The sequence below is a fragment of the Vulpes vulpes genome, chromosome 3 (genome assembly GCF_048418805.1).
Source record: "Vulpes vulpes isolate BD-2025 chromosome 3, VulVul3, whole genome shotgun sequence".
NCBI classification, from domain to species: domain Eukaryota; kingdom Metazoa; phylum Chordata; class Mammalia; order Carnivora; family Canidae; genus Vulpes; species Vulpes vulpes.
The window spans coordinates 111,184,425-111,306,320 of NC_132782.1; the positions used below are offsets into that span (position 1 = coordinate 111,184,425).

The 121,896-nt window shown below is 46.6% G+C and overlaps 4 protein-coding genes across 9 annotated transcripts; 3 read left to right on the plus strand and 1 right to left on the minus strand.

The window, feature by feature from the left end:
- Positions 1-28,359: 28,359 nt before the first annotated feature.
- LOC112923220 (ectonucleotide pyrophosphatase/phosphodiesterase family member 7-like) lies at positions 28,360-61,466 on the plus strand. Its single transcript, XM_026002961.2, has 5 exons — positions 28,360-28,609; positions 46,640-46,785; positions 54,248-54,874; positions 57,161-57,398; positions 61,420-61,466. The coding sequence occupies exons 1-5, from the start codon at positions 28,360-28,362 to the stop codon at positions 61,464-61,466; spliced, it is 1,308 nt and encodes a 435-aa protein (XP_025858746.1).
- A 1,477-nt stretch (positions 61,467-62,943) lies between these two features.
- Positions 62,944-78,533, plus strand: EEF2KMT (eukaryotic elongation factor 2 lysine methyltransferase). The gene is made up of 8 exons (XM_072753944.1): positions 62,944-63,061; positions 65,546-65,608; positions 67,511-67,591; positions 68,844-68,945; positions 73,715-73,848; positions 73,931-74,226; positions 75,944-76,093; positions 77,970-78,533. The coding sequence occupies exons 1-8, from the start codon at positions 62,966-62,968 to the stop codon at positions 78,068-78,070; spliced, it is 1,023 nt and encodes a 340-aa protein (XP_072610045.1). The 5' UTR covers positions 62,944-62,965; the 3' UTR covers positions 78,071-78,533.
- On the minus strand, positions 77,109-90,709 carry ALG1 (ALG1 chitobiosyldiphosphodolichol beta-mannosyltransferase). 3 transcript variants are annotated; one of them, XM_026003065.2, is made up of 13 exons: positions 90,411-90,709; positions 88,929-89,006; positions 88,647-88,750; positions 87,568-87,716; positions 85,839-85,928; positions 85,380-85,490; positions 84,828-84,949; positions 84,598-84,636; positions 84,219-84,278; positions 82,889-82,999; positions 81,365-81,479; positions 80,427-80,502; positions 77,109-79,325 (listed from the first exon to the last, which is right to left on the minus strand). In XM_026003065.2, the coding sequence occupies exons 1-13, from the start codon at positions 90,619-90,621 to the stop codon at positions 79,194-79,196; spliced, it is 1,398 nt and encodes a 465-aa protein (XP_025858850.2). In that variant the 5' UTR covers positions 90,622-90,709; the 3' UTR covers positions 77,109-79,193. The 3 variants fall into 3 exon arrangements, with proteins under 3 accessions (XP_025858850.2, XP_072610044.1, XP_025858852.2); XM_072753943.1 differs by lacking the exon at positions 90,411-90,709 and adding an exon at positions 90,148-90,368; XM_026003067.2 differs by lacking the exon at positions 84,219-84,278 and having other exon boundaries at positions 90,411-90,672.
- Positions 90,710-96,097: 5,388 nt separating this feature from the next.
- C3H16orf89 (chromosome 3 C16orf89 homolog) lies at positions 96,098-118,130 on the plus strand. 4 transcript variants are annotated; one of them, XM_072753946.1, is made up of 8 exons: positions 96,098-96,412; positions 100,503-100,652; positions 101,702-101,852; positions 102,911-103,028; positions 104,805-104,940; positions 105,573-105,677; positions 107,172-107,258; positions 115,955-118,130. In XM_072753946.1, exons 1-8 carry the CDS (start codon positions 96,202-96,204, stop codon positions 115,996-115,998), a joined length of 1,002 nt encoding a protein of 333 aa, XP_072610047.1. In that variant the 5' UTR covers positions 96,098-96,201; the 3' UTR covers positions 115,999-118,130. The 4 variants fall into 4 exon arrangements, with proteins under 4 accessions (XP_072610047.1, XP_072610048.1, XP_025858760.1 ...); XM_072753947.1 differs by having other exon boundaries at positions 96,104-96,412; positions 102,953-103,028; XM_026002975.2 differs by lacking the exon at positions 115,955-118,130 and adding an exon at positions 109,619-109,976 and having other exon boundaries at positions 96,104-96,412.
- Positions 118,131-121,896: the final 3,766 nt, after the last annotated feature.

Genomic DNA, 121,896 nt, shown 5'->3' on the forward strand with positions numbered 1-121,896 from the left:
GATTTTAGCCCTTTGAGACCACCTATTTGGAATTTCTGGCCTCCAGATTATACAAAAATAAATTAGTGTTGTTTTAAGCACTACATTTGTGGTAATTTGTTACAGCAACAATAGGAAACCAGTACACATTTAAAGGGAAAAAGGTGCAAAATAGTATTTATAGCAAGCTATCATTTATAGGAGATGAGTAGGTATAGGTACAGCTGTAGATGTAGATGACAGACACGTGGAAGGAGACTAGAAAATGATAACACTGGGCGCCTATAGGGAGGAGAACTAGTAGCGGGGAGAGGGATGGAAGGCTGACTTTTCTTTTTTTTTTTTTTTAATTTTTTTTTATTTATTATTTATGATAGTCACACAGAGAGAGAGAGAGGCAGAGACACAGGCAGAGGGAGAAGCAGGCTCCATGCACCGGGAGCCTGACGTGGGATTCGATCCTGGGTCTCCAGGATCGCGCCCTGGGCCAAAGGCAGGCGCCAAACCGCTGGGCCACCCAGGGATCCCGGAAGGCTGACTTTTCAATGTGTACCCTCTCTTAGACCATTCAGGCAGTTATAACACAATACGATAGATAGGGTGGCTTATAAACAACAGAAATTTATTTCTCACAGTTCAGTCAGCTGGGAAGTCCAAGATCAAGGTGCGGGCAGATTTAGTGTGTCTTGGTTCACAAATGGCCGTCTTCTCCCTGTGTCCATGAAAGAAAGGGTGAGGGAGCTTTCTGGGGTTTCTCTCATAAAAGCACTAATCCCATTCATGAGGGCTCCACCTTTATAACCTAATCACCACCCAAAGGCCCCCACCTCCTAAAACCATCACTTTGGCAGTTGGGATTTCAACATATGAATTTGGGGGAGGGGAACACAAATATTCAGTCTATAGCAACCCCTTTGTAACTTTTGAATTTTGTACCATTTGAATTTATTGGATAGCAAAACAATAAAATTTCAATTAAAGCAAACCTCCCTTCATTACTATGACACATAAATTTTCAAGATTCATACTTAAAATGTACAAACTTGAGGCCCCTGGGTGGCTCAGTGGTTGAACGTCTGTCTTTGGCTCAGGTTGGGATCCCGTGATCCCAGGGTCCTGGGATCGAGTCCCACATCAGGCTCCGCACAGGGAGACTGCTTCTCCCTCTGCCTGTGTCTCTGCCTCTCTGTGTGTATGTCTCGTGAACAAATAAATAAAATCTTTAAATAAATAAATAAATAAACAAACAAACAAACAAACAAATAAATAAAATGTACAAACTCAAGAAGCATGGAAACAGTAATCACTACCCAGTATTGGGGCTCCTGGGAGACCTGGAATACCTGAGAAAGAGAGACAAAATGGGAGGAAAATCTTAATTTCACTAGCTTCATGGCATTCACCAACTCACAAGGAGTCAGCTAGTGGCCTCTTTCAAGACTGACTTAAAAGAAGAAATTTCTACCAAATAATATATAAGCCCCTATTAAGGACCTTCTCCCGTCTCCTCTGGATCCTACCTCTCCTGCAACATGCCCCAAAATGGCAGGAAAAACAAACTCTGATGCCACTCATCCTGGAGCCTGGTCTGTCCTTCCGTGCTCCAAGTAGGCCACAGCTAGACTCTGCAACATCCCTTGCTCCACCTAAAAAATCCTCAGTTCCTCTGATTTTATATGTCAGCTAGGGAAACAGTGGAAGACTATAATAGCCCGAGGCAAAAATGCTTCCAGACCTAAAGTGATTAGCTTTATGGAAGCCATTATGCAAATTTATGGCCATTTCAAAGCTATTCAGCCTTGAGGAGACCTAGTAGAGAATGGGAAGTAGATTTCAAAAGGTTTTGGTTATCCACGGACACCCAAATTCTAATATGAATATTAAAACCTGCTATGATTTCTATGTGGCCCCTGTACCACCAGATATTTTTAAGCTTTACTGGTATCACGTTCAAAATCAGGGCTGTGGAGAACTGAAAATAGTAATGACTCAAAGAACAAAGGTTGGTCTAGTATTATCATATTCCTGGGGGTTTTCTCTCCTGTCACCTTTGTACCTAGACCACAGCATCAGCCTAATCTTACCATTTAACTCTTGGACAACTAAGATGAAGCAGATACAGACACACCCAAGCTCAAAGACCTTGAGCTAAGGTCCAGCTTGAGGTCCCCAACAACTCAGAAAGAGACAGAAGTTTACTGAGCACTTGCTACCAACCAGACGTGCTTCAAAATAGATCGCTTATATGAACTCATGGGCCCCTCCCAGCAATCCTATGAGATCCATACTGGTACTATCAACCACATTTGACAAATAAGGAAACTGGATGAGTGTCAGAGAAGCAATTCCATCCAGCAATTCAACCACTGCTGCCACACTGTCTCCTGGATCAATGCATGTTTCCCCTCTAAAGCATACAAAACTAGTAATTTGGGATTTCTTAGGTAAGACATAAACATATCCTACTTGGATGGACAAGGGTCTGGACAGAATGGGAACCAAGCATGGGCAGGTTTAACTCAGGTTGTCAGGAGACAACCTGAGTTAAACCCTTGGCCCTGACAAAACTCCTTCCTTGTGTCATCGCAGATGAGGGTCTTTCTTGTTCTTGTTGTTATTAAGATATAACTCACACATCTTAAAGTGCTCAGTTCAATAGTCTTCAGTATACTCACAAAGTTATGCAATCATCACCATTATTAGCAGTGGTGTTCTTCACCCCAAACAGAAACCCTATACTTATTAGCACTCAAGCCCCAGTCCCCTTCCCTTCAGGCAACTGCTAATCTACTTTCTATCTCTATGGATTTGCCTACTCTGGACATTTCATATAAATAAAATCATACAACATGTGGCCTTTTGTTTCTGGCTTCTTTCACTTAACATCATGTTTTTGAGATTCACACATATTGCAGTATGTGTCCTTTTTACAGCAGAATAATATTCCATTGTGTAAATGGACCACATTTTATTTATGCGATCATCAGCTGATGGACATTTTGGGGTGTTTCTACTTTTTGGCTCTCATGAACAAATTTGCTATGAACATTTGCATACAAGTTTTTGTGTGGACAATTCTCTTAGGTATATACCTAGAAATGGAATTGCTGGGTCATGTGGTAACTCTATGTTAACACTTTGAGAACCTGTCAGACTGTTTTCCACAGCAGCTGCACTGTTTTACTTTCCCACCAGCAAAGCATGAGTGTTCCAATTTCTCCACATCCCTGCCAACCCCTGTTATTATAGATCTTATTTACTATAGCTATCCTCATGGGTGTAAAGTGGTATCCCATTGAGATATAATTCATATATCATAAAATTTACCCTTTTAAAGTGTACAATTCATCCTTCTGGGAAATATTCACAAAATTGTGTAACTATCACCATGAACTAATACCAGAACATTTGCTTCACCCCCAAAAGAAACCCCATACCTGTTAGCAGTCAATCTTCATTTCCCTCTCCCTGTAGGCCCTAAAGCTGTTAGTCTACCTCCGAAGGGACAAGGATCATCCTCTCCATCTGTACAGGAGGGCAGATAATAGCACCTGCTTCTTGGATACTATTGAGGATAAGAGAAGATCATATGTAGAAACCTGTAGTGCAGAGACTGGCACCTGTATGCTCAGATTTAAATCTAGGTATGGGGCTGATAGACTACCATCCTCTCTACTCACCAGCCTTAAGGCTATGTCAAGAGAGACCTCCAACTCTAAGGCGTAACCCAGCAATGCAGGATATTGGTCATCAATTTTCCATCCCTAAATGAATAATCCTCCTGAGAAAAAATTTGTGGATGAGTGCAAACCTAGCTTGATGAGCCCTAGACCCCACACCCAGCAAAGCACTTAGATGTGATGATTTTATTATTATTTTTTTTAATTTATGATAGTCACACAGAGAGAGAGAGAGAGAGAGGCAGAGACACAGGCAGAGAGAGAAGCAGGCTCCATGCAGGGAGCCCGACGTGGGATTCGATCAGGGTCTCCAGGATCGCACCCTGGGCCAAAGGCAGGCGCCAAACCTCTGCGCCACCCAGGGATCCCGGATGTGATGATTTTAAACTGGCCTGATCATCCTCTTCCCTTTCTTCTTAAGAACCTTCAATGTCTCCCCATTGCCCAAAGATAAAAATGTGTGAGTGATTCTCTACAATCTGGCCTCAAGCTATTTCCTACAATGACTGCTAATTGTTGAAGAGATTCCAGTTACTCTGGAGAAGCTCCTTTGAACTCAAACAGCTCTGGTTCTTCCTCTTGCTTGCTGTGACCCTGAAAAATCACTTTACCACTCTGAGCCTCAAGATCCCCATCTTTAAAGTAGGGGCAATAGTGGCTCCTTTGCAGCGTCACTGTAGTTATTAAACAGAAATATAACTAAAGAGTGCTTAAGCCAAGCTCCTGGCATAACACTAGACCAGTTATCACCTATTTTTTTTTTTGTAGAGGCCCAGATAGTAAATATTTTAGGTTTTGTGTGCCATATGGCCTCTATCATGATTACTCAAGGCTGCAGTCATAATGCCAAAGCAACCATACATCATATGTAAAGGAATGGGAGTGACTGTGTTCCAAAAAACTTTATTTACAAAAGCAGGTGGTGAGCAAGTTTTGGCCCCAGGGCTGTAGTTGGCCAATTCCTGAACTAAATATATATCTCTCACTCGTCTACAATGTCTTATTTCTGAGCCACACCAGACTCTTCACAGTTCCTTGCCCACATCCCCCTGCACTCCCCTCCATGCCTCCACTCAGACTAGTCTACCACCCCAAAATGTCCCACATGAACCTTCACTTCTTTTGTGGAGACTGTCCTGGATTCCCCATGCTCTGTAGGTTCCCAAAGTCTAAACCCTTATCAACACATGTCCATATCATCTCATAGTGAGTGGTTTATAATTCTCTCTTCCAAATTAGACCCCAAAAAACCCTGTAGTCCTCATAACCTCAAGGGCATAGCATAAAACATCACAGGTAATCAGTAAATATTTATGAGAAAAAAATCAGCAGTAATCTTCACACACAACACAATGAAGAAATCTCACAGACATGATGCTGAGTGATAGCAGTCAGACACAGAAGAGTTCCTGCTGCATGATTTCAGTTACACAAAGTTCAAGAACCCACAAAATACACCAATAGTGATAGAAATCAGAACAGATGGTTAGCTCAGGTGGAAAGAGGTTATAATCTGGGAAGGGGCCCAAGGGAAACTTCTGGGTACTAAATAAGTTCTATATCTGGGTCTCAATGGTGGTCTCATGGGTATATCAGTTTGGTACCCTTCCATAACAAAGGACCACAAAGTGTGTGGCTTAACACAACAGGAATTTGTTGTTTCACAGCTCTGGAGGCCAGAAGTCTAAGATAAGGATATGTTGGCATGGCCATGCTCTCTCTCTGATGGCTCTAGGAGAGAAATCCTTCTCAGCCTCTTCCAGCTTCTGGTGGCTGCCAGCAATCCTTGCCTTCCTTAGCTTGTAGAGGCATCATTTCAATCTGTGCCTTCCTCTTCACATGGCCTTCTCCCTGTGTGTGTGCCTGTGTCCAAATTTGCTTCTTCTTATAAAGACACCTGTTAGGGGTGCCTGGGTGACTCAGTCGGTGAAGTGTCCAGCTTTGGCTCAGGTCATGATCCCAGGGTCCTGGAATTGAGCCCCACATCAGGCTCCCCGCTTGGTGAGGAGTCTGCTTCTACCTCTCCCCCTGCTTATGTGCTCACTCTATTTCTCTCTCTCTTGCTCTCTCTCTCTCTCTCTCAAATAAATAAGTTTTTTGGGGTGTCATATTGGACTAAGAGCCCACCCCAATCCAGCATGATCTCATCTTAACTAGTTATGTCTACAACAACCCTGTTTCCAAATCAAGTCACATTCTAAGGTCCTGGGGGTTAAAACCTTCCACATATCTTTTGTGAAGACATAATTAAAATGCAATAACAGGTGTATATACATGTAAAACAATAATCAAATTGCAAATTTAAGGTGGGTACACTTTCTTGTGTAAATACTGTGCCTCAATAAAACAAAATGGAAGGAAAACAATAAATAAGCAATAACCAACAAATTCTACCTCTCTGTCAGCATCTGAGAGATAAAGCCGGTAATAATACCCCCCTTCTGGAGAAGATATGTTTTACTTTTCCCCCTCGCTTGTGGCATTGGATATGTGCTCCCTCCCCATAAAATCTGCTCAAGCCCCTGGGATCTGCCTCTTCCAGAGGTCAGGGAGAGACTGATATTGAAGCAACCATCATTTTCAGCGTAGAGCCACCTCAAAATTAGCAGGACCAGCCAGCTGCTCACTTTCCACCCTCACGTGCTGCCCTTGGCAGACAAGAAGGAATTTTTAAAGACTGATTACACATTCTTTTTTATTGGTGCCATGTTTGTAGTATTTGCTGTCCCCAGCTGGTGCCACAGTAGGTGATATAAAAAGATGTATGAATAATGTATACAACAGCTCCAGAGTCATCAGAGAACCTCACTGCCAAAACAGGCAAAGGATGGCGGGTCGAGATAATGGATTCGAAGGGGAAGCAAAAGAAATGCATATTCCTGCTCAGTTGTCCCTGAAAACTGTGGGCTATGGTCGGCTTGAAGATGGACAAGCAAGATCCACATCCAGGCCTGGAAAAACTCCCAACAGGGGCTTTTGTGTGTGTGTGTGTGCGCGTGTGTGTGTGAGAGAGAGAGAGAGAGAGAGAGAGAGAGAGAGAGAGAGATGGGCAAGCAATATAGGACACTCAAACACAACAATCCCACATCCCAAAATACAATCATGGATGTACAAATATTTATGAACAAGCATGTTTGTTTCAGCATTGTCCTACTTGTAAGGAAAATAACTAAAGTTACTGATTTAAGGTTTCTCTAGAAGGTCCCCACCTTGGAGCATGAGCCCTCCAAACAAAAGGTGCCCCATAATGAGACTGTCCCTGAGATGAGTGACACACACAAGCCTTAAGTGATCAACAAGATAACAAGATATGACTTCTTGCAGTGGGAAGAGCATGGAAGAACATAATGGATTAATTGGTGATTTATTTGGAAGAGTTGGAGGGTTGTCTGTCCATGAGTAGAGACCCCTCCACAGTTCTTTCTTTCTCTTTTGCCTCTGTCTACAGAGGCTGAACAAGAGATGCTTGCTTTCCAGCCTCCTTTGCATCCAGGGTAATGCAGTCTTGACCAATAAGATGTAAAAGGAAGATCTCCTGGAGAAAATATCTCCTCCCTCATAAGAAAATCTCTCCCTCTCTTCTTTCTCTCTTTCTCTCTCTCTGTGTCTCTGTGTCTCTGTCTCTCTCTCTCTCTCTCTCTCTCTCACACACACACACACACACACACACACGCGCACACACACACACACACACACACGCACCCGACAACCTTGGCCATCCCCAGCACTCTCTCACTCATATTTCACACCTTTGGATGGAACCATGTAAAGATTTCCTGCTTGGTTCACAGAGGCCATCTTGCAACCAAAAGGGAAAATCCAAGAGAATTGCAGAATCCCCAGCCCAGAGCCCTGATATCATGAACCTGCTGAACTATCCCCAAAAACACCAACCCCCAAGCTCCTTATGGATCTTCTCTCTCACCTGCTGGGGGTTGGTTCTTAGTTTTTTGCAGGTGAATACTCCTAACTGCTCTGTGCCTAGCCTGTGAATGCCTGGCTGCCACAGTAATACCCTGTCAGCCTCAGAAAAGCCCTAGCCTTTTGCCTAGGGCAACTGCAAGTATACCAGAACACTCCCTATGGTAATAGTATCCCCCACCCCCCACCCCGACATCCTGTCTACCCCAAGCCTCAGAATACAACCTTATTTGGAAATAGGGTTTTGCACATGTAATTAAGGTAAGAATTAAGAAGAGATCATTAGGGCAGGCCTAAATCTGATGAGAGTGTCTTTATAAGAGACAGAAAAGGACACACAGAGATATGCAGGAAAGAAGGCCATGTGAAGACAGAGGCAGAGACTGGGGGGATGCAGCCACAAACCAAAGAACACAAGAAGCTGGAAGAGGCAAGGAAGGACCCTCCCCTGGAGCCTGAGAAGGAAGAGGCAAGGAAGGACCCTCCCCTGGGAGCCTTAGAAGGAAGTGTGCCACTGCCAGCCTCTTGATTTCAGACTTCTGGCTGCCAGAACTGTGAAAGAAGTTTCTGTTACTCTAAACCACCAAGTTTGTGGTGATTTGTTGTGGAAGCCCTAGTAAACTACAGCATTCACTTGAGTCTGTTCTATGTTCTGCAAGGACCCACTGGTGAACCCACTGTGTCTCCTTGACTAGATGGCCTGACTCACACCCTTCCTGGGGCCTTTCAGGCTATGAGGATAGCCACTTGATCCCCAGCCCAACAAACTAAATTCCTTACTACCTGTCCCAGAGACCCTTCCCTGCCTCCTCACCAAGTGTGGAAGTGGTAAGAGGCATCCATGAAGCACATTTTCATTTTACTCAAGTCTAAAAAATCTATACTCTCAGTATAAGGGGCCCCCTCAGAAGAAGAGTGGAAAAAACCTTTCTTTTAATTTCACATTTACAACTAGAAAACATGTCTTTACCTAGATTAAACAGAGCTGAATGCCCATCAATAGGAGGCAGGATAAATAAGTTGTGAAATATTATACAGTAATTAAAAAGACTGATAAAAACAATGAAAAAAAAAAGACTGAGGTCTACTGAGAAATTTATAAATGCAATGATATGATGTTTGGGATTTTCTTCAAAATAATGTGGGAAGTGGGGAATTGGGCGGGGTAAGTAATAAATATGTTGGCTAGGAGTTGGTAACTATTAAGGTTAGGTGAGGGGGATTCAGTTTATTATTCTCACAACTTCTGTAAATGTTTAAAAGTTTCTATCATAAAGAATTTTTTATTTTTTTCATAAAGAATTTTTTAAATGAGTCAGTCTTCAACAATTCTAATCTAACATTGTACGTCAATTATACCTCAATAAAAATTTTTTAATTATTTTGTAAAGATTTTATTTATTTATTCATGAGAGACATAGAGAGAGAGGCAGAGACACAGGCAGAGGGAGAAGCAGGCTCCCAGCTGGGAGCATGATGCAGCACTCAATCCCAGTACCCTGGAATCATGACCTGAGTCAAAGGCAGATAGATGCTCAACCACTGAGCCACCCTGGTGCCCCAATAAGAAATTTTTTTTAAATGAAGCAGTCCTTATGTACACTCTTGGAAAGGGGTCTGTGATATATTTAAAGTAAAAAAACAAGCTAGTTGGTGAATAATCCCACTTATGTGTCTGTGTGTGCATGTACACATGTGCATGTGCACACTTTATATGAATGTAAGTATGGAGGATAATCTAGAATTATTACTATCAATAATAATTATAAGATCTATAATGATTTAATTATAAAATCCATAAATTCCATAATAACGCAACAAATGCAATAATGGTCTTAAAATTTGGTCCACTGTTATTCTCTCTCAAATCACTATTTCTTTTCCATAATATGTCTTCTTGTGTTTGTGATTACATAGTCACAGGCCTGCATGCATTAATCACTCCATGGATATTTGTTGGGTGGGTGTTTGACTTTACTTCCTCACATCTGTGGAGTCTGAGAATTCACTGGATTCACCAAGTGAGAGGCTGGACCTAAGGAGGCTCTGGAAATTATTACCATTCCAGAGCAGTTTATTTATTCTCTTAAAAATAGAAATTCTACTCTTGACAGAATAGCCTGTGGGCTTCAAGTGCAAAATTATAACACTAAGGCAGACCTTGGGAACAACCCGGGCAGCCGCAAACAAGATCATAGGCTTGAAATTGATCAACACAAAAACCCTGGAAGGGCTTCCCACCAAGAAAAGTCGGTTTTGAAAGAAGCATTTCACTGGGACCCAGAGGTTGCCTCACAGAGGGGAGAGGGGGTCTGCTTAGGCCAGGGGCAGTGACGATTGGGGGCCACTCCACACAAAAGGATCTGTCTTCTCTGGAGTTCACTCTGCAGAGTCCAGGTCAAGTCACTATCAAAAGGCTGGTACATAAACTCACCAGAACTGAGGTGGGCACACTGGCTCAACAGGGAATATGTCAGCCACATCTAAGGTCAGGTTCTCATCTTCTCAACCCATACTGATAGGCACCATGATGCCCTCCCTCTCAGCTAGGTGTGGGAAGCATGGTAAGAACAAATCAGAAGCTCAATCCAACGCATGCCACAAGCTACCTACCAATTACCCATAAACTCCACAGTACAAGTGCAGACTCAGAACTGAACGTTGGTGCCAAAAGACCCAGGCTCTAGTTCCGGTTCAGCTCCTAAGCTTGGCTGAGTGGCTTCTATTCTCCAAGCCTCATTTTCTTCACCTGTAAAATGGGGCTGATCATGGTTCCTATTGGGCAAGGATGATGCAAAGATTAAATAAGATGATAGGCTTAAAGCAGTTTAAGCACATGATATCCCTAAAGCAGACCCCTTGAGATAAGGGTTTGGGAATAAGTAGTTGATTTGGGAGATGAGAAGCACTGATAAGGGAGTGGGGACATGAGACAGTGACAGGAAGAAACCAATATGAGAAGTATGATGAGCAGGCCCTGCTGTGGCAACTCAAGGAGACTATATACAGCATGTCTCTGAACCCTGTCTCCTGAAGGGGAAGGAAGCTTGAGGGTTGACAACAAACCCCTGCCTGTGGTTGGTTGAGGACTGCTTCTGGCACAGTAACTTCCTGGTACATCTGCTCTACCCCATGCACTGGCTGAGCAAGCAGGACATGGGTGCTGAAAGAAGCTCTGCATACAAAGGAGTGTGCGCGCTGAACAATGAAGCAGAGCCCCCCCACCAGTGTCTGCTATAGCTACATGCCACAGTGAATAAGAGAGCAGACTCGAAGCCAGGCTGCCTGGGCTTGCATTCTCACTCTTCCACCTAGCAGCTGTAGGACTTTGGGAGAGGAGAGGAGGCAAGAGTCCCCAGATGATAACCAGGGCTGTTGACAGAACATGAGGAAATGAAGGTGAGCAGCAAATGTCACTCGCTGGGCCACAGTGATCATTTAAAAAGTCAGCCCAGTGATCCGTGTGAAACAAGTTCTTTGTAATATAAAATATAAGTATATCACAAAAGCAAGACAACCACCCAAAGATAAGTAGAATGACCCAGCTGACACGCAGAAAGAACCTTCTGAGCCTCCTCTATGGCAGTGATTCTTCATATTCTTGTGCATCATGATCACCAGGGTGGGTTGATAAAAAGGTTGATTCCTAGGCTCCAGTGCCAGGGATTCTAATACAGTAGGCCCCTGGAAGGGCCCAGGAATCTGCATGTTAGTGAGCTCTCCAGGTGATTTGACTCAGATAGGCTAAGGACCACGTTTTGAAAAACATGGTGTTCAGAAAACCCAGAGCATTAGTTTTTCAGATCTCCTGTCAATACCAGCTGGGTAAGAGACACCTCCAGGGAGAGGTCACTATTCAGCATTTAAAATGAGTGCACGCACACCAACACTCACAATACACATGTAGGCATACATCAACAATACCAACAAATAGGGATTGGAATACCAACTATGTTTATTCAACAAAATATACGACTCTGCTCCCCAACATACTGCAGAAATTATCAAAGAATAATTCATAAGCTCTACAACCATCACCACCACCACCACCTCCCCCCACCCCAAGAAAACCTCTTGAGAATGAGCCAAGGTTAATGAGGCTGGTGGTTATCTGCTGAGTAAGTGCTGGCCATGCAAGTTAAACTGCCTGAAGGTGGATTCAATTTATGGGCCCAGTTTTTCCAAGAGTACAAAGAAAAATGTTTGCACGGGAAGAGAGGCCAGATGCCACAGGCTTGGGTGAGATAGAGATGACAGTGTTCCATGAGGCCGAACTTGAAATTTGGTCCAGGGAGGGCAGCTGGCTCTCCAAATACCTATGTTTCCCCACTTTCAGACTTGCTCTTTTCCCACTCCGTCCACCGACCCAAAGGCAGCAAGAAGAACCTCCCCCAAAACCTTTCTGTCACCCTGAGCAATGCACCTTATTCCCTGCTTCTAAAGGTGAAGTACCTGTGGTTCCCATGTCTCCTGCTTAGCTCCCCATCCATCATCAGACGGTGGGCAGACAGGCTAGTTTCAGTGAGTGTCACAGCTGGGGAATTTCTCTTCTGATGTGCCCAGTGGTAGCACAAATCCTTGAAAACTTAATTACTCCAAGTGAGGTTCTTTTTTTTTTTTTTTTAAGATTTTATTTATTTATTCATGAGAGACACAGAGAGAGAGGCAGAGACTGAGGCAGAGGGAGAAGCAGGCTCTCTGCAGGGAGCCTAATGGGGGACTCGATCCTGGGACCATGAGATCACACCCTGAGCCAGAGGCAGATGCTCAACCACTGAGCCACCCAGGCATCCCTCAAAGTGAGGTTCTTGAACTAGCCAGCTTTGGTATTGGCACCCACTCAGTAGCTCATCAGAGATGCAGGCCCCACTCCAGACCTGCTGCATCAGCTTCTGCATTTTATTAAGATCCCTACAGTTGCCTGGGTGGCATAGCTGGTTAGGCATCCAACTCTTGATTTCAACTCAGGTCATGATCTCATAGGCTGTGGGATCTAGCCCTGTGTCAGGCTCCCCATTCAGTGGGGAGTCTCCTTGAAGATTCTCTCCCTTTGCCCTCCCCACCTCTAATAAATAAATAAATCTTAAAAAAAAATCCCTATGTGATTTGTATGTACACATTAAAGCCTGAAGTCCCAAGTGTCCTTGGAATAGGACCTTAAGTCCTCTATCGTATAAAGTTACCTACCTTAGAAAATTTGGGAGTGAGACAATTATAGACCTCGGCTATCTCTGAGACAATTATTCTAGGTCTCCCTAGACAGCAGAGTCTTTCTTCGGTGGGTTTTTTTTTTTTTTCAGTATTAATGGGAAATTGGTCATTTTTATACTGTCCCTAAAAAAAAATTTTTTTTTTTTTTGCTATGTAGATGATTTCACATACTTTTAAACTTCTCTCATGAGGTCTCAGACGGTTAGGCCACCATCCAAATGAGGGATGTAGACTTGTTTGGGTTTGCCTGCACAGTGGTTTTAAATTTTTGTTAATTAATTGTCAATATTCAAAGGTGAGGATTTTCTGCATTTTTAGTATGATTTCTATGGGGGCTTGGGTGGCACAGTTGGTTAAGCATCCACTTTTGGGGGCAGCCCCAGTGGCCCAGGGGTTTAGCACCTGCCTTTAGCCCGGGGTGTGATCCTAGAGTTCCCAGATCTAGTCCCACGTTGGGCGCCCTGCATGGAGCCTGCTCCTCCCTCTGCCTGTGTCTCTGCCTCTCTATGTCTGTCATGAATAAATAAAATCTTTTTTTAAAAAAAAAAAAAAAAAGCATCCACTTTTGGGTTTGGCTCAGGTTGTGATCCCAGGGTTGTGAGATTGAGCCCTGCATCAGGTTCTGTGCTCAGGGTGGAGTCTGCTGGAGATTCTCTCCCTCTGCCTCTGGCCCTCCCCACCCCCTCATCTCTCTCTTACTATCTCTCGTTCTCTGTCTCAAATAAATAAAGTAAATCCTTCGGGGCACCTGGGTGGCTCAGTGGTTGAGCATCTGCCTTGGGCTCAGGTTGTGATCCCGGGGTTCTGGGATCAAGTCCCGCATCAAGATCTCCACAGGGAGCCTGCTTCTCCCTCTGCCTGTGTCTCTGCCTCTGTGTGTCTCTCGTGAATAAATAAATAGAATCTCTTTTTAAAATAAATAAATAAAATAAATCTTTAAAAGGCAGTTTTAAGGAATGGGGTATAATGTGGGAGGAAACAAAGGCCCTTTATGGGTGGTCAGGGGGTAGGATAAGGCTTGGGTTGAGACTGAAGGAGTAGGAATGGGGCAGAGTCAGGAAGAGTGCTAAAAAAAGCATCCAGTGAAGGCAAAGGGGTGAGGGGACAGAGCAGAATTTCCGGGGGTAGGGTATGGGCAGTTGGGATAGGCAGGGATAGGAAAGGAAGCTAGAAGTGAGTGGAGTTAACAGTGCAGTGTCCCTTAAAAAAGATACCCCCCAGCCTAACCCCTGGTAGCTGTGAATGTGACATTATTTTGATCAGGTCTTTGCAGATGCCTTAAATTTAGATGAGGTCATACTGGATTGGGTGGGGGAGAGGGCTAATCCAATGTCTTCACAAGAAAAAGAAGAGAGAGAGTCAGACACAGAGACATGGAAGAGGCAGAGGGGAAGGCTGCGTGTGATGGACGCAACCACAAGCTGAGGGGGCCGCCAGAAGCTGGGGGAGGCGGCTTCTCTAGTGCCTTCAGAAGCAAGGCACCTTGATTTTGGACTTCCAACTCCAGAACTATGAGAGAATAAATTTCTGTGGTCTTAAGCCACCTGGTTTGTGGTACTTCATTACAGCAGCCATGGGGAAAAGGTAGCAGAGAGGGTGGAAAATGTGAGAGGGGCACACCTGCTCCTTCAGTTTTCCCCAAGGAAGAAAGCTGCATAAACACAAAAATTATGGTGCTAACTGGGGTTGCTGAGTCAGTCGCGGCGGCTGGATGGGGTCAAGTGCAGAGTCCCCATCTAGAGGACAGTCACATCTCAGCTTTGGCTGACTGTGCCACATATTCTGAGTTTCTAGTATAAGTTAGAAATCATATTTTTTAAAGACTTATTATTTATTTTAGATAGAGATAGAAACGGGGGGGGGGTAGAGGGAGAAGGGGAGAGAGACAGAGAGAGAGAGAATCCTCACACTCCTCACTAAGCATAGAGCCCAACACAGGGCTCCACATCCTGACCCAGAAAATCATAATCTTTTTTTTTAAGATTATTTATTTATTTATTCATAGAGCACAGAGAGAGAGAGAGAGAGAGAGAGAGGCAGAGACACAGGCAGAGGCAGAAGCAGGCACCATGCGAGAGCCTGACGTGGGACTCGGTCCAGGGTCTCCAGGATCGCACCCTAGGCTGCAGGCGGCACCAAACTGCTGTGCCACCGGGGCTGCCCTGAAAATCATAATCTAAGCCAAAATCAGCTTAACAGACTGAGCCACCCAGGCACCAACTCCCTTGAAACTGCCTTAAAAAAAAAAACTTATTTATTTATTTATTCATGAGAGATAGAGAGGCAGAGACACGGGCAGAGGGAGAAGTAGGCACCATGCAGGGAGCCTGGGATCACAACCCGAGGCAAAGGCAGAGGCTCAGCCACTAAGCCACGCAGGTGCCCCTCAAAACTGCTTTTTTTTTTAATTTTTATTTATTTATGATAGTCACACACACACACAGAGAGAGAGAGAGGCAGAGACATAGGCAGCAGGCTCCATGCACCGGGAGCCCGACGTGGGATTCGATCCCAGGTCTCCAGGATCGCGCCCTGGGCCAAAGGCAGGCGCTAAACCGCTGCGCCACCCAGGGATCCCTCGAAACTGCTTTTTAATGCATCTCTACTACCACTATAGGTAAACTCCAAGGGAAACTACTGTGTCTATTTGCCCACCTTTGTAAGTCTAGTACCTGGTGCTGTGTGGATAGGTGGTAGGAGCTCAAATATTTGTTGAATGAATGAATGAGCAACAATGAATGAAATGGAGGGACTGGGGAAGAAAGGGAGGAGACAAGAGCATATATCACACCCCAGATATACAAGGATGTATACTGTGGCAAGAGATACTTTAAACAAAATGCAGTCATTGCCTGAGATTGTCAAGAACCACTAGGCACATTTTATTTCCTCTCTTAATCAATACTGCCCAATCTCAGTGCTTGCTCCTGTCTCATTAACATTTATCAACAACGCTCAATGATATGTGGTCTTTTGCAATTGTTTTCCAACTCTGAATTTTAGTTCATCTTACAGGCAGCCCATTTAGCATCGGGCGAGGACAAAGGCTTCTTCTAATCTGTATCCCATTGAACACCACCAGCTTTATCAATGTCATTCCAAACCCCGGCTGGCTGAGGCTCTCCCTCCCCCTTTGGAATTATATCAATTCTAAGAATCCTTCATAATCCAAACTGACGCTCCATCTTACTCTATCATGCCACCTTTTTTGTTGACAGAGGAGGGTCCTTTTCCATCTTGCCTGGCAGTGATGTACAAGCAAGCAATTTTCGTCCGTTCCGTAGGGCAGATGTTGACAAGTACTAAGAGCGATTTCAGAGTGCAGAACGGAGCTGGATTTGCAGAGGGAGTGAAGGGGGCTCTTGGGCCAGCTCAAGACCTCCCTCGGTATTTATTTGCTCCACTGCAGTCCCATTAGGGAAGCTGTGGGCATCTGTCATAGGGCTTCTCAAAGAGGTCTCAGTGACCCTTTCAGCTCACTCCCTGGGAGTGATCCTGTCATACTCAAGGCTTTGCTGAGGGGAACTTAGAGACCTCAGGGTTAGTGGCTTTTTGTTTCTAGCTGACCTTGACTTTTGTCTTGCTTGTTGTCAAGTGTGCCTTGTGGCCCCATGAGCAAGAAGAGACTATTTTCCTGCACAGGTGGTTGGCAGTTTGGTTCTCAGCACATCACACCAGCTTCTGCAGGCCTCCTTCTGCCGAACTGAGACAGCATTTGTTTTGTTTCAAAGAGCCTCTGACATCTGGCAGATTCCGAAAAAACATCACCACTTAAAATGCGTTTTCTCTCTCGGGTTTTTTTTTTTCACTTGAGGCTTATTTTCCTTTGCCTTCAATCCGCAAAGCCATTGGGAAGAAGTATTGTGGGTATTTCTCTGTCCCTGTGATTCCACCTATTGCTCACCTGCATCTCTGATCACGGCACCTGGTGATTCTAACTCACAGCTGAAGGCTCTCAGGTTGGGAGGGGGAGGTCTGGGAGAGTACAGGCAGTGCCTGGGGAGGGAGGAAGAAAAGAATCTAAACCACCTTAACCTTCATCTTGGCTTGGGAAGGCACAGCCCCCGACAGAAACACAAAATGAACAAAGTTTTATACACTTACCTCCCAGCCTCCTCTATCTGAGCCCAACATCAGGCTCTCTCGACCTCTGGGATGTGCTCATCTGTGATAACTCCCCCTCTAACATCTGTTCTTCATATGGAAAGCACAGTAGGCAAAACTCTAAGATGGCCCCAAGATCCCCACTCCCTGGTGTCCAATGTCCTTGATAACCCCCTGTCCTTGAGTGTGGGCAAAATCTGTGATTAAGTTAAATAGAAAGGGGAAAGAGGTATTCAAATGTGATTAAGGTCCTTAATCAGTTGACTTGGAGTTAAAGAAAAGGGACATCATCCTGGGTGGGCCTGACCTAATCAGGTGATCCCTTTTAAAGAAGATGAAGTTTCAGGGAGATTCGCTTCTTGGCCTTCAAGAAGCAGACAACCATGCTATGAGCTGCCTGTGGAGAGGGGAACCCTCTAGCAGCTGAGGTCCTCAGCCCAACACCCACAAGAAACTGAATTTAGCCAACAAATTGAATAAGCTTGAATGAAGACCCCCAAGTTTCAGATGAGACCCCAGCCTCAGCTGACACCTTGATTGAAGCCTTGTGAAATCCAGGTAAGCCCTGATCAGACTCATGACCCAGGAAAACAAGGGATAATAAACTGGTGTTGTTTTAAGCCACTAATATTTTGTTATATGGCAATAGAAAATTCATACAGAAGTAACCTACCATTTTTGATCATTGAGGTAAGTTTCCATTCTCTCTTACAAAATAATCATTATCTCAGCCCTGAAAAATGGTATTAACTCCATTTTGTTACAGATGAGGTTGGGGCCCAGGGAAGTGACAGAACTTAGCAAAGTCTACCTTATCTGGCATGCAAGCTAGGACTCAGCCCCACGTCCCTACAGCTGAAGTCTGCAATCCTTTCAACACCTACAAAATGTTGCCCCTCTCCCCCAGCCTTGCTCTTCAGAAACCATTTCCTTCAACGATGGATCTCAATCAACTATTCAAAGTTATTGGACTCCTGATTTTGAGAAAATTTAATAACTACCTACCAAAATTAATAATAAATACTACTTTTGAACCCATATGTTTCAAATACGGAGTTATCCCTATCATAGAGTAGATGATATTATTATATTATTATATTTTTATTATAAAATTATAGTACATATTATTATTATTATTTTAAATATATCCTCCATTTTATTATTGAGGAAACAGAAGCATGAAAAAGTAAAGAAAGTTGCCAGAGATCACACAGCCACAAAGCAGTAGAAACAGCACCTGAACACAAGCAAACTAACATCAGAGCTCTGCATTTAGCTATCACAGCACACCATCCTGTAACAACTTAAGTCTGACATTCTGAAACCAAACAGTACCCAATAATAGCTTGGAAATGCACATATCTTCTGAAGGCTAATGGATTTCAATTTCAGGGGAATCACAAATAAATACACTTAAATGAGGTCTTCTGTGTAACTGATGGGGGTAGTCAACAAGGCTGCTCACAATTATTTGGTTCACCTTTCAGGCACATGGAAGTTGGGCATGACCATGTGATCTGTTTCATCTAGTGAAACATAAGCAGAAGTAACTTATGTCACTGCCAAGTAGGAGAATTATGAGACTGTGATTCACCACATTCCCTTTCCCCAGCAATGGTGATCAAGCAGACATATACAGATAGACTTTCATCAGCCTGGATCTCTAAGTGATTAGAATGGACAGACCACTCCCATAGTGCCCAGACACACATTGGACATGTAAGTGACCAAGAGTAAACCTTGCTGCATGACACAACTGAGATTTAGGGATTGTTGTTACAACAGCTAACCCAAACCATCCTGACTAATACATTGCCCTAACTAAGGCTTTTTACCAAAAGCAAAAGCATTTTTCAAGTTAATGACATCATAAATAAATGAGCAAATACCAACATAATCTGCACTTTGTCAGGCAAACAGACCCAAACTAAGCCAACAGCCATAAGTTAAAAGAAACAAATCATTAGGTTGAAAACAGAACTGTCAAAAGAGACACAACTGACTAATTTAGTGATTGGTGATGAACATCAGGCAAGACACAGATGTTGTCCCATTATCATTTATTGTATGCCTAATTGCACATAATGTCTGACTAAGAAAAGCACAAAGTATTCAAGCTCATTGTCTGTAGTTCAAAGAAGTAACTCTCCATTTATTTATCCATTCAAAATGGATTTATTTATTGAGCAACTCTTAGGTGTTGGGCACTGTGCTGGGTGCTTGTAATTCAATGATGAACAAACTAGGCATGGCCCTGCCCTGGAGGAACTCATGGGCTACTGGGGAGATAAAAGTTTTTAAAAAATGATAACAAATATATAAAATGAAAAAAAAATAAGAAAATCCATGAAGGGAGAAGAGGCTGAGATGGAGAATGACAGGAAGTCCACCCCATAAAAGGGGTCAGAAAAGACCTTTCTATAGAGACATCATTTAATCTAAGACACAAAGGCTGACAGGCTAGTTTGGGGAGAAGCTGAGGAAAATCTTTCCCAGAGAAGAACAGGTCCTAAGATGGGAAGGGGCTTGTTGGGTTCAAAGATTAAAAGGAGACTAGGGTGACAGAAGCAGAGGAGGCAAAGGGGAGGAAGGTAGGAAGGAGGTGCAGAGGTGGGCAGGAGCCTACAAAAGACTCAAGGTCTTGATTTTATTCTCCAGGCAATGGGAAGCCAGAGCAGGGACCCTCAGATCACTTTAGCTCCTGCCAGTTTGGAAATGGATTGCTGAAGGCTGATGGCAAGAGCAGGAAGACCAGTCAGAAGCTGCCATATCCCAGCGTATATATTGTGGTATCCTGGACTAAGAGGAACTGTAAAGATGGAGAGAATAGACACCTTGAGGTAAAGTTTAGAGTCACAGGCCTTGATGATGGGGGTAAAGGGCAAAAGAGGACAATGCCTAGCTTACTGTCTTAAACAGATGGGTAGATGGTGGTGCCATTTAAGGAATGGGAGAGGCTTGGGGTACAAGGAAGGAAGAGGATGAAAAGCAAGAATTTGGCTTTGGTGGCTTTGTGTGTGTTAAAAATGACATGCCAAATTTGTTGACAAGTGGAAAAACCAAGAAAAATGCTAATGTGTAAGTCTGGTGTTCAAAGGAGAAGTCTAATCCAGAGATAGACATTTGGGAGTCATCAGCCCAGAAATGTCAGCTAAAGCTATGGGAATGGATGGGCTCACCTAGCAAGCAAGTCTAGAGAGAGCAGAGAAGTGTGTCAGGACTAGGCTATGAGAACAGCTGATATTTAAAAGGTGATATAGCTGGACAAACGAAGACCTGATTGAATGCCATCTCCCACTTCCCAATCCCTGCATTATGCTAAGAGGGGGCTCAGCCTCTGGGTTCTTCCAAGGAATAACTACATGTCTCTCTTTCTTCTGAGATCTTTTCCAAAATCCTCCTTCCATATTTAGTGAAAGAGAATTCTCAACATACTTGCTTTTCCTTCCCCCATCCAGCCTAAGCAAAAACTTTTGACTATGAGAGAAATAAAGAAGGCTTTAGTATCTGTTCTGCACTGCTAATTCCATCAAAGATTTCTCATTATTCATGCCTGGCAGTCTAATTTTCTTCTTTCACCTCTCCCAGCATGGTCATAGCCTTAATTATTGACCTTTTCACTGTCCTAACACCACCTCTTTCCCTCCTCTCAGTTCTCAGGGAGTTCTGCTCACAAGATTATCTACTGGATCTTCATCTGGGCATAGAGGTTGTTTCAGTTTCAGAGGTTGATTCCCCTTCAAAATCTCTATCAGAAAAGTCAGAGATCTCTGTGCATCAAATGTTAAACTCAAGCTGGACAGATCATGCTTCTAGTTTCTTTCCTTCCAGCCTTTGGATTGATTGGTTTACAACCTTCACTGAAGTCATCAAATGTTCAGAAGGTTGGAGTTCCCAAGGATGATGGTACTCCTGTTCTCTTTCTCCTGCTCAGAATGGGGCATAAGAGAGTATTACATTGTCACATTTGCAGAATGATCCATCTTGTTCTAGGGGCCACATTTGAAGAGACATGCCTATGCTAATAGGCATTCGGAAAACAGTTACCACAATGGAGAAGAAAATCAAAGTCATATCAAGGAAGAAATGGTCAAAAGATTTAGATATATTCAGGCCAAAGAGAATATTCTGTTGCAGGGGTGAGGGAACTATGGCTCATGTGTGTTTACAACCTAATGTGTGTTTTTGTAAATAAAGTTTTATTGGAACTCAGCCACATCCATTTATTTATGTTTTGTCTGGCTGCTTTTCACGTTTTTGATGCTAGTGTCAGAGTTAAGTCATTGTGACAGAGATTGTAAGGCCTGCAATGTCTAAAATATTATCTGGCTCATTACAGAAAAAGTGTGCCAACCCAGGTCTGAAAAGGAACAGAACACGAGAGAGAGAGGAAGAGAGGAGAAATATGCCTGCATTCAAACACCTGCTGTAAGAAAGGAATTCACGCTGCTCAGTGTGGCCCAACGTGTCAAACAAGGGACAGGAAATTGAAGGTACAGGATGATGGATCAGCTAAGTATGAAAACAAATTCTCCAACAGGCATAGAATTCACACCAGAATGCCCAGAGTAGTGAAGATGATGCTAGTGGATGTCCATAGGTGGCAAGTGGACTGTGCTCCCATGCCCTGGGGGGCGGGGAGTATGCAGGTTTAGATGGAGATTTTGTTAAAGGAAGCATGCAAGCTGAAGGGGTTTTGAAAGGCAAGGCCATTTTGTCATGAATGGGTGTTGAATTTTATTAAAAGCTTGTTTTCCTGTAGAAAGAAAGAAAGAAAGAAAGAAAGAAAGAAAGAAAGAAAGAAAGAAAGAAAGAAAGAAAAAGGCAAGGCGAGGTTGGAGAAAGGACTGTGGCCAGAAAGAGCAGAGAGGATTAATTATGGGGAGGAAAGAAAAAGTGATGTGATCATACAACGGGCAACTTTACAGAAGTTCAGTTCTTCAGTACAATCTTCAGTTAAAGCAGTATTTTGTCAATGCTTCTGGGGTTGTATCTGTGGAGATTTATAGGAGGGTAGTGGCATTGTCTTAAAGAAATAGTATGTAACCCCCCGGAGACCTGGGTGGAACCCAGGTTCGACCAGGGTTGAACCAACCCTTCTGGGTATGTCACAGATGCTGGGAGGCTGTTCTGATCCTGCTAACCCTGAGGCCATCTGAGTCTTCGAAAACATGATCTAGAATAACACCAGCACTTACTTCAACAGGTGACGTGAATCTTGCTGAATTGAAGCCACAAGAATACATTTTTTAAAATTTTTCTTTTATGTCAGATCCTTCTTAGGAATTCGTAAGGCTCAACCATATGCAAAAGATTCCAGGAGGCAAAATAATTTCTGAGCTTTGAGATTTCCCTGAGATGGTCCAAATCTATAAAAATTTCACAGAAGTTTTCTAAACCCACAGAACATACAACACCAGGAGTGAACTATAATATAGACCATGATCTTCAGGTGACTAGGATGTGTTCATCAGTTGTAACAAATGTCCCACTCTGGTGGGGGATGTTGATAGTGGGGGAGACTATGCATGTGTGAGGCCAGGGAATGTGTGGGAAATCTCTGTACCTTCCTCTCAATTTTGCTGTGAACTTGAAACTGCTCTAAAAATTTAAGTCTTTAAAAAAATTTTCATAGAAGTTTCAAACAAGAGGACATTAAGGAAATAAGTCAGCTTTGGGTTGAATCCTATGGGGAATGCAGACCCCATGTGCTTACACCCTCATGGGCTATTCCTGCTACACCCAAAACTAAGTAGCTTTAAGCCACATCAGTTTATTATTTCTCATGCTTCAATGAGTGGGCTGGTCATTTCCTCTGCTGGTTTCACCTGGGCTCACTTCTGTGGCTGCATGCAGCTGGAGAACCAGCTGCACCAGAAGGTTGACAGTGGCCTGGCAGATGATGCCAGCTATTGGTTAGGGAACTTGGTTTTTCTCTACGTGGTCTTTTATCCTCCAGAGCCCCTCTCCACACAGCAACTTCAGCAGGAGAGCCAGAGCCTCTAAGAGAGGAAAAATAAGGGAAACTACAGGGGCTTTTAGGGCCTAGGATCAAAAGTCAGAGACCATCACCTCAGCCACGTTCTATTGGTCAAAGCAAGTCATAGGCCAGCCCAGGTTCAAGAGAAGGAAATGACTCCCGTTTCTAATAGAAGAATTCCCAATCACACTACAAAAGAGCATCTGTGGGATGTTACAGTCATCTTTGGAAACTACCTATACCACACCCACATACACACACACACACACACACACACACACACACACACCTACACACCTTTATATGCAACCCTCCCTTGAGGTACATAACTGCCAGCATAACTTAAACCTGACAGTATTCAATGGAAGAAAGAAATTAGAATGTCCTACATGTCAATTCTCTTCTTGTTTAACTTCGGCCTCATCATAAGCACTCCCTACCAGAGTTTACATCTCTTGAGAAACATTTTAATTGATCTTTGGATCCATCAATAAGGATTTGAATCCATAGCAACAGACTGTGCATAGAAAATGTTCAGTTCACACAGGTATTTTCCTTTCTGCTGAATCATCCTGAGAGAACAATGAAACTTTATATTCAAAAAGCTTCTTTAAATTCCAGTAATTACTAGGTTTAACAGGATGCATTCCTGATCCTTACACCACAGACATCTATTGTTTTTTTCAGCCTACTACCCCTTTCTTCTACTAAGACTTGTACCTCTTCCTACTCTGGTACAAGAAGACTTGTACTCTTTCTTCTACTCTAGTGGACTGCCATGAGTTTATATGACTCTGCCCTCTGGTCACAGTTGATTGGTCCAGGGATCTAAATAGGCCAATCAGAGTTCTTCCCTTGGATTAATTTTCCTAACTGGAACTGAAAAATACAGTCATTCTCTGTGATGACAAGAATTCTGGAATGAGGAAAAACAGGAGCTTTTGTGGTCATATTCCTCACCTTATGGAGAAAACCAGTCCTGAGTGAAAGAAAATTAAGGTGGATATGCAGACAAAGGCAGACACAGAGACAGAAGATCGGGTAGTAAGTCCCTGCTTGTGGAACCCAGAGGTATCCCTGCCTTTCTGCAGAATGATTTCAGTGACATGGGAAATCATGCCCTAAAAAACCTGTAGCAGATGCCATGCCCATAGCACACAGTACTCATCATTCTAGCACTGCATATACTCAAGACTAAAACACCTCATGTTGGCCTCCTTCCCTTCCTTAAATCACTCCCCCACTCCCCTGTTGGTGCTCCCTGGGATTACCTCCCAGTAAACCATTTGCACCCCCATCCTTTTTTCAGAGTCTGCTCCAGAGCAAAACTAGACTAAAACATAGTCCCTCTTCTTACCTAGACTAATAAGATGTGGGTTTTTGTCCCTTGCAACCAAGAGTTCTATGTATTATCTCTCTCTGGGATGATTCCCAAAATCTGTTTGGAATTCCCCATCTCCACTCTAGTGACTGTCATAAATATACAGATTTCTCTAAAAAGTTTAACGGCATCTTTTTTTTTTTTAGAGAGAGTAGGGAGGGACAAAGGGAGAGAAAGAGAATTAAGAAGGCTCCACACTCAGCACAGAGGCCAATGCAGGGCTCCATCTCCTAACCTTGAGATCATAACCTGAGCCAAAATCAAGAGTCAGACGCTTGACTGACTGAGCCACCAAAGTGCCCCAAACAGAAACCAAGGCACACTACAATGCTATGACCATAAGTATCACAGTGACCGTAATGAGAATATTCTCTAACCAACCACCTCCACCTCAGCAATTCTGCTGATTACAGCAAATATGAGATTTCAAGGGTGCTTCAGTAGACATGAGAGAATGTCTGTGGCATAACTGCTAGCTAATTTTTCCATGTTTCCAGAATATTGAAATGTGTATTGATTGTCCCAAAAAGGGCCTAACTGATTATAATTATATAATTGTATATAATTCCCAAAGGGCCAAACCACAAGTATTCCAGTTCCCTTGGAGAAGCTACACACCAGGGACTCAAGATTCTCTCCTTGAACAATCCCAGTTCTGGGATCAACAGCAACTCTCCTCTGGGTCTGGCTTTTTCAAGAGTACTGTATGTTGTTCATTGCCACCAAGGGTATCCAGGGACACAAACTAAAGGTAATAATGTTTTATTGTCCCTCAAATATCTGTCCCTCCCACATGCTAGAAAGAATGCCAAGTCCAATTTGTCCAAGCATAAAATAGCATCATTGGCATCATCAGATCACATAACCAAACTTCCAGTGGCAATTTATTATCATCCTACAAGTAACTAACATCGAGCACTCACACTGCTAGGGACCAGTGTAAGTGCTTTACCTGCTGCACTAGCCAGGATATACTGGGTTATGCCACAGCAACAAATGAACCCCAAAATCTCAATGGCTTGGCAACAAAGGTTGACTTCCCATGCTCCCTTCCACCATGGATTAGATGGAGACTATGCCCCATATGGTCATTCAGAGACCCAGAATGATGGAAAGCCTACCATTTCAACACAAGAATTTAAGTAATGGGGATGCCCAAGTGGCTCAGTGGTTGAGCATCTGCCTTTGGCTCAGGGTGTGATCCCAGGGTCCCAGGATCAAGTCCCACATCAGGCTCCCCAAAGGGAGCCTGCTTCTCCCTCTGCCTGTGACTCTCTGCCTCTCTCTGTGTGTCTCTCATGAATAAACAAACAAAATATTTTTTAAAAAGACTCTAGTTAATAGGGTGGCAGGAGATGAGAGAGTGAGATGGTTAGTTACCAGACTTAGACAGCTGTAGGCTAAAAGTGATGCATGCAGCTTCCACTCACAGCACATCCGCTGTAAATACAAAGGTGCTGGGAAATGAGGAGGAGAACATGTATAGCCCGTGAGCAGTAAGCATTCCTACCAATGTGCAATATCTCATTAAAGTCTTACCACCTTAGAAAATATACCATTACTCCTTCTTACAGAGAGAAAATAGAGACAGAGAAGTTAAGGGACTTGCGCCAAGGTGTCATAGGTAATAAGTGGCAGAGTCAAGATGTGAACCCAAGCTTCAAAACACACTCAACCACAATGCTGCATACTCATCACAAAATTCTATGAAAATCCCTCAAATAGCAAAACACACGCTAATTAATAGAAGCCAAGTTATATATATATAAAATAGAACTCCCCTGACACAACACCTCTTCACCCCAAAGATTCAACCTCAGCAAAAACCTGAAACAGAGTTCTGGGCAATTTCAGCAAGGGGGAAATAGGTTATCCATCTGGGTCTGATACCCGGCTTTTAGTCCACCCACATCAAGACAAAAATCTTCCAAAACCTTCACCTGAATACCAGAGTAGACCTTCAACTCTTGTCCATTGGTGACATCTTTATACAATGCATAGATCTTTCTAAAAGTGCAAAAGTAAATGTCATCCATGTACCTGCAGGAACAGGCCAGAGGCAGATGTTATCATATCCAGATGAGTGGCGGAGTGGCAGTGTTTCCAACAGGTTAATTCCTCCAGGCCTGCAAAACTCAAGTCTAGCAACACCTCCTCCAAAGAACCCTCCCCTACCCGGCTTCTCCAGGCTGGGACCCTCTACCTCTGTCTCCAGTCTGGGACCCTCTACCTCTGCTCCCACATCACTTCCTGTGAACACTTCTAGCAGAGCCTGGTGTATCACTTTACTTGTCTGCCTGTCCCCTAGACTCTGAACCACCCACAGGCAACCTCTGCATTTATATTTCTGTATTTCTTACACCTAGGACATAGTATGTGCTCAAAAAATGTGGGGCAGATGGGCAGATGATTAAGAGTATTCAAAGCAATTTGTGCCCTTGGGAAATTTAACACACTCTTCCAATGCCCAGTAAGCATGTGGCCAAGCATAAAAATTAGTCTCAGCCTCATAACTACTGTGTGACCTTGAAATGGTTCCTTAGCCTCTCTGAGCAGTTTACCTCGCTACTCTGTAAAAACTACCTCATAGATATGTTGGAAAAATTAAGTGGAAAGCAGAGGGTATTCGAGCAAATATTCATAGCAGCACTAATCACAATAGCCAAAAGGTGGAAAAAACCCAAATGTCAATCAGCTGGTGAATGATATTTAGTATATTTAGTATAAGACACGGCATATCCAAACAGTTGAATATTAATAAGCCATGAAAAGGACGGAATGCTGATGGATACTACAATGTGGATGAACTTTGAAAACATGCTCAGGGATCCCTGGGTGGCGCAGCGGTTTGGCGCCTGCCTTTGGCCCAGGGCGCGATCCTGGAGACCCGGGATCGAATCCCACATCAGGCTCCCGGTGCATGGAGCCTGCTTCTCCCTCCGCCTGTGTCTCTGCCTCTCTCTCTCTCTCTGTGACTATCATAAATAAATAAAAAATTAAAAAAAAAATAAAAGGCTGCTTTTATTAAAAAAAAAAAAAAAAAAAAAAAAAAAAGAAAACATGCTCAGTGAAAGAAGCCTAACACAAAAGGTCACATGATTCTGTGTATATGAAATGTCCAGAGGAGATAAAACCAAGCAGATTAGTGGTCACCAGAGACCGGGTGAGGGAAGAATGAGTGACTGTTAATGGGTACAGGGCTTCCTTTTGATGGGATGAAAAAGTTCTGGAACTAGATAGAGGCAATAGTTGCACAACACTGTGAATGCACTAAATGTCACTGAATTCATACACTTCCCAGTGGTTAAAATGATAAATCTTATCCTATGTGTATTTAACCACAATAACTTCTTAAAATTCTTATGGGAAATTTCCAACTAATAACCTACCTAGGATTTTTTTTTAAGTGGAATAGATAATGTGTATGTAGTTCCTGGCCCTCTCAGGCCCTCAATCCATGGTAGCTGATTTCATAGTCATAATGAACAATAATTTGTTCTCCCTATAAAACAGAATATACTGAGCAAAGGAAAGCACCAGTCTAATTTGTTCTTCAAATCTTCACAATAGTGGAATTGAAATAAAAGTCCAGGGCAGCCCAGGTGGCTCTGCGGTTTAGCACCGCCTTCAGCCCAGGGCGTGATCCTGGAGACCCCAGCATAGAGTACCACGTTGGGCTCCCTGCATGAAGCCTGCTTCTCCTTCTGCCTGTGTCTCTGCCTCTGTGTGTGTGTGTGTCTCTCAGGAATAAATAAATAAAATCTTTTTAAAAAGAAAGAAAAATCCAAAATATTTCACAAGTTCAGCTTGACTTTTTTTTATCATGGTAAAATATACATAACATAAAATTTACCATTTTTACCATTTTGCAGGGTACAGTTCAGTGGCATTAGGTGCATTCACAATGCTGTGCAACCATCACAACCATTCATTTCCAGAACCTTTCATCACGTAAACCATGACATCTTGTTACACTCCAGGTGTTTCAATCCACAACAGAGCTCAGGCACAATTATCAATTTGGACTTTGTTCAACCACAGATAAAAAAAGGGAGAAAAATAGGAGCAGGCCCACAAACTCTGTGATGTGTAGTGCTCGCAGCATGATGGGGCTTGGGGTCCTCTCACTGCTGCTGCCCATCCTGGTGGGCTGGGCCAGCTGCCACCCCATCCCCGGAAGGAAGAACTTCAACAAGCTCCTGCTGATATCCTTCGATGGCTTCCGCTGGAACTACGACCAGGATGTGGACACCCCCAACATGGACCGCCTTGCCCAGGAGGGCGTAAAGGCCAAGTACCTCACACCACCCTTCGTGACAATGACCTCTCCATCCCACTTCACCACCATCTCAGGTAAGTTCTGCTCTGCAGCCAGTCTGCCAGTGCTAGTGTAAGCCTCAGTACTTGTTATTCCCTGAGACAGAGCCCATTCTCAGTCAGCTCTCAGGAGACTGAGGCAGTTCATGCAACTGGAAGAAGCACTAGCTTAGAATAGTCTGGTTTTTAGAACCCCACTGGCTACAGGGCACCAGCCTGCAGACAGAATTAGGACCACAGCTGCAGCCTCTCCAGCCCCTGCTCCCTGCTCCCTGGGCCCCCCTGCCCCTCCACCTTGCCTTATACACAATGGCTTGTGATCTTTTCCAAAACTAAATCATTAAAAGAACTTCATAAAAATAATAAAATATTAAACTTTAAAGAACTCAATTATATTAGATGACTCCCTGGCTTATTATTGAAAAGCTGGAGGGACACCAACGCTCTTTGATTTTTTTTTGGTGGTGGTTGTTATTTTGTTTTGTTTTTAAAGATTATATTTATTTATGTATTTATTTGAGAGAAAGAGAGCATGAGTGGGGTGGAGAGACAGAGGGAGAGGGAGGAAACAGACTCCCTGCTGAGCAGGGAGCCTAACGTGGGGCTTGATCCCAGGACCCCAGGATCATGACCTGAGCTGAAGGTAAATGCTTAACCAGCTGAGCCACCCAGGTGCCCCACCAATGTGCTCTTTGAAGAGAATTCAAATTTTGTCTTTCTGTGTCCCAGAAAGTCCCATGACCTGGCCCCTGACCCACTGTTTCCTGGCCTCTCGCATCTCTTCCCCTCACAAGTTTCTCTCCAGATCACAAAGGCCACCTGCCTGTATCTCCACCCAGCCCCCACCTGCCTCAGGGCCTTTGCCCTTGCCAGTCTCCCTAGCTCACCTGGAGCATGTAGTCCAAATGGGGGAGACAAGCAAAGACACTACTAGATCTCATCAATGAGGAGAGGCACTGAGAAGGCAGAAGAGAGTTTCTTCACGAGAAGACAGCAAGGGCAAATTGACTTGCAGTTGGAGACAGGGAAAGGCTGAGATGGGACAATTGAACTGAAAACTGAAAGAGACCTCAGGAGACAAAGAGAAAGGAAAAGTGTTCCAGGCAGAGGGAAGAGCATATTCAAGGCTTCTGTGATAGGAAGGAATGTGGTCATTTCAAAATCCCAGTTGCCAAAATGCAAAGGATTTCATTATAGTAAGAATAAGAACAGCTTCCATTTCTCCAACATGGGCCTGAAGCCAGGCATGTGCTAGGTGCTTTGGCTTCAATATCTCCAATACAACAATACTGCAAAGCAAGTGTTGTCCCCATTCCACAGATGAGAAAAACAAAGCTCAGAGAGGCTGAATAACTAATTCATCAGTGACTTGGCCAAGAATTGGGCCAGGGGGAAGCCAGGCCTAGAATGAATATGTCCCTGGCCACATGAAACTAGTTCTGCCCAACTATGAGTCTGGGATACACAGATCCCTCTCATGGGGTAAAGAGTGCAGCATGAGCCTAGCAGCATGAGCCTCGCCCCTACCCAAAGAACCATTCCTTCGAGTCCAGGGCAGCTCCTGGAGCCTCCAAAATGATACACATACTGCTGGTACCTTTTTTGGGGAGAGGGTTTTATCACTTCCATCAGACTCTCAAAGGGACACTTGAATCAGAAACTTAAAAAATAAAGCTGAATAACCACTCAGAGGGAGATTTGCTGAGAGAGATTTTCCTATATGTAAACTCTTTGAGAAGCAAGTCATTCGGGAACTATTAGTGCCAGGAAGCAGGAACTAAATAGCCCTTTTCTGGAGAAACCGAATGCTACTTCCCAGTGGCATTAACTTCATAACACTTAAAAGATCTCCCATGGGCAGACTCTGGGTCCCTGAACACTGAGAATATGATGGGCACAAAATATTATAAGGCATGCCCACCTTTTATTTATTCCCAGAAGGTCTTCGATGAGAAGATATAAACAGTTAAGAGCAAATTTTTAAAATTATAAAATCACTGCAACTCCTCTCCTACATTCATTGCCAGTGGGAAATGGAAATGGGTACAGTTTCAATGCAGAGTAATTTGGCAACATCGGGGCAGCCCCCGTGGCCCAGCGGTTTAGCGCCACCTTCAGTTGAGATCCTGATCCTGGAGACCCAGGATCGCGTCCCACGTTGGGCTCCCTGCACGGAGCCTGCTTCTCCCTCTCCCTGTGTCTCTGCCTCTGTGTGTGTGTGTGTGTGTGTGTCTCATGAAAAAATAAATAAAATCTTTATAATTAATTAGGCAACATCAAGTACAATCAGGAACTTACAAATTTTCTTATTTGGCAAATTCAACTTGCAGGACTTTATCCCACAGATATATATCTGCTGGGTAGAAAACGATGTACAGTGTACATACAAAGTTATTCATTGCATTGGCATTTATAACCACAGGAAAAATAGAAACAACCTAACTATCCACCCAAAGGGGAATGGCTAAATAAAATACCAGACATCCATAGAATAGCATAATCAGTTACCTCTAAAAGGAAAAATGAAGAAGTTCTTTGTGCCGTGATAAGAAGCTATCTCCAAAATGGATTAAGTGACAAAAGCAAGATGCAAAGAATGTGTGTAGCATGCATATATGGGTTCATATAATGTGTGTGTATGTATATATATATATATGCAATTATTTTTTTAAGATTTTATTTATTTATTCATGAGAGACACAGAGAAAGAGAGGCTGAAACATAGGCAGAGGGAGAAGCAGGCTCCATGCCAGGAGCCCGATGTGGGACTAGATCCCAGGACTCCAGGATCACACCCTGAGCTGAAGGCAGACGCTTAACCACTGAGCCACCTAGGCGCCCCTATATGCAATTATTTATAGCTGTATAGAAGACCTCTGGATAAATAAACAAGAAATTGGTGATACTAGTTCCTCCAGGGAGAGCAGTGGGTGGGAGACTTTGAACTGTACCTCCTGTGTACTTTTTAGATCTTAGACCAAATGAAATGTACTGCCTATAAATAACAAAATGTTATACACCAAATAATCTTTTTAATTAGCTCACTGTGAAAAAGAAAAAAAAAAAAAAACATGTTCCTTTGAACTCTTTTATTTTTAACCAGACCTGCCATTTATTGAGCAGGTAAACATTCACTCGACTTTGACTTTAAAACAGGTTTTTCATGCAGCCTAGGTTGCTCAGGTTGCCCTCCCTCTTTACAGGCTAGACGTCAGGGGTTTAAAGATGTACAAATCTTTTCTGGGGCAGAGGTAGGATTCAAACTCAGACCTGGATGCTTACAGTCACTGGCTCTTCAATCCCTTCCCTCCAGCATGACTACAGCCCACCACTGTCTTTGATTCTAATTAAGTAATCATTCCAAACCCCTCTGAATGTTGCCCAACCTCAGAGATTCCAGGCAATAAGTATATATCCTGAATATGTTGTATTAATAAAACAGAGGCTATCCCAGGCCCAACAAAATCCCCAGCATTTGTATTCGTGAGCTGGGCTCAAGCAGACCTCTGTCTGACTCTAATGTGGGAAAGAATCATCCATAATAGAAAAAATAATGGATAAAATTCGTACTGCCAGCACCCAAAGACCTCATCAGATTCCAGGGTGTAGGCCTGACACAAACTGAGAAAGGGGGCTCTCTTAGCTCAATGACTAATTAATTGGTCTTCTTACAAACACCTCTGGGCGATTTAACACAGAAGAGAGAGGAGGAGGAGGAACCTGACACACTGCTTCACATCTCAGCTGCAATACTATGCACAGCTCCAACACAAGCTCAAGTCCAGGAAGCCATGTGGCCATCTCTCTGAGCTTCCTAGACAGAGTTCAAGGGGCAGAGGCCAGGCGATCTCAGGCAAGGACCAAGGTCAGGAGAAGCCATGCCCCAGGCACAAGGATCCATGAGCAAGCCTCCCTCAGCTGACAAAGGCTGAGTGAAGTAAGTCAATCGGAGAAGGACAAACAGTGTATGTTCTCATTCATTTGGGGAATATAAATAATAGTGAAAGGGAATATAAGGGAAGGGAGAAGAAATATGTGGGAAATATCAGAAAGGGAGACAGAACATAAAGACTCCTAACTATGGGAAATGAACTAGGGGTGGTGGAAGGGGAGGAGGGCGGGGGGTGGGGGTGAATGGGTGACGGGCACTGAGGGGGACACTTGACGGGATGAGCACTGGGTGTTATTCTGTATGTTGGTAAATTGAACACCAATAAAAAATTAATTTATTAAAAAAAAAAGATAGCTGACAAAGCTGCCTAGGGCCAGTATGCTGCCCTCCCCCCCACCCCACCCCCATCTGCTGCCCTTATCTCCAGGGCAGGGCCTCCTCATGCCTAGGGGCTGTCAGGTGTGTGGATATCTCAGCCCTCACCCCAGAGCCAGGGTCACATGACCCTCATCAGTTTCCCCTGCTGCTGGTAAAGAAAGTCTTCCTGGAGAGTTTTAGAGGGTTTCCAACGTATCCGTTTCTTCATTCAACAATTATTGTTTTAGCATCTCTGTTGGGCCTGGGAGCGGCAACAGTGGCCAACTACATTTAAGTGTCTCCAAGGTCTTGCCACTTCCTAGGGCTTACCTCATGACACAGTCTCATGTTCCCTCTGTTCCCAGATTCCACAGATGTTTTGGGGGGTTTGTTTCCTTTCCGCTGTAGCTCTGCCAGGGAGAGAGATGAAGAGCCCCTTTCTTGTGCCTTTTTGTCTCCTTTCTCTGACAGCTCAAGGAATCAGACAGAGAAAATGTATTCTCACTTGGCTGTGTCCCCACCAAACCTTTTTCTGCACCCCCTGCTCCTCTAGCTCCCATAAGGGGCAGAGCTTAGGAGGAATACCCATTTTCCATGCTTTCTCCCTCTCCTTGAAGCAGAGAGGACAGACGTCCTGAACAAAAAACTCAGGGAGGGAGGATTTCTTAAAAACTGGCTATTTATTAAAAATATCCTACCTCATCACCTCTCCACATGAGACAATCTTTACATCCTCACAAAGAATGTGTATTTTTCCTCCAAGTATCGGCCCTCCCAGTACCACCTGCAAGAGGGGGAAGTGGGGCCCCTATCTAGAATCAAAACTCCAAGGTGCAGGGCAGCCCAGGTGGTGCAGCGGTTTAGAGCTGCCTGCAGCCCAGGGCGTGAACCTGGGGACCCGGGATCAAGTCCCACATCAGGCTCTGCATGGTGCCTGCTTCTCCCTCTGCCTCTGCCTCTGCCCCTCTCTCTCTGTGTGTGTCTCTATGAATAAATAAATAAAATCTTTAAAAAAATTTTTTAAAAAAGCTCCCAGGTGCAAAGCAAGCCCTGGTTCTAGAGGAGACATTTTCTCTCCAGCTCCCCAAAGCTGCATACTAATTAATAATTAAGTTTATCCCCTCCCTGATTGAATGAACCATTATTTCCTCCAACATAGTTTTCTTTAAAAAAAAAAAAAAAAAAAAAGATCGTTTTCTTCTTCCCACCTGGTTTCATCATCCCCACCCCAATCTTCATGACTGACACACACACACACACACACACACACACACACACACAGGAGCTTTGCCACAGCACCTGGAAGTTTCTTAAAATAGAATGATGTATTAGTTTTCTATGGCTGCAAAACAAATTATCACAGACTTAACAGCTTAGAACAACACCTTTGTATTATCTCTCCATTTCCATGGGACAGGAGTCAGCACCACTGAGCTGGGGCCCCTGCTCAGTGTGTCACAAAGCTACAATCATGGCGTTGACTGGGATGGGGTTCTCTCCCAAGCTCATGCGGTTGTTTGAAGAATTCGTTTCCCTGCAGCTATAGGACTCATGGCAGCTTTCTCCTCTGAGGCTGCTTTGTCTCTGCTCTAGATCCTCTCTTAAGAGCTCACCTGATTAAGTCAGGCTCACCCTGGATAAACTCTCTTTTGATTAACTCAAAATGAACTGATTAGGGTTCAAGAGATCTGCAGAATCTCTTCAACTTTTCCATGTTCTGTTGGTTAGAAACAAGGCCACAGGTCCCACCCAAGCTCAAGGGAAAAGAGTTATACCAGGCATATATATCAGAAAACAAGAGCCTTGAGGGCCATTTTGGAATTCTGTCTACCATGGACAAGGTCCTTGATGGGGCTCAGATAAACAGGGGGTAAGCATCAGTCTTTGTAGAAAGGCAAAAGGTAACACAGGACACGCCCCCAGAGTGAACCTTCAGAAAGCCTGCAGAATTATGGCTAATCCATGAACCATAGGAGACAATGAATGTCCACAGAGGCCGGGCTCTCCAATCATAGTGTGTCACCACATCACCATTAACTCTTTCTGTTGCTTAGGCAAAAATGATGGGGGGGAGGGGGCTAAGGAAGAGGAGGACAGGGAGGAAGAATATTAATTTGAAAGTAATTATAGTCATTTCCTAGGCTGCCATAACAAAGTACCACAAGCGGAGCAGCTTAAAACAACAGAAATGTATGGAGTGCCTGACTGGCTCAGTCAGTGGAATATGTGAGTCTTGATCTCAGGATTGTGAGTTCAAGCCCTACACTGGGTGTGAAGATGATTTGAAGATGAAAATATCTTAAAAAAAAAAAACAGAAATGCATTGTTTCACAGTTCTGGAGTCCAAAAGCCTAAAATCAAGCTGTAAATAGAGCTGCATTCCCTCTCAAATCTATAAGGAATCCTTCTGTCTTCCTCACTTCTTGTGGTTCATTGGCAATATTTGTCATTCCTTGGCTTATAGATTCCATCCTCCACCCAATCCACAGAATTGTCCCTGTGTCTCTGTTTTCACATGGCCATCTTCTTATAAGGACACAAGTCATTTGGATTAGGGGCTGCTGCAGCATGACCTCAACTCTATAGTGGCCCTATTCCCAAATAAGGTCTCATTCTGATGTCTTGGGGCTTAGGACTTCAAGTATCCTTTTTGAGGAACATAGTTCAACCCACAACAGTCCTATGAGACGTAATCGATATCTATAGGCATTAATAATCCAAGTCCTCAGAATGATCAATCTCTCTCCTTTCCCCCTCCCTTTCTTTCTCTATTTCTAAGAGTGACCACAAAATTCCCGATATTGGCTTTCATTGGACCAATTTACTTCTCAGAACCAACCTCTGTGGCCTGGGGTGGGGGGTAGAACAATGCTGAACACCCAAGCTAAGACTACATGTCCACCCCCAGGTCAGGGTTAAGGCAACTGGCAAGCACCACACAAATTAGGTGGACTGCAAGTGGAGGACTGGTGAGTTCTCAGTGGAAAGTCAAGCACCGTTATAAGAGAAAAGAGCAATGGAGGAAGGACTGGCAGGAGGTGCCAAGGTCCACCTCACTAGCCTGATGGTGCTTTTGATGTGGAGATGGAGGTATGTGATCCAGTGCCCCAATACTCACTCAGTCCCAAAAAATCACACCTTCACCTCTGGGACTGCTCAGTGGGCATGGGCTCCCTGTAGATTCAGTAAGCACACGTGCAAACAGCCATCTTCCAGGATGGTCCCCCCAGTCTCTCTGAACTGTCCCAATTCCCCTGAGATCTCACCAAAATGAAAAGCCATTCTCTGACGGTTAGCAGCTCTTTCTCCTAGTTTAAATCACCCGATTCCTTCTCCCTCTCCAGAAGCCTGTACTTACTGCTCCATCACTGGTAATGACAGTGAACATTTTTGCAATCTCAGTTTTTATTGCAAAGTGATTGAGGACCAGTGAGAATAACTTATGCTGCTGAAACTAAGGAAATCCCGCCAAGCAAGTGGTGGGTGGATAGGAAGTCTTATGCAGCAGCATATATTTTTCTCCCCCAAGGAACCTACTGAAAATAAGAAGCTATCACCACGTTTCAGACAAAGGCTATAGAAAACGTAAGCTATGATATTATAATTCGGCAATTTTACATCTAGTCAAATAGATATGGATCAGAGGTGAAAAGGAAACTCACGTAACTACAGGATGGTTGAGAATAATAAAAGTGAGGTCCTCTCTGCTCAATATTTTCTCCTTTCCTGAAAGGGTACTCAATGGTAGGCTCCAGCTCCCTACCAGCCAGAAATTAAGTCTTTCCCAATTCCAGAACCCCACGAGGACAACCCCAAAACTGGAGCCACCACTTATAACTGTGTAGATTGTGTACAGCACAATTCTAGGAAGGTTATTTTCATTAACACTATGTTGGTGGTATCCCCTGGAGGTGCACAGGGCACAATTTGCACAAATGATCGATTGCTTACATTCTATCCCAAAATCAATCTATAAGAGGTAAAAATTCTTCATAGATGTCATAACCACTCATGAATCCACCCCTCCTTCTACCTGAGATAGGAGTAAAGGAAGCACGGACAAATGTACTTGACTTGGATGATCTTTAAGACTAGGGGGGGATTCTCAATATCTCACCACTTACATTTTGGGCCGAATCATTCTTTGTCTTAGGGGGGCTATCCTGTGTGTTGTAGAGCATTTAGCAGCATCCCTAGCCTCTACTCACTAGATGCCAGCACCATTCCTCCCCTAGTTGTGGTAACAAAAATGTCTCCAGACAAATGTTCCTTGGGGTACAAAATCACCCCCTAGTTGAGAATCTTTGGACTAGACATATAATACACAAATCACATGTAAATCAGAAAGCCAAAGGCAACCCATGTGACACTCTAACCTTTGAAAAACAGAGTCTGAAAGAGGTAAGAGAGGTAGGGAAAGGGAAAGGAAATTAAATCCCTGCTGCTGATAATAATACAAATCAAGCAGATGTTGTTGGAAACCTGGATAGAAGATGCCATAAACCTTAATCGGCTCCCATCCTGCTTCCCCAGAAACAACTCTCCACTGAAAAAGTCCTGGAAGTCAACAAACTCCCCAAAACATAGATGAACAAAGCAAAGAAAAACAGATGGAGACAGAAAAGATGTGCTTCCAGCACCAGTCATTTCCACAAGGAGAGAAAAAAGGAAGCCACGAAAATAAAGAAGGCTGGAAAACCAGGATATTTCCTAACTTTTCATTACGCTAATTTCCAACATGTAGAAAAATCAGATGCTGATGCTTCAGGTCTATGGATTACACAGTAGAAAGGGTCAGCCCAAAACACCACAGCAACTGAGCCAAAAATCATGACTGCTGCAAATCCAAGGCCTTGAGTAAGAGAATCTGGAACCACTTGAGATGGACAGGATGGGTATATTGGTTTCCTATGGCTGTTGTAACAAAGTACCATAAGCTGAGTGGCTTAAAGCAATAGAAAGTCTAGAGGCCAGAAGCCCAAAATCAAAATATCAGTGGGCCATGCTCCCTTTACAGGTTCTAGGGGAGAATCTTTCCTTGCCTCTTCAGCTTCTGGTACCTGCCAGCATTCCTTGATCTGTGGTCACAGCCTTCCAATATCTGCCTGCATGGTCATGTTGCCTTCTCCTTTTCTGTCTGTGTCCCCTCCTCTTCTGTCTCTTATAAGGAAATTTGCCTTTGGTTTTAGAGCCAACATGGGTAAATCTCTTCCTGTAATGATTTTCAGGATGATCTCTTCATGTCAAAATCATGAACCAATTACATCTGTGAAGATCTAGTTTCCAAATAAGGCAACATTCACAGGTTCTGGGAATAAGAATATGGACATATAATCGGTAGGGGGCTCCATTCAGCCCACTATAGTGGTAAGAGGAGAAAATGAAGTGAGAAAAAAATGTAGAGGACAGATCTCATTTCTGAAACAGTTGCCAGTAAGGCAGGACAAGGGTAGAACTGTGTTAATAGAGTTCCCAGATGGAACTCAAGTGCAGCTGTCTGCTTTCAGCTATTCAGAGAGAAAGTTTCTGTTTTTGACAGCAGATTAAAGGAAAAGGTGGAGTATGTGAAAGCCCATTCTCTGTTGGCCTAGTTCCTAAGGAATCATGCCTCTGCCTTAGGGCCATTCTCAAGTTTTATTCAAGGATAAAATGACTTATAGATGGCCATAATTAAAAAGCAATGTCAAAAAGCAGCAGCAGCAGCATTTTTCATTTGCACTTACCCATAAGCAAGAGCAGTTTAGTAAAATGGGCTTCTAAGATTTTATATTCTCTGTCCAAAAAATGGCTGCCATCATGAGTCCCCGTGTTGGAGACAAGCCTCAATTCTATAGCAGTAGTTGATAAGGTTTTAAATTTTGATTGGTTCACCTGTCCTCATTTCAAGTACTTTTGCTATGGGTCCAGTAGATTATCAATGGGTGGCACTCTGGTGTGTAAACTTGGGTGAGTGTGGTTTTGAGCTCCAGTGGGGGCTATCTTCCCATCAGTGTCTTGGCTGTTCTTCTCAATGAGCTTGTCAGCTCAAAAATGGAACACTGGATTAATTTTTGGTGGTTGGTTGATGTGATTTGGCAACTGTTTTTCCTCACTGATTTCATACTAGCTGGCTAACACAACATTTTCTTCTTTGGTTTTGGGAACGTGAACTTAAATGAATCACAAATCAGGAGGAAAATGAAGACATGCTTATAGTTTATATGATAGATTAAAGGAATTAGTGACTAACATATAGCAGTTCCTCAAATTTTTGTTAAAGAAAGAAATGCATTAAAGTGTATCTATGCCCAAATGGACTATCTGTAAATATACACTGTCACACCTGAAAATTAGTAGGTAGGAACAGAGCAAATATTTAGAGCAGAGGAGGAGGCATGCCCTTATTCAGTTATTAAGTTATGGTATGGTTTCTTTTAATCCATTAAAGTATATTTTTTCCCAAATTGACTTTGAACTAAGTTAGTTTCTGTTTACTACTTGTTCAGATCATACCCAGCCATCTGCAAATGGGGCAGAGGTAAGAAGGAGTTTGTTCAATTAAATTCAACAAACATTGTTGAATGTCTAGTAAGGATATAATCCTATGCTTTGTGCCAGGGATATATCGGAAAAAACAAGGCACAGCCCTACTCTTAGGAAGCTTATAAACTAGTGGAATAAACATATTTGTAGGCAATCATCTGAAATTCAAGAGGAAATGAGATGGATGCTAAATGGAAAGTATAAGCAAGATAGAATGGCATGAGTGCCATGTGTGCCCACTTCCAATGGCACTCCCTGACTCCTCTGCAATGCTGCAGAGGCACCCATTTCTTGTATGATCTGAAGGCCCATGAAGGTTTGTATTTAGATAGGTGTAAGTCAGGTCTAGTCGTGACCTTAGGATCAGGAAAAAAAAAAAAAGGAATCGCTTTCATCTATCACAAGCCAGGAATAGCCTAGAACATCAGCAAAAACGGAAAAATCTGCAGGTTCTAGAGCAGAGCTTCTGGGCCAAGAATCCAGGACTGAGATGATGAAAAAAAACAAGTTATGAACCAACTCAGCCATTTTTTTCATCATAATCAAAAAAAGAAAAGCCCATCAGCAGTCTTACTGGGTAGATACCAGACCCTATTTTAGTTCAAACTTTGGAACTAACCTCTCAAGTCTTCTAACAATGGCCAAGAGAGTGGTTTGCCCACAACAATATAACTGAACAACACTGTTGGCTTGTTTCCAAGTGCATTATCATGTGAGAAGTTTAGATCATTAACAAAAAAAAGCACTAAGCAAACCCAGGCTACATAATCCTTTCAGCAAGGTAACTGACAATGGGTACAACTGGGGCAGGATATTATAAAACCATCTCTACCTACTTCTGCCCAAGCAGTGAACTGCTTAGTTTTAATAGTTAAAAATCACAGCAAATACAGTTGACATTTGAACAATATGGGGGTTACTGAAGGCAAAGCCCCACACAGTTGAAAATCCATGTATTACTTTTGACTCCCCAAAAACTTAACTACAGATAGCCTACCATTGACCAGAAGCCTTACTAATAACAGGGATGATTAATGTTTTATATATGCATAATAGTCTATATTCTTACAATAAACTAAGCTAGAGAAAAGAAAAAAAAATTTTAAAGATTTTATTTATTCATGAGAGACAGAAAGTGAAAGGCAGAGGGAGAAGCAGACTCCCCGAAGAGCAGAGAGCCCAAGGTGGGACTCAGTCCCAGGGCCCTGAGATCATGACCTGAGCCAAAGACAGATACCTAACCAACTGAGCCACCCAGGCTCCCAAGAAAAGAAAATGTTATTAAGAAAATCATAAGGAAGATAAGATACATTAACAGTACTGTAGTGTATTTATCAAAAACAACCTGGCGTATAAATGAACCCACACAATTCAAGCCTATATTGTTCAAGGTTGAACTGCATTTGCTCTTGCCTTCCACCAGGCTCCAGCATCACCTCTTCTGTGCAGCCTTCCCTGAACCCCTTTTCTGTGTTCCCAATGCACTTTGTTCGGCATCTATTGAAGTGTTGATCACCAGCTATGTCAGGAAACAACAGCTGTTAAAACACAGAAATCCTTTCATGCTAGCTCAAGAGAAATAACTGCCCTGCAAGGCTCTAACAGGCAAACTCAAGCAAGGGAACCAAATGAGAGAGAAAATGGAAAACAGAGTGAAAGAAAGCAAACCTTATGTTTCTGGTTCTCAAAAGCCTACTGTCTTCTAATCAGCCCCAAGAACTCTCTTGTCTCTGCTCTACTCACTCACAACCAGTTTTCTCTTTTTGCTCAGAGCCCACCATGAGCTGATTAGCTACTGCATCTCTTGGTTTAAGTCTTGAAAGAGAGAATTGGGTTTCTCACCAACCAATTGAATGTGGGGAAGAGATGTCATGTGGTAAAAATATGGTGCCTAGCCCTGCCTCTCAGCAAGGCCCATTCCTAGGGGAAGTCTTTTTTTTTTTTTTTAAGATTTTATTTATTTATGAGAGACACCGAGAAAGAGAGGCAGAGACATAGGCAGAGGGAGAAGTAGGCTCTATGCAGGGAGCCTGATGTGGGACTCGATCCCAGGACTCCAGGATCACGACCTGAGCCGAAGGCAGATGCTCAACCACTGAGCCACCCAGGCATCCCTCCTAGGGGAATTCTAAGAGAAGATACCTGTGAGCATTGCAGGCACCCCAGAACATCCTGTGTCCCTTTTTAACTCTCTCCCCCCATCCCTTAGACTGTAAATGCTACGGCACAATCAAGGATAATACTTGGCTCAAAATGTTTGAGAAAGAGAGGATTTGGATCAAACACTGGACTTGATGGTTTCCCAAATTCACCCTGCAAGTGTCTGAGATATTAAACAAAGGTCTCTGAAAATCAAGAGAAAGGAATCAAATCTAGCTGGCTTGGTTCCCACACCTGAAACACTCAGTTGAGTGAATGCGCCTTGCCATAACTGGTATGGTGTGGGAGTAGGCATTATACCCGGATTTTTTTTATTTTATTTATTTATTCATGAGAGACAGGGAGAGAGAGGCAGAGACACAGGCAGAGGGAGAAGCAGGCTCCATGCAGGAAGCCCAACGTGGGACCCAAACCCAGGTCTCCAGGATCACACCCTGGGCTGTAGGCAGGGCTAAACCACTGAGCCACCTGGGCTGCCCTATACCTTGATTAAAGCATAAGTAGCAAGCACCAGGAATCATGTTCTCTAGGAGAGCTCATCCTACTTCCTATTTAACCTGCGTAATTGCCCACATCGCAGACATGTAAATGACATGGATGACAGACTGTCAGAATGGATAAAGCCAGAAAGGCCTTTGGAAATCATCAACCCTCTAATTTTTAAAAAAGATTTATTTATTCATGAGAGATACAGAGGTGGGAGGCAGAGACATAGGCAGAGGGAGAAGCAGGCTCCCCACAGGGAGCCCATGTGGGACGCAGTCCCAGATCCGAGGATCACGCCCTCAGTGGAAGGCAGATGCTCAACCGCTGAGCCACCCAGGCGTCCCTCAACCCTCTCCTTTTATGGAGGGGAAGACTGATTCCCAGGGAGAGAGCAGGTGCTTACAAGAGCCAAACTAAGGTGTCCCACCTCTGAAAGCAGCCCCCTCTGTGCCATTGCACTGCAGGAAGGACAGCATCATCTGACCCAAGTGAAACCAGTTCCTTTGCTGCTACTGGAACTCCAGGCACGGTCAACAGTGTTGCCTTCACACAGCTTGTCCAGTCCGGTCCCTGACTCTCTCCAGAGTTGAAAATGCAATTTTAGTAAAACTGCTGCTCCCTGCAGCTGTTCATTTCTTAGCATTTCCCATCCTTTGTCTTGTTCTGCCCACATTCCAGAACTGGCCCTTAACCAGGATAAAGAGCCTTGAGCAGTAGGAAGGAGGAACCAAGGGGCAGTGAAATGTCTTCTGGGTCATTGCTGGTCCCAGCTGCTGGCTGGATATAGAACATGCCTTTTAAGTGTCAGAGTGGAAATAACCCAAACACCATGGAGACAGTTCCCTTTGTGCAATTACTGGGACTAGCCATGCCACAGAATAGAAAGGTCATACTCCCTGAACTCATTTTAGGTTAGGTGTTTGAAACTTGGGTGACATCTCTTTGAGGGAAAAAATGGATTCTATTATTGGTTCCCAGAGTAGTCTACTTAACTGATATCATAATTGACCTCTGGGTCCCAGAGCCTGGAAGACAGAATTATTAAGAGGGAGAAGTCTGTGCCTGTGGCATCCTCTGCTTCTTTCAATCCCTCCTCCAAATCCCCCAGTGGCTTTGGGCACCCCAGCTTCCCCAGATACTGAAGTACTCCAGGTTTTGATGGCTACCTGCTCTCCCTTTGGTCACTCAGAGGAGCTGCTATCAACCCAGATTTTGGAGTAATGGGCAGTCTGCTAGAACTAATCCACATCCATATGTGAATGGCTAATAGCCCCTGAACCAGTGGTCTGACATGTCAGTGGGCACTAGAACCACCTGGAGAGTTTGTCAAAATGCAAGTTCCCAGACCCCACCCAAGAGGTGTGAATTCAGCAAGGCCTAGAAGGATCAGGGAATTTGTGATTTTTAACAAGTAGTTCAATTGATTCTAATGTTGGCAGTATAAAATACCATGGATAAATACTAGACTAGGTGAAATGACAGATGTTTGTCACTTTAGAGTGATTTGCTCTTTACTGGGCAGGAAGAGTCACCTAGAACAGAATCCAGGATTTACAAGTTAAAAAAAAAAAAAAAAGGCAAAAGCAAGCTATTCCCTGGATGATTTGACCCTGTGCTTCCGTTTCATCTGCTGTGATATGGCACAGCTCAGCCATGAGAAAGCTTGGACACTATAACAAGGAGACAATTTATTGTAGATTTCAAAAGGCTTCCATTACTCATTCCCGAGGCTCTAAAAGTTCTTGCCTACTTGGGCCCCACCTACCCATAACAAAGTACTCTCACTTGTGGTGTTTCACCCCACTCCTGACATACGGTATAGCAGAGGGATTAAGAGCCCAGACTGCAATGCTCAACACCACCAGTCATTCTGGAAATGCACATCAAACCCAACGAGATACCATTGCACATCCACTAGGTTGGCCATAACCAAAAACAGGAAGATAACAAGTGTTGATGAGGACGTAGAGAAACTGGAACTGCTATACACTGTTGGTGGGAATGTAAAATGGCACAACCACTATGGAAAATAGTCTGGTAGCTCTTCAAAACATAGAGTCACCATGTAACCCCAGCAATTCTATTCTGAGATATATACCCAAAAGAATTGAAACCAGGTACTTATATATGAATGCTCATAACAGCATTAGTCACAATAGCTAAACAACCCAGAAACAACCTAAATGTGCATCAATGACGGATACATAAACAAATTCTGGTCTATTCATACAATGGAATATTACTCAGCCATAAGAAGGAATGCAGTACAGGGCAGCCTGGATGGCTCAGCGGTTTAGCACCGCCTTCAGCCCAGGGCATGATCCTGGAGACCAGGGATTGAGTCCCACGTCAGGCTCCCTGCATGGAGCCTGCTTCTCCCTCTGCCTGTGTCTCTGTCTCTGTCTCTCTCTCTGTCTCTCATGAATAAATAAATAAAATCTTTAAAAAAAAAAAAGGAATGAAGGACAGATATACGCTACAACATAGATGAACCTAGAAAATATGAAGCTAAGTAAAAGAAACTAGACATAAAAGGTCATATATCGTGAGCTTTCATGTCTATGAAATGTCCAGAGCAGGTAAATCTATAGAGACAGAAGCAGATTAGTGGTCAATAGGGGTTGGGGGAATGGAGGACTGGAGAGTGACTGCTAATGCGTAGTTTCTGTGTAGGGTGATGAACATGCCTTGGAACTAGAAAGAGATGATTAGGGATGCCTGGGTGGCTCAGAGGTTAAGCATCTGCCTTTGGCTCAGGGCATTATCCTGGAGTCCTGGGATTGAGTCCCACATCCCGCTTCTCCCCCTGCCTATGTCTCTGCCTCTCTGTGTGTGTGTCTCTCATGAATAAATAAGTAAAATCTTAAAAAAAAAAAAAAAAAAGAATGAGATTATTATTGCACAACATTGTGACTATACTAAATGATACTGAATTGTGCACTTAAAATGTTAATAGCTGGAAGCCTGGGTGGCTCAGTTAGTTAAATGTCTGCCTTCAGCTCAGGTCATGATCCCAGGGTCCTAATATAGAGCCCTGCATTGGTCTCCCTGCTCAGTGGGGAGCCTGCTTTTCTCTCTCTCCCTCTGCTGCTCCCCCTGCTTGTGCTCTCTCTCTTTTTCTTTCTGTCAAATAAATAAATAAATTCTTTAAAAAATAAAATGTTAATGGTTAATTTTACCTTATGTGAATTTTACCTATTAAAAAAAAAAAGTATGGGCTGTAGCCAAGCCTCCTGGATTCAAAGCCCAGTTCTGCTACATGATTTTGAGCAAACTCTGTGCCTGTTTCCTTAAAGGGAGAACTCTCTAAAGGAGGGGCTATGATAGTAGCCACCTTGCAGGGTTGTTGGGAGCATTAGATGAGTTAATGTCCCTACATCTTAGCTTAATGGTGGTAAATATGTGCCATGATTTCATCACACAAACCCTATATGCTAGTATTCAGGCAACCGAGGCCAGGCAGGTTAGGGGCTTAAGTTCACACGGCAAGTTCAAAAGCCAAGTCAGGGTTGGCATCCAGCTCTCTTGGACTCTAAGTCCATGCTTTTCCACTGTTGACCATCCAATTTTATTCCTGATCAGGGATCTTGACCCCAAAGCCCTAATCCCTGACAGAAGCACAACTTCTTTCAGTGCCCCTAAGTGTGGTCTACCTACAAGGCAGAAACAATAAAGCAACAATGGTTTTTGCTTCTTCCCAGCTGAGAGCTTTGGCCATCCTAAGGGGACTTTACCCACCAGCAGCCTGGCAATGGCTGAGCCAGTGAAGAGCTTTCCCTTCTCAGTTTCCATGACTATCAAGTTCTAGTCACAAAATGTCCTGCCTTGATTTAACTGGGAAATAGGAGAAATCATCACTATGTTATTACAATCACTAGGGTCACTCAGAGGATTCTGTCCCAGCAGGTAAGGAAGTGGACTCTGCTATCCCCATGGATCTTTTTGTTCACTCTTTAGACTGACCCCCAACATGTACTCCCCTTTTCCTTGGTACAATAAGGTTACAGGTTTTTTCTATATCTGGTTCATTCTTATGTTTTCAAGAATAATCTAGCTTAATCACATTCCTCAATATCTGCCTTTCCTCTCTAAGGAGAGAGAAAAAGGTCTATACCTAACTATGTCAGAAATCCTTCCTAATTCCATTGTTTTCCTCAAACAGCATGGGAATCCTAGGAAAATCCCTGTGATGTTTCCCAAGAATTGGGCCCACTGGATATTCAATATTGAATCAGATCATTGCCAGCAGAAGACAAGGAAAATCATTCCATAGGAAATATCCAAATTCCAGGCTCTTACCTTCTGGACACAGAATAACCCAAGTAACCTGGCCTCCCCATGCCCTGCCTTCCCTCCCACATCAGGCTCCACAGTCAATACCAGCTTCCTCCAGGACTGTGAGGTCTGTTCCAGGGAGTAGATCCAATCTGGCAGTTGTGAGATGCAATTAGCCCTTCCTTTATGGCTACCAACATTTGCACCTCCAGAAAACCAAGTCTGAAGCTCCAGGGCAGCCACCCAGAGCAGCAATCCCCCAGAAGAAGTAGGCCAACCAGAAGGATGTTGGGAGAGATCTTAAGATCAATTTGATACCCCTGGCAGTATCCATTCATAGAACTTACCAGCACCTTCCCTCTTTCATTCCCAAGGTCGCTGGATTGAAGATCACGGTGTGATTCACAACATGATGTTTAACACAGAGACACGCTGGAAGTACTCCTTCAAGACTACACAAAAGAAGACTGAGTGGTGGGACAATGGTGTTCTCCCCCTCTGGATCACAGCCCAGAGACAGGTACTATCAGAAACCCTGGTTTGACTTCCAGGGACACTGCTTCTCATTCCTATGCATGTGGGACGGGGGTTAGAAGCTGTGATCTTGAGAAAGTGACTTAACTTCTCTAAACATGTTACCCTAAATGTTTAATGGGAATAACGATGATGTACTTATTTAATAGATTTGATGTAAGTATTAAATGAAATATGCATTTAGCCATTATCGACGGGTGAGTCTCTTTGAGGGCAGAGTCTAGCTTAACCATGATTGTATCTCCAGGGCTCACCCTAGGGTCTGAATTCAGCAGCTCTTTCAGAAATAACTGTTTATACACTGGCCTCAGACTTAAGCATAAAAGCCCTTAATAATGAAGTTGACCATTTAATGAATCTTCAGACCATGAAAAACTCTGAGAACATTCACTTGAAAGGATTCCAGTGGCCATTTATTATTGCTTCAAAAACGCAGACATCAGAGCTGCATGTTTAAGTCCCAGTCCCAAATCTTCTGTCAGCTTCATGTTTTCTTAATCAGCTTCCACAATCATCACTTCAGAGTAGAACCTCCTCGTCTTCCCCAAGATACTAACCTTTGCTCCAAAGGTCCCATTTTCACTGGCACTTCATCTCCGTGCTCCAACATACACGGGCGTGTCATGCAACAAGGTAGTGCTGTTGCAGCTCAGAATGCAGGTTGTAGACTTAGACTCCCGGAGCAGAATCTGGCTCCACCCTTGTCCACCTGTGTGACCTTGGGCAAAACCTCTTCTGTGCTTGATTTGCCCCACCCATAAAATAAAGATTATCAGAGTCCCTGCTTCTTAAGCCCATTGGGAAGGTTAACTGAGATAATGTATATAACATGCTGAAAACAAAATGTTCAAAAATTCTTAGTCATTAAAGAAGGCTGAATCATTATAGCGCTTCAGCTGGTCACTACAGCTCTAAGCTAGAACCATCTGATAGAACTTTCCTTGATGATGGACATGTTCTACTGCACACTGTCCAACATGGAAGCCACCAGCCACATAGGATTATTGAGCCCTTGAAATGTGACTAATGAGACTGAAGAACCAAAATTTTAATTGCATTTAATTTTTATTAATTTCAATTTAAATCTAAATACCACGTGTGGTTAAAGGCTACAATATTGGGCAAATTAGCTCTCAGGGAATCATAGGGGATTGTCAATGAGTCTACCTCAGCTCCAACTTTCCCCTGTCAGGCTCTAGACTCTTTCCTCTTCTGTCACTTTTTTTTAAAAGATTTTATTTATTTATTCATGAGAGACACAGAAAGAGAGGCAGAGACACAGGCAGAGGGAGAAGCAGGCTCCAAGCAGGGAGTCCAAAGCGGGACTCAATCTCAGGACCCCAGAATCACGACCTGAGCCGAAGGCGTAGGTCAACTACTGAGCCATGCAGGTGCCCCTCTGTCACATTTTTTTAACTTTGAGGCAGAGATCATGCAAATTAATCCTGTCCCCCCCAAAAAAAAATAGCATTCATAACATTACTATATGTGCCTAGTACTGACTTAAGTGCTTTACATTTATTAATTTATAACAGTTCTTAGGTAGGTGCTTTGACTATGCCTATTTAACAGGGAAGTAAACTGAAGCCGAGAGCACTGCCATAACTTCTCAAAGTCACAAAGCTATCAAAAGGCAAAGCTGAGATTTGAATTCATTCTGGGTTCAGCAACTCTTAACTCTTAACTATAACATAATATTACTTCTTTGGCTAATACATTTAGCCGTGGATTTCATAGTGAATCACGTATTTGTCTTGCTGCTAGGGAGGTGTGGGCAGTCTTCATTAATTCACTGTCCAAAACCCAGGACCTCCCTAGTCTCTTGGTATGGTATTTATTCATTGATATGAGGCTTCTGGTAGCATTCTTTCCTGTAGTTTTTCTTATTCAAGGTTCTTGTCTCATTGCCACTTGTTTTTAGGACTTTGTTTCCTTCTGTTCAATTCATACTCAGAGTGTTATTCCTCTTTGCTGAATTCATAAGTGGTTGTGCAAAAACAGGATCTGGTGCAGGGCCAGGTGACTGACAACATGCCATGTGTTTGGCAAGTGAAAGTCAAGCTGGTGTATCTCATTCTACCATTGACATCCTGCCATGGGACAGGACCATTGGCCAGCTCCTTGAGGAGTTGCCAGGAAAGCTGCCTCAATCAGAGCAAACCTATGGCCCCAGGTCAGCCTCCCAGTAACAGCATACCAACTGCCTTAAAGGTTATTCAGGAGCCCATCTATTAGGGGAGTGGCCTGACTTGTATGCATCACTGGGAAAATCCATCCTTCTCCTGAGTCTCTTCCAGGCAGGCTTGGTGGAGATTGAGGCATTCACCTTTAATAGGACTAAAATGTTTTCCTTCCATGACACTAATGCTTCCAGAGTCCATCAAGATACATAAGAATTGACATGCCTTGTGGATGATGCCTAAAAAATAGGATTCCTGGCCACATTTGTTTCCATAATTCACAGCCCAGGAACATATCCAGACTCCAGAAAGACTTCACTAATGGTCAGGGTATGAAAAAAGATGCTCCATTTAGAGCAAGCTTGGATTTTAAATGAGCATGCCTGGTAACTGAACATGACTAATGACTGAAGTGGTTCACCAAGTTCAGAAGTCCTAATCCCCAGAGAAAGGCAGGCACCCATGACTTAAAGACCCAGGAAAACCAGGGCAGCCCCAGTGGCTCAGCGGTTTAGCGCCACCTTCAGCCCAGGGTGTGATCCTGGAGACCCAGGATCGAGTCTCACGTCAAGCTCCCTGCATGGAGCCTGCTTCTCCCTCTGCCTGTGTCTCTGCCTCTCTCTCTCTCTCTGTATCTGTCATGAATAAATAAATAAAATCTTAAAAAAAAAAAAGGCCCAGGAAAACCATAAAAACCTAGGAGCATGTTTTACCTCTCTATGGAGGACCTATAGAGCATAGTAAGGAGTGAAATGGAAGGGAATGTTCTGAGTGACATCCCCATGGCTGCCAAGAGTCTCTATCAGGACCATTGTAGGCTACAACCAAAAGGGGATTTGGAGAGAGGGTGGGGAGGGCAGCTACAGCTATCACTGTAAGCCAGGTCTCCTAGACTTGGAAGAGCTGTGAGCAAGATGATGCCAGCTGCTTTTGCCTAGAGCATTAATAACAAGATAATTCATCCCAATATTGACCCAAAGCATGTCTTTATTATGCATCAAAAGGCTCTAAGAATAATAATCTGACCTCCAAAAGGGTGTGGAAGGGGAGAGAAATAGAATCTTGGCCACCTGTCTCCTTCTGTTCAGTGACTCCTCTGGAGCACAGAAAAGCAATGAAAACACTCAGAATCAACCTTGACTTCTGAATTTCACATACATGGAGTCCATCTCTTTCCACTCAATCACTTCCTAAAAGGAGAAACTAACTCCTTTCCCTTCCCACCAAAGCACAACCATGATGAAATATGTTCAAGGAAAAAAAAAAAAAAAAGAAAGAAAGAAATATGTTCAAGGGCCTTCCTAAAACAAGTTCACCTTGTGACTTTCACTCTATCCTAAAGGAAGACAAGACAAAATGCAAAATCAAACTGAAACTTCTGTTCTAATGATTAGTTCTGAGAAGTTTGGTGGACTCTGTTCAAAACCCAAGGACTTTGCCCATAGGAAGTACCAACTCTCATTTTTTAAAAGCAACTTAAGAGTAATAGCCACACTGATGCAACACTACACTAAGGAAGAATAATGAACCTAATAAAACCAGCGATTTTCCAATTGCTATTGCTACTGGAAACACTGATTATGCTAATTAAAGGGTAGAATAGTAAATACCCACTCTTTTGCATCCTATTAAGTGCTCAGATTATTTCTCAGAAGTATTTGTTGAAAATATCACTTTTGATTATCACGGGTCCCAAATAAGCAGAGTTGTGTGAGTGTGTGTGTGTACACACACTCAAACATGCATTTCTCTCTGTAGCTTCTTCCATGGAGCAGTATAACTCTTAAAATCCCTATAGGACAAAATGAAAAACAAAATCATAGTTTCCTAAGGCTACAGCTTGAGTTATCTTTAAACAAGGTGTGCATTGTGTGTGTGGCTCAGCGGTTGAGCATCTGCCTTCAGCTCAGGGCGTGATCCCATGGTCCTGGGATCGAGTCTCACATCAGGCTCCCTGCATGGAGCCTGCTTCTACCTGTCTCTGCCTGTCTCATGAATAAATAAATAAAATATTTTTAAAAAAGAAGGTGTGCATTGAGAATACAGCACAAGAAAACAATTTCAAGTTGGGAACACCTGAGATTTAACATGGAAACATCAAGAACTCAACCAGATATGTAGAGCTGCCTAAGTCCCTCATAATGTTAATGTCAGTTTATTCTAGATAATAAAATAGCCAGTCAAACTATGTTCTACAAAATGTTGAAAGTTTTATCCTTCCAGCCAATTCCATACTTCAGAGCAAAGTCAATTTATATGTAAGTTAAACAAAGTACCATCGCTAAAAACTGAGAATTATGAGTAATGCCAATCAGAAATGCAATAAATAAATATTAGAGGAATTTGCAAGTTAAAGCAACCATAGAAATTCTATTATCAGAAATGAAAATGTGTTGCCTGAAGAGATTACAAATAAGATGCTAGAACCCAAAAAAGAAAGAGCTTCTGTAACTATTTCCATAAGTTAATCAGGAGAATAGGATGGGTTTTGCACCCATAAAAGCAGATGCAATTCATGCATTCATTCAACATGTATTTTTTTTAATAGATTGTTATTTATTTACGATAGTCACAGAGAGAGAGAGAGAGAGAGAGAGAGAGGCAGAGACACAGGAGGAGGGAGAAGCAGGCTCCATGCACCGGGAGCCCGACATGAGATTCGATCCCGGGTCTCCAGGATTGCGCCCTGGGCCAAAGGCAGGCGCCAAACCGCTGCGCCACCCAGGGATCCCTCAACATGTATTTAACCAACAATTACCACCTACTGTAAGCCAGGCCTCTTCTGGGTCCCAGGAAAAGAGCAGTCAATAAAATCAACATGGTCCCTGATCTCATGGAACTCACATTCTGAGAGAGGGAAATAGACAGTAAACAAGAAACATATTGAGATAATTTCAGATTGGGTAAAGTGCTTTAGAGAAAATAAAACTAAATCACATGATCGAAAATGAATGCTGGGGGGCAGAGGATACAATATTTCACCTATAGCTATAAATAGCAGAGCTTCTGGGCCTTGCACAGTATTTAGTATTAAGACTTCTGTCTTGGGATGCCTGGGTGGCTCGGTGGTTGAGCATTTACTTTTGGCTCAGGTCATGATCCCAAGGTCCTGGGATGGAGTCCCGCCTCAGGCTCCCTGCAGATAACCTGCTTCTCCCCCTGCCTATGCCTCTGCCTCTCTCTGTGCGTCTCATCAATTAATAAATAAAATCTTTTTAAATAAAAGACTTCTGTCTTATTTCAAGTTTCCTAAAAGTAGAGCCCAAGGCAGGGATTTGGTACATGTAAGGCATTGAGGGAGAGTTCTCAGGAGATAGGAGTGAGGGAAACTGAAAGGGCAGAAGGTAAGTGAGACGTGATCACATTTAGAGACCAGCTTCAGCCTAATCCCACAAAGACCTTGGAGCATGAATTGCACCTCCATGGTATCCCAACCTGAGGCAAGGAAGCTGGTCTTTTGTCCTCCCAACAGTCAATCACTGGCCATGGGCAGCTAGGAGTGAAGGAGCATTATAGAACACCTTCCCAGGTGAGGCAAGATTTGGTCACTTGGCTGAAAGTCTGAAGGTAATTTTCTGGAATGTGGAGCAGCTGAAGTGAATGCGAGCACAATGGTCCTGTAAGAGGATCTGGGTAGAAAGCCAACAGTATCCCCTACAACTTCCAAATTGCTTTCCTGCTTCTCTCTCTCTCTCTCTCTCTCTCTCTCTCTCTCTCTCAGTACATTGGAAGTTCTGTCCATTACTCTTGGTCATACTTTTCTGCTTGTTTGTTGACCAATTAGCCACAACCCAGGTGCCATTATCCCAAAATTATTCCTGGTCATTTATTCTCCATTCCAAATCAACACACTGATGCCACCATCATCCTTGGTTCTCCTAAAACCAATGAACTTTTGAGTTTTTCAGAACAGCAAAATCTTGGCTCATACATGAAGTGTCACAGTACATTCTTCAAGTTAATAGCTTTGCTAAGACAAAACAAAGTACTTGCTCCCCAAATGAGGTCATTCATTCACTAAACCAAAAATCCATTGAGCCCCCACTATGTGCATGTCCTGGTGGAGGAGCTCCTTTACAACAGGACTTATTTAGTGAGATGTGTCCATCTCATTGTTAACTCATTGGTGAGCATATATAATTCTTTTTCCTAACAATTTTAGGAAACAGCCACCTTTCTGCTGAAGTGGATCACTGAAGAATATTTTCATGACTTTGCAATCATGTATGTTGTTAAAAACAACCCCACTTTTGGTCCAAAGCCTTCCTCTGGCCCTTTCTCCTCCTACTCAGAAGTCCCAAGATCAAATTTCATTGGCTCTGACTGAGACATGGGCCCAAGACTAAACCAATTGCTGTGGCCAGTGGATGCAATATCCTCTGCCAAAATCACATCCCACCTCTGGAGCCTGATGTGAAATCCACACATCCCAAACCAGCCAGAAGCACGGGCAGAGTCTCTAAGGGAAGTGAGGGTTCTCTAAACCAGCAGAGGTGGAATGGGTGCTGAGCAGGCAAACATATTAACTATACTCTACACAATTTGGGGAAGGCTTTGTGGTGGTTTGTTAGACCTGGAGGCAAAGAAAAGAGTGCCTACCACATGCCAAAACACAATCCCAATACTTCATCTTGAAGTTATCTGGCTTAATCCTCACAAAAATACAATCAACTTTTTGGCATTTTATATGTACAAACACTGAACCATAAGATATTAAAGAACTCACTCACCAACATAGAAAGTATCATTTTTCCTCCATTCCAAGGCACTTTTTTTTCATTTTACCATCTCTAAAGTTGGAGTGCATCTTATAATCAGTGGAGTGTTGTGGATTAACAGGCAGCATTTTGGGGATCCCTGGGGGGCCCAGCGGTTTAGCGCCTGTCTTTGGCCCAGGGCAGGATCCTCGAGCCCCGGGATCAAGTCCCACGTCGGGCTCCTGGCATGGAGCCTGTCTCTCCCTCTGCCTGTGTCTCTGCCTCTCTCTCTCTCTGTCTATCATAAATAAATAAAATATTTTTTAAAAAAACAGGCAGCATTTTTCTTCTAGGAGCACGTAAAATAATAGCATGTCTTACAACAAACAGTGTTATAGATTTGATGAGATCCTGGTGAAGCCAGGAATGAAGTCCAACCCCATCTGACTCCAAAGCTCACGTGTTCTCTATGCCTTTGGACTAGGGCAGGGACATCAACAACTTAAGCTTTGCCTATTATGACAAAGATATAAGAAACAGCCCTGATAGAATTTTCTTCCTGTGCTTACAGGGGAGGAAGACAGCATCATTCCACTATCCTGGGGGAGGTGCAAAGTACAAAGGGGAGGCTGTTCAGCGGTCCCTGGTGGAGTCTTATACTCACCCAGATAGCAACGAGACAGAGTGGAGGGAGAACATTGATATTGTCATGAACTGGTTCACCAAGGAAGACTTTGACTTTGTTACTCTGTACTATGGAGAGCCAGATAACGTGGGACACAAATTTGGACCTGAGACAGAGAACAGACGGGTGATTATTCAGCAAATCGACAGAACTATTGGGTACCTGGTGGAAGCCATTGAGAGGCACAGCTTGACCAACCACCTCAATGTCATCATCACATCAGACCATGGCATGACTACTGTAAAAAAGAAACCCAATGTCACTGAGATCCTCTTGACTAACTACATCAAGTTCAACGACTCGGTCAAGTTTGATATCGTGGACTATGGTGGCTTTGGGATGCTCCTGCCCAAACCAGGGCAAGAGGAAGCTCTTTACCAAGCACTGAAGAATGCACACCCTCACCTCAATGTATACAAGAAGGAGGAATTCCCAGAACGCTTCCATTTTGCCAAACACAAGCGGGTCTTGCCAATCTTGATGTATGCCGACTCTGGTTATAACATCAATGGGGTGAGTTGATTCTAAAATGAATAAAGTCATCTTGGGTCTGAGAGACAGCCTCTAGAGAGAAAGAGTTCTGAAAAAAAACTAAAATATAAGCGGTAACCCACTGTTTCCTAAGTGTTTCCCACCCCCAACCCCATATCCCACCCAACCAACCCTTCCCATGTTACCACTACGTAATAATAATGACAAACATCCCTCCCTGACCAAGGCTCTGTCCAGCCCTGTACTAAAATTTTAACATGAGTTATTTCATTTTTGTTTTCCCAACAACCCTAAAGATAGATACTCTTATCTCCCCCATTTTAATGAGGAATAAAACAAAGCTAGAGAGAAGTGACTTGGGATTAGAAGTATAAGCCTGAGGTTTGAACCCAAGCCTGTGTGCTTGATCATTATGCACAGATCACCAGTATATTCACACACACACACACACACATACACACACACAAAACAACCCAAAAAAAAAAAACACACACATACAAAAAACACCTGCTGGTTGCCCTTTGCACATATCAAAAATAATAATGATAATAATAATACTAAGCAAACCTGTTCACAAACAAAATTATACACAAATGCTCACAGAAGCATTATTCATAATAACCAAAAAATTAAAAAAATCCAGGGATCCCTGGGTGGCGCAGCGGTTTGGCGCCTGCCTTTGGCCCAGGGCGCGATCCTGGAGACCCGGGATCGAATCCCACATCGGGCTCCCGGTGCATGGAGCCTGCTTCTCCCTCTGCCTGTGTCTCTGCCTGTGTCTCTGCCTCTCTCTCTCTCTCTCTGTGACTATCATAAATAAATTAAAAAAAAAAAAAAAGAATTAAAAAAAAAAAAATCCAACTGCCCATCAATTGATAAATGGATAAGCGCAATATAGTATATCCATATGATGGAATATTATGTTGCCATTAAAAGGAACAAAGTACTGATACATGCTACAACTTGAATGAACCTTGAGAACACTATGATCACTGAAAGAAATTAGATACAAAGAACTACATATTGTATGATTCTATTTAAATGAAATGTTTAGAATAGGCAAATCTATAGAGACAGAACACAGATTGGTGGTTGTCTAGAGCAGGTGAGAGATGTCAGGGGAAAATGGGGAGTGACTGCTGAAGGGTACAGAGTTTCTTTGGGGGGTGATGAAATGTTCTAAAATTGATTGTAAAAAAATAAAATAAAATTGATTGTAATGATAGCTGCACAGCTCTCAAAATTTTAAAAATCAGAGTAGTACATTTTAAATGAGTATATTGTATGGTATACATATTATATCTCAACAAAGCTGTTATGAAAAAATAAGCAAATCTAAAAAAATAATAATAATAAGCAAATCTAAAGAAGAAAATACCAAAATCAAAGCTAATTGTGAGACATAAATGAGGTGGTCTGTTTTTTGTAAACTACCAACCAATAATTCATGGCAGAACAAAGTTTAGGTGGTATCTAAACATCACCTGACAGAAGACCATCCCAGGTATAGCTTGAAGAACGCTCATCCTAGACTATGGACAGGAGCTGAACATTATAATGATGTTTGCAATCTGCATACTCTTGTATTGCTACAAGTTCAGAGTATAATAGGTATGGGAAAACTCATAAGGTTACTGTTTAACATTGATGGAAATAGTCACAGCAAAATGCAACAATTTATTGATAGTTTGCAATCCCTCACACGGCCCAGGATACTGAGGATGTATGCCCAAAGCTAAGGTCTTGCCAAGGAGAGATCCCACAGTCACTGGCCTCTTTGTAAACCTTCATGATATAACAAGTTGAGAGTGATGTGAAGGAATTTAATGAATAGTCACATTCCCAACATAACCAACCAGGTTTGAGGGAGTAGGGAACCTTCTGAACTGATCATTAGGCAGAAAATCCTTCGAGTCTTAATTCCTCTCACTGAGTCTACTTCTCGGATCTCTATCCACCTGCTTGCTTTGGTGGGCACAGTGAAGTAGGGGTTACAGGTGTTACTTTTCTCTCTTCATGATTGAGGATCTTGCAAAGCACATGAGGCCATCACCAGAGGCACTATGTTTGAGCTTATTATTATTGTCAGTATTCTTGCTGTGTATGCTTAGAATGGGTATGCTTTCTTTATTCTCTTTCTTAAAGATCTTTCATTCCTGTTCTTCTCTTTGGCACTACAGAGCAGAGTCCTTCCTTCCTTATTTAGATTTTCAAAGATTTCATGGATCTGACAAGCATGACAATAACTAAGGGACAGTTTTCTTTCAGGGGATTGGAATCTAAAATGGCTTTTTTGTTATTTTTCAGCAACTTATAATATATTTCAACAAAGGAGATCATGGTTTTGATAATGTCCTCATGGACATGAAGACCATATTCAGAGCTTTTGGGCCAGATTTCAAGAAGAATCACCTAGCTGAGCCTTTTGACAGCATCCACATCTACCCACTCATGTGTAAGCTCCTGGGGGTTACCCCAGAGCCCCACAATGGCTCCCTGGCAGTCACTCAGGAAATGCTTGTGGACTCTTATGACCAGCAGCCAGGTGAGATACAAAAACAACCACCGGAAAATTGATAGTGTGGTCTGTTCTGTCCTGAGAAAAGAATCAAAAATAGGTTGGAGGGGAGGAGGGGGAGGTTGGTGACAGAATCAAGCAGAAAAATCCTGTTTCCCTGGCAGCTTTGGCACCCCCAGTGCAAGACAGCAGCAGCTCTAAACAGATAGCAGAGGAAGTAGGGAATCCCTCCACATGTTGGTGGCATTTCATATAATGCCTCTGGGGCAAAAGGAAGGCTCTCCATAGAAAAAGTCAAGCAATAATCCTTCTGAGCCTCAGAAATCACAATCACCTGATGCCCCTTCTAAATACAGAAATGCAGACTTCCTTCAGCAGCTCAGTCCTTGCTGGTGCCTGGAAGAAAGCTGCTCACAGGGGAGGGAGGAATGAAGCTTTACCATTCCACTCACTGCTGAAAAAAGGGAGAAGGAGGTGGTTCCTGTAAATAAGGTTGCTAATTCTTAAGAATTCAAAATCTTAAACCTGGGTGATATAAAGGAAGAATGGAATCATCTCTGAGAATTCCGTTGTTTGCAAACACTGGCCAGCTTTTTTTCTGCAGTGAGAGACTTAGAAAGTGCCTGGTGATTTATTATACTTAAAACAACTATGCTCAATTAAAACAGAGTACAAAGGACAACCTTTTCCCTTCTTCTAAGCCTTGCCCACAGTCCTCCTTTTTTTTTTTTTTTTTTTTTTTTTTTTTTTTTTTTACAGATTTTATTCTTATTTGGGCAGCCTGGGTGGCTCAGCGGTTTAGCGCCACCTTCAGCCCAGGGTGTGATCCTGGAGACCCAGGATCAAGTCCCAGTTAGGCTCCCTGCATGGAGCCTGCTTCTCCCTCTGCCTGTCTCTGCCTCTCTCTCTCTCTCTCTCTCTCTCTCTCTCTCTCTGGTGAATGAATAAATAAATAAATAAATAATATTTTTTTTAAGATTTTATTCTTATTTACTTGACAGAGAGAGAGCACAAGCAGGGGGAAGAGCAGAGGGAGAGGGAAAAGCAGGTGCTGAGCAGGGAGCCTAACATGGGGCTCAATCCCAGGATCCTGGGATCATGACCTAAGAAGAGGGCAGATGTTTAACTCATTGAGCCACCCAGGTGCCCTTGCCCACGATATTCTTGTGAACTTACAGGAAGCAGGCCATTTTATAGGAAATTAATTAAATGAATGACCAATTCACCAAACTATCTTTTTTAAGTTTTAGAGTTTTGCTACAACTGTTTGGCCCCTGCCCCTGTCCCATAGCCCATTGGAAGCCTGGTGTAAGGTTTTTGACTGTCTCCAGTTACCAATAAGCAGGATGTCCCACCAACTGATTTTCAGCAAATTGGCTTTTAGCAAATTGGTCACTTGGCAAAGTGGTCATTAGGAAAATGGGTCATTTGGCGAATAGGTCGTTTAGTAAATCGGCTTTCAATGACTTGCCCTACAAGGTTTCTCTACAGTGAGCACTTTCTTGGGTTAAATGTACATTTCATTTCCTTAATTAATATTCACCAGAGCCTGGATTGAAAACTTCCCAGGGACCCAGGAGCATCCAGAACAGCCTCTTAATAATCTGACAATTAAAAACCACCTGATAGGGAACCCTGAGTGGCGCAGCAGTTTAGCGCCTGCCTTTGGCCCAGGGCACGATCCTGGAGACCCGGGATCGAATCCCACATCGGGCTCCCGGTGCATGGAGCCTGCTTCTCCCTCTGCCTATGTCTCTGCCTCTCTCTCTCTCTCTCTCTCTGTGTGTGTGTGTGACTATCATAAATAAATAAAAATTTAAAAAAATAAAAACCACCTGATATTTTATCAGGAGCAGAGACACAGAGGATATTGGCTCTCCAAAAGACAGCGTTGGGTCTCGCGAGTGTCACAGGATTTCTTGCAGTTCTGTTTGTTGGTAGCGTGATATACACAGCCATTCATCGGAAAAAGAAGTGAGTATTCTTCGGGCTTCCCATGGTTAATCAGTGCACATTGTAATAATCCACTTCAAGCACTTCCTGCACACCAAAGGGGGTCCTGCACTTTGAGAACCCAGCAACCAGGGGCCAGGTTCATGACTTGTGACCTGAGTAACCACTCAAGGCCCAAGGCTCAGGAGAGTCCCCAACTTGGTTTAATAATCTGCTGTTGCCATTTCAGAATTCTTTATTTTTTTTAACAAGGACCCTGCAGGGACGCCTGGGTGGCCCAGTGGTTGAGTGTCTGCCTTCGGCTCAGGGCATGATCCCGGGGTCCAGGATCAAGTCCCTCGTCCAGCTCCCTGTGGGGAGCCTGCTTTTCCCTCTGCCTATGTCTCTGTCTCTCTCTCTCATGAATAAATAAAACCTAAAAAAAAAAAAAAAAAAAAAAACAAGGACCCTTTATGTTCATCTTGTACTGGGCCCCCCAAATTACATACCACTTGTATTAGTTTTCCACAGCTGCAGTAACAAAGTACCACAAACTAGCTAGCTTAAAACAACAGGTATTTATTGTCTCGCAGACCTGGAGGGTAAATATCCAGAATCAAGGTGTCGGCAGGGCCAGTCCACCTCTGAAACATGTAGGGGAGAATCCTTCCTTGCCTCTTCTAGCTTCTGGTGGTCGCTGGCAATCCTTGGTATTCTTCAGTTTATAGATACATTCATTCCAGTCTCTGCCTCCATCATCACATGGCCATCTTCTTCCTGTGTCTCTATCTTTACCGTGCTCTCTTCTCTTATATGGACACCAGTCATGGTATTTAGGGCCCTCTGTAGCCAGGATGACCTCATCTTAATTATATCTGCAGATTCTATTTCCAAATAAGGTCACTAGTATCATAAGGTCCTAAGTACCAGGGGTTAGGACTTCCAACATTTTTTCTGGGAGAGACACAATCTAATTCATAACACTGGTTCTGCCACAAACCATAGGATTATACAGCCTGGTGCACCTCTTTCTATATCTCTATAATTATATTCCTTATTATACCCAACCCTGGCCATTATTCTGCTTTAACACAGCTCCTATCTCTATAGAACGGAAGCCACCTGAACACCATAAACAGCCTAAGGAAAGTGAGAACTTTACTTAACCTTAACTCCATTACAAAACCCACATTTAATGTAATTTATATTTGAACTATAAAAATTTCCTATAAGTTGAAACATGACCTATAAAGGTCTCTACACCCTGAAGCAACATTTTAAAAAGAAATCAATTGGTCCTTTTCTACAGAAACCATTAGCTATAGGAGAGATAAAGGAAGAAACTTCAAGGTACTGATTAAATTGCCATGCCCACAGCATAACTTCTAAAAGGCAACCATTCCATACAGTTAAAATGTATTCGGTGGTGGTGGTTGTGGTGGTTATTATTATTATTATTATTACTATTACTATTATTATTATTAGAAGCATCAAATCCAGAAACCAAATCTTTAATATAGCATGTGCACATACATATTCCCTCTTGCTGCTGGCAGGACTGTGGGATGTGTCTCTTCATATAGACACCCCCTGGAATTTTTAGTTTTTGTGTTAAACGGCAGTCCTAATCATCTCTTACACCTGAACGTACATCTAGGAGGTCACAGAGACATAAAAAAATCCCTTCAGTGCCTTGATTCTTCCAGATTCAGATCTGAGATATATGACCTTGTGACCTTTGTCTCTCCTAAGAGCTCACACCCCAAAGTAAAGGTTTCTTCCAAGTGCAAGTCGGTGCTATGCCCCACTTGGGGGGGCCTTTCCCAATCTACATTCCTTCTATGGCATCAGGGAAGGCTGAACCAGCCTAGATTTATTAATACCCTAGTATAACATCATAAAGTATTACTTATTATAGCATTGACTGTACATGCCCTTTTGCTCCTTAGAAGAAAGGCAATTAATAGCTATTATGTGAGTTAACAGAATGAGCCTAATATTTATGAGTTTGACCCTTTCCCACTGGTTTTCATTGTCTACTGCAGGCAGAGAGCTGATCAAAACAGCAAAAGTGGACCAATCCGCCTGACCCAGTTCTGAAGCGTCATTCCCTTAGGACCAAGACTCAGCCCTGGCCGAGACTCATCGCCATATCTCAAGTGATTCTACCTCAGGATATTATGACTAAGGGGGTTTCTGCAACGTGCGACCCAGAAACCATTAATTCTGTGTAAAAACACAGCAATAATCACAGTCCACCATCTTTATTTAAATCAACAGGGTCAATGGAATAAAAGAAAAACCATTCTTGTGTTGGATCCTGAGCTCACCTAGTGCTGGTGGGAGAACAACAGATAGGAGAATAAATGCATCCAATTAGAATTCATTCTCCTCTCTCGTTCTCGGAGCTGAGCAGGGCTCGGTATTTCTCATCTGAAAGGGGTAATAAGATTTAATCTGTCCCTTCATCTACCTTCTGCAAGTATATTTAGCAAATTAGCTCTCGAATCTTCCAAATGGAGTTTTATGAGAGATGTGCTAAAAGGAAGCGCCTTAGACTGCGAGCACAGCTCAACTTCCAGGGGCAGCACGGTGGGTGGGTCTCCTGCCTTTCACTCCAGACGTAACAACGCGTAAGGAAAACAATTATTTTTTCCTTTCCTTCCCCAACCCCACCACCCCAGAAGCCCTCTTACTCTTCTTTCACCCTCCTTGCCCGACAAAGTCAGACTTCTCCAGCCAGTCCTCCTAGTTCCGGGAGCTCACCTGCTCCGCAGGTATTGCCGCAGGCACCTCTCCCCACACTTGTCTGGCCCTCAGCTCAGGGCCTACGTAGTCCGCGTGAGCCCCGGAGCCCCCACGGGCAGGGACGGCTCCCGGGTTCCCTCACGGGTTCCCTCACGGTTGCATCCCCTCCCCCCAGCGCCTGACAGCACGGAGCACACAGTAGGCGCTTCATAAGTGTCTGGTGAGGGTAAGACTGACTGGGTTAGGGGCAGGCCCGGAGGCTGGGGGTGGTCCTGCCTGCTGTAGAGGAGGTCGTGGCGAGGATGTGACCTCGACCTGACCCTGCCAAGGTCAGGGGCCCCTCCCCGCGCCCCGACGGGGCACCGCGCTGGGGAGCGCACGCCGACCGCAGAGGGGACTAAACCGCGCCACAGCCTCCAGGGGGAACGCGTCAGGTTCTGGCGGGGCTGGGGGGCCGCTCCTCCTGCGGCGTCCCCTGGGTCCTGCCCGCCCTGAGCGGCGAACCCGCACCTTGAGCTGAAGGCGGGGCGGCGAAGGCCCACCCCGGGTCTGGGGCACAGCCTTGCAACGCGAGGCTCCCTCGCTCCCAGGAGCGCAACGGGGAGGGGCCATGCGTCCGTCCACTCGTCCTTTGGCCTTGCCGCCAAAAGGACCCTCGTAAAGTAGCGGGAACAGCGAGAATGATTACCTTGCCCTTCGCCTGACTGGAAGCTGCCAGAGAGCCGTCGCCTCTCGCCTGCTCGGTTTGGCGCCAAAGCCCTGACCCCGCCCCTCAACCTCCAGGCCCCGCCCCCATCCAACCCTGGCCCCGCCTCCCACGCCGCCCGCGGCACCTGGCCCCGCCCCCTGCCGCCCCGTCTCCCGGGCAACGCCGCGGCCCCGCCCCGCCCCGCCCCGCCCCGCCCCGCCCCGCCATGGCGCCGGAGGAGAGCGCCGAGGCCGCGGGCTTGCTGCGGAGTTTCGAGCGCCGCTACCTGGCGGCGCGCAAGCTGCGCTCTTTCCCCTGGCAGGTGGGAGGTGGGACAGGCGATGGGGGGAGGGGGGGCGACGGGGGAGGGGGCTCCGGGCGCCCGCCCCCTCCCCCCCGCCGCGTGGTGTTCTCGGCTCCCTCGCGTGCTCGGGGCCGTGCGTCGGGAGGGGGAGGGGGTCGCGGGCTGGCGGTGAGCGGCGGAGGCACACCTGTGGGCGCTGGGGGCCGGGCGGGGGGGGCCGGGCGCTGGGGGCCGGGCGGGGGGGGCGGGGTTGTCCAGCCAGCACTCGGCCTTCCGCCCCCTGCTCCCCGGGCCCTAACCGCCCTTGGCTGCCTTTGCAGACTGAGTCCACGAATTCTAGGAATGCAGGGGTGACCTCCCACCTCCCTGTCACTCGGGGGTTAGAGCCCGGGACAAATCGTGATCAGTTTCATTACTTTTTTGTTGTTGTTTAGCCTATTGTCGTTCTGGCCATTGGGTAACAGTTACTGCTGCCCTTTTTTTTTTTTTTTTTTTAAGATTTTATTTATTTATTCATGAGAGATACACAGAGAGGGGCAGAGACACAGGCAGAGGGAGAAGCAGGCTCCGTGCAGGGAGCCCGATGTGGGACTCAATCTCAGGACCCCAGCATCCCAGGACCTCCCAGGATCATGACCTGAGCCCAAGGAAGCTGCTCAATCCCTGAGCCACCCAGGTGCCCCTGGCTGCTGCTGCCGATTTAAACAGTCAACATCCTCAGGACACCAGGGGGACCGCGTTGCAAGGAGGGCAGTGACCAAGTCACAGACACCACAGCCCTCCTCCCCAGCCAGGCCTCTGCGTTCTCATCTGTACCATCAAGCATTGGACAGAATCCTTGCAGGGGCACTTTGAGGCTCTTATGCCTGTGATGGAAGAGACAGGGAGGTACGAAACAGGCCAAAAAAGAGATGGAAGAAGTCTCACTTCCCCTGCCCCGGGGACCTGCCCTTCTTGCACGGGCAAATGACTGTGGCAGCCGCTTCCTTCTGCCAATGCATGGGCTCTCACGATGCTGCCTCTTTCATAATTCATGTATGGTGAGCTCACTGGGATGACTCAGATTGGGCACATATTCCTCCCCTAAGTCTGCCCCATCTTAAGGGGTGTGGTTAGTCATTTGTGTCTCATTGACCTAACCCATTTAGCATTCTGAGAGGTCTTTCCAGTCAGAAAGGAATATGTTCATTTTTTAACCCAAAATGTAAACCTTCGTAACAGCATCTGTGGGTCCCAATTCGATATCGACTATAATTATTCACATGAAAATGACTGCTTACTCTGTACCAGGCCCATGATAAATGCTTACTTAGACTGGTCCACAACAGCCATGCCAGTGGATACTGTTACTACTATTCACATTTGACAGGAAAGATTACTTGATTAGTAAAGAAGCAGAGTGCAGCAGTGGGGAGCTCAGGCCTGGGAACCAGCCTGCCTGTTTGCGATCCTAGCCAAACCCCACACAAGCTGTGTGACCTTGGGCAAGTGACTGCATCTCTCCTATACCTCAGGTTTCTTATTAAGTGGGGATATAATGATAGGGCTGGTGTCAGGATTACAGGAGTATGAAGCACCTGAGGCAGTGCCTAGCTCGTCACAAGTGAATGTAAGTGTTAGCTAATATTTTTATTCCATCACCAAATATTTTCTGAATGCCTTCCATGAGCTGGGCACCATGAATCAGCAGCACACATTACAGATGAGGTCCTGCTTGGATGGAAGGGCCAGAGAATAAACAGGTAAATGAATAAGCAAGAAAACACCAGGAGATGACAGTAGCTGTAAAGCCAGTAAAACAGGGAAATGTATCATCAAAGTAGGGGAGTCAGGAAGGCCTTCCCCAAGAGGTGACATTTGAGGTAGAACCTGGACAGGAAGGCCCTGACAGTGAGAATAAACTGCTACAGTTGAGGAATGGCAGAGAGGCCAGTGGTGGTGGCAGATAAGGTCAGAGACAGGGGCAAGGGCCAGGGCTTACAGGCCTTTTAGAGCATAGGTCACTCTGGAGAAATGAAGTGATTTGCCTGATGTCACACACCAGCCAGGACCAGACTGCCTACTTCTAGAGGCTGACCTTGCTGCTCGGCTGGAGTTCCCTGTCAGGACAGCATAACCTGGCCTGTCTGTCCATTATAACTCAGATGTCAAATCTAAGGTGAGCCCATCAGATGTCAATGTCGTGGCTTCTCCTGCAATTCCTGGTTGACCATTTCAGCCACGGAGCTGGTCTGTGACCCAGGCAAGCCCAAGCAGTCAGAGCTAATGCAAACCAAGAGTCTGTCTTCTGACATTCTTTCTTTGGCTCATTCAGGTGTAACCCAGGACTTCTCAAGATCAGGCTTTCAGCCTGCCTGTGGCTTCCAATTCAAATTGGCCCCCTGTCCCTGGGGAGAGATCACTTAGCACTTTGCTAACATGTCCTATTGCATGTTTAATGTTCCTGTGAAAATGCCCTTGAGATTTCTCTCTCTCTCCCCTCCACTCTCTCTCTCTAAATAGAGCCTAGAAGAGAAATTAAGAGACTCATCAGGTCCTGAGCTGCTGTTGATTATTTTGCAGAAGGTAAGAATTAGAATCACTGGGTCGCATCACCAGCTTCCTGACTTGCCCATGAGGACATGACAGAAATGCAGTGGGCGCACTTGTAGCCTTTAAAAAGAAAGACACTGCGTTTGGGTGGCAGCACCTCAGACAGCTCTGGCTCTGTTGTTTTTCTTAGATGAAGACATTAGAATATACAAAATCTGCATGCGAAGAGGGAATCTGGGAGTTGTTTTTGAAACCATCCACAATGAAAACCAAGATGACAGCTATGGGAACATCTTCTAGCATTTGGTAGCTGCTCAAAGGCTTTCTTCTTTACATTTACATTTAAGGAAAAAATAAGGAGGCAAGTCTTGCCCACTCGTTTCTCTTCTAAATGTAGATACGTCCTGCCTTTCTGAGGTAGGGTTTGAATTCTAAGGTACATCTGGGCAAGGGTAGAGGTGAGACCACCACTCTGCCTGGCCTTGCCCCACTCTGACCCTGGCCATGCGGATCAAGTGGAGATCACACTGCATCCTGGCTATGAATTCTCTTAAGGATCATGAACCCTTCTGAAAACCCAGTTATGGACTCTCTGGTTCCCCCTGTCCCCCACCAAGAAAAAAGAGGACCAGAAGAATACATTTTGTATACAAATTCAAGGGGTTATAGGCACCCCTCCAACCACCAAGCCTGTCCAAAAAGCCTAGGTTAGGAATTCCTTTGTCGAGGGTAAACCAAGATGGTCTGATCACCAGGTGGAGAAGATGTAGCCATGGCTAGGAGAGGCTTGCAGGGCAATCCAGTCATTCAGGACTGTGAGCTCAGAGATTCTGAGGTCCTTGTGGGGCAGCCCACTCTGAGGCTAAAACCTAACACCAGCCAACTAGAAAGCCCCTGAAGGGTTGTGCAGGTATTTTGTTGCCCTTGGATAAAATCCTGTCCCTCCATGTGACCTGGCCCCTACTCTCACTGCCTCTGTTCCCCTGCCCTCCTTCCCAAAATGCCAGGCCATGCCTGCCTCAGAGCCTGCACAAACTATCCTCTGCCTAGAACTTGCCCCCCCACGCTCTTTGCTTCTCTAGACATCAGCTGAAGTGCCCCCCCGAGAGCCCCCTTTCCCTCCACCACACCCGAGGCAGAGCCCCCACTTTCCCCCTTTCCCACCATCATAGTACTCGACCTCATCCTGGCATGTGAGCTCCAGGAGAGCAAGTGCCCAGTCTGTCTGCCCCCACTGTTTGGGCTCTCACCTTTTCCAAGGAGCTGGACAATCCCACAACTCTCCCCACTGAAAACTAGTTCACATTGCCTACCCTGGGAAGAGGTGGCCCATTCCAGCATCTAGAACAAAATGCCATTGACTGGGTGACTTATAAACAACAGCAATTTATTTTCCACAGTTCTAGAGGATGGGAAGACCAAGACGAGGGTGCCCCAAGATTTGATGTCTGGTGGGAAACCCACTTCTTGGTTCATAGACAGCTGTGTCCTCTGTGAAGGACCTAGGGAGCTCTCTGAGGTTTCTTAGAAAGGCACTGATCACGTTCATGGAAGCTTCACCTTCACGACCTAGTCATTCCCGAAGGCCCTGCCTTCCAACTGTCACATTGGGGGTTAAGCTTCAACATACGAACTGGGGAGACACAAACATTGAGTCTGTAGCAGGGTGTTAGCCTGGGTCCACATGCTCCATGTTCTGCCCAGAATGTTCTGTTGGCCTGTGCCACTGTCATGGAGAAATTTCTTTAGGAAAGGAGTTGTATCTTAAGACTTACTGTTTCAGATGCCTGAGGGCCGCCTGAACCCAGAATGCTTGTGTCTGTACACATCTTTTCTGAGGGATCAAGTAATGGGGTTGCCCTGTATTTACTTGAGGTTCATGAGAGACTTACGGCGACATCTCTCCAGTAACCCACATTGTGTCTTTTGCCACAGACCGTGAAGCATCCTCTGTGTGTGAAGCATCCACCGTCAGTGAAATATGCCCGGTGCTTTCTCTCAGAGCTCATCAGAAAGGTCAGTAATGGGCACTGTCCATCTGGCAGCCACAGAGCACCTGGGACTTGGCTGGCTCTCCCGAAGTAGACTCTGCCTAGCTTTGCCTGTTGGAGCTCGGATTTGTCCCATGCCCTTTGCCTGCTCTGCAGAGCCCCATATGTCAGGGGTCTCCCTGTGTAACTGTTCCCATCGGGGTTCGACCAGTCAGAGGTGATGGGGAGCAGCAGGAAGAGAGGCCAGGGCATCTCTCTGTGCTTCAAGACGTCTCCAGCGGCAGCTGCATTTCCTCCATGGTCCCAGCCCCCCACCCCCCAAGCCAGCCAGCCTGCAGGGTCTTGACTGGTTCCTGCTTCTACCAATCTCTGGATTGCCACACTGCCCTCTATTGGAGGTTTTAGGGCTCGCAGTATCTTCATAACCAGTTCCCTTTACCTTCTTCTCCTTAATGAGCTACCTGATGTGGGCTCTTTTCCTGACTGACACAGCTTGTTGGTTTTTTTTTTTTCAATATTTTATTTAAATTCAATTTGCCAACATATAGCATAACACCTAGAGCTCATCCCATCAGATACAGCGTGTATTTTAAGAATGAGCCCAAGCTCGCTGCGTTTCACATTAGACTGGACCTCAGAGGTGAATCCTTAGTGGTCAGCATCAGACCTGCTGTGTTCGGCCACTGAATGCATGGGCCATGTCTCACCCAGGCTTAGCACGTGAAACAATCCTGGTTTCTCCCCACCTGGTTCTCACCAACATGTGCATCTACTAAGGGCCTGCATGTACCCCCCCCCCAAAACCACCAGAAGAAGCATGGCCCCCCTGCTGCTGACCCTCTAAGATGCATGACAGAGGTTTACCCATTGATGAAGCCAACCACAACACGTAGAGTGCCCATCCCTGTGGCTTTTTCCTGAGCTCACTTAAAAGCACCAGTAGCTTGATCCATCCACAATGTCATGATTAAAGGGCAGAGCTCTCTGTCACCGTCAGACGGCAGCTCATGCAATCCTGTTTCTGCTGCCCTAGAGTACACCTCACCCTCACCCTCTCTATGCCCGAGATACTGTCCAGCTCCACTACCAAATGAATTTTTTATATGCAAGGTGGCTTATATTAAGTCAATCCATACCAAATCTCCCATCCAAATTTGGTAAAAACCCTCCAGCCATTTTTACAAGTAAGAGTAAAAGCAAACACATGGAACCTTTGTTTGATTCATGAGGGTCAACTTAAACCTCTTGGCTGAAGTTCTTGCTCTGCCCACCCCCAGCACGAGGCTATCCACACGGAGCCTTTGGACGAACTGTACGAAGCATTGGCAGAGGTCCTGATGGCCAAGGAGCCCACCCAGTGCCACCGGAGCTATCTGCTGGTAGGAGACGAGCACCCTCCCCGCATAATCCAGACATCCACCCCTGCACACAGAGCTGAAACTCAGACTCCTGACCTGTCAGCTCTGAGGTATTAGAGGAGGTCAGTTAATCACCCTGAGATTTGGTTTCTCCTTCAGGAAACCAAGCATTTCAACACATAACAGTGCCTATTTTATGGGGTGGTTGGGGGTTAAGTCAGGTCATGCACATAATCGCATAGCAGGTACTCAATCCTCAGTAAATACTTGATGGATGGTTGTTACAGGACAGCAGTCTCTCTCTGCTGCCCGTGGCCACCATCCTCACTGGCCTGGCAAATGCCTCAGCCCTTGGAATGATCTTCTAGCTTCTGGGCCCACAGCTTCTGGGTCTTCTAGCTTCTGAAACCCATTCTGCACACAACAGTTAGAGGGATCTTGGGTTTTGTTTGTTTTTTACCTTTTTTTTTTTCTTTTTTTAAGATTTTATTTATTCATGAGAGACACAGAGAGAGAGGCAGAGACACAGGCAAAGGGAGAAGCAGGCTTCCCATGGGGAGCCCGATGAAGGACTCGATCCCAGGACCCCAGGATCATGACCTGAGCAGAAGGCAGACACTCAACCACTGAGCCACCCAGGCGTCCCTGTTTTTTGTTTTTTGTTTTTGTTTTTTTTACCTTTTATTATAAAATAAAACACAGATACAGGAAACCACACAAAATAAATGTGCACAGCTTACTGAATTGTTGCAAGGTGGCCACCGTGGTAACCACTTCTCCAGTCAGTGGCAGAACTTTGGCAGCCAGCCTGCAAGCCCTCCATCCTCACAAAAGTAACCACCAGGGCCTTTGGAGTAATCACTCTGGTTTTCTCCAGCCCCATGTACCTCGGGACTCCAGCGTTTAGGTCTCATGTAAGGTCCCCTCCAGCTATTTCTTCCCTGGCAGTGCCTTTGTTGAACAGGCCTGGAGAGCTTTCCACAGGCTGGACTTGGTTACCTGTGCGTGGTGCTATTCAGCTGGGTCTTCCATCCTCTGTTCCCCACTAATTGTGGGGCTGGAATCGGGAGCCCAATCAGACTCGCATCTGCCTGATTCCTTTGGCAAAAATACAACACGAGGCTCTAGGAGCCATATCATCTCTGTTATGGAAGCAGTTACAGATGCTCAAAGCTTACATTCTTTATCCATTGGAGGACACAAAAGGGTGGTATTCTAATTCTATTGCTTTGTTTCCATTCATTGACTAGAGAGATTTTATGAGATGCCCCCCTTTATCCACTGTTTGGTTACCCACTGATAGAGCCCATAGAGGAAAGGCAGGATACAGACTTGATTCTTTGTCAACACGGTGAGTTGGTTTTCCACCATACCCAGAAGGGATACAATCCATTGCTGCAAATTGTGTCCTTATAGAAGCTCAAAATGCACGCCTTTCTCTCTCCTTGAATTTCTTGAATATATTCCTCCATCTTCCTAAGCATGGAGTGTTGCTGTGGGAAAGCCTGGTAATAACCTATTATCCTTTCCTATTTGTGCCCCATGCCCTTTACTCTTAAATGGCCAGAGGACTTTTTAAAGTCCAGAATTTTAGTAGAATATATCTCGAGATTGATTGTTCTTGGTCAGTGATCTCGGATGCACTGTGTACTCCTTCAATGTTTATTTCAAATCGTTTTGTTTTTTTCAGGAACGTTTTCTTGAATTACTTTTTTTTTAAAGATTTATTTATTTGTTATTTATTTGAGAGAGAGAGAGAGAAAGCATGAGCAGGGGGAGAGGAAGAGGGAGAAGCAGACTCCCCACTGAGCAGGGAGCCTGATGTGGGGCTCGATCCCAGGACCCAGTGATCATGACCTGAGCTGAAGGCAGACACTCAACTGAGTGAGCCATCCAGGTACCCCTGTTAGGGACTGAATTGTGCCCTCCCACTAAACTCACATGTTGAAGTCCTAACCCCCAGAACCTCAGGACTGGGACCTTATTTGAAGGTAGGGTCTTTACAGAGAGAATCAAGTTAAAATGAGGTCATTAGGTGGGCCCTAACCCAATAGGACTGGTGCCCTTGTAAGAAGAGATTAGGACACAGACAGGCACAGAGGGAGGATGATGTGAAGATGCAAGAAGATAGCGGTCGGCAAGCTGAGGAGAGAGGCTGGGAGCACATCCTTTTCTCATAGCCCTCAGAAGGAACCAGCCCTGCCAATACCTTGATTTTGGACTTCTGGCCTCCTAAGCCATGAGATGATAAAGTACTGTTGTTTAAGACACCCATTTTTAGGTACTTTCACGGAAAATAAAAGCAAAGAACAACTACTAAAAATTGTAATTCAAGGGGTACCTAGGTGGCTCACTCAGTTGAGTGTCTGCCTTCAGCTCAGGTTATGATCATAGGGTCCTGGGATCAAGCCCCACATCAGGCTCCCTGCTCAGTGGGGAGCCTGCTTCTCCCTCTGCCTATGTCTCTGTCTCTCTCTGTGTGTCTTTCGTGAATAAATAAAATCTTAAAAAAAAAAAATCAGTGCCTGGGTGGCTCAGCGGTTAAAGCATCTGCCTTCGGCTCAGGACGTGATCCTGGAGTCTAGGGATGGAGTCCCACATTGGGCTCCCTGCATAGAGCCTGCTTCTCCCTCTGCCTGTGTCTCTGCCCCTCTCTCTCTTTCTGTGTCTCTCATGAATAAATAAATAAAATCTTTAAAAAAAATCAATCCCTAACAATCTCTTTCTTAATTTCTTTTTGATGTTTAAAGTTTCACTCCTAGGATGCCTGTGTGGCTCAGTGGTTGAGCGTCTGCCTTCAGCTCAGGGCATGATCCTGAGATCCCAGGATCGAGTCCCACATTGGGCTCCCTGCATGGAGCCTGCTTCTCTCTCTGCCCATGTCTCAGCTTCTCTCTCTCTCTCTGTATCTCTCATGAATAAATAAATAAAATCTTTAAAAAAATTTTTTTAATTTCTCTTTTACCTCATTTCTCTAATGGGCTTACCTGGTTTTTATGTTTTGTTTTCATTCTCATGTTCTCCTCATGTATCTCGACATCTGAAATGTTTTCATGTTCTCGTCACACATTTCTGAGTGTTTCTGGTTGCCATTAGGCCTCACCCTGGGTCGCTCACACCCCAGACGACTGGAGCAGCAAGTTCTTTCCTCAGTGGGCCGTGGTTCACAGCTGGCACCTGCATTTCCAGTGAACACTTGGCTGCTGGGGTTCTGTCCTCAGACTTGTGTACCCCACTGCACAGATGCGTTGAACACACAAGTCTTGAGTTTATTGGTGATTTGTCCCCACTTGTTAATATTTTGGGTTCACCTAGTTTCGCTGAATGTTGTCCATATCTCGCTACTCTATTTGTATGTGGGGATTCAGGAAGATTCAAAACTATACTCCCAGAACCCCCAGAGGGCTCCCCTTCATTTAAGAGATAAATCAGAGCAGGTCACTCAACCACCCAGAACCTGTCAGTGGCTTCCCTTCATACTCAGACCCATACTATTGTCTCATGTGGCCTGCCAGGACATGCATGCCCTGCCCCAGCCTCCCTCTCTCGTCTTGTTCCTCCTGCCTTCCCTATGCTCCAGACCTCTGGCATTCTTTGCCTTCCTTGAACTCACCAACTGAAATGCTGTGTCAGGGCCTTTGCACCTGCTCTGCCTGGAATGCTCTCCTAAAATCTCACATGCCTCACTTCTTTATACTCACATCCCAGGTCACCTGACACCTCCTCAAAGAGGCTGTCTCTGACCAAACTAGCTGAAATAGACTCCCAGTCTCTATTATCATGTAGTCCTTTTTATTTTCTTCATAGCACTGAAAAACTGAGAAATTACTTCGTTTATTATGATTTTATCCCCTGTTGGCATGTAAGTTCCCTAAGAACAGGGAATGACTTGGTCTTGTCACATCTGAATCCCCAGCACCCTAGGAGATGGCTCAGGAAAAATGTGTGGATGAATGAATGAACAAATGACTGCTCAGTACTCCAGAGTCTCCAATAAGAGTTTTGTAAACTCAGAGATAGCAGGAAACCACCCCTGAGTGCATATTGGAGGTGCCACACTCAGAAGCCCCGCTTTGGAGAACACATTTCAGGACTGCATGTTCCATGAAGCACTTGCCAGCAAGCCACCTGCTATGAGGGTGACGGGAAAGTTCAAGGGCCAAGCCCCAAATGCTGGGTTGAATTGAGGAAGGCCCCACACACTGAGATTTTTCACATATAGCTCATGATGCCTTTTTCTTGTTGTTAGTAATTATAGACTCACAGAAATTGCAAGAACAGTATAGAAAGGTGCCCTCTGTCCAGATTCCCCCACTGGAAATGTGGGACCTAACTTGCTCAGCATCACAACCAGGACACTGATGTAGACACCATGCCTGTGTAGGTGTACCTCATTTGTCACACGAGCGGGTCCTTGTCGGTACCACCACAATCATGATTCTGACCTACTCTGTCACCCAAAAACCTCCCTCAGGCCTAGCCTGTCCCCGGCCCCCGCCATCCCCACCTGGCAGCCCCTGATCTGTTCTCCCCCTCCTCGGTTCCATCATTTTGAGGTTAGATGATGGAATCCCACAATGTGTGGCTTTCTTCATGTAGCGTTAACACCCTCGAGACCCACCTGGGCTGGCGCGCACAGTGATAACCTGTTCCTGTCCGAGGCTGTGTAGTACTCTGTGGCCGGATGTTCCACAGTCTTCTCTAGCCATCCATCCACCTGTTGTGATTTCTTTTTAAAATCAGCTTCTTGTCTCCTGGTAGCTGAATTTATTCTCTGTGTCTCCGCTCAGCCTTCTGGAGACTCGGTCACGCTCTCTGAGAGCACAGCCATCATTTCCCACGGCACCACCGGCCTGGTCACGTGGGACGCCGCGCTGTACCTCGCAGAATGGGCCATACAGAACCCGGCCGCGTTTGCTCACAGGTGACCTCGGGGTGCGCTCCAGGGCAGGGAGGCGGGGTTTCCCCAGCATGGTCTTAAACACAGGCCCCCTTCTCCCACCCAGGACTGTCTTAGAGCTCGGCAGTGGAGCTGGCCTCACGGGCCTGGCCATTTGCAAGACATGCTGCCCCAGCGCCTACATCTTCAGCGACTATCACAGCTGTGTCCTTGAGCAACTCCGAGGAAACGTCCTTCTCAATGGCCTCTCATTGGAGCCAGATGCCACTGCCCCTGCACAGCACCCAGGACACAACACCTACGACTCAGAGAGCCCCAAGGTGACAGTGGCCCAGCTGGACTGGGACGTCGTGACAGCCCCTCAGCTCGCTGCCTTCCAGCCAGATGTAATCATAGCAGCAGGTACTGCCCCCCACCCGGGGCAACTAGAACAGCTCCACCCAGCTCTCAGCTCTGGGAATGTGCACACTGCCAGGGCAAAGGAGTGATGAGACTTCTAGAAGGGCCATTTTGGGCCTCCAGGGTGACATCAAACCACAGGGCATGCCTCTCAGATGCCCTAAAGCCACAGCCCTCCCATTTGACACAGTGGCCACTTGTACTCTTGTTAAAATGGTTCCGTCAGATAAATGAACCCAACTTTTCTCTGCAAAGCCTGAAATGGAGAGAACAGGCCCCAGGCACCAAACCAGTCTGACCTATTAGCTAGGCTGCAGCTGAGTAGAGGGATTTTTATGTCCCTCTCTAGAACCTGAGTGAAATGCCCGGAGCAACCCCATGAAGCAAGGGAGCTGAACGCCAGCCCCACCTCCACCACCACCCAGACTTCAGATGTGGGGCAGAAATGGCCATGGCAGGCCTGTATTTTCAGGGCTGCGAGGGATAGTGTGGTTCTCCCAGGACCATGTCTGATTTCAATGCATGTCACAGACACCCAGCCCTGGGCCAGGCCTAGGGTCAGACCACGGTAGTGTCGAGTCGGAATGAGCTCTGCGTGCCCCAACCCCTGGAGCACTTGCTCCTGTGTCTGCACACAGCTCTGTTGTCACCACAAGTCTGCAAATCTGACCCAAGGGCTCTCCCTGCCCATCTCTATCCTTGGTCCTTGCCCCCATATCTTTCAGAGATGAGCCCCACAGGGAGGGGACAACCACTTCAGGTATAAGGACAGGGTCCTGGAGGCAAGGGGTGTACAACCAACAGGCCCCTTGTCCCCATGAAGCACACACAGTCCCCTATCTGGCTGACCGTGCTGTGCCTCCGGTCCTGGATGGCAACCGAGACCCACAGGCCTACAGTGGCCAGGACACAGCCTGAGCGGCACCATCCCACGTCAGCATGCCCACACGGAGCGAGTTTGCCCCACCTCCACACAGCGAACCAAGCAGCAGGCTGCTGGAAACAAGAAGTGTGAGAGGGTTGGGGTTTGCGTCATTAAGTGTCTTCTTTTGTTTTTAAGATTTTATTTATTTGAGGAGAGAGCACAGGTGAGAGCGCCAAGAGCAGGGAGAGAAAGCAGCAGACTCCCTGCTCAGCAGGGAGCCCGACTTGGGATCCCAGGACGCTGGAATCACTACCCGAGCCAAAGGCAGACACTTAACCAACTGAGCCACCCAGACGCCCCTTTGTTAAGCATCTTCTAAATAGACCATAGGCAAAGAATTGATTTATTTTATTCTTAAAGATTTTGAGAAAGAGTAAACAAGAGAGAAGGCAGAGGCAAGGGCAGAGAGAGAAGCAGGCTCCCCTGCTGAGCAGGGAGCCTGACTAGGACTTGATCCCAGACCCCAGGATCATGACCCAAGCTCAAGGAAGACACTTAACTGACAGAGCCACTCAGGCACTCCAGAATTAATCTTTTTTTTTTTTTTTTTTTTTGGAGGAACACCAGTGGATCCTGGATATTTTCCATTTGTTGCAGGATCTTTCGGCCGTTTTTTTTTCTCTCCTGTTTCCCTTTTTAACTATGTCATCTTTGGGTCCAATAGCATGAATCTAATAAAACTGCTGTTTCTAGGCCCCAGGCCTGCTGCTGAGGTCAGCACAACCAGGCCCCCTCTTTCTTGGATCCTGAATCCTACAGTGAGCCCCTTTCAGTAACCTGAGGTTTTCATTGCAGATGTGCTGTATTGCCCAGAAACCGTCCTCTCCCTGGTCAGAGTCCTGCAGAGGCTCTCTGCTTGCCTGAAGGGCCAGCAGGCTCCGGATGCCTACGTTGCCTTCACTGTCCGCAACCCACAGACCTGCCAGCTGTTCACTAGCGAGCTGGGTGAGCCCTGGGCCCTGGGAGGGGCTGCTGTCTGAGAAGCCACCTGGGCCCCACACAGGACTCCAGTGACACAGAAATCAGCAAAGTAAAGGAATGGGGCCCTGGAAACAAACCAAAAAGCCCCAGAACACATGGCGTGCTGGGTATGGACCCCCCCCCCCCCCCCCCCGCCCCGGGGGTGGTCAGTAGAGGAAACAGGGCTGGGAAGCTGTGCTCTGAAGGCAAAGAGGCAGTTCATGCAGCAGTCCTGTGTGTTTAGAGCAAGTTTCAAGGCCTTCAGGCCTGCTTCCTGGTCTGTAGAATGGGGAGGATGGTGGATGCCAGTGGGTGTCAGGGTAGATGAGTTTTGGCTACACTGGTGGGGTGCAGACTCTGGAGCAGATCCCACCACCTCCTCTGGTAAAGCCGTGCCCCCACTCCCCTCCCCGTCTTCATCTTTATAGTGGAAACATCCACTGGGAGATGACACAGGGACCAGCATGCAGGGAGCACTCGGGAACATGGTAGCTGCTATCACTATATTAAGCACCCAGTAAATGGAAGAGCAGGGTGGACTCTGAAGGAGGGGGGCCTCTGCCTTTTACGCCCTGAACGGGCACTGCTGCAGCCATGTCAGCCCCTCAAGCACCAGGGAGGGGTGTCCATCCTCCAGTCTCACCCATGGAAACCTTGGGGTGCAGGGGGGCTAAGTGACTTCCTAAGCCTGAGCCAGGCAGCCGACTCCCACCCTCCACTCTCCTACCCCACAACCACCGGCCACTGCCCTGCAATCTCCACCACGTGCCAGGCCCAGCCAGGGCTTTCCACATGCAACCTGGGGGCAGTGGGCCATGTTTACCCCAACCCATCCCCCCAAGCAGAGCCCCACTGACAGCCACCTCTGCTGGCAGACGCCCACATGTGCCCATGTCCCACAGACGTAGCTTTGAAAAAGAATGAATTCCTCCTTCAGATACTATGTGAAAGGTATCTGTGATTTGGTTTCAGTGAGGAAAGCAAAGTACCAAACACCATATATATAAAGTCCATTTGTATTTTTTTAAGAGAGGGAAAGAGGAAGAATCTTTTTTCCTTTTTCCAGAGAGAGAATCTTAAGTAGGCTCCATGCCCAGTGGGGAGCCCAACCTGGGGCTCACACTCACAACCCGGAAACACGACCTGAGCTGAAATCAAGAGATGGACGCTTAGCCAACTGAGCCACACTCAGGCACCCCAAGCCCATTTGTATTTTTAAAACTAATCATCTTCATGTTAATTTGCATAGGGGGAGAATCTGAAAAAATATACACCAATTAACAGTTGTTATACTTGGTGGCAGGATCATAGACACACATACATACGTGTAATTTTTTTTAAGCTCTAGGTCCAATATAGGACTTGAACTCATGAGCCCAAGATCAAGAGTTGCATATTCCACCAATTGAGGCAGCCAGGCACTCCAACACTTCTATACTTTTAGGTCTAATATTTGATTTTTCTAATTAATTGTTTTCATTCACAAAAAACGGATGACAAAATGATCCTTGCCAAGGGCTTTTCAGACATCCGTGCTTATGAAGAGGATGTAAGCCCTTCTGATGCATGTCCAGCCTTTGCCAAGAGGCACTAGACTAAGTGGTCAGGAAACCCAGACAGGTCTGCGACCTTCGGGAGACAGGCATGGCCCCGAAGGCAGGGGCAGCAAAGCTGGCTGCTGTGGGCCATTTAAAAACTCCGTTCTTGGGCCCATGCCTGAAGGCTGATTCTAGATGTCCAGATGGGGCCTAGAAGTCTGTGGTTTGTATATACCCCTACGTCTGTCCTGCAGCCCACGCTATATAGGGTGGTGGTGTGTCCCCAAACCCCACAATCCTGTGACACATGTTATTATTTCCAGGCCAGGCTGGGATCCCCTGGGAAGCAGTGCCTCATCACGACCAGAAGCTGTTTCCCTATGAAGAACACTCAGACATGGCAATTTTGAAACTAATGCTGTAGGTTTACAAATTTTTTAAAGATTAACATGAAAATTTAATCACCATCCTATAAAGAATTTTTATGTGGGAAAGCTGATAAAATTTTCACTGGACCTGAATGCTTGAAGAATGTTGTTAAATTCAGAATCAGGAACTGCAAACTGTGTTCTAATAAAATATAAACTATTCAAGTAGATACCCCTTTCTGTCACTAGTTCTGGTTCTTACATAAATCCCTATAAATCAAAAATGAAAATTTTGACTCTGAAATAAGCATTTCATTTGTGCCAATAAAAACATATCAAGGCAGCCCTGGTGGCGCAGAGGTTTAGTGCCGCCTGCAGCCTGGGGTGTGATCCTGGATTTCCAGGATTTCCGCATCAGGCTTCCTGCATGGGGCCTGCTTCTCCCTCTGCCTGTGTCTCTGCCTCTCTCTCTCTGAATGAATGAATAAATAAATAAATCTTTAAAAAAAAAAAAAAAAACCATATCAAGTATGTTTCCCCACCCCTGAGCCTGTACCCACATCCCTGTTGAAGCCAAGCCCTTTGTACACGTGGCACGTCTTACTGCTGTTACAACCCAGCAGGCTGCAGTGACTGTCCTCAAGGCAGGAATTAAAACATTAGGACACAATGGGGCAGACGCTGGGAAAGGCAGACACCATAAAACAAAAGCAGGTCAAAGAGATGAAAATACTACAAAGGGGGTCAGGGGGGCCTCAGCGGTTTAGCGCCGCCTTCAGCCCAGGACATAATCGAGACCTAGGATCAAGTCTCACGTCAGGCTCCCTGCATGGAGCCTGCTTTTCCCTCTGCCTGTGTCTCTGCCTCTGTGTATCTCATGAATAAATAAATATAATCTTTAAAAAAAAAAAAGAAAAGAAAAGAAAATACTACACACAAACAACAGGAAATGTAGTAGGAAGAAAGAAATACTCAGATGAGAAGAGTCTCATATTTCAGGGCCTCCTAGGGAGGAAACCAGGCTGAACCAGTTTCCTGGACACAAACTCCAGGTCATTAAAAAATGTCATTCCACAGCCATCCTCCCAGCTGCTGTCCACCGGGAGGCGCTGCTCTAAAGAGTTTCCCCAGGGCTAAGAGGAACCGGGCCACACTCAGCTCTGTTTTTGGCCCAAGGGGTCATGTGTCCATAACCAAAGGCAGCACCGTCTGCTTCCAGCTCTCATCCCATCGAAGCTGCTCTGACTCCCGGAGGTTCTTCCGGAACTGGTTTAGTTTGCCAGCAGGATCAGGAAACTTTGAGAAAAGCATCTAGGATAAGAACGAAGACCAGAACTTACCTCATCACTGCTTCCCACCCCCTCCCAGGTCAAGAGCTGTCCCTCTTTCCTAGCAGCCGAGACTCCTGTCCCATTCCAAACACAGGCAGCCAGGCCAGTGATCCTACTAAAACCCTCAAACCCTCCGTCACTGCACTTCCAGAACCACTACCAGGGTCCTAGACCCCCAGCAGGCCTCCCACTCTGGCCCAGCTTCCACAGCAAGTGTGGTTATTAAGTGTCGTCAAACAGAGCTCTACCCTAATATCCTGGACCCAGCAAGCCCCTTTCCTCACGAGGCTGGGACAGGCCTCCCGCCCCAGCCATGCTCCATCCCCTACTCTGCTCCTCCTTGACAGTGGGGCCATCCACACACCGTGCCCCCCCCCCCCCCCCCCCCCCCCCCCCCCCCGCCTCTGCTGCACTGCTCCCTCTACCAAGAACTCCCACCTCAGCTGCTGCCTACCACTGTCCAGTCCACATGCTGGAACGAGGCAGTCTATTTCCAGCTTTGCTAAACTTCATCAGGTGTTTGGAAGCTAGGCCTGTGGGCCAAATTTGGCCCCCAACTGTCTTTGCAAGTACAGTTTTATTGGACCACAGTCACATCCCTTCAGACTGTGGCTGCTTTCACGTTACAGCACAGTGGAGTACTTCTGACAGAGACTATGGCAAAGCCTAAAACATTTTCTATCTGAGCCTTTCCAGAAAGTTTGCTGTCTGTCCCTGGTCTCAGTTGCCAAGAATGATGATGTGTCCCTTTTGTAGTAAGTATAAGACGCCGGCCCACAGCCCCAAAAGGCTGGTTCAGGAAGCTCCCTTGGCTCACTGTCCCAAAGAACCAGTCGCTCCCTAGACAGCACATGGTCCCCCAGCTCTAGCATCATCTGTGTGGTGTAAGGTCCACAAACCCAGAGTGCAGTCAGGGCACGGCTGGGGGCCCCCTCCCTGCACCAAGCCCACAGAGACCCAGCCCAATACCACCACTGCCCATCTCGGCTTCCACCCAGACCCAGCACAGGCCTGCCTGGCCGCAGGAGCGAAGAATCAGGGGGCGTAGCTCGGTGCCCTGGTGTGGGGCAGACGTGACTACCTGCAGCTGCCCTGCCAGCTCCTCAGCATCTTCAAAGACCAGGCCATTTTCCTCGTGTTTCACAAGCTCGTGCAAGCTGCAGAGAGAACCACAGACCTGAGAGCTGCCTTGAAAAGCCCTGTGGTGCCAGCTGTACTCCCACTCCACCCCTCCCACAGCGTAAGCCTGGGGTCAGGAACAGTCCGTCTGCTCTGAGTCTGTTCTGAGATTTGCCATCTGAATAGAAAAAAGGCCTGGAGGGGCAGATACACATTAAAGATCCAAACTGATTCCAGAAGGAGGCACAGTAAGCACACACTCTGACCTTCCCTGCTACGCACTCTCTTCCAGGAGAACGTGCTCAGTTGCACAGCAGAGAAACAAGGGAGAAGGCAACCCCACTGGAGGTAGACCTGACACATTATGGGTGACTTTTCCAGGTCACCAGGGAGTGAATCCCACGTGCCCAGAGCTCAGGGTCTAACACCCTGTATTTTCCATTCAGAGGCTGGCTACTGAGCCAGTGGTGGGGCTACTGTTTCTAGAACCTACCCTAACACCCCCCTCTCCAAACACCCATCTTTGCCAGGAAGAGTGGAAACAAAGAATTACACTCATTTAACTGATACTAATTCAACTATATGAGCCCAGATAAAAGGGACAGAGAGAGAAATAAAACCATGTCAACCGTGTGGGCAATTCCAGCCACCACTCTGTCCGTGAGCACAGGCTCCTGAGTAGAATATTTAACACGTATTTTTTTTCTTCAGCATCAGGTCTAATTGGAAGCTCACCCACAGAAACCCCAAGAGCCCTACTCCCAAGGCCCACCTGGCAATGTAGGATTTTCCGGGAGGAGGGCTCCTTGAGCAGTTCTGACCTCGCTGCCCACCTCCCACCCCTACCCCCACAGCTGATTTGAGAACCTAACTCGGGGAAGATTTGGTTTCTGCTCCTACCATCGGAAGTTCACAGCGCACACGGGCAGACAGCACCCGAACATATCCACCACCTTCATGGGTAGGTCCAGGCCGCTAGAGGACTTGTGTAGGCACACACCCAGGTCTGCAGACCCTGCGTGGTGGGGGCAAGAGGGCACAGTCAGAGTGCAGGCCATGCACCCCTTGAACATAAATCCTAAAAGGACTGTGGAGCGACACCTCAGGGGAGGAGGACAGAAAGCAGATAATAATGCCCCCCAACCCCACATACAACTGGCTGGAGGTGGCCAAGCAACCTGATGAAGGCGACGTACACAGGAGTGCTGCCCAACTGCCACTCCCAGCCACTCCGCCTTGTTTGGAAACCACCTGCCTATCATGGATAGTTTTATTCAAACAGCCTCCCTTTGTCTACTTAACCATAACGCATCTTAAAAAAACTTGTAGGAACAGCTGGGTGGCTCAGCGGTTTAGCGCCTGCCTTCGGCCCAGGGCGTGATGCTGGAGACCTGGAATCGAGTCCCACATCAGGCTCCCTCCATGGAGCCTGCTCCTCCCTGTGCCTGTGTCTCTGCATCTCTATCTCTCATGAATAAATAAATAAAATCTTTAGGGAATAAAAAGAACTTGTAACAATTATGGCTTCATGGGTTCAGAGTTTCTGCTTGGGGTGATGAAAATGTTTTGGAAATAGTGGTGATGACTGTACAACAGTGTGTGTGTAATTAATACTACTGAGTTGGACATATATTTAAAAATGGAAAAATAGTTAAATAGCAAAATCTTACTGCATGTGTTTTACCACAATAATTAGGGGGAAAAAACCCACAGCAGACCCAACAGAAAACCAGCTGTCACTGTGAAAATAAAGCCAAACAAACAACTTTGCATCACTAGATACTAGCTGGAAACTCCTGCCAACTAAAGGCTTTCCCCTCGTGACTGCTCACTGGCTGCTGCTGCTAAGGCCTTAGAGATATGTCAGCACTAGGCCAGCGTGCCCCTCCCGGAGAAAGGAAGACACAGGAAGCCAGTGAGGGGCCTGGGGGAGTCAATGCTGGCTAACGCATGATTTCCACACCTCCCAAGCCACTGCCCTCCCAGATCTAGGGAACGGGGAACCCAAACCCAAGCCCAGGTCCAGCCCTTCTGCTCGGATGGAAGAGGAGGACTGAATGGAAGGCTCAAAGCTGAGATGACAGAACCCTGGGGAAGACGTCTGGGGCCCCACAGGCAGGAGGAGCCAGCACACCAGGAAGCAGCCAAGAGCTCCTCGGGCAGTTCCTGGCAGGTGGCATCTCCTGGCCTCATGTAGCCCTGAGGAGGGCCCAATCCAGCCTGAGGCCTGTGTGTGTGTATGGTCCTTAAGCTAAGAATGGCTTTTAATTTTTCAAGGATTATAAAATCAAAGAATATGCAATAGAAGCAGATAAAACATTTACTATCTGACCCTTTTCAGAAAAACTCTCCCTGTCCTGCCCTAGGATATTCCCTTTTAAACCCCAGCCATCTCCCTGCAGGTCTCCTGTCAGATGCCCTTACCTAGAAGCAGGGGGTAGTCCTCGGCCTCCAGCCACGGAGTACAGACCTGGATGTGGTGGAAACACTTCTGGCTGATGAGGCTGCAGTAATACTCCTTCAGAGGCCCTTTGCCTTGCAGAGAAAATCTGAGTCACTGCACTGGGCCCCTTGGCTCCACCCCAAGGCCTCAGACCTCAGAACCCCTGCATGGGTATGAGCAGAAGGCCCATACTCTGCAGCTGTGATCAGGTCCCCCTCTGGCCCCTTGCAGACCCCTCAGGGTAATGCACCCTGACCACTGAGGCCATGGCCCTTCCTCTCAAGCAACCTGCATCCAGCAAACCTCAGGCTGGGAAGGTGATCAGAATAAACTCTGGCCAGGCACTAGAGTGCCAACTGGATACAACTTCTCACCCAGACTGGCCTGTGTCTTGCCTGATGCCCCCAGGTGGCACGGTGTGTACAGTAGGCTTTTAGCTGCCCCTGGGAGCTCCAGGGCCAGGAGGGGGAAGTATGCAAGGTAGGGCAGCTAGCCCTGGACTCTGCTCTAACCACAGCTCTCTGCTTCTCTCTCTCCCCACTGGGCTACTCTGGAAGCAATTTTATGTTGAACACTTTGATTTAAAGTAGACTCTTTCATTTAAAAAAAAAAAAAAAAAAGTGGGGCTGGGGAGGATCCCTGGGTGGCTCAATGGTTGAGCGCCTGCCTTCAGCCCAGGGCGTGATCCTAGAGTCCCAGAATCAGGTCCCACATCGGGCCCCCTGCATGGAGCCTGCTTCTCCCTCTGCCTGTCTCTGCCCCTCTCTCTGTCTCTGTCTCTCATGAATAAATAAATAAAATCTTTTAAAAAAGTAAATAAATATAAAAACAACCAGATGCCTGGAAACCAATGCAGAAGTAAAGCTCAGTATCTCTCTCTTTTTTTAAAAAAAAAAATATTTATTTCTGATAGTCACACAGAGAGAGAGAGAGAGGCAGAGACACAGGCAGAGAGAGAAGCAGGTTCCATGCACCGGGAGCCCGACGTGGGATTCAATCCCTGGTCTCCAGGATCGCGCCCTAGGCCAAAGGCAGGCGCCAAACTGCTGCACCACCCAGGGATCCCAAGCTCAGTATCTCTGAGGCTATGCTATCCAAGATTCAACAAGAAGCCACACTCTGCCGTCAGGCCCTCTGAGCTTCCGTTTCCTCTGTCGAGCTAGTATAGAAAACCCTACATCAAAGAGCTGTGGTCAGGATTGACAAGACAACTAACATCACATGCCTGGCATGGGTAAGACACACAATAAAGGCAGATGCCTTTTACCATTTACCATTTAATATGGGAATTTGGAAGGTCCCTGGCGATACCTGTTATCACACAGACCAGAGAAGGAAGGCTCTCTCCATCTAGGATCAGCTGTTCAAACTCTGTGTTTAAAAAATAAAATGATAACCAGGATTATCTAATCAGGTGAGTGGGGGCTGGGGGGACAGGATGGTAGGGGGAGCCTCTCCCAATGACAAGATCACTCCCAGAGGTAGCATTTCAGATCTAGGACCTGGTCACTCAGTGACCCAAATGGGGACTCAGAGCCACCATCACCACCACCCATGTCCTTAGGTTGACCCACTCAGTGGCCCTAGGGGCAAGAACATGCTGCAGAGGACACCACGCAAGGCAAGGTGAGCACTGCACAGCTCAACAGCCCCTGACAAGCCCAGCTCCTGATCACACCCACACACCTACTTTCTAATGCTGTCAGCAAGATGGAGAAGTCTTCATCCTCTGTAAGAAAAGAGACCTAAGTGTCATGGGCTGGTTTCTAGATGCCTCCTCTCCCAACACAATACCCTCCCCTTCTTCATCGAGGCCCCAGTATCCTCAAATACAGGGGTGCAGGCCTGGCAGGGGCAAGGGTAATACAGGCTCAGCCAGGTGCTCATACAAGCCCCAAGTGCCCAGAAGGGTCCTGAGACCTGTCCAGCTGGTGCTGCTGATCAACAGGGCCGGCCGCCCACGAAGATGCGTCACCACCCCACTCTGAGCATCCCGCTCTGTGAAGGCCGACCTCTCTGTTGCCAGGTCCAGGGGTTCTAAGCTGAAGGAACAGAAACAGGCCATGAGATGCCTCAGCACAAGCCCTCAGGCCCCAAGATGCCCATCTCCTTCCAGAGTGAGGCCCGCAGGCTCCCAAAGGTCAGGATGTGGCCATGTCAGAACCACCATTCAATCTCTTGCAAAACTCAGCTCTGCTGTTGCTGTACAAAAGCAGCCATAGACAATGCATGAATGGATGAATGTGCTGCAGTGCAATAAATCATTATTTACCAAACAGGTGGTAAATTTACCAAAACTGTGGTCACAGTTTGCCAACCCCTGGATTAGGGGATTCCCAAGTCTGCAGCCAGAAAATGAGAGAGGCCACAATCCCAGTAAGGAGCCAGGGGAGAGACTGAAAAGGATTGAGGAGATGGGGGAGAGGCAGCAAACACAGGAGTAGGCACATAAAGACAAGACAGGAGACCTACCGGGCCTTAAATGCAGGGTAGGTACAGCCCAGCTTCATAAACAGTTGGTGTTGCAGATCCAAGGGTGTTTCTTTAAAGAAAGATGCTGGCTTGTCATAGACAGTCACGGCTCTGCAATGAGATCATCAAGGGGTCTAGAGAGAGCCAGAGAAAAGCCTAAGGAATACAAGATTCAGGGGGATTCCAAAAAATAAGGGCATTCAGAGGATCCACGTCTCAGACAAGGAGAAAGTAAGGAGCTTTAGAATTACTCGGGGAAGCACAGAGACAGGTTCTAAGACCAAAACTGCATAGGCTGTCTGACCTCCTCCTCCCTCGGCTTCCCAAACCAGCAACCACCTCCCAGACCCCTGGGCATTTCTGGATGCCTCACCAACATGACACAGCAGGTGCTGAAGCTGGGACCAATTACGCTGCCCACCCACCCCTAGCCCACCCGCCGCCTCCCCAGGCCCCTACTTGATGCTCCAGTTCTCAGCCAGGTCTTCCCGCATCGAGTTCGTCACACACAAGTTCAGGTGGGACAGGCGCCCACAGAGTTTCTCATACCTGAAAAGACATATCACCGCTTGGCCCAGAGCCTTGGGACCCACCACTACTGCCACCACCTCCACCGACTTGACACCTATGATACAGGAAAGCACAGAGCTGGGGTCTCCCCAGTCGGATTGCTGGTGAGGCACCTTCCCAGAGTTTGCACTGAGATCCATCTGTGCTATTTCATTCATAGCTTTAAGTCATGTTGCCTTTCAGTTTTTTTTAATTCATGAGATACAGAGAGAGAGAGAGAGAGAGAGAGAGAGAGAAAGAGAGGGGCAGAGACACAGGCAGAGGGAGAAGCAGGCTCCACATAGGAGCCTGACGTGGGACTCGATCCTGGAGCTCCAGGATCAGGCCCTGGGCTGAAGGCGGCACTAAACCGCTGAGCCACCCAGGCTGCCTGCCTTTCAGCTTAAATACAGTTAGAAACCTTCTCTCTACGGAAGGGAAAATCTAGATTCTCTTGCCACCAAAGGAAGAAATAGAATAAAGGTCTCATCATTAAATCTCAGTCACACTGTGGTCTTGCTGCAAAGGCCATGGGGCTGAGGATTTTAGGTTATCAAGCGATGGTTTAAAAAATGTTAGAGAGGTGTTAGCAATAGATTAGCTCCCAAAGGAGACTTGAGCCCTGATCCCAGTGCAGAAGTGAAAGAGAACCAGGAAGGGGAAGAAGCGCTCAAGGCTGTTGAATGCCGCTGGTGTACCACAGCTTGTTCCTCACTCAGGATGCAGAGAGGCCTGAGAGCTGGACAGCCTGGACAGCCTGGGACTGAATTCTGGTCCTCACGCTGGTTAGCTATGTGGCAAGCAGCAAAATGGCACTTGATCTCAGTTTCCTGGCTTGTAAAAGGAGAGTGACCACAGGACATCCTCTCCAGGGCAGTGTAGACTGAATGGGATAAAAGGCTTGGTCTGGCATGCAGCAAGTACTCAGTGATTGCTTGCTGCTGCTGCCACAGATATTACAACCCTCAGTGAATGACCCATCAGGGAAAGGAGGCAGACGCTGCCCACTCAGGCTCAAAACCTGACTCTTCATGTTCCACATCCAACCTGCTCCCAGCAGGCCCGTCTTCCCTTTCCCCGTCTCACTGGCTGCAGCAGACTGTGGCCTGTGTCTCCATCCCCCAACAGCAGCCCTGGGTTTTATTTGGGGATCTGGCTCGGGTGCACCTGGGACCCCAAGCCTGATAATGGAGCATTTCCCTTAAGCCTGAGACATCAGGGTGCTGCAGCCCCCCTACCTCAGTCAGATGTCAGAGCCTGACAGATGAGCATCAGCCAATCAGAGAGGCTTCCTTTCTCCACTGAGCCTGTCAGGGTGGGGATGAGCCTAGGGGAGCCCCCAGCACATGAGAATCACCTCCAGGAGGGAATGCAGAGAGAGAAATGAGAGTGGGTCTTGACACCTTTTTGAGCTCAAAGTCTGCCATGTCTCTCAACTCTGTAGTTTCCAGGACAAAGAAACATCTTCCTTGGCTTAGGCCTGTTTCTATCACTTTTGTAACCAGAGTCAGCCTAATTCCCCAGCCTTGTCCTTACCCACACAGAGCACATGGGAGACCAGCCTTACCAGGTCTCTGCACTTGCCCTTCTTCCTACTCAGTTCAGGGAAGGTGTCTGCACCCTCTTCCCAGACACTCACCACTTGGCCAGGAGGACAAGACAGTGGCTGGGGCCATGCACTAGACCCATAATGGTGTACCCATAGTTGTGCCAGTCGATGATGAGCTTGCTCCCACAGAGGAAGCCCACAAACCAGCAGACAGCAATGGCAGGCAGGCCTGGGGGGTTCTGGGAAAGAGACACTTGAATGAAGAGAAGGAAACCCAGACCATGGTCAACAATAAACTGAGTGAAAACAGTTACAACATAAGCAACAAAGGATTAATTATCTTTACAAAACTCTTGGAAATTAATAAGCAGGGAAAAGATCCTCTTCCTCACCAAAAAAGGTATAAAAATTCATAAAGGAAATAAAGTTGACCAAACTGAAAAGTCCAAGACCATCAAAAACCAGGGAGATAAAAAGATGGCTAAAGAGGTAATTTTTGTACTTATTAGAATGTGCACACTATCAGTTCACCTATCAGAGTGTGAACGCTAAAACAGCTAACAAAGGGCACCTGGGTGGCTCAGTGATTGAGCGTCTGCCTTTGGCTCAGGTTGTGATCCCAGGGTCCTGGGATCGAGTCCTGCATCAGGCTTCCTGCACAGAGCCTGTTTCTCCCTCTGCCTGTGCCTCTGCCTCTCTCTCTGTCTGTCTCTCATGAATAAATAAAATCTTAAAAAAAAAAAAAAAAGAATAGATATGTAATAAGCACTGTGTAAGACTCTATGACATAGAAGAAATAAGTACCATAAATACATTGAACACATACCATAAGCTCCTACTCGTTTTTATAAATCTACATGCACATACAAATATGCAATTTATTCATCAATTTACATATTTTTTAAAGACTTTATTTACTTATTCATGAGAGACATACAGAGAAATTCAGAGACACAGGCAGGAGCAGAAGCAAGCTCCCCACTGGGAGTCCAATGTGAGACCCGATCCTTGGACTGATCCCTGGACCAGGGATCATGCTCTGAGCTGAAGGCTGCTGCTCAACCGCCGAGCCACCCAGGCGTCCCATCCAATTTGCACATTTTAAAAGGCTGGGAAGTAAAGGACACTTAACAGTGGTTTTCATAGAACACCACAAAGCTGATATTTACCTGGAGAAAGATGTAGGCTGCTGGCTCCCTGCATATCAACTTCCACAGCAAGTGCACGGACTGAAATACAACTTTGAGTCCATACTGGAAAATGTAGGGCCCAACTACAAGTCAAAAAAACAGCTATTACTTCCAAAAAAAAAAAAAAAAAAAAGCTATTACTTCCAAAAGAATTCTTGGCAATGTGCAGATCCTCCCACACCTGCCCAAGACACACAAGACACACATATACACACACACACACACACACAGACTGGATACTGGAAGATCACTGCATCCTACCTGGAAGTTTCTGAAGTTCTGTCAAACTCACAATCTGAATTCTGCTGTTCTGCAAGAGCTCCTCATAGGGTCTGGAGTCTGAAAAGAATATCACCTTTTAATTTGGTGGGCAGGGCAATTTAAAGCAGGCTCCATGCTTGATGATGATGAGGGCAATTTATTTATTTTTTATTTTTAAAGATTTTATTTATTCATCAGAGACACACACACAGAGGCAGAGAGAGAAGCAGGCTCCATGCAGCGAGCCTGACGTGGGATTCGATCCAGGTCTCCAGGATCAGGCCCTGGGCTGAAGACTGCCCCTGATGAGGGCAATTTAAAGTCAGATGATGATGATGATGATGATGAACCGCTGAGGCACCCGGGCTGCCCCCTGATAAGGGCAATTTAAAGTCAGATGATGGGATCCCTGGGTGGCGCAGCGGTTTAGTGCCTGCCTTTGGCCCAGGGCGCGATCCTGGAGACCTGGTGATCGAATCCCACGTCGGGCTCCCGGTGCATGGAGCCTGCTTCTCCCTCTGCCTGTGTCTCTGCCTCTCTCTCTCTCTCTCTCTCTCTCTCTCTCTGTGACTATCATAAATAAATAAAAAATTAAAAATAAATAAATAAAGTCAGATGATGATGATGATGGTGAACCGCTGAGCCACCTGGGCTGCCCCTGATGAGGGCAATTTAAAGTCAGATGATGATGATGATAAATAAGTAAATAAATAAATAAAGTCAGATGATTCCACCTCAGGTTGAATAGTGAAGAATGTTTTGGAAAATAAGGCTTTTTTCTCTGTTCCTCCAGAGCCAGAACAGAGCAGGAGAACACTTCGTGTCCAGATTCTCCCCGCAGAGCAAGGGCCTGAGTCTTACCCACCTTCATCTACTTACATGGCAGGCACTCCAAATTCCAAATAATCTAGACCCCCCGGACGGTGGGAATGTCCTGCCACAGGCAGACCCCTGGGAAGCCCACGCCAGCCTCTGACAGACGCTGCAAACCGGGGCCAAAGGCGAGCGGTGCTACTCCCCCCTTTCCCCTGATACACGCGTGGGGTACCCTCTAAAGACGTCATCCCGGAGGAAGATGAAGGAGCAGACACCCTGAAAGTAAAAGCCGGACGTGCAGCACAGGTGGAACCTCTCCGGCCTGCAGACCTCCGCCCTGAGGGTGTGCAATGGAGAGGCCGCGGCCTGGCCCTGAGGTCACACACGCCCGGGTTCCACTCACTGGGAGGAGCAAGTGAGACTGTGCAAGGAGCCCAGCGGACTTCAGCTCAGCCCCCACGCGGGGCAGGCGCTCCCTCACACTGGCAGCGCCCAGAGACCCCTCCAGCAGAGGCGAGGCGGGCACCTGGCCGTCTCCGTCGGCCGCTGCCCGGCGCGACGGTTCACAGAGAGCTGCGGGAGGGAGCAAAGGGGCGCCCCCCCCCCCCCGCGCCGGTCAAAGCCGCGGAGGGCGCGGCCTCCCTCCCGAGGCCCCCGGGCACTCACCGCAGAAGCCCAGAAGGGTCACGGCGAAGCCGCTCTGGACGAACGACAGCGCGTGGTACTGCATGCGGGGGCTGCGGCCCACGTCTCCCAGCACCACGATGAGCACGTGCCTCTTCGCGCGCGCCCCCCGCCAGCGCTTCCAGGAGACCAGCAGCAGCAGCGGCAGCAGCGACGCCGCCACCGCCGGCAGCGCCACGCAGAGGGCCGCCATCTTGGCGCGCCGGCCGCGGTCACGTGAGCGCCCTCCCGCCGGCGGGCTACGCACTGCGCAGCCTCAGACGCAGCCGCCCACGTGGGCCGAGAGAGAAGGCAGGTGCGCAGGCGGCTCCCTAAGCGGCCTCCGGTGGAACCTGGGAGGAGCCCTCCCCGGGAGGGGGGGGGGGTCAAAAATTAGTGTTGGTTCAAAAATATAGTGAAACAACCATTTCTATGAATCTCGTAAGCATGATGTTGAGAAAAGAGGCCAGATGCCGGAGTGCATGCTGGCTGGTTCCATTTGTATAGAATCAGAACTGCTCTTTGGGGGGCGTCTGCATGGCTCAGTCCAGTCCCTTAGGTGTGGACTCTTTTTTTTTTTTTAATTTAATTTATTTATTCGTTCATGAGAGAGGCAGAGACACAGGCAGAGGGAGAAGCAGGCTCCATGCAGGGAGCCTGACGTGGGACTCGATCCCAGGTCTCCAGGATCAGGCCCTGGGCTGAAGGCAGGTGCTAAACCGCTGAGCCACCCGGGCTGCCCAGGTTTGGGCTCTTGATGTGGGCTCAGGTCATGATGTCAGGGTCGGGATCTGGAGGCTGGAGTGAAGCTCGGTGCTCAGTGCAGTCTGCTTGAGATTCTCTCACTTTCTCTCCCTCTGCCTTGGCTCTTCTGTGCTCGCTGCCCCTCTATCAAATAAATCTTTAAAAAAAAAAAAAAAAGGGCATCTGGGTGGCTCAGTGGTTGAGCCGCTACCTTCACAGCTCAGGTGGTGGTCCTGGGGTCCTAGGATCAAGTCATGTATGGGGTTCCTACAGGGAGCCTGCTTCTCCCTCTGCCTATGTCTTTGCCTGTCTGTGTCTCTCATGAATAAATAAATAAAAATCTTTGGAAAAACAGAAACTACCCTTTGCTGTTAGATGTCAGCAAGGTGACCTGCCTTGGAGGATTTGGTATGAGAGGGAGGGGGTCAATGCGGAGCTGATAGGATAGGGCTCCTCCTGTTGTCTCTGGATCTGGGTGCTGGTGAGGTGGGTGTGGTCCTTTGGAGGAAGTTCATTAAGCAGCGAACTTGTTCATTTTTCAGGATGTATGTTGTACTTGAATTAAAAAAATTATAAAGAGAAAAGGAAAGGGGACAAAGAGAAAGAAAGAAAAGAAAGAAAGAAAAGAAAGAAAGAAAGAAAGAAAGAAAGAAAGAAAGAAAGAAAGAAAGAAAGAAAGAAAGAGAAAAGAAACCACAATGAATTCAAGTATATGTGTTAAGAAGGAAAATTTTCCAGGGCACCTGGGTGGTTCAGTCGGTTAAGCATCTGCCTTTGGTTCAAGTCATAATCTCAGGGCCCTGGGATGAAGCCCCCGTGTTCAGGCTCCCTGTTCTTCCAGGAGCCTGATTCTCTTTCCTGCACCCCCTCTTTGTGCATGCACTCTCTCTCTCTCAAATAAATAAAATCTTTTTTTTTAAGTGGTCACACTAAAGAGTTTAGTGTGTGTCCATGTAGTAACCTTCAAAAGGGATCTTCTTGCTGGGAAACATTGAGAGCATGTTGGCGAAGTCACCCTCATTACCCTCGGGTTGGGAGCTGCCCTGGAGCCTGCAGAGTGCCTGGCACTACCACCTGTCCTCTGGCTGCCTCGCTCACTCAGGCATTGGACAAAGAAATAAAAGGGCGCCTCCTCCTTTGATAAGGGCCTAGACAGGGCAACACCTTGCAGGTGTGGTTCCCGAGGCCCTAGAGCCCAGCTCAAGACTTAATACGTGTCTCATTTGCTTCTCATAGTAGCCTTGTGGCTCCTTTTTTACCTATAAGGATATTGAAGGTCACACCATTAGTGAGTATGTGACAGAGGGAGGACTTGAAAATTTAGCTAAAGAGGGAAAGGAAAGATGAGTAAATATGTATGGATGGGAGGGATAGGTGACGGACATGGAAAGTAGCTCCTTAATCCCTCACCTTGAGGTGTAGAGGCTGAGACGCTGGAGTACCCACACTGCCCACTCTGCCCACCCTCTTGTAGATGGAAGGTGGCTGGTATCTTGAGACCTCTGTCTGCTGGGTTTCATAATCTTGAGCAAATCACTACTCAATCAGTTGACTTTCCTGACCTACAGGAAAGGAGGGAACTTCCCATCTCAGACAGCCCCCCACTGCTCTGGTGATCTAAGAAGATAAGGACCAAGTGCTGGAGTAATGACAAACCAAGAGTAAATGCCGTGCTCTGGAAGATGAAACCCTGATTGGAAAAGGAGTCAGGATGGTTTCCCTAGGGAGAAAGGAACAAGATGCATCACCCACCAGCCAGCAGTGCTTCAGAGCTCAGCCAGCCCTGCTTGTCCTACTTGCCCACTTGACATAAATCACATATTAAATTCAGTCCTTCCCAAGGTCAGGAGGGTAGTTTCCCCTTCCAGAGACTGGAGGTTGAACCCTAGCAGGATCACCTGATGGTTAAGATATAGACTGAGGCTTTGGAATTCCTGCACCACCTCATACCACCTGTGAGACACGACGTCACAAGAAGTCACTTTCCTTCTCCCCCAGAGGCTCAGATTTTAAGTTTTAAAAGGAAATAAGAATAGTATTCACTGAGGGGGGCACTTGATGGGATGAGCACTGGGTGTTATGCTATATGTTGGCAAATTGAACTCCAATAAAAAATAAAAATAAAAATAAAAAATAAAATTAAAAAAAGAGTAGTATCCACTTCAGAGGCTGTTGTGGATTAACTGAAGTGACGATAGTGACAGGCTTCACCTGGAACATTCATTCTCAATGGCACACTCAGGGGAATAAAAAATGGTTGTGGGGGGGGGAAACAACTCTATGAATAGGTCATAGATACAGATACAGGACACAAACAAATTTGTAGTATAACTGCAGTATTGAAATGTCATGGGGTGGAGCACCTGGTGGCTCAGTGGTTGAGCATCTGCCTTCGACTCAGGGCGTGATCCCAGGGTCCTGGGATCGGTCCTGCACCAGGCTCCCCATAGGGAGCCTGTTTCTGCCTCGCTCTGTGTCTCTCATGAATGTATAAATAAAATAATTTTTTGAAAATAAAAATTTAAAAATAAATAAAATGTCATGGGGTTACTTACCATACAAAAAGAGATGCGTGAGGAACCTTCATACATCACTGGTAGGAAGGTATAATGATGCAGCCACTGTGGAAAATAGTTTGATGGTTCCTCAATAAGTTAAACATAGAGTCACCACAGGATCCTCAAGTGATGTATGCCCAAGAAAATTGAAGACAGGTTTGAAATAAAACCTTGAACAGCCCCTGTGGCGCAGTGGTTTAGCGCCGCCTGCAGCCCAGGGTGTGATCCTGGAGACCCTGGATCGAGTCCCACATCAGGCTCTCTGTATGATGCCTGCTTCTCCCTCTGCCTGTGTCTCTGTCTCTATGAATAAATAAATAAAATCTTAAAATTAAAAAAGAAAACCATGAACAGATGTTTATTGTAGTATTATTCACAATAGCAGAAAGGTAGGAACAACTCAAATGTCCATCAACTGATGAATGGATAGGCTATAACATGATAACATGATGTAGCCATGCAATGGGATCTTCTTGAGTCATAAAAAGGAATGAAGTCCTGATTCAGACTACAGCATGGATGAACCTGGAAAATGTTATGCTGAAAGAAGGCAGTCAGACACAAAAGGTCACATATTGAATAATTCTCCACTTCTGTGAAATGTCCAGAATGGACAAATGCATAGAAACTGAAAGTAGGTTCGTGGTTATTGGGGGACTGGGCAGTTGAGGAGGCAGGGGTGGGAATGGGGAGTGACTGCTAATGGGGACGGGTTTCTTTTGGGGGGAACGAAAATGTTTCAGAATCAGACAGTGGTGGCGGTTGAACAACCTTGTGAATATACTTTAAAAACACTGCTGAATTGTACACTTTAAAAGGGCGAATTTTATGGTATGTGAATTATATCAATAAAGCTGTCATTTTTAAATGTTCAGGGGAAAAAATTGTATAAAAAGGCTGGCAGTGGTGGGGGAGGGAGGGACAAGAATGAAAGTAAATGGTTGACCTACAGCGTGCCCATGAGGAGCGTCAAGATATGCATTTGGGTGGTGGTATTTTTATTACTTTTACAGATCTATAATCTGTTAACTGAAGCCCTTGGGGCCAGATATGTTTCTGCATTCAGAATATTTTGGATTTTAGAAAGGCAATATGGCACACGTACGTGTAACCATCTGGCAAGGATCAGGAGAACACCCAGTAAACCAACATTAACATTTCTTCAGGGGTCACGCCTGGGTGGCTCAGTTGTCCCTTGGTTTCAGCTTAGGTCGTGATCTCGATGTCATGGAATCAAGCCCCTCATGGGGCTCCCCACTCAGGAGGGAGTCTGCTTCTCTCTCTCCCTACTTGAGCTCTCTCTCTAAAATAAATGAATACATTACAAAAAAGTTTTTTCTGCAGGGAAACAGATATACTTTTACACTGAATGAGCCAAAGAAGGGCTCTAAGTCTTTACCGTCCAATACAACAGCCACATGTGATTGTCGGGTTCTTGAAATGAGGCTAGTCTGTATTGAAGTGTGCCTCAAGTGTAAAATGCCAGATTTCAAAGACTTCATTTGAGAAAACTGATATTTTAAAAAATGTTACAAAGTTAATCATTGTCATATTGATTACAAGTTGAAATGATATTTTGGGTCCATTGGTTCAAATACAATAAATAGATCATTAAAATTTTTCACCTGGGGTGCCTGGTTGGCTCAGTCGGTGGAGTGTCGGACTCTTGATTTTAGCTCAGGTCTTGATCTCAGGATTGTGGATTTGGGCTCCATGCTGGGCATGGAGGCTACTTAAAAAGAAACCTTTTTTTTTTAAATTTCACTTGCTTTTCTTTGCTTCCTAAGATGTGGCTACCAGAAGATTTTTAAGTGCCCATGTGGCTTGCCTTTGCAGCTTATATTCTGTTTCTTACTGGACAGGCACTGCCCTCAGAAATCTGTCAGTTCTGGAAGATGTGGCTTCAAACAAGCTTATTCCAAACTTATTTTTAAAAAAACAACAAGGGACACCTGGACTGCTCAGTGGTTTGGCATCTGCCTTCAGCCCAAAGTGTGATCCTGGAGACCTGGAATCAAGTCCCATGTCGGGCTCCCTGCTTGGAGCCTGATTCTCTCTCTGCCTCTCTCTCTGCCTGTGTCTCTACCTCTCTCTTTCTGTATCTCTCATTAATAAATAAATAAAATCTTTTTTAAAATTAAAAATTAAATTAAATCTAAAAACAACAAGAAAAAAAAAGCCAAAATCTTTATGTTTCAGTGCATTTAGATGTCTAAAGTATGACTCCAATTGTAGATCCAAGATGTAGTCCGCAGGCCTAGAGAACCAGCAATGAGAAGGAAAGGGGGAAGCTTGCAGCCAGCTGGCTCCACTCCAGAGCTGGCCTCCCACAGCCTGCTGCCAGGCCACCCCCAGCTGCTGGGTCAGCCCCGCTCACGGATTGTCTGCAGCTCTGCAGGGGAGGGGCAAGGAGGAGGGGGAAGGAGGAGGCTATGTGGGGGCCAGCGGCCCAGGGCTGAAGCACCCGACCAGCCTCAGGCAGAGAACCAGCCATGTCCAGCCCAGGGCTCCTGCTCCTGCTCTTGCTGCTGGCAGCGCTACCCCCGCTGCAGCCCTCCTCGCTGGCACTGCCAGACACCCCAGAGGGCAAGGCCACCATCGTGGGCTTTATCCTCTCGGCACTGGAGAGAAGCACCTCCTTCCTGAAGAAGAGGCTATCTGAAATTAACCTGGACGGTGTGGTGGGGTTCCGGGTCCTGGAAGGTGGGTGCATGTTCATTCCTCTGGACTGGCCCCTGGAAAGCCGGTTCTCAGCCTGTCACCTCCCTGCTCTGCTGGGAGGCTTGCTCCCTCTGGTGTCTTGGGGGCCCTGCTGTCCTCAATTATTTAAGAGGCAAAAAGGATTCAGAGGCCACATGGGAAAAGATTTGGATATTATTATTTTCCTGGGATGAAATGATTCACTTGACAGTGCCAATCCTGATATGTCAAGAACGAGATGGGCAGAGGGGGGTGTACAGGAGGGCGGCTATGGCCAAAACCAGGAACCCTGAGGATCAGGATCCAACTCCACTCCCCCTACTCCCAGCCAAAGCCACCTCAAGGCTCCAAGAAAAGAGCCAAGTGTTTGTTCAGCTTTCAGGGATTAAGATGACCTACAAGGAGCTGGCAATAGACCAAGGCAAGCAAGGAACCACCCCCCACACCCCTCAACCCCTCTCCCAAGGCCCCCTTGCCCTTAGTAACAAAGAGCTGACTTGGAACCAGCCTGAGGCTCTGGCCAGCCCCCCTTTCACATCACCCCCTCTGGGTAGTCAGTGCAGCTTACCACCCACTGCCCACCCAGACTCCAGGTCCCAGCAGGAGGAGAGGCTCTGGAACAGGTCTGCCTCTGTGCCTGACCTCCCCCAGGAGGCATCCTGGAGAGTCTGAAGATCCAAGACCCTCTGAAGCTAGGACCAGGGTCTCCATTTAATCTCAGCCCCACCCTATAATGCCTCTAGAAATGAATAATAGGGGATCCCTGGGTGGCTCAGTGGTTCGGCTCCTGCCTTCAACCCAGGTGTGATCCTGGAGACCCAGGATCGAGTCCCGCGTCAGGCTCCTGGCATGGAGCCTCTCTCTCTCTTTCTCTCTCGCTCTGTCTCTCATGAATAAGTAAAATCTTAAAAAATATATATCCTTAAAAAAAAAAGAAATGATTAATAGTAAAAGACCACAGGACTGGCTTCCCCGTTGGGCACAGGATACTTTCAGGGGCCCCGAAAATGTTTTGGTTTCTCTGAAAGTCAGAAAGAATAAAAATGAACTTTTAGGTCAAAGAGAATACTCTAATATAGAATATAAGCATATCCATCTTTATACTAATGCAGTCTTAAGACATATGCTTTAATCTATTTTTTTTAATAAAGGAAGGGGCCCGCAAAACCACAGCATGTGACCCGGCAAATGTGCCTTGAATGTCACCCAGGCACTGGCTGCGTGTAATCGCCAGACAGCCCAGACAGGAATGTGCTCTGTTTTGCTTTCTGCAGATGAAGACTTTGAGGCACAGAGAGGTTCAGTAACCTCCCTACGCCTCACAGCTGATGGGCAGGGGGTCTAGTATTCAAATCCACCTGCTGTAACAGCCCTTGAGGGAAGGGTGGGCATTGCACTGATTTTTCTGACCACCCTGGAAGTCAGCCACGCACTGGGCTCCCTCCAAGCAGCCGTTGAATAAACATTCCTGGAATAGGTAACAGACTTTTGTCAGCAGCTGTCCCATGGACCTGTCGGTTCCTCATGGAGAGGGGAAGGAAGGGCAGGTGGTTCCCTCGGCTGTGTGCTTTCTGGGGTCCGTGAGATAATAAAAGATGAAGTTTGCTAAGTACCCGCTAAGCGCTGAAACAATGTAAGCCCTCCTGTGGGGCATTTCTCTGACTTCTCCCCACAATCCTTAAAGTAAGTTCATTATTATTATCCCCTTTTTACCAATGAGAGGAGGACAGGCTTTAAAAGAGAATGTCCAGGGCAGCTCAGGTGGCTCAGCAGTTTGGCACCACCTTCGGCCCGGGACATGATCCTGGAGACCTGGGATTGAGTCCCACGTCAGGCTCCCTGCGTGGAGTCTGCTTCTCCCTCTGCCTGTGTCTGTTCCTCCCTCTGTCTCTCATGAATAAATAAATAAGGTCTTAAAAAAAAAAAAAAAAAAGAATGTCCAAGGTCACACAGCCAGCATGTGCAGGTGGTGGGCTTAGAACCCTGCTCTATCTGACTTGGCACCCGTTACCTGAATCATTAGAGGGTCGATGTGGCTGGGAAGGAGGGACGAGACAGCCCAAGCTGACACCACACAACAGCCTTAAACCAAGGCCACCCCCTCCTCTCCTCTCCATGGCTCTACTCTATCTCTTTGCAATAACCTACTGATACATAACAAATGATCCCCAAACTTAGCTGCATAAAACAATAAAACAGTTACCATTTCTGTTTGTCAGGGATCCAGGAACTGTTGGGCTGGGTGGTTCTGGCTCAGGGTCTCACATAAGGTTGGAGTCATGATGTCAGCCGGGGGTGTGATCATCTGAAGGCTTGACTAGGGCCAGAGGAGCCACCTCATTCACTCCCAGGTAACCCCTGGAGGCCTCAATTCCTCACCACATGGCCTCACCATACAGCTATGTGAGTGGCCTTGCAAAATGGCAGCTGGCTTCCCCTAGAGCAAGTAACTCCAGAGAGAGCAAGGTAGAAGCCTCAACATCTTTTACAGCCAAGCCTTGAAGGTCACACACCATTGTTTCCCCTAGTTTCTTACTGGTTTTAGGGGTCAGCCCCACACAGTGTAGGAGGGGCTTGGAAGGGTATGAAAAACTGGCTGGCCAGGTTAGGTCCTATCCTCATTCTTGGCCTCCTGGGAGACAGAGAGAAGAAGTTTACATTCTGGGGGAACCAGGAGCAATAAGATACCCATTGATCCCCCAGATTCATTCTGCTTGGGGCTGGACAGGTGGACATTAACTCTACCAGAGAAAAGCACCCCTCCAGCTGCCTCTGCCAGCCAGGAGGGTGAACCAGAAGGTGGCAGCAACAGCCACACAGGCAGGGAGAAATACCACCAGGAGGCCAGGTTGGGTGCACCTCACTGCTAACTCAGCTACCCCTTCTGGGTTTCATCTGCTGTAGAGCCAAGCAGTCTGGAGCAAGGCTTCAGAAGCAGACGGCCTAGGTTCAAGGGCAGAGAGAGAGTCATGCCTGGAAAAGGATGTTACAGGGCCTGTCATCCCACAAAACTTGCTTAGAACCCTCTTTTTTTTAAAGATTTTATTTATTTATTCATGAGAGACACACACACGGGGGGGGGTTGGCAGAGACACAGGCAGAGGGAGAAGCAGGCTCCATGCAGAGAGCCTGATGCAGGACTCGATCCTGGGTCTCCAGGATCACACCCCGGGCTGAAGGCAGTGCTAAACCACTGAGCCACCCAGGGACTTAGCACCCTCTTAAACCTCATCCACCCTCCCCACCAAAGTCTCTACCTGAAGCAGAGAACAACTCAAGCCAAGTCTCACCCTCTCAGCCCCGTGCTGAGGCTTTCCCTCACCTCTCCTCTCTTGACCACCTCTTTTGTCCTCACCATCACCATTTTCTCCCACCCCTGCGGAGCCACTGCTAATCCAAAAGGCACCTCTGTGAGGATTAGAAAAAGATGTCTCCTTCCTCAAGTCACTTGCCTGCCATCTGCTGGAAAATTGTCTCAGTACATATACAAATCCATGATAGGAATATATACTGCTCTTGTGCAGTGTACAACCTGCTCAACTGTGTACAGTTGTACACTTGTACACAGTGGCTCTCCACTCAGTCCCTTCCTCATCTTTTTCTCCTGTAGAGCAAACCTTAAATCTCCCTAATCAATACTTACGACTAAACTGTATTAAGTGTTTACTCTGTACTATGAATAATGCTAAGTCCTCTCTATACATTAGTTCATTTAATCCTTACAACCACCCACTCCAAGAAGTAAAGAACATCATTCCCCATTTTATAGATGAAGAAAGTAAAATGGAAATAAATTAAATATATTTCTCAGGTCCCCCAACAAGAAAGTGTTAGAGTCAGGATCTGAACCCAGGCCCACCTCCAAAAATCAAGCTCTTAGCTGCCAACTTCTAGCACTCCAGCCCCACCCCCATCGCACCCACATCACCTGGCTGAGCTCCACAAGACCTAATTTCTAATAAGCTCAGCCAAGTCTTTCTTCTCAGAAGCTGGAGGAGGCAGGGAGGCTCGGGAAGCATTATAAGTTAGGATAATTTTTCCTGTCCAAGTGGTTTGTCAAATGATGAAATGAATGAAGTCTTTTCCTTTCCAGTGCAGCTAAAAGGTGTTCAGGAAAAGTGGGCCCAGGACCCCCAGCTGCAGCAGCTGAGCCTGCGTGTGGCGAAGCTGGTGGAAAAGCTAGCGCCTCTCCTTCACAGATCCATCTTCTACCTCAAGCTAAGTGACCCCAAGTACCTAAGAGGTAATAGCAGGAGAGTAGAGTCCCATTTCTTCAGGAACACAGCATCTGAGGGCGCTCCTCCTGGTGTCAGGGAGGGTCTGGAACAGTCTGTAACCAACTGAGTTCTAGTGGGCCAAACACATCACAGGCTGACCCTGGGGAATGTTTGGTCATCCCTGACCAGGTTGACATGACCTCTCCCACCCACATGGGGAGTAGGGAACATGTCTCCTTGTTCAGCTAACCCAGCTTGGTAGCCTTCATCCTAGACCAGAGTGGAGGATCTGGTCTGTCCCAGAGAGTAGGGTATCTCAAAAGTAATTTAGCCCTTTGTGCATCAAACATTAGCAACCTGCTATTATTTGTATCTCTCTGACCCACCCTATAAGCCTGGCATGAACCATTCCAGAGGGTGGTGGAGGCAGGCGAGCTATAAAACCAGCCCCACCTGCCTATCCAGCCTCCTAGACTCCCAGCTCCCAGTCAGGCGTGTGGGAGCAAATGAGGAGATAATTAGCCCGTCCATCCTTCCTTTTCAGACAACAGCCTGGCTGCACACCCCAGCCCTCCTCCCTACCTCTGATCTCCAGGTCCCCTACCTCCTCCCAGGCCTGATCCTAAGACCATCCCAACTCGTGTCACCCTAATGATGTCCCTTGACATCTGTTTTGTAAGAACTCCGCTTTCTAACCAAGCCAAAGGAGTCAACTAACCCTTTTTGTATGTCTCATGCTTCCATGGGATAAAGTGGATTTGATCAAAACCTGTCCCCCCCAAAAAAAAACAAAAAAAAAAAACAAAAAAAACCTGTCCCAACACTATTCTTATTGATTTAAAAAAATTTTTTGTTGTTTGTTGTTGTTTTAGAAGAAGAGCTTCCTGAGAGTTTCAAATACAATGTGTAACCAGCAGGCAAGGCTCAGAGCCCTGAGCAGGCTTGTGTGTAGTTAGGGCTACCTGGACAGGGACACCTAGTTCCTTGGCTTGGGCTGCAGGAGCCTGGGTGCAGTTAGGCAAGTCTTGGCCCACCACTCCTCAGTGTCTTCCTCCTCACCTCACCTCTCTACCAGAGTTCCAGCCAACCATCCAGCCTGGGTTTTGGAAGCTTCCGCGTGCCTGGACCAGCACAGATGCCTCCATGGTCTACCCCACCTTTGAGCCACAGGACTCCTTCTCAGAGGAACTCAGTGACTCCTGTCTGGTGCAACTGCTGGGAACAGGGTGGGCCCCCTGCACTTGCCCTGCTTCCCAAAATCCCAAAACACTTATTCTCTGTTTGTCCTCCTGTCCCACCCACTCTCCAAGTCCCCAAGGATCTGTGTAAAACCAGGCAAAGCCACCTGCCCAACCACCCTGACACCAACCTCTCCCACCCCCATTGAGCCCTAAGCTGGCCCCACGCCCACTCAAGACTTGCAGCCAAGTCCAACTGTCTCCCCCACTTCCTGCATGCCCTCCTTTTGCCTGCCACCCATACCCCATGGGTCTCTCAGACCTGAGGGGATCCTTTCAAAAACCACATCTGAACATCATGCCCCTGGTGTGAAGCTTCCTGTTGTTCTCAGAACAAAGCCCCAACTCCTGCTGTTGTCCCGGGTCTGGGGACCTCTCTCGTCCATCTCCTGGGGCCCTTGTCACACTCTCAAGAGTACCTACTTTGCCTGTGCCTAGCTGGCATGCCGCGCCCCACCCATCTCCATGCCTAAGTAACTGCTTACACTTCAGGGCCACATCCTTCCTCCAGAACCTTCCCTGGCCCCACTGCACAAGACTGACCTCTCCGAGTAGGCTGGCTCTCCTAGCACCACTAGTAGCCATAGATACAATCTATATTTGTCTATGGTTCTGCCTCCCTCACTGAGCTATAGGTCTCTGAAAGCAGGAATAGAGCCTCATTAAGCTCACCATTTTACCCTGTTGTGCAGTAGCCTTGGAGCATGCCCAAAATCAGCCCTAGGCTCAGAGGACTGCTGTGTAGAGCAGTGCTGGGAAAGAGTATTCTTGGGGGTCCCACAGAGCAATAGGAAGCTGCAGCCCCCTGGAGTTCCCCCAACCCAGGATAACTCCAGTGTCACCTCCCCTATGCTGGAGTTACTGGTTTAGAAAAAGCAAGACATAGTACACCTGTGTTCTATCCAGCAACCCCTTGGGCAGAGCTCGTGCCTGGAACCTACTGGGTTTCTAAGAACCAGTGGGAGAATAGGGACCAAGGAAGGCTCCATGTCCTCAAACTTCCTTTCGGGCACCCTTCTCTAGAGCCTGAACCACTTCTTCCCCAGGACAGACAGCAACCAGCCCTGCCGGGTCTCTGACTTCTGCAGAACCCTGATGACCAAGCCCGGCTACTCAGGCTACGGCCTGTCCCACCAGCTGCTCTTCTTCCTCTTGGCCAGAATGGTAAGTGCCCCACATGGGCCAGCCACACACATACAGGACAGAGAAAGATAAAAAGGGGCTCGTGGCAATGTGGCTTTTGTATACTGCACACAGGGAAAATAAGCGGGTTTTTGGACACCAAGAAGGAGAAGTCAGAGTAGCTGTCTGCTGTAACACTATAATACGGAACCAGACTAGGGAGGAGGGATGGTAGGATCCGGATTCTAGTTGGATAGATAGCTTTGCGTGCTGAACTGGATTGTAGGCACCAGGAAAACAAAAAGAGAGAAAGAGTAAAAGAGAAGCAGCAGAAAGAACTCAGCAAACAATACAAATGGACAAGGATTTAGAACATTTGGTCTGTAGCAGCTTCCAGAAAACCCCTGCCTCTGCAGTACCTGATGCTCTTCCAAACCCAAGAGATCAAACGTTGCTAATTAATAATAATAATAATTAATATTAATAATAATTTTAAATATACATATTTCCTCATATAGAAAAGTAAGGCTCAGGGAATTCCCTGGGTGGATCAGTGGTTAGCACGCCTTCGGTCCGGGGCGTGATCCTGGAGACCAGGGATCAAGTCCCACATCAGGCTCCCTGAGTGGAGCTTACTTCTCCCTCTGCCTCTGTCTCTCTGTCTCTCTGTCTCTCTCTGTGTCTCTCATGAATAAATAAATAAAATCTTTAAAAAAAAAGAAAGAAAGGTAAGGCTCAGGGGCGCCTGGGGGGCTCAGTTGGCAGTTGGTTAAGCATCTGCCTTCAGCTAAGTCATGGTCCCAGGGTCCTGGGATTGAGCCCTGCATTGGGCTTTCTGCTGGGTGGAGGGCCTGCTTCTCCCTCTCCCTCTGCTTCTTCCCCTGTTCATCCTCTCTTTCTATCAAATAAATAAAATCTTTAAAAAAAAGATAAGGCTCATTATCTCTGTGGAAAGATGTTATTCTATGTGCAGAAATTATTAGCTGAGAAGGTGTTTAATGTTTTATTTGGCAGGTTTTAAGTTTTTTAAAATTTATTTGTAAGTTGTCACTGTCCAGTATTTCTGTAAATAAAATAAAAATCAAATTATGAGGAAAATTATTTTGATTACTAGATTGAACCAGTAGAAAGCTCCTCTGACACATTGCTACAGAAACTGCCTCATCTCATATCCTGTCCTGTCCCTGGGACCTGTCCATGGCCCATGCTTTGAGCAGCACCGAAGCTGCCAGTTGGGTTAGCCTGGAATCTGAACGTGACGGCCATGAATGGCTAGGACACTGTAGAGTCAGGCTTGTGTCGGGCACTTTCTAATCATAGTACTACCCATCCAGGTGAGCACCTCTGGTGCAGCACCCAGCGACATCCCCCTTTCCCTGTGGCTGAGACCCTTGGGGCTCAGAAAGGTTAACTTAGGGCACCCAGGTGGCTCAGTGGTTGAGCGTCTTCCTTTGGCTCAGGTCATGATCCCAGAGTCCTGGGATCGAGTCCCACATCAGGCTCCTCACAAGGAGCCTGCTTCTCCCTCTGCCTCTGTCTCTCTCTCTTTATATCTTTCAAAAATAAATAAAATCTTCAAAAAAAAAAAAAAAAAAAGGTTAACTGAGCTGGCTCCGGTCACATAGCTCCTGAGTGGCAGAGCCGACTCACACCTAGCTCTTTCTGACACCCCCCCCCCCCAGTAACAGAGCCCCCAGGAGTCCAGGGGTATAGATGGGGAAGAAATTCTGAGAATAGGGGAAAGACTTCTGGAACAGAGTGTTGGTATGTCACCCATACCACTAACTTCCCTGTTTCTGGCTGTTTGTTCCCCCTCAGAAGGGGTGCACCGAGGGGCTGTTTCGCCAGAGCCAGCACTACATGAACCTCTTTTGTGCCAACATGATGGACCTGAACTGGAGAGCTGAGGCCATCGGATATGCCTACCCCACCCGGGACATCTTCATGGAAAACAGTGAGCCCTGGCATTCCTCTTTAGGGACAAAGCAGTGGGGTGTCCCTGATTCAGAGGGCACGCGTGCACACATGCGAACAGCTCCAGTAGGACTGCCAGATTTAGCAAATAAAAATACAGGGTGCACAAGTAAATTTGAACTTCAGATAAACTGAATATATTTTTAGTATAAGCATATCCTGGACATTCCATGGGATATGCTTATGCTTTAAAATTTGCATTTGTGTTTATTGGACACTCAAATTTAATTGGCCATCCTATATTTCATCTGCCACTATGTGACTGCTTCCTGCCCCCAAAGGCTGACCAGTGATGGAGCTTTGGACTGACAGCCTAGCTGACTGGCAAACAGACTTTGAAGCCTCAGAGATGAGGCAGAAAAGGAGTCTCTGGGGGGCTGCTCCTTGGCTTGGGCATCTAGATCCCTCTATGGACCTCAACTCTTGAGTTCCTCCAGTGAAGGCCCTAAATGGAAGGCAGGGCCTAGCCTGGGAGCTGCCTTCTTCCGGCCACTGCATTGAGCACCCACCTCCCCGGGCAGGAGGAGGCAGGTGGCACTGTACAGCCTTGGGCATGGAAGCAGGTGGGCCTGGAGGGGCAGGCCTGTAGAGGTCCTCTGTCTTTGCTTCCAGTCATGTTTTGCGGAATCAGCGGCTTCTTGGATTTCTACAAGCTCCGGTGGCTGGAAGCCATTCTCAACTGGCAGAAGTCACAAGAAGGATGCTTCGGGAAGCCTGGTGAGCTGCACTTCCACACTGGCTGGGAGCAGGAGGCTGGTGGGGGGTGGTAGTGGTAGAGCGGTCTTAGTAGCTCAGAGAGATGTGCAACATGTATATGCACACAAACCCACATGTGAACACACACTCACACACAGAAATAGGCTTAGACCTTTGGAAGCCAAAACTTTGCAAAATAGGAGACAGTCTTTTTGGAAGGTGTTTTTCCCCAGCACCTGCGTAAACAAGTCCATTCTTCAGTAAGTATTCCCTGAGCACCTGCTCTGTGCCAGGCTCTGGGGAAAATGAGCCCTGAAGAAAAGAGGCAGAAAGCCCCTAAATTAACCAATAAGTGAAATAATTGAAAGTTCTGATAAGGGCTGTAAAGGAGACAACAGGCTACTTTAGAAAGAAAGGAATATGGAAGAAGGTTCTTTGGGTAGAAGTATTCAGGCAAGATGTCTGGAGCAGGTGACATAGACGTAGAGGCAGAGAGGACATAGCTCCTTTCCACCTGGGTGATCCTGGGCAGCTGGTCCTCTTTTCTGTAAGTCACTTCACCTCACTGAGCCTTGATTTCCTCATCTGTAAATAAATGAGTATAATGTCTCCTTCCTGGAGCACCTGGGTGGCTCAGATGGTTAAGCATCTTCCTTCAGCTGAGGCCATGAACTCAGGGTCCTGGAATCAAGCCCTGCGTCAGGCACCTTGCTCAGTGGGGAGTCTGCTTCTCCCTCTGCCTCTCTCCTCCGCTCATGCTCACTCTCACTCTCAAACAAATACATAAAATCTTTAATAAAATAAAATGAAAAATAAATAAATAAATTAATTAATTAATTAATCCCTTTCCTGAGCTGTGAGGAGTTAACATAATACATAAAACATCTGTCCTGTGCATGATACAGAGGAGGCTCCCAATAAATGCTGAAGCTTGGGATCCTCAAGGAGGCAAACCTTTTGAAATAAGATAGTCTGGGGATGCCTGGGTGGTTCAGGGGTTGAGTGCCTGCCCTTGGCCCAGGGGTGATCCTGGAGTCTGTGGATCGAGTCCCACATCAGGCTCCCTACATAGAGCCTGCTTCTCTCTCTATGTCTCTGCCTCTCTTTCTCTGTGTCTCTCACACATTATTTATTTGAATAAATAAATTTTTAAAAACCTTTAAAAAAATAAGATAGCTGTTTTTAAAATAGAGGAGTTTATCAAATGAAGATTCTCAGGCCCCCAGACATACAGAGACGGCAGGCAGAAAGTGAGCCTGTGGAACTTGCATTTTTAAGAAGCTCCTCTGCCTGTTCTGATGTGGGTGGTTGGGGGATCACAACTGGAAAAACATCAGTAGATGACAAATTTAGGCAGTGTGTAACGGTATGCAGACAGGTGCTCAAGGAATCTTCTGGAAGAACCTCCAGATTCCAGAGAAGACCTGAGTTGCTTGAGGTGTTGTGAGGGGGAGAAGATTTGGTGAGTAATGTGTAAAAATCCATCTTGAGAAGGTCACCTTTCAATTCTCCCAGCTGCTGAAAATGAAGAATTATCAAAAACCATTCAACACCAACAGCATGTTCTGAGAAGAATGAAGAGGCGAGAAAAACAATTTACAGGTAATGAAAATACCCAGGGGCCTTCTGGGCATGAATCCAAGACACCCCAGGAAGGCTGCACACCTCAGTGGAAATGTGCCCTGGCATTCCTGAAAGGCAGGGTCTGGGACGTGGAAGGCAGGGTAGGAAGTGGGAGTCAAGAGATCTGGTCTCCAGTGGAAGGAACATAAAATAAGTTTCAGTATGTTACTGAAAATCACAGGGGTACCCCCTTTCTCGGTCAAGGTCAAGTTAGGAGAACAGAACCCACACTGGGAACTTGAGGCAGAAGGAACTTAATGTAGGGAACTCTTCTCAGAGGTGTTGCAAGAGGTGAACCCAGAAAAGTGAGAAAACCCAGCGATTAATTGTTGCAGGAAGCCACTACCCTCCCTGCAGGCCGAGCTGGAGGACTGTGGACCGAGGTGGAGTTAGCAGAGCCTGCAGGGGCTGCTCATGGAGGAGCCAGAGACAGGGAGAAATACCTCATCTTCACAGTTTGTGTCTGCTGTTGCTCAGACCTAACCATAAGCTGACGGGCAAGGCATCCTGGGAATTGTAGTTTGGAAGGGTCAGTTCACTGTAATTTGGAGCAAAAAGGAGTAGAAGGGAATCTTCAAGCCAACAGGCAAGTGACCAGTGCAATCCCGGTGGCCACAGGTCCAGATGTCCCCAGTTTACACCCGTTGTCCTGGAGCCATTAAGAATAGCGCCTCCTTTCCTCCCCGAAGTGTCCTGGTTGAGATGATAAATTACGTGGTCAGTCCACCTGTTCTCCCTGAGAATCAGATACAGTTATATTGAGAAGGGAAGAAAGATTTATTATGGGAGGAAGGGAAGATGAGAGGGAGGGAGGGAGAAAAAAGGAAGAGAAGACCTGATTCATTTTTTTAATTAATAAAAAATAAATAACTGCAAGACAGAAGCAGGAAAGGAGGTGGAATAGCAGCTCGAAGAACAGATGCCCAGTGTATGCTGGTGAATGATCCCAGTAGCTAGATGTCTCCCCATGAACGCCATTGTAACCTCATCGTCTGCCTACAGGTGGCCAAGAGAAGGGAATGAAAGCACAAACCCAAAGACTGGGTTGGAGAAGGGAGAGACGTTCTCAGGAGACTTCCAGAAGCCCTGGACTAGGCCTGCCTGACCCATGGGGCTGGCACTACCTATGGCCAGGTGGTTGAGGGTCTGCTGTGCATGCCTTGGATTGCTGGCTGCCCCCTAAAAGCAGACAGCTGGACCCAGGACCATCCTGAGGGCTGGAGCAGGAGCTGCAGAGAGGCCCGAGGTTCCTCCTGGGCCCCTGCGAAGTGAGGACAGTCTAGGAAACTGCCCAGGAGGGAGTGGTGCTTCCTTTCTTTCTGGTGCACACCCCCTGCACATCCATGGAGCGGAGGGCAGCCGGCGTGGAGATTTAGAGCACAGGATTTGAAATCATGCTGTCAGGGTTCAAATCTGCTTCTGCTCCTTCCTCGATATGAGAGTCGCTCAACCTCTCCGAGCCTCAGTTTCTTTATCTGTAAAATAGGGACCTAGCAGTGCCTCCTTCATCAAGCTCTTGGGGGTTAATATCAGATCACCATGCAGAGTGCTCCCCCTGGCATCTGGTGTATGATAGTGTGGGCTGCTAGGGCTGGTAGTTAGGCTCCTCAAAACCAGCATTCTCCCTCCCTCCCAAGACCCTAGCTGGGTTCCTTCTCTTCTCCAAGACTGTGAGGGGAGAGGAATGTCCTGGCTCCCCCACCACCTGATCAGAAACAAAAGGTGGGTGGCCCCCTTTGAGTTTAGAGAACTAAGTAACATCTGTGGGGTTCTTGTCTCAGGCAGGTGTCAGGCAGATGCTCAGGATCACCTGGGACCAGGCAAGACTAAGACAGCAGTGAGGGCGGGTATTGAGGTCAAGAAATGAGCTGTGGAGTTCCTAGTGCTGGGGAGCTAGGCTCTGCTACTTAAGCCTCAGTTTCCCTACCTGCAAAATGGGCAATAGGGTGCTGTCTTAGAAGGTCTCATTTGGGGCCTGACAGCAAAGGAAGGTGGGAAAGGGCTGGACAAGGATGTGGCCTCAGGTCAGGTCCCAGGGGAGGGGAGCTCTGGAGTGGAAATCACACCTGAGTCACCCTGCTGACATGGGAGGCTGGGCTTGTGTGTCCTGTATTGGTAAGTCATTAGGAGAAGGCATAACCTCCCCAACGAGGAGGTTCCAATAGGCTGGGGTCATCTCTCTGGAGAGGGGAGCCATCAGTGGCCAGCACTCCTAGCAGCTGGTGGCTGGGCACCTGGCCCAGATCTGGCTGGCTGGGGAAGTAGCCAAAAAGCACTCGTAATGGAACCGTGGCCACCATGCAGCTCTCACAGGGAGGACTCTCTCTCTCTCTCCCCAGATAGCTGCTCCTCCCACAATACAGCCATGGCTGTGGCAGCTCTAGGTGGCTTCCTCTACGTCCTAGCCGAATACCCTCCAGCGAGTGGAGAGCTGAGGCAGTCTACACTGGCGCCACCCACGGCCACTGCGACAAATGTTTCCACACCTGCCACTGGCAGATGAAACTGATGCCATTAGGCAGTCCTTTCTCCCTGAAGTCCTGGGAGCCATGCCCTCACAAGGAGGCATCAGAAGAAAGGACTAGCAAAGCAACCCAGCTTCATCCCCTTGAGGAGCAGGGCCAGCGAAGGCGATGTGAGGAGGGATCCAGGCGTGGGATCCAGGCGTGGAAGCAGATGAATAAATTTAGAGTGCAATTGAGTCATGTTTCTCAGCTGTTTGGACAACTTCTAAGGCTCTGTTTCAAGTCACAACACAAATTCCAAGGAGACCTGTAACTTGAGTCTTAAAGGCAATTTGTTCAGGTGTCAACTGTTGCATCTTTCCCAGCGGGAGAAATAAGGGTCCCTGAAAGAAACAGTGCAAGTGATGATTGAACTTGAGATATGGTCACAAAAGGCAACACATAAAATCTTTCTATCCGTGCAAGGAGCTCTAGAGTATCATGTCATGTCCTGTCATGGCCGTGTCATCTTACAAAGGCAGTGTGGCATAATGGTTAATGATGCGGCCCTGTGCCCAGGCTGCCTGAGTCCAGATCCCCAGTTGTCTCGCTGTAGTCAGCTCTGTGTCCTTGGGCAAAGTCATTTAGCATCTCTGTGACTGTTTCTTCATCAGTACAATCAAGATGATTACAGGACCTGCCTCAGTACTACTTGCAGTGCTGTGACAATCATGTTTTAGGGTACTGAGAACCATTCCTATAATATAGTAAGTGCCAGGTTGAGTGTTACCTGCTGCCACAGCAGGGATGATGTCACATTACGTGAGGAGCTTGTCCTGAACCAGCAGGAACGGAGAGAGGACTTGTCAATTTTTCTTATTCCCAGCTTGTACTTCCTCCCTCATGTTCTTTTTTATTTTAATTTTTTTAAGATTTTATTTATTCATTTGAGAGAGAAAGAGCACATGTGCATGAGCAGCGGGGAGGGGCAGAGGGAGAAGCAGACTCCCACTGAGTTGAACAGGGGGCTCCATCCCAGGACCCCAGGATCATGAGCCAAAGGCAGACACTTAAACAACTGAGCCACCCAGGTGCCCCCTCCCTCGTCTTCTGCACAGTATGACTATAAACATGTCAGCGAGACTTTTTTTTTTTAATTAATTTACCTATTTTGTTGAAGTACAGTTGACATACAATCCGCTGGAGCTCTGACACCAATCTAGTGTTGTAGGAAGGATCTTCTGGAACATTATGATGGGTCCAGATGCTGCCTGTGGTGCAGATTGCAGGCTATGTGCAGACGCATGTCAAAAGGGGACTGGGGGGCAGCCCGGGTGGCCCAACCGTTTAGCGCAGCCTTCAGCTCAGGGTGTGATCCTGGAGACCTGGGATCAAGTCCCACGTTGGGCTCCCTGCATGGAGCCTGCTTCTCCCTCTGCCTGTGTCTCTGCCCCCCCCCCCTGTATCTCATGAATAAATAAATATTTTTTTAAATGTGTAATTTTAAAAAAAAAGAAGGAGACTGAGATAGAACAATCAGTCAAAAACCCAGTCCTTTGGGCTGGCAGGTTCTTGAAGTCTATTATCTCACTTTGCTTCGAAGTGAAAAATAGTTCCTGATCATCCTTAAGTGACAATTTAGTTGTATTTGTGAATCTGAATTAAAACCCCAGTGCTTCTGTGCTCAGCTGGATAACCTGGTGGGGGCAGTGGTTCTTCTAAATCTTTCTCTTGAGAGTTAGTCTCCCCTGTCTAATCCTCTTTGCTGGTGCCCCTGAATGCTTTCCTAAAAGTGCTCTTAGATTGTCAGGCACACAGAAACAGTTCTGGATTTCACTGACAAGTTGGACTTGCTTTTGAGTTGCTAGTTTTCTTGGGGGATCGAGGGCCAAAATTTAATACCTACTTGGCACTCCATATGCTTCAAGGATTTCCTCCACAGTGCCTCACAAACCAAAGTTTACCAAGACAGGCTCACAGTCTAGAGAGGGGTGGGCGGCTCATAACCAGATTAGGGGGGATTATGCTTCACCCCCTGTCCTTCCTGCTTTCAGGCTGGATTAGTCACTGGAACCTCACACTGATATATTTTTAGAAGGTTTAAGTTACCAAAGTAAGGGCAGGGGGGTGGAGGGAGGGGGAATGACTCTAACAGAAATCTGGGTTTATTAAAGATTTTTTGAGGGCAGCCCTGGTGGCACAGCGGTTTAGTGCCACCTGCAGCCCAGGGGGTGATCCTGGAGACCCACATCAGGCTTGTTGCATGGAGCCTGCCTCTCTCTCTCTCTCTCTCTCTCTCTCTGTGTCTATCATAAATAAATAAATAAATCTTTAAAAAAAAAAAATGTGTTCCCTGCAGGCCCCTTGCTCAAGATAAAGATATTCACTGTAAAAGTATTTCTGCTAAAGAAATCAGTGTTTTTTTTTTTTAAGATTTTATTTATTTATTCATGAGAGACAGAGAAAGGCAGAGACACAGGCAGAGGGAGAAGCAGGCTCCCCATGGGGAGCCCAATGTGGGACTCCATCCCAGGACCCTGGGATCATGCCCTGAGCTGAAGGCAGATGCTCAACCACTGAGCCACCCAGGGATCCTGAAATCATAGTGTTTTTAAAGTTTTTCCCTTTAAGATGTAAATACATACAGGAAAAGTTGTGAGCTCAAGCTTCAAAACCAGCTGCCTCCTCTGCTGACAGCTGTGTGAACGTGGGTCAGTAGCTTGCCTTCTCCGTGCCTCTATTTCCTTTTCTGTATAAGGGGTCACACAATAGCACCCACCTTCTAGAATTCCTGAGATAAAATGGTGCAGGGTGAGCCCCTCACACAGTGTTTAAGGCCTAAATGAGCTCAGCAGCTGTTAGCTATGGGTTTTCTCAGAAAACCCAGCATCCACACCACTTCCGCCTCTGGGTTTTTATCACTTATTATTTACTAGCAAACGATGTCATTCCCAGGTAATTACTCCATCCATCCCTTCAATAAATATTGGTCGAAAACCTACTAACCTGTGCTAAGCTGTGTCTGGACACAGGAGATGCAGCTGAGAACAAACAAGAACTCTGTTCCTATAATTTATTTAAAAAATATCCATGGAGGGCAGCCCCGGTGGTGCAGCGGTTTGGCGCCCCCTGCATCCTGGGGTGTGATCCTGGGGACCTGGGATCGAGTCCCACATCGGGCTCCCTGCATGGAGCCTGCTTCTCCCTCTGCCTCTCTCTCTGTTTCAATAAATGAATAAAATCTGTAAAAAAAATAAAAAATAAAAAATAAAAATAAAATAAAATAAAATAAAATAAAAAATATCCATGGGTACGTACACCTGGGTGGCTCAGCAGTTTAGGGCTTGCCTTCAGCCCAGGGCATGATCCTGGAGTCCCGGGATCCAGATGGAGTCCCAGATCGGGCTCTCTGTAGGGAGCCTGCTTCTCCCTCTGCCTGTGTCTCTGCCTCTCTGTGTGTCTCTCATGAATAAATAAATAATCTTTTAAAAAATAAAAATATCCATGAAGTGCATACTGTGCACCAAGGACTGTGCAAAGTGCCAAAGGAAAGCAGTGGAAATCAGACATGGTCTCTCAAGAGACGACAGTGAAAGCAGGAAAGACATTAAGAAACAGTTTTAGGGGTGCCTGGATAGCTAAGACTAGTAAGCGTCCACCTTTGGCTCAGGTCATGATCCCAGGGTCCTGAGATGGAGCCCCTCATCAGGCTCCCTGCTCAGCGGGGAGCCTGCTTCTCTTCTCCCTCTGCCTGCCTCTCCCCTGCTTGTGCTCTCTCTCTCTCTCCCTCTGTCAAATAAATATTTTTAAAAATTAATTTTATTTTTTAAAGATTTTTATTTATTTATTCATGAGAGACACACACACAGAGAGACAGAGACATAGGCAGAGAGAGAAACAGGCTACGTGCAGGGAGCCCCATATGGGACTTGACCTTGGGACCCCAGGATCATGCCCTGGGCTAAAGGCAGGCCCCCAACCCCTGAGCCACCCAGGCGTCCCTAAAAAATTAATTTTAAAAAGAAAATTATAAGAGGGTGTCTGGATGACTCAGTCAGAAGAGCATGCAACTCTTGATCTTGGAGTTGTGAGTTTGAGCCCCACATTGGAACACTTAAAAAAATAAGAAGAAACAGTTATAATCAAGCAGTTTGTACTTGTGATGGAGAACTGGGTGCACTGCTTGGACGTGGTATTTTTTCCCTCAACCAATAAACTGATAGTGATGTAGTTTCAGAATGTAGATGAGGTCCTGAGCCAATGGACAAGAAAGAATTGAGGGCATCCTGGGTGGCTCAGCGGTTTGGCGCCACCTTCAGCCCAGAGCCTGATTCTGGGGTCCCGGGATGAGTCCTACATCGGGCTCCCTGCATGGAGCCTGCTTCTCCCTCTGCCTGTGTCTCTGCCTCTCTCTCTCTCTCTCTCATATGACAGAATGAATAAATTATTTCTCATGAATAAATAAAATCTTTTTTAAAAAAAAGAATTATTGAGATGTCTTTGGTGCAAAAAGGTGGTTTTATTATGAAAGCACAGTGACAGGACCCATGGACAGAAAGAGCTACTGCTGCTTGCGGCCTGCTGTTCCCAGATTGTGAGGAGCAGCTCATTATATACTTTTAGGTTGGGGGAAGTAAAGACAAGGGAAGTTCCAGGAGGATTTTCATATGCTAAGTAGACCCACAGAGCACAGGTACTGGTATTGTCAAACTAAGGTTTGAAGACACTAATCCATTGTTCCTTTCCTTGGCTGTACTGAAAATGTACTTCCTTTTTTGTATTGGGTATTTCATGTTTTACTGCCATGACTATATATAGAAAGAAAGCTCAAGGGATCCCTGGGTGGCGCAGTGGTTCGGCGCTTGCCTTTGGCCCAGGGCGCGATCCTGGAGACCCGGAATCGAATCCCACATCGGGCTCCCGGTGCATGGAGCCTGCTTCTCCCTCTGCCTGTGTCTCTGCCTCTCTCTCTCTCTCTGTGACTATCATAAATAAATAAATAAATAAAAATTCTTTAAAAAAAAAAAAAGAAAGAAAGAAAGAAAGCTCAATAAAAAGAAAATTTTACTGCAAAAAAAAAAAAAAAAAAAAAAATCCCCCTAAATTGGATCAGCCCTAATCCAGAGGCAGCCCATCCAGGTGCCTTCCTGAAGTTTTAGCAACAAAAAGCATTCTGTTTGTGATAAGAAAACCATTTCCCCCCACTCCCTGATTGGAATGTCCCTGAATAGGTTCATGTTGACCTGAGAAATCCATAACCTGAATGCTATGCGACTCCCGCGGTTCTTTTGTCTTTAAGTGGGTTTTTTTCTTTTGCCTTTAAAAGATACCTGTAATTGCTAATCGGGGCTCTCTTCCTCCTCGGAGGTGGAGAGCCCGTTTGCGCAAACGTCCAATAAACCCTCTTGCTAATTGCATCTGCCTGTCTGGGGTCTGAGTCTCTGGGGCGTCCACCGGGACACGTTGGCACCCGTGAGCCAGGGTCCAACCTTTGGGGGCTCGTCCGGGATCCGAGACGCCCCAGGCTCAATCCTAAAACCGGTAGGAGGTAAGACCGAGCTCGCTAAATGTCATATCTGTCTCGTCCGTTTGTCTGACTGGCCGGGTCTGTATTGTGCCTGCAGGACGCTGTACTCTGTATTTGGACCAGCGGGGGAGGCAGACGTGCCCTGAGACCCCTGGTCCCCCTCCGGAGTCGGACTCCGGAGTGGTCTGGAAGAGGAACGGAGCCCCGGCACTCCCTCCTCTTCGGGGAGGGTCGTTGTTCGGGACCGCTCCCATCTGAATCTGCCGCGCCAGTCCTGACATTCGTGTGCGTCTGTTCGTTCTGTGTCTTTCTGGTCCCGCTCCGGAGTCGGACTCCCGAGTGGTCTGGAAGAGGGAGGGAGCCCGGCACTCCCTCCTCTTCAGGGAGGGTCGTTGTTGGCGACCGCTCCCATCTGAATCTGCTGCGCCGGCCCTGTCATCTGTGTGCATCTGTTTGTTCTGTGTCTTTCTTCCTTTCCTGTCCTCTTCCTCACCGCTCACCTCTTTTCTACACCCGCGGGGCAAACTGTAACCACCCCTTTAAGCCTCACTCTAGATCACTGGAAAGAAGTCGCCGGCCGAGCACACAATCTTTCGGTCGAAGTCAGAAGATGAAAATGGGTCACCTTCTGCTCCTCAGAGTGGCCAACTCTCAACGTCGGGTGGCCCAGGAATGGAACTTTTAATATTGATATTATCTTGCAGGTGAAGGCCCTGATCTTTCAGCCAGGACCCAATGGGCACCCTGATCAGCTCCTGCAGACTCTCCTCACCACGGAGGAGAGACAGCGCATCTACAGAAAAACGTCCCCGGGGCGGATGGGAGGCCAACCCAGTTGCCTAATGAAATCGAGGATGTTTTCCCCTTGGTTCGCCCGACCTGGGACTACGACACTGCTGCTGGTAGGGAGCAGCTCCGTCTCTATCGCCAGGTACTCCTAGCGGGTCTCAAAGGGGCAGGGCGATGCCCCACCAATTTGGCAAAGGTACGTGCTATAGTGGAGGGAAAAGATGAGACGCCGGCAGGTTTTCTGGAAAGATTAATGGAAGGCTACCGTATGTATACTTAAAGAGAGAGAGAGAGAGGAAACGCAGTAAAGAACTGACTGGGATACTGGCCACCATAGTACAGGGCTCAGGGCAGAGTAAGTCAGGACAGAGTAAGGACCTGGGAGACAAAAGAAAACCACGGGTTGAATGAGACCAGTGTGCCTACTGCAAGGAAAAAGGACATTGGGTTAAAGATTGTCCAAAAAAAGGGCCAAACGCAGGGACCTAAGAAGAAGCCCATTCCCGTTCTGTCCCTAGAGGATGAAGATTAGGGGTGTCAGGGCCAGGAGCCGCCCCCCCCGGGGCCTCAGATAACCCTTAAAGTGGGGGGGGGGGGTCAACCAGTGACCTTCCTGGTTGCTACGGGAGCTCAACATTCAGTTTTAACTGAGGCAGAAGGACCCTTGACCTCTATCTAAAAGATGCATTCTTTTGCCTAAAGTTAAGCTCTCAAAGCCAGCCTATTTTTGCCTTTAAATGGAAAGATCCTGAGACGGGATTCTCAGGACAACTCACTTGGACAAGGCTACCACAGGGATTCAAAAACTCCCCCACCTTGTTCAACGAAGCCTTGCATCAGGACTTGGCAGAATTCGGAGTTGGCCATCCGGACCTCGTTCTCCTGCAGTACGTGGATGATTTGCTCATAGCGGCTAAGACAGAACAGGATTGTGTAAAAGGTACGGGGGCCCTGCTCAAGAGACTGGGAGGACTGGGGTATAGGGCCTCCGCCAAAAAGGCCCAAATAGGCCAGAGACGAGTGACCTATCTGGGATATCTCCTGGAAGGAGGCCAGAGGTGGCTGACAGAGGGCTGCAAAAAGGCTATAGCCCTGATCCCAGCACCCACTAATGCCAGAGGGCTACAAGAGTTCCTCGGCAGTGCCAGGTTCTGCCGCCTCTGGGTACCCGGGTTTGCAGAGCTGGCGGCTCCCCTATATCCTCTCACGAAATCCAACACCCCCACCACTGGGGAAAGGAGCAACAATTGGCTTTTGACAAAATAAAAAGGGCCTTATTGACCGCCCCTGCCCTGAGCCTCCCAGATGTAACCAAGCCATTTGCGCTATATGCTGATGAACGCTGAGGAATAGCCAAAAGGGGTCCTAACTCAGAAACTGGGACCCTGGAAAAGGCCCGTGGCATACTTTTCAAAAAATTAGACAGCTGCAGGATGGCCCCCATGTCTCCGAATAATAGCGGCTGTGGCAGTCCTGGTAAAAGATTCAGATAAATTGGCCTTCAGCCAACCCCTCACTGTGGTGGCCACCTCCCCCCATGCCATAGAGACAGTCATCCGCCAGCCCCCTGATCGATGGCTCTCAAATGCTCGGGTCACCCATTATCAGGCCATGTTACTGAATTCCGAGCGGATACGGTTCAGAACGGCTACATCCCTAAACCCAGCCACCTTGCTTCCAGAAACCGAGTCCCCCTCCCTGGTAATGCATGATTGCCACCAGATCCTAGCCAAGGTCCATGGCACCAGAGGGGACTTGACGGACCAGCCTTTGCCAGATGCTGAAGCAACCTGGTACACCGAGGGGAGTAGCTTTCTACGAAATGGTGAACGTAAAGCCGGGGCGGCCGTGGTAGATAATTCACTGTCCTGGACATCAGCACGGCAACGACCCAGTAGCAGAGGGGAACAGGCTGGCCGATGAAACAGCACGAGCCGCTGCACTAGGCCCACAGGAGGATGGACAGAAGCCTTCCCCACCAAACGAGAAACTGCCCAGGTGGTTGTCAAGAAAATCCTAGAAGAAATTTTCCCCTGGTTTGGACTGCCCAAGGTAATAGGGTCGGACAACGGCCCCGCCTTCATCTCCCAGGTAAGTCAGTTGGTGGCCAGATTACTGGGGATAAATTAAAAATTACATTGCGCATACAGACCCCAGAGCTCAGGGCAGGTAAAAAGAATAAATAGAACAATTAAAGAGACCCTAACCAAATTGACATTGGAGACTGGCACTAGAGACTGGGTCCAACTCCTCCCTATGGTTCTGTTCCGAGTCCGGAACACTCCCGCGCGCTATGGGCTAACTCCTTACGAGATTCTCTATGGAGGTCCCCCACCAGTAACGGACTTACTAGATTCTGCTATTGACCCTCTTGCTAACACTCCCGGTTTACAGGACAGGCTAAAGGCGCTCCAGATTATCCAGCGCCAGATCTGGAAACCCCTTGCAGCTGTTTACCGCCCCGGAGACACAACCTGTTCCAGATCGGTGACTCCGTCTACCTCAGGAGACATCAGTCCAGGACCCTTGAGCCCCGCTGGAAGGGCCCATACACTGTACTACTAACCACCCCAACCGCCCTAAAAGTAGACGGTATTGCTGCTTGGGTCCACGCCTCACACGTCAACCGCGCCCCATCAACGAGCACCGCTGACGCCAGCCAGGACGGATCGGGCGAGCCACCCCAATGGAAGCTCCACCGCACCCAAAACCGGCTCAAGATAAGACTTTCAAAAATTGTTCAATGAGAGTTGTTATATTCCTACCTCTCCTAGCGCTCTTCACCCCCGCCAAAGGTAACCCTCATGCCCCCAAAAGGTTTAACCTGGCAGGTACTAACGTCTGGGGGTGACGAGGTCTGGTCCATAACTAAGACTGCTCCCGTGGGAACCTGGTGGCCTAACCTATATCCTGACTTATGTAAGCTAACCATAAGGGCCCCCAGCCCATGGGACCTAGAGGGATACTTTGACACCTCTAGGGCCCCCAACCGAGAAAGCCCCCCAGGGCGACTGGGATTAGACCCATGGGGAGGATGTGGCACGCCTGACGGAAGGGCCATGCTCAGCACTCTTCCCTTTTATTTCTGTCCCGAGTACCACAGAGATCGCAGGCTAAATCCCACCTGTGGAGGGGGGGAACACTTCTATTGTAAAAATTGGGGGTGCGAGACTACGGGAGACACAGGATGGGAGGCCCTCCTCCTCCTGGGATTACATCACTGTCAAGACTAACTATACTCACCCGGGGTTACCAGGAACTCTGCAATACTACCGCCCCGATTTTAGGGACTGACTCTTACCTGGTGCCCCAGCCAGGAACTTGGTGGGCATGCAACAGAGGCCTCACCCCCTGTGTGTCAGCTAAGGTTCTAAATAGCTCAAACGACTTCTGTGTCATGGTGCAGATCATACCCAGGGTGTTCTATCACCCTGCTGAAACTCTAGAAAATCAGTATGATGAACATCCCACCCGTTTTCGGCGCAAACCTGTCTCCCTAACCCTAGCCATTATGTTGGGACTAGGGGTCGCTACTGGGGTGGGTACTGGCGCAGCTGCTCTGATCCAGGGCTCACGACGTTATATAGAACTCCAGGCAGCTGTAGATGAGGATCTACAGGCACTAGAGCAGTCCGTTTCTAAGTTAGAACAGTCCCTCACCTCACTTTCAGAAGTAGGACTTCAAAACGGGAGAGGCTTGGATTTACTATTCCTGAAAGAGGGAGGACTGTGTGCGGCCCTAGGAGAAGAATGCTGTTTCTATGTAGGCCGTTCTGGAGTCATCAGGGACTCCATGGCCAAACTCAGGGATAGGCTAAATAAAAGACAAAGGGACTGGGAGGCCCAGCAGGGCTGGTTTGAAAGCTGGTTTAACCAGTCTCCCTGGATGGCCACCCTAATCTCTACCATTATGGGCCCTCTAGTTATCCTGCTCCTGCTGCTAACTTTCGGCCCCTGCATCCTCAACCGCCTGCTCCATTTCGTCCGAGAAAGATTGTCTATTACCCAAGCTCTGGTATTAACTCAACAATGTCGGGCCCTCCAAACTGAAAAAATAAATGTTCCCTAAGATTTTAAGGTTAAAATCAGCCCAAACAAAGAGGAGGGAATGAAGAAACTCCCCCCTGTAAGTAGGATCAGCCCTAATCCAGAGGCAGCCCATCCAGGTGCCTTCCTGAAGTTTTAGCAACAAAAAGCATTCTGTTTGTGATAAGAAAACCATTTCCCCCCACTCCCTGATTGGAATGTCCCTGAATAGGTTCATGTTGACCTGAGAAATCCATAACCTGAATGCTATGCGACTCCCGCGGTTCTTTTGTCTTTAAGCGGGTTTTTTTCTTTTGCCTTTAAAAGATACCTGTAATTGCTAATCGGGGCTCTCTTCCTCCTCGGGGCTCTCTTCCTCCTCGGAGGTGGAGAGCCCGTTTGCGCAAACGTCCAATAAACCCTCTTGCTAATTGCATCTGCCTGTCTGGGGTCTGAGTCTCTGGGGCGTCCACTGGGACACGTTGGCACCCGTGAGCCAGGGTCCAACAGGTTGTTTTTCTCTGCAGTGTTGTGCCCAAGATTGCAAATCCGAGAAACCACCAAGGAGCCTACACCGATTGCAAACACACGAGGGTTTATTTACAAGCTCGAGCTTGGGTCTAAGTGTACCCGACGCAGCGGAGCAGGGACTTGGACCCCAAGGCTAAGAGGCGTAGGGGCCAGTGGCCAATGGGGATTGTAACACACATAGAAAGTTGCACAGTTGTGTGGGTCCGCACGCAGGTGGCCAACTGAATCACAATATACCCTATAGTGACCATTTGAACTGGCCTATCACTCTGGCCAGAATTGGCGGGCAATTTTGGCGGGCACAAGGTGGGGTTACATTTTTATGAGCCAATTTCCAATAAGGGTGTGCTCAGCGGCTTGACTAGGGTGGCGGAGCGCCATAAGTAATAAGCAGGTCATGTGGGGGGTCATACAGGAGGAGGCGGGTGCAGCACAAAATGGAGTTAGTCCTGCTCTGCTTGTCCAGGGGTAGGAGATTTTTGTTAAATTTCCTGGGTCCCACATGTAGCAAGGTATTTCTTTTTTTTAAATTAAATTAAAAGCATACTTTATTAGGAAGAAAGATACCTGCATTAAAAATGAAGAAACAGATCAGTTTTCTTAGTAAAAACAGATAATATTATTAGGAACTACTCCTCAGAAAGGCATAAGGTGCATTAGCTTCACAAAAAATACTAACAAGTCTTCAGCGATCATAATTTCATTTGTTTGAGATATATATATATATTTGAAATAATATATATTATTAAATATGTATATTTGAAATCATTGAAAACCCATGGAAAATTCTTTTATTTTATTATTTTTGTGTGTATTTTTAATTTTTTTAAAAGATTTTTAATTTATTTATTCATAGAGATGCAGAGAGAGAGAGACAGAGACACAGGCAGAGGGAGAAGCAGGCTCCATGCAGAGAGCCTGACATGGGACTCGATCTAGGGTCTCCAGGATCACGCCCTGGGCTGCAGGCGGCGCTAAACCCCTGCGCCACCGGGGCTGCCCTTGTGTGTATTTTTAAATTGGAGTTCAATTTGCCAACATATGGCATAACACCCAGTGCTCATCCCATCAAGTGCCACCTCACACCAGAGAGAATGGTGAAAATTAACAAGATAGGAAACAACAAATGTTGGAGAGGATGTGGAGAAAGGGGAACCCTCTTGCACTGTTGGTGGGAATGTGAAATTGTGCAGCCACTCTGGAAAACTGTGTGAAGGTTCCTCAATAAGTTAAAAATAGAGCTACCCTACGACCCAGCAGTTGCGCTACTGGGGATTTACCCCAAAGATAGAGATACAGT

Coding starts and splice junctions, on each gene's coding strand:
- EEF2KMT (XM_072753944.1), top strand. CDS start 62,966: ATGGCGCCGGAGGAGAGCGCCGAGGCCGCGGGCTTGCTGCGGAGTTTC. Junction 73,849..73,930: donor CCGGCCGCGTTTGCTCACAG/GTGACCTCGGGG, acceptor TCTCCCACCCAG/GACTGTCTTAGAGCTCGGCA. Junction 76,094..77,969: donor GCTGTTCACTAGCGAGCTGG/GTGAGCCCTGGG, acceptor TATTATTTCCAG/GCCAGGCTGGGATCCCCTGG.
- ALG1 (XM_026003065.2), bottom strand. CDS start 90,621: ATGGCGGCCCTCTGCGTGGCGCTGCCGGCGGTGGCGGCGTCGCTGCTG. Junction 84,279..84,597: donor CTTGCTGACAGCATTAGAAA/GTAGGTGTGTGG, acceptor TTTTAAACACAG/AGTTTGAACAGCTGATCCTA. Junction 80,503..81,364: donor TGCGCTGTGAACTTCCGATG/GTAGGAGCAGAA, acceptor TTCTCTCTGCAG/CTTGCACGAGCTTGTGAAAC.
- C3H16orf89 (XM_026002975.2), top strand. CDS start 96,202: ATGTCCAGCCCAGGGCTCCTGCTCCTGCTCTTGCTGCTGGCAGCGCTA. Junction 96,413..100,502: donor GGGGTTCCGGGTCCTGGAAG/GTGGGTGCATGT, acceptor TTTCCTTTCCAG/TGCAGCTAAAAGGTGTTCAG. Junction 101,853..102,910: donor GTGCAACTGCTGGGAACAGG/GTGGGCCCCCTG, acceptor CTTCTTCCCCAG/GACAGACAGCAACCAGCCCT.
- LOC112923220 (XM_026002961.2), top strand. CDS start 28,360: ATGATGGGGCTTGGGGTCCTCTCACTGCTGCTGCCCATCCTGGTGGGC. Junction 28,610..46,639: donor CCACTTCACCACCATCTCAG/GTAAGTTCTGCT, acceptor TTCATTCCCAAG/GTCGCTGGATTGAAGATCAC. Junction 57,399..61,419: donor CTCTTATGACCAGCAGCCAG/GTGAGATACAAA, acceptor TCATTCCCTTAG/GACCAAGACTCAGCCCTGGC.